Source organism: Oncorhynchus gorbuscha, linkage group LG05 (genome assembly GCF_021184085.1).
Source record: "Oncorhynchus gorbuscha isolate QuinsamMale2020 ecotype Even-year linkage group LG05, OgorEven_v1.0, whole genome shotgun sequence".
NCBI classification, from domain to species: domain Eukaryota; kingdom Metazoa; phylum Chordata; class Actinopteri; order Salmoniformes; family Salmonidae; genus Oncorhynchus; species Oncorhynchus gorbuscha.
Genome location: NC_060177.1, coordinates 63,836,766 through 63,953,292, shown reverse-complemented (window position 1 = coordinate 63,953,292; position 116,527 = coordinate 63,836,766). Strand labels below are relative to the sequence as shown.

The 116,527-nt window shown below is 42.9% G+C and overlaps 3 protein-coding genes and 1 pseudogene across 8 annotated transcripts; 2 read left to right on the top strand and 2 right to left on the bottom strand.

Annotated features, from left to right (window-relative positions):
• Positions 1-14,185: 14,185 nt before the first annotated feature.
• On the top strand, positions 14,186-26,659 carry LOC124034916 (annotated as a pseudogene).
• A 205-nt stretch (positions 26,660-26,864) lies between these two features.
• LOC124036282 (long-chain-fatty-acid--CoA ligase 6-like) lies at positions 26,865-51,891 on the top strand. Of its 6 annotated transcripts, none has more exons than XM_046350638.1 (21): positions 26,865-26,987; positions 42,746-42,999; positions 43,671-43,785; positions 43,890-43,954; positions 44,074-44,175; positions 44,369-44,468; positions 44,582-44,760; positions 44,915-44,947; positions 45,048-45,099; positions 45,320-45,393; positions 45,650-45,727; positions 45,826-45,960; positions 46,054-46,188; positions 46,287-46,382; positions 46,483-46,555; positions 46,663-46,751; positions 49,928-50,044; positions 50,150-50,293; positions 50,387-50,488; positions 50,602-50,673; positions 51,109-51,891. In XM_046350638.1, exons 2-21 carry the CDS (start codon positions 42,748-42,750, stop codon positions 51,247-51,249), a joined length of 2,154 nt encoding a protein of 717 aa, XP_046206594.1. In that variant the 5' UTR covers positions 26,865-26,987; positions 42,746-42,747; the 3' UTR covers positions 51,250-51,891. The 6 variants fall into 6 exon arrangements, with proteins under 6 accessions (XP_046206594.1, XP_046206598.1, XP_046206596.1 ...); XM_046350642.1 differs by having other exon boundaries at positions 26,940-26,987; positions 42,905-42,999; XM_046350640.1 differs by lacking the exon at positions 26,865-26,987 and adding an exon at positions 42,467-42,578 and having other exon boundaries at positions 42,905-42,999.
• bin3 (bridging integrator 3) lies at positions 51,884-90,313 on the bottom strand. The gene is made up of 9 exons (XM_046350643.1): positions 90,180-90,313; positions 85,550-85,598; positions 82,967-83,007; positions 77,799-77,860; positions 75,105-75,241; positions 71,192-71,232; positions 60,098-60,239; positions 56,208-56,342; positions 51,884-53,101 (listed from the first exon to the last, which is right to left on the bottom strand). The coding sequence occupies exons 1-9, from the start codon at positions 90,185-90,187 to the stop codon at positions 52,955-52,957; spliced, it is 762 nt and encodes a 253-aa protein (XP_046206599.1). The 5' UTR covers positions 90,188-90,313; the 3' UTR covers positions 51,884-52,954.
• Positions 90,314-90,853: 540 nt separating this feature from the next.
• On the bottom strand, positions 90,854-100,668 carry egr3 (early growth response 3). The gene is made up of 2 exons (XM_046350635.1): positions 100,196-100,668; positions 90,854-96,935 (listed from the first exon to the last, which is right to left on the bottom strand). Exons 1-2 carry the CDS (start codon positions 100,347-100,349, stop codon positions 95,827-95,829), a joined length of 1,263 nt encoding a protein of 420 aa, XP_046206591.1. The 5' UTR covers positions 100,350-100,668; the 3' UTR covers positions 90,854-95,826.
• Positions 100,669-116,527: the final 15,859 nt, after the last annotated feature.

Below are 116,527 nucleotides of genomic sequence, written 5' to 3'. Positions count from 1 at the left end.
AGTGTTTGGTCAGGCGGGCGAGTAACGTGAATGTCTAGGAAAGTCTTGCGAGGCCAAATCTCATCACGGACAACTTTAGTATTTTAGCCAATTAGCAACTTTTCAACTACTTACTACTTTTTAGCTACTTTGCAACTACTTAGCATGTTAGCTTCCCCTTCCCCTGACCCTAACCCTAACCTTAACCCTTTTAGCTAACCCGTCCTCTAACCCTAACCTTAACCCTTTAACCTAACTCCTATACTTAACCTAACCCCTAGCATAGCAAGAATTCATAACATATCATGTGTTTTGCAAATTCATAGTATATAGTCTGTTTAGCAAATTCGTAACATATAGTACATTTAGCAAATTCGTAACATATTTTACGAAATGGGTGGTAGACATCCACAAATGAATATATACCATACAATACATTACATGTCATACTAAATGGAGTGTCTCAGATTTATCTACAGAATAATACAAAATGTTCTCAGACCAGGCAGCAGTGTAAAGCAGCAGAACCATACATTTGCTGATGTAGGCTACTGTTAGCTAATGTTTACTTTGCAAGCTACCAGCAGAAACTTTGTTCAGTTGGATAAACATAGTGTTAAGTAAACATAATGTACTTTTTCTCCAATGTAGGCCTACCTAGTGAAGTTAGCAAACATTATACCCTTTTCAACATTTTTAACAGTGTTTAATCACGGTTGCTTTGTGATTTATAATTTTGTGCAATGTGCAATTAATGTTGCATAGCTGAATGCATGCATAATCTATCAATTTTACATATTTTGTTGCATGCTATGCCAATTATTTATTCAACTGCATCCTCAGTGGGAATGGAGTTTCTTAGCTGTCTTTTCAATCAAAGATAATTTAATTTGAATGTTCTAAGATGTTTTCAACGCGTGTATAGTGAGATATCAGGTGACCACACCATTTGTACACCAATACATTTGCTTAGGACGGCATTATAGTAAAACTAGTCGTCAAGGTGAGACGATTTGAACCTTTTGGCTTTCCATAAATCTGAGAGCAAAGCTTATTGGTGACAGGCTTCATGAATCATCCACCTGAGTCTTTCCGTAGCGACAAACCATTCATTCTTCACTGACAGTATTGCGAGGCGTACCTGTGCTGCACCTGTCCATGCTTTTACACCAAGCGAAAACATAGGAGTCGTCTAACACAAATTAAAATATCAGTCAGAGACAGATTTGACACAACTGTTTAAAAGTAAAAGCATTTCAGTTTTAAACAGTCAGGCATTTCAATTCTCTGAACTTTCTTGCTGATGTTCTTCTGCTTAGACAGGTAGGCTACTGTAAGTGATTTTACTTTGTGATTTATAATTTTGTGCAATATGCAATTAAAGTTGTATAACTGAATGCATGCATAATCTAACAAATTGCCATATTTTCTTGCATGCTATGCCTATTATTTAATCAACTGCAGCCTCGGTGGGAATGGAGTTTCTAAGCTGTCTTTTCAATCAAAGATAATTTAATTAGAATGTTCAGAATGCAATACGTAACAATGTAATTAACACACACACACACACACACACACACACACACACACACACACACACACACACACACACACACACACACACACACACACACACACACACACACACACACACACACACACACACACACACACACACACACACACACACACACACACACACACACACACACACACGCACAGTGTTTTCCTTGATGGCCAAAAAGCTCAAGGGGGAAAGTATTATGTCTGTAATGTCTTTTTCGTTACGTGTCGGACCCCAGTAAGACTAGCTGTCGCCATTGGAGTCGGCTAATGGTGATTCTAATCAACTCAAATCAAACCTTAGCCCTAGCCTAGCTAATGTTAGCCACCGAGTGGCATTACGGTCTAAGGCACTGCATCTCAGTGCAAGAGGCATTACTACAGTCCCTGGTTTGAATCCAGGATGAACCACATCCAGCTGTGATTGGGAGTTCCATAGGGCGGCTCACAATTGGCCCAGCATTGTCTGGGGTAGGCTGAAATGGTAAATAAAAATGTGTTCTTAACTGGCTTGTCTAGTTAAATATAGGTTAAATAATATTTTGTTTTTAAACCTAGCTAACATTAGTGTTAGCCACCTAGCTGATGATAGCACAACAAATTGGAGTTCGTAACATATCATACATATTGCAGATTCGTGACCTATCGAACGCATTGTAATTCATAACATATTGTACGAATTGCAATTTGTAACATACCATGTGAATTGTAAAATCGTTACATATCATACGATTTACCTTTACTATGTTATGTCTACCCCTGAGTCCGGGTTGGAAATGTTCTCTTAAAGGCCTTTAAGGATGATAAAGTGCTTCCTGCACAAACAATAAGTCAATAATGATTGTTTTATACACACTGTATGACAATTGGCTCAAGGCTTTAGTGCCTTTGTTATCAAACCCTAGCCACAATGACATTACTTATTGATTGCCTCCCACACGGTTTACTACTTCAGGTCACATGAGCTGATTAAGACCTCCTTTTTACAGAATTACTTTCTACAGAACCTGGAAAGTGTGCAAATCCTGGCTATAATGGACTGTATGTACCCCACCACGGTCAACCAAGGCTGCTGCGTCATTCAAGAGCGAGACAGTGGAAGTCTTGCCTATATTCTAAAAGGCAATAAGTTAAATCAACAGTTGTTTATAGGTGGTGAGTAAAGTGGGGATTGGGAATACAGCCACTTCAAGGTCCCAACCACTGTTTTCTTGAATTTTCATGCATAGCCCTACTCTCAAAAACCATAGTCCCCAATGTATAGTAATTGCTTGAGACATTTTGGTGAATTATTCATCAAGCACTTGGTCTCCACAATCGAAGCGCAGTCAGCTCATGGTCTTTCATGTATGCTGCTTATTAGTCTTTTATGTTTGCTCAGAGATGGCCCAGTGAATGTTACTCAACAGCTGCCCCTCCTCATTTCCTCCTCCCTCTGGCTCATGTACCAATTGCAATTTGTATGAATTGCAATTCGGTGCATCAGGTGGCCTAGTGGTTGAGCGTTGGACTAGTAACCAAAATGGTTGCAAGATCAAATCCCCAAGCTGACAAGGTAAAAATCTGCCCCTGAACAAGGCACTTATCCTACTGTTCCTAGGCCATCATTGAAAATAAGAATTTGTTTTTAACTGACCAGCCTAGTTAAATAAAGGTTAAAAAAAATGGTGAGTTGGTATTCTCTGTTAGTGCCAGCACTGCTTTATAGCACAATGAGGGGAAATGTTAGAATGATCTGTTTCTGGGAGGAGAGAATGAGGGAAGGTGGTGGTATGCATGACAATAAGCGCCAAACATAATTTTTGGGCAAGAGGTCCAACTCAGCTCTGGCATGCAATGCTCATTGATAATGGCGCTCAGGCATTTCTCAGACTACCCTCATATCTGATGTGACAGGCAATGGGCCACGGCTGTCCAATTTGCTTTTCTTGATACCTGAGGCCTAGACTTTGTCTGTTTCTGCTGTGGTGTTGTAGATTAGAGTGACTCTACCTGTCACATGGCATATCTCAGACAGCTGTGTTTATCTGATGGTGTGTCAGACACACTCCCTGTCAATCACCTGCAGCTGGGAGCTGAGTAAGGAGGACTGAGCTAATGTGTGGTCACACCTCTTCAGCTGCCACCCTGCTGTCGTGGGGGATGCTACAGACTGCCATCATCATCCTTTATCATCCTCCTCTGAAGGAGTTCAAACAGAAGCTGCACTGTCATACACACACACACACACACACACACACACACACACACACACACACACACACACACACACACACACACACACACACACACACACACACACACACACACACACACACACACACACACACACACACACACACACACACACACACACATGCCAACATGATACAGTTTTTTTTCAATCACTTTCGCAAATGTTTCAGATGTATGTGGTATAAACTCTAAGCTGATAACAATGCCCCCTATCTTGTGTTCAGAACCTTTGATTGTGCATTAATTGTGGTTTCACATTTTTCACCCCTGAGTCATTCCTGCTAAATCAAGTTTTCCGTGAAATACCATGACAACATTTTGTTTAGTCACCAATACATCAGATACCATTTAATCCAATAGCAAAAAACACAAGATACACCTTTCAAAACAGTTATTTTTGAAATGCTAAATAAAAATAATAGTAGATGGTACATTTTCCATACAATATTTGACTATAACTTGACATGCACCATTAAAAAATAATAATTAGCATCCAATGGCAGGTTGTGAGCATGTTGAGAAATATGTCAGTCTTACAGTTTCATTATCGTTATACAGTACATGCTTAGGATAAATCATCAGAAATTGGAGTATTGTATTGTATTGTAAAGCAGTTGGACAATGTAAAATTGTAGCACAGTACGCCAATTCTGCCCAATGCAACCCTGTACAAGATCACCTTCTTTTTATGTGACTTGTCAACTGATACAGTATCGCCTATCTCTCTGCTTCAAATCCATTAGCTTACACTGTATCAATGAAATTCAGATAATGAGTGGAATATATTGTTAAATACAACTCAGGTATTTCAGCAGTGCATTGTACACTACTCTATAATTCCAAATGGTAGCACATAGAGTGATTCTTTCCACTTTTTCCTATTGAAGCACACTGGCTGATGGAGAATTATGATGTACAGTGCCTTTAGAAACTGTTCATTTTCCCACATTTTGTTTTGTTACAAATTGGGATTAAAATTAATTTAATTTTCATTTTGTGTTAACGATCCACACAAAATACTCTGTAATGTACTCTGTAATATAATGTATGTAATGTCAAAGTGGAAGAAAAATTAAAGCATTTATTGAATATTAAACACTAATATATCTTTAATAGATAAGTATTCAACTCCCTAAATCAATACATGTTAGAATCACATTTGGCAGCGATTACCTCTGTGAGTCTTTCTGGAAGGAATGTGAGGAAGGCTCCACATCTTCTCATTTCAGTATCTTACCTAGTTATTTTCAGATGAAGAACGGCGAGTTCAGCTAAGCCCATACTGCCCTTCCGTCCCTTGGCTTTTTGGTCCTAACAGAGACATAAATCACCCCAGAGAACAATGCTACTCCAGCTGCTCTCTCTTCATCTGATAAAGCATCTGGTCATCGCGGTGGTGGCACAGGGATACTCATTTCTCCTAAGTACAGATTTTCTCTTTTCTCTCTCTCTCTCTCTCTCTCTCTCTCTCTCTCTCTCTCTCTCTCTCTCTCTCTCTCTCTCTCTCTCTCTCTCTCTCTCTAATAATGTCTGTGAGTATAACATCACTGATATGGCAGGCAAAACCCCGAGGACAAACCATCCAGGGGGAAAATAATTGAGGTCATAGGATTTTTCAATGGTTTTCTATGGGATACCCTTATTAATAGGAACCTGGTTGCAGTTCCTATGGCTTCCATTAGATGTCAACAGTCTTTAGAAATGGTTCAATGTTTTTCTTTTGAGAAATGAAGAAGTAGTTCTATGCATTGTAAGTGTCACTCCAGGTGGACTCAACTGTTTTGGTGCGCATGAACTGGAGCGAGCTTCCCGTTGTTTTTATCCGGTATTAGAAACAGTTTATTCCGTCTTAAATTTTATCGATTATTTACGTTATAGGGTACCTGAGGTTGGATTAGGAACATTGTTTGAAATGTTTGGACCAAGTTTACAGGTAACGTATTAGAAACTATGTAGGCATGTTGGGCGAGTTGAAACCGGTGTATTTTTGATTCAAATGCGCCAAATAAATGTACATTTTTGGGACATAATGAAGGACATTATCGAACAAAAGGACCATTTGTGATATTTCTGGGACATTTTGGAGTGCCAACAGAAGAATATCTTCAAAGGTAAGGCATTAATTATATCTCTATTTCTGACTTTTGTGGCGCACCTGCCTGGTTGAAATATGATTTTCATGTGTTTGTACGCGGGGCGCTGTCCTCAGATAATCGCATGGTTTGCTTTTGCCTTAAAGCCTTTTTGAAATATGACACAGCGTCTGGATTAACAAGAAGTTAAGGTTTATTTTGATGTATAACACATATATTTTCAAGAATGTTAAATATTTGAATTTGGTATTTCACCGGATGTTGGCTAGGTGGGACGCTACCATCCCACCTGCCCATAAGACGTTTTAACTAGGCAAGTCAGTTAAGAACTAATTTTTATTTACAATGACGGACTACCCTGGCCAAACCCGGACGACGTTGGGCCAATTGTGCGTCGCCCTATGGGACACCCAATCACGGCCGGATGTGATGTAGCCTGGTGTCCCCCTCCCACAGTGCAAAGAACCTTACCGTGACCCTGGAAGCTGGATACCTTGTCATTCTCTGAAAACATCAAAGCAGTAACTCGCTCCTGCAGGTTCATGCTCTACTACGTCCATAGAGTACGATCCTAGCTCAAACAGGAAGCGGCACAGGTCTTAATCCAGGCACTTGTCATCTCCTGTCTGGACAACTGCAAGTTTATGTTGTCTGGGCTCCCCACTTGTGCCATCAAACCCAAGCAGTGAGACAGCTTGGTGTTCAACCTTCCCAAGGTCTCCCATGTCACCCCGCTCCTCTGCACACTCCACTGGCTTCACCATCGCGCCGTACTCAAACCCTCTGTTCTCTGTTCTGCACTCTGTTCTTCCACCTCCGGTCTCTTTGCCCTCCCTCTTCTCTGTTCTGGCACAAATAATCCCACAGCCCCCCCCACACACACACACACACACACAACTTTCTGTAGAATAATAGTGAAGACATCGCAACTATGAAATAACACATATGGAATCATGTAGCAACCAAAAACGTGTTAAACAAATCCAATTATATTTTATATTTGATATTCTTCAAAGTAGCCACTCTTTGCCTTGATGGCAGGTTTGCACACTCTTGGCATTATCTCAACCATCTGCATTAGGTAGTCACCTGGAATGCCTTTCAATTAACAGGTGTGCCTTGTTAAAAGTTAATTTGTGGAATTTCTTTCTTTCTTAATGTATTTGAGCCAATCAGTTGTATTGTGACAATGTTTGGGTGGTATACAGAAGATATCCGTATTCGTTAAAAGACCAAGCAAGAACAGCTAAAATTGGCAAAGAGAAACAACAGTCCATCATTACTTTAAGACATGAAGGCCAGTCAATCCAGAACTTTTCAAGAACTTTGAAAGTTTCTTCAAGTGCAGTCCCAAAAACCATCAAGCGCTATAATGAAACTGGCTGTCATGAGGACCACCACAGGAAAGGAAGACCCCCAGAGTTACCTCTGCTGCAGAGGATAAGTTCATTAAAGTTACCAGCCTCAGAAATTGCAGCCCTAATAAATGCTTCACAGAGTTCAAGTAACAGACACATCTCAACATCAACTGTTCAGAGGAGACTGCATTAGTCAGACCTTCGTGGTCGAATTGCTGCAAAGAAACCACTGCTAAAGGACGCCAATAAGAACAAGAGACTTGCTTGGGCCAAGAAACACAAGCAATGGACATTAGACCGGTGGAAATCTGACCTTTGGGCTGATGAGTCCAAATTTGAGATTTTTGGATCCAACTGCTGTGTCTTTGTGAGATGTAGAGTAGGTGAACGGATGATCTCTGCATGTGTGGTTCCCATAGTGAAGCATGGAGGAGGAGGTGATGGTGTGGGGGTGCTTTGCTGGTGACACTTTCTGTGATTTATTTATAATTGAAGGCCCACTTAACCAGCATGGCTACCACTGCATTCTGCAGTGATACGTCATCCCATCTGGTTTGCACTTAGTGGGACTATCATTTGTTTTCAACAGGACAATGACCCAAAACATACCTCCAGGCTGTGTAAGGCTACTTGACCAAGGAGAGTGATGGAGTGCTGCATCAGATGACCTGACCTTCACAATCACCCGACCTCAACCCAATTGAGATGGTTTGGGATGAGTTGGACCGCAGAGTGGAGGAAAAGTAGCCAACAAGTGCTCAGCATATGTGGGAACTCCTTCAAGACTGTTGGAAAAGCATACCTCATGAAGCTGGTTGAAAGAATGCCAAGAGTGTTCAAAGCTGTCATCAAGGTAAAGGGTGGCTACTTTGAAGAGTCTAACATATGAAACATATTTTGATTTGTTTAACACTGTTTTGGATTCTACATGATTCCATACATGCTATTTCATAGTTTTGATGTCTTCACTATTATTATACAATGTAGAAAATAGTACAAATTAAGAAAATCTCTTGAATGAGTAGGTGTGTCCAAACTTTTGACTGGTACTGTACTTGTGAAAATTACACCAGAGTGAATGAAAAAAACTGTAAAAAAAAACTGTAAACACGCACATACAAAATGTAAACATGCACATAGGTAAAGACACACATGCTGCCACACAATGATTAGTATTCAGTTGATAATGATATATTTAGTATTTGCTGCATTGTGTCTTTATGTTTAAATGTGTGTTTAATAGAAGGGAATATGTTTGGGGAATTGGCACTCCTGTTCAACTGCACACACACCTACACTATAACAGGTATTGGAGTGTTGTGCATGGAGTGCTGTGTTGCGTGGTTGTTCTATTCTATTGTAATAACAGCTGAAGTGAATACAAAATGTCATCCAGAAATCCTTTCACAATTTTCCTGTGTTTGGATGGATTTTTTCATAATAATTATTGTTCAAGAGAGCAGAACCATCACAGACCAGCCTATTCACAGCTGAGTAGATCTGGTGCAGGGGGAAGTACTCTAGAATTTCTAATGAAAATATATTTTTCAAACAACATCACAGCTTCACACGCTCCTCTCTGAGATGTGGGGAATACAAAACACGTCTGGCTTTGTCTCATAAATTGCTTAACTCATCTCCTGTCTCAGAGCTCCCACTATTTATACCCGGTCCTTGGAAATGGAAATTACTGTATGCTAATATGTAAAATGGTATATCAGCACATTTTATTTGGTTATACATTGTTTGATCAATTTCACCACAAATGTTTTAAATGGAAAATTAAATGTGTGCTATAGTCTTGTTACACTGTCTGTGCTCAGCCTCTGCTGCTCACATCTGACTTGCATTCACAAAGAAATAGGTTGACGAAATGGAAAGAATCAGTGCGAATTGAGAAATGTTTTTTTTTCCCTCACAGTGTTTCCTATACACTTTTCCTCTGAGCATTTTCTCTTTCAGTGCAATGATGCTTTCCTGATTAATTGTATAGCACCTTTATCTTTCAGTCAATCCCTCTCCAATTCCCTCTCTCTGTATAACCGTTCTCACAGCAACAGTTCAGCAGTTCTTTCTTCCATATCCACTCCACCCATTCCTTTCCCTGGCTTGGCACTGGCCTTGTTCTCCTGGCTGACTTGAAATGACTTTTTCCCTTTGTTGCCACCAGAGAACATCAATAAAGCTTCCTCTCCTGTGGTCTGGCTCACTGTGACTGCAAGAGGTTCTAGTGAAAAAAGGAGTTCATGGTTGCACAGGATGTTCTTCCCAGAAATGGCAGAGAGTATGACATAAAAGGGTTAGACAAATATCTTAGAATGCTCTATTAGGTGTCAGTTGACATTCAGGTTTAAACTCAAATATACTGTAGCGATCCTTACTATATATAAGTCCCCTGGATACTTTCACAGCATTATAAGGCTGTGTTTAAAAAATATATATGTATTTTACCTTTATTTATCTAGGCAAGTCAGTTAAAAACACATTTTTAGTTTCAATGATGACGTAGGAACAGTGGGTTAACTACCTTGATCTTGCAACCTTTCAGTTACTAGTCCAACGCTCTAACCACTAGGCTACCTGCCACAGTTGAGACAATGACTTTCATTGACCCAAGCCCAGCTCAGTTAATCCTTACCATTGTGTCGCTGAGTTGATGATTTTCTGATGCTTCAGAAAATATACATTATCCCAGGGGCGTTGGAAGACACAATGTAAGTAGCCTAATAAATGTTCCTCCAACTGCCCTGAATACCTCCGCTGATCCTACAGCTATTGTATGCTGTAATCATGTGCCTATGAACCAGAGTTATACTGTTAGCATTGAGGCTGTGTGCCTTAGTAGGAAGTCTACTTTGTGCAGCTCACCCTGCTCTAACATAAATAACATGAGCATGTCTACTTCTGCTAAGCTTCCCAGCAAAGCAATGAAAACAATCAAGCATCCCAGAAAAGTGCTAAAAATAGCCCATGTTAACATATGTAGCTTAAATAAAGGTTAATTTACCATAGTGTTTTCCAGTCTATATAATATATGATTATAGATGTGTTCTTGTTTATTTGATGTATTGCCAAAATAAAGGTTCAATAAAAACTGACTACAAAGAGACCACATTCAAGTCCTCCATCCCCCACTTCATCTGATTGCTGCTCTCTCTGGCTCCACAACAAACCCCCGCCCGGGCCAGCTAGAGGTGTGAATACCCAACCAGCCTACAAGTAGAAGATGGTAAGTGCTTTACAGCAGAAAGAGACTTGGGACTTGGGACCAGCAGCACAATGATGTGTAGAAGGTGTTCTAGAAGTTTGTAAATGGAAATAGAGTTTTTTAAATGTTTTACTTTGTGTGGTTTGTGATGTGTTTTCTTATGACATTAGATCAGTGTTGGCTGCTAACTTAGCCCTTTTCTTAAATATTTCCCTTCTGTGTTTGGAGACATTGGATCAGCATTCTTGTTGCATCTCTTGTTAGTACATTTTATGGAGGGAAGCTAATGATCCATAATGTATGACATTCCTGGGAGTGTGTAAACTTGTTTTTTTATTAGCATAGCATTTTTTATGTTTTCTATAGTTATATTCTTGAAAATTGATCAATTTACCAATTCGCCTACTTGGGTACATTTGGCCAAATCGTGAAGCACACCTAGGTGACTTGATACTAAATGTCATGTAGCTTGCTCATTCTTGAATTTAGCAGTCTGAAACTTTGCACATACACCTGTTGCCCTCTTGTGGACTCCATCTACATTACCTGTGTGACCTTTCTCTTGCATTTCAAAGATGATGGTACAAAAAAAATACAGTTGTTTTTTTCTTTTTCATTTATTTTACAAGATCTAATGTGTTATATTCTCCTACATTCATTTCACATTTCCACAAACTTCAAAGTGTTCCCTTTCAAATGCTATCAAGAATATGCATATCCTTACTGAGCTACAGGCAGTTAGATTTGGGTATGTCCCTCTCGGCAAAAATTGGGAAAAAAGAGGATGATCCTTAAGAGGTTTTAAGGAGCCTTTTGGTCCTAGACTTGGCGCTCTGGTACCGCTTGCCGTGCGGTAGCAGAGAGAACAGTCTGACTTGCATGACTGGAGTCTTTGACAATTACCTTTGACACCGCACAGTATATACAGTAGGTCCTGGATGGCAGGAAGCTTGGCCCCAGTGATGTACTGGGCCGTACGCACTACCCTCTGTAGCGCCTTACGGTCAGATGCCTAGCAGTTGCCATACCAGTCGGTGATGTAACCGGTCTGGATGCTCTCGATGGTGCATCTGCATAACTTTTTGAGAATCTGAGGGCCCAAGCCAAATATTTTCAGCCTCTTGAAGGGAAAAGGGAGTTGTCGTGCCCTCTTCACGACTGTCTTGGTGTATTTGGATCATGATAGTTCATTGGCAATGTGGACACCAAGGAACTTGAAACTCTCGACCCACTCCACAACAGGCTCGTCATGTTAATGGGGGGCTGTTCGGCCCGCCTTTTCCTGTAGTCCACAATCAGCACCTTTGTCTTGCTCACATTGAGGGAGAGATTGTTGTCCTGGCACCACACTACCAGATCTCTTTCCTCCTTCATACAGGCTGTCTCATCGTTGTCAGGGATCAGGCCTACCACTGTTGTGTCGTCAGCAAACTTAATGATGGTGTTGGAGTTGTGTTTCGCCACGCACTCATGGGTGAACAGGGAGTAAAGGAGGGGACTGAGCATGCACCCCTGAGGGGCCCCAGTGTTGAGGATCAGCATGGCAGACGTGTTATTGCCTACCCTTACCACCTGGGGGCGGCCCGTCAGGAAGTCCAGGATCCAGTTGCAGAGGAAGGTGTCTAGTCCCAGGGTCCTTAGCTTAGTGATGAATATTGTGGGCACTATGGTGTTGAACGCTGAGCTGTAGTCAATGAACAGCAGTCTCACATAGATGTTCCTTTTGTCAGGCAGTATGGAGTGCGATTGAGATTACGTCATCTGTGGATCTGTTGGGGCGGTATGCGGATTGGAGTGGGTCTAGTGTTTCTGGCATGATGGTGTTGATATGAGCCATGACCAGCCTTTCAAAGCACTTCATGGCTACTGACGTGAGTGCTATGGGGAGTTTACTCAGACCCTTTACTCAGTACTTTGTTGAGGCACCTTTGGCAGCGATTACAGCCTTAAGTCTTCTTGGGTATGACACTCCCATTCTTCTCTGCAGATCCTCTCAAGCTTTGTCAGGTTGGATGGGAAGGGTCGCTGCACAGCTTTTTTTAGGTCTCTCCAGAGATGTTAGATTGGGTTCAAGCCCGGGCTCCGGCCAGGCCACTCAAGGACATTCAGAGACTTGTCCTGAAGCCACTCCTGCATTGTCTTGGCTGTGTGCTTAGGGTCATTGTAGTGTTGGAAGGTGAACCTTAGCCCCAGTCTGAGCATGTTTTAATCAAGGATCTCTCTGTATCTTTCTTTCGATCCTGACTAGTCTCCCAGTCCCTGACGCTGTAAAACATCCCCAAAGCATGATGCTGCCACCACCATGCTTCACTGTAGGGGTGGTGCCAGGTTTCCTTCAGGTGTGACGCTTTGCTTATAGGTAGGTCAAAGAGTTCAATCTTGATTTCATCAGACCAGAGAATCTTGTTTATCATGGTCTGATAATATTAAGGTGTCCTTTGGCAAACTCCAAGCGGGATGTGATGTGCCTTTTACTAAGGAGCGGCTTCCGTCTGTCTCCCACCTCCACAGAGGAACTATGAAGCTCTGTCAGAGTCACCATCGGGTTCTTGGTCACCTCCCTGACCAATGCCTTTCTCCCCCGGTTGCTCAGTTTGGCCAGGCGGCCAGCTCTAGGAAGACTCTTGGTGGTTCCAAACTTCTTCCATTTAAAATTGATGGAGACCGCTGTGTTCTTGAGGACCTTCATTGCTGCAGAAATGTTTTGGTACCCTTCCCCAGATCTGTCCCTAGACACAATCCTGTCTCGGTGCTCTGTGGACAATTCCTTTGATCTCATGGCTTGGTTTTTGCTCTGATATGCCCTGTCAACTGTGGGACCTTATATAGGTAGGTGTGTGTCTTTTCCAAATCATGTCCAATCAATTTACCACAGGTGGACTCTAAGTTGTAGAAACATCTCAAGGATGATCAATGAAACAGGATGCACCCGAGCTCAATTTCGAGTCGAGTTTCATAGCAAAGGGTCTGTATACTTATGTAAATAAGGTATTTCATTTTATTTTTTTAGGTGCAAAAATGGCTAAAAAAACTGTTTTCGCTTTGTCATTATGGGGTATTGTGTGTAGATTGGTGGGGAAAACAATTGGTTTAATCATTTTTAGAATAAGGCTATAACATAACATAATGTGGAAAAGGGGAAAGGGTCTGAATACTAGCCGAATGCACTGTATATTGTGTTAGTGCTTGTTATAAGCATGTATGAACCTTTATTATGTCTTATCATGAGGCTTATAATATGTTTTGTTTTTCTATCTCTCTGTTTGTATTGTAATGAGCCATGATCCAAATGAACCATTCCGATGAATTTAACCTTTATTATGTCTTATCATGAGGCTTATAATATGTTTTGTTTCTCTATCTCTCTGTTTGTATTGTAATGAGCCATGATCCAAATGAATCATTCCGATGAATTTAACCTTTATTTAGAACCAGTAAAGCAACATGGGTAACTCTTCTTTTCCATGTCAGCTGGTCAGAGGAAGATGCAGCTCTCCTCTTCACTGTGTTTCTTCAGGATTTCCAGGTCATATGCATCTAGTAGAGGGGGAAATCGGTCATTCTAAGCTGGTGAGTTGGTAGGAAGTAGTGGGTCATGCTTACAAATGTGTCAGTAAATCCCATTGCATTGTTTTTGTCTAGTTTCCAACATGTATTTTAATGGATAGGCCCACATGTTGGCATTGTAGTTGATGTTTGTATACTTTTCTCAGGTACAGCTTAGGACCAACATTAACTGCCTTTTCACCATGCGGGTGTTGAGGAAGCATCAGATCCTTAGCACTGGTCAACAGGAGCACATCCTCAGGGAAAGACACATCCTCATGGTAGCACATAGTCCATTCATTGTCAGGTATGCACCCACCAGCCTCAGGTATGCACCCATCAGCCTAACATACCTCAATATGATCGCGGTTTATTTTTGTATTTATTTATTCACCTTTATTTAACCAGGTAAGCCAGTTGAGAACAAGTTCTCATTTGCAACTGTGACCTGGCCAAGATAAAGCATAGCAGTTCGACACATACAACAACACAGAGTTACACATGGAATGAACAAAACATACAGTCAATAATACAGTAGAAAAAAGAAAACAAAGTCTATATACAGTGAGTGCAAATTAGGTCAAATAAGGGAGTTAAGGCAATAAATAGGCCATGGTGGCGAAGTAATTACAATATGGCAACACACGGGAATGGTAGATGTGCAAATGGGAATGGTAGATGTGCAAATGATGGATGTGCAAGTAGAGATACTGTGGTGCAAAATAAGCTAAATAAATAAATACAGTATGGGGATGAGGTAGATAGATGGGCTATGAACAGGTGCAGTGATCTGTGAGCTACTCTGTGAGCTGCTCTGACAGCTGGTTCTTAAAGCTAGTGAGGAAGATGGGAATCTCCAGCTTCAGTGATTTTTTTTGTAGTTCGTTCCAGTCAGTAGCAGCAGAGAACTGAAAGGAAATACGACCAAAGGAGGAATTGGCTTTGGGGGTGACCAGTGAGATATACCTGCTGGAGCGCGTGCTACAAGTGGGTGCTGCTATGGTGACCAGAGAGCTGAGATAGGGCGGGGCTTTACCTAGCAGATACTTGTAGATAACTTGTAGCCAGTGTGTTTGGCGACGAGTATGAAGCGAGTGTTATGCAGGTGAATGAGGACCCAAAAGCGACTTGGCGATAACAGAGTCTTTATTCCAGTAAAGGAAATAGGCAATACTCCTGGACAATCAGAGCAGAAAACAAAACATAAAAAACTTAATTCCACTCGTAGTGACGAGGACAGACTGGAGACTCGACCATTAACTGTAGGTTGCCTCGGGAAGGCACCGACCGTAGCAGACTCAGACACCTGCTCACACGCAGCATCTGAGGGAAACAAGACACGACAGGGCGAGACAAAGACACAGCACGGCGAACAATATACAAGGATCCGACAGGACAGAAACGGAAAACAAGGGGAGAAATAGGGACTCTAATCAGAGGGCAAGATAAGGAACAGGTGTGAAAAGACTAGATGATTGAGTAGGGGAATAGGAAGAACTGGAACAGCTGGGAGCAGGAACGGAACGATAGAGAGAAGAGAGAGAGGGAGGGAGAGAGAAAAAAGGGAACGAACCTAATAAGACCAGCAGGGGGAAAACGAACAGAAGGGAAAGCAAAATGACAAGACAATATAAGACAAAACATGACAGTACCCCCCCCACTCACCGAGCGCCTCCTGGCGCACTCGAGGAGGAATCCTGGCGGCAACGGAGGAAATCATCAATCAGCGAACGGTCCAGCACGTCCCGAGACGGAACCCAACTCCTCTCCTCAGGACCGTAACCCTCCCAATCCACTAAGTATTGGTGACCCCGTCCCCGAGAACGCATGTCCATGATCCTACGTACCTTGTAAATAGGTGCGCTCTCGACAAGGACAGGGGGGAGGGAAGACGAACGGGGTGCGAAGAAAGGGCTTGACACAGGAGACATGGAAGACAGGATGGACGCGACGAAGATGTCGCGGAAGAAGCAGTCGCACAGCGACAGGATTGACGACCTGGGAGACACCGAACGGACCAATGAACCGCGGAGTCAACTTACGAGAAGCTGTCGTAAGGGGAAGGTTACGAGTGGAAAGCCACACTCTCTGGCCGCAACAATACCTAGGACTCTTAATCCTACGTTTATTGGCGGCTCTCACAGTCTGTGCCCTGTAACGGCAAAGTGCAGACCTCACCCTCCTCCAGGTGCGCTCACAACGTTGGACAAACGCTTGAGCGGAGGGAACGCTGGACTCGGCAAGCTGGGATGAGAACAGAGGAGGCTGGTAACCCAGACTACTCTGAAACGGAGATAACCCGGTAGCAGACGAAGGAAGTGAGTTGTGAGCGTATTCTGCCCAGGGGAGTTGTTCTGCCCAAGACGCAGGGTTTCTAAAAGAAAGGCTGCGTAGTATGCGACCAATCGTCTGATTGGCCCTTTCTGCTTGACCGTTAGACTGGGGATGAAACCCGGAAGAGAGACTGACGGACGCACCAATCAAACGACAGAACTCCCTCCAAAACTGTGACGTGAATTGCGGACCTCTGTCTGAAACGGCGTCTAACGGGAGGCCATGAATTCTGAACACATTCTCGATGATGATTTGTGCCGTCTCCTTAGCGGAAGGAAGCTTAGCGAGGGGAATGAAATGTGCCGCCTTAGAGAACCTATCGACAACCGTAAGAATCACAGTCTTCCCCGCAGACAAAGGCAGACCGGTAATGAAGTCTAAGGCGATGTGAGACCATGGTCGAGAAGGAATGGGGAGCGGTCTGAGACGACCGGCAGGAGGAGAGTTACCTGACTTAGTCTGCGCGCAGTCCGAACAAGCAGCCATGAAACGGCGCGTGTCACGCTCCTGAGTAGGCCACCAAAAGCGCTGGCGAATAGAAGCAAGAGTACCTCGAACGCCGGGATGACCAGCTAACTTGGCAGAGTGAGCCCACTGAAGAACAGCCAGACGAGTAGAAACAGGAACGAAAAGAAGGTTACTAGGACAAGCGCGCGGCGACGCAGTGTGCGTGAGTGCTTGCTTAACCTGTCTTTCAATTCCCCAGACTGTCAACCCGACAACACGCCCATAAGGAAGAATCCCCTCGGGATCAGTAGAAGCCACAGAAGAACTAAAGAGACGGGATAAGGCATCAGGCTTGGTGTTCTTACTACCCGGACGGTAAGAAATCACAAACTCGAAACGAGCGAAAAACAACGCCCAACGAGCTTGACGTGCATTAAGTCGTTTGGCAGAACGGATGTACTCAAGGTTCTTATGGTCTGTCCAAACGACAAAAGGAACGGTCGCCCCCTCCAACCACTGTCGCCATTCGCCTAGGGCTAAGCGGATGGCGAGCAGTTCGCGGTTACCCACATCATAGTTGCGTTCCGATGGCGACAGGCGATGAGAAAAATAAGCGCAAGGATGAACCTTATCGTCAGACTGGAAGCGCTGGGATAGAATGGCTCCCACGCCTACCTCTGAAGCGTCAACCTCGACAATGAATTGTTTAGTGACGTCAGGAGTAACGAGGATAGGAGCGGACGTAAAACGTTTCTTGAGAAGATCAAAAGCTCCCTGGGCGGAACCGGACCACTTAAAACACGTCTTGACAGAAGTAAGAGCTGTGAGAGGGGCAGCAACTTGACCGAAGTTACGAATGAAACGCCGATAGAAATTAGCGAAACCTAGAAAGCGCTGCAACTCGACACGTGACCTTGGAACGGGCCAATCACTGACAGCCTGGACCTTAGCGGGATCCATCTGAATTCCTTCAGCGGAAATAACAGAACCGAGAAAAGTGACGGAGGAGACATGAAAAGAGCACTTCTCAGCCTTCACGTAGAGAATTCTCTAAAAGGCGCTGGAGTACACGTCGAACGTGCTGAACATGAATATCGAGTGACGGTGAAAAAATCAGGATATCGTCAAGGTAGACAAAAACAAAGATGTTCAGCATGTCTCTCAGAACATCATTAACTAATGCCTGAAAAACAGCTGGCGCATTAGCGAGACCAAACGGCAGAACCCGGTACTCAAAATGCCCTAACGGAGTGTTAAACGCCGTTTTCCACTCGTCCCCCTCTCTGATGCGCACGAGATGGTAAGCGTTACGAAGGTCCAACTTAGTAAAGAACCTGGCTCCCTGCAGAATCTCGAAGGCTGATGACATAAGGGGAAGCGGATAACGATTCTTAACCGTTATGTCATTCAGCCCTCGATAATCCACGCAGGGGCGCAGAGTACCGCCTTTCTTCTTAACAAAAAAACCCCCCGCCCCGGCAGGGGAGGAAGAAGGCACTACGGTGCCGGCGTCAAGAGACACAGACAAATAATCCTCGAGAGCCTTACGTTCGGGAGCCGACAGAGAGTATAGTCTACCCCGAGGAGGAGTGGTCCCCGGAAGGAGATCAATACTACAATCATACGACCGGTGAGGAGGAAGGGAGTTGGCTCTGGACCGACTGAAGACCGTGCGCAGATCATGATATTCCTCCGGCACTCCTGTCAAATCGCCAGGTTCCTCCTGAGAAGTGGGGACAGAAGAAACGGGAGGGATAGCAGACATTAAACACACATGACAAGAAACGTTCCAGGATAGGATAGAATTACTAGACCAATTAATAGAAGGATTATGACATACTAGCCAGGGATGACCCAAAACAACAGGTGTAAAAGGTGAACGAAAAATCAAAAAGGAAATGGTCTCACTGTGGTTACCAGATACTGTGAGGGTTAAAGGTAGTGTCTCATATCTGATACTGGGGAGATGACTACCATCTAAGGCGAACATGGGCGTAGGCTTCCCTAACTGTCTGAGAGGAATGTCATGTTTCCGAGCCCATGCTTCGTCCATAAAACAACCCTCAGCCCCAGAGTCTATCAAGGCACTGCATGTAGCACCCGAACCGGTCCAGCGTAGATGGACCGACATAGTAGTACAGGATCTTGATGGAGAGACCTGAGTAGTAGCGCTCACCAGTAGCCCTCCGCTTACTGATGAGCTCTGGCTTTTACTGGACATGAATTGACAAAATGTCCAGCAAGTCCGCAATAGAGGCACAGGCGGTTGGTGATCCTCCGTTCCCTCTCCTTAGTCGAGATGCGAATACCTCCCAGCTGCATGGACTCAGTCTCTGAGCCAGAGGAGGGAGATGGTTGCGATGCGGAGAGGGGAAACACCGTTAACGCGAGCTCTCTTCCACGAGCTTGGTGACGAAGATCTACCCGTCGTTCTATGCGGATGGCGAGTGCAATCAAAGAGTCCACACTGGAAGGAACCTCCCGGGAGAGAATCTCATCTTTAACCTCTGTGTGGAGTCCCTCCAGAAAACGAGCGAGCAGTGCCGGCTCGTTCCAGTCACTAGAGGCAGCAAGAGTGCGAAACTCTATAGAGTAATCCGTTATGGATCGATCACCTTGACATAGGGAAGCCAGGGCCCTAGAAGCCTCCCTACCAAAAACTGAACGATCAAAAACCCGAATCATCTCCTCTTTAAAGTTCAGGTAATTGTTAGAACAAACAGCCCTTGCCTCCCAGATAGCTGTGCCCCACTCTCGAGCCCGGCCAGTAAGGAGTGATATGACGTAAGCAACCCGAGCTCTCTCTCTAGAATATGTGTTGGGTTGGAGAGAGAACACAATATCACACTGGGTGAGAAAGGAGCGGCACTCAGTGGGCTGCCCGGAGTAACAAGGTGGGTTATTAACCCTAGGTTCCGGAGGCTCGGCAGACCAGGAAGTAGCAGGTGGCACGAGACGAAGACTCTGGAACTGTCCAGAGAGGTCGGAAACCTGAGTGGCCAGGTTCTCAACGGCATGACGAGCAGCAGACAATTCCTGCTCGTGTCTGCCGAGCATGGCTCCTTGGATCTCGACGGCAGTGTTACGAGAATCTGTAGTCGCTGGGTCCATTCTTGGTCGGATCCTTCTGTTATGCAGGTGAATGAGGACCCAAAAGCGACTTGGCGAAAACAGAGTCTTTATTCCAGTAAAGGAAATAGGCAATACTCCTGGACAATCAGAGCAGAAAACAAAACATAAAAAACTTAATTCCACTCTTAGTGACGAGGACAGACTGGAGACTCGACCATTAACTGTAGGTTGCCTCGGGAAGGCACCGACCGTAGCAGACTCAGACACCTGCTCACACGCAGCATCTGAGGGAAACAAGACACGACAGGGCGAGACAAAGACACAGCACGGCGAACAATATACAAGGATCCGACAGGACAGAAACGGAAAACAAGGGGAGAAATAGGGACTCTAATCAGAGGGCAAGATAAGGAACAGGTGTGAAAAGACTAGATGATTGAATAGGGGAATAGGAACAGCTGGGAGCAGGAACGGAACGATAGAGAGAAGAGAGAGAGGGAGGGAGAGAGAAAAAAGGGAACGAACCTAATAAGACCAGCAGGGGGAAAACGAACAGAAGGGAAAGCAAAATGACAAGACAATATAAGACAAAACATGACAGTGAGGGCCAGGCAACGAGAGCGTATAGGTCGCAGTGGTGAGTAGTGTGTGGGGCTTTGGTGGAAAAACGGATGGCACTGTGATAGACTACATCCAGTTTGCTGAGTAGAGTATTGGAGGCTATTTTATAGATGACATCGCCGAAGTCAAGGATCGGTAGGATGGTCAGTTTTACGAGGGTATGTTTGGCAGCATGAGTGAAGGAAGCTTTGTTGCGAAATAGGAAGCCGATTCTAGATTTCATTTTTGATTGGAGATGCTTAACCTCTTAGGCCGACCCACACCGCATTCGGTCGCGTAATCATAGCCTCAAGAACTTCAGATGTTTCAATGAGGAGACTCTCAGTTACATAGCAGATGTCCAGTTTTTCCTGAAAGATGCTTGTGTAGGACACAACGTTCCATTTTGTTACTATGCATTTGGCTACCGAAACTAACCGAAAATTCAGTCACCTACACGTCGAACTTTTTTCCGAATTAACTCCATAATATCGACTGAAACATGGAAAACGTTGTTTGAATCAATCCTCAAGGTGTTTTGTCATATATCTCTTCATTGAAATGCCATTCCTGGAAGCTTGCATTGTTCTCAGATTCGGATGGAAAAATACTGGTAGGTGACTTTTGCGCACCAATTTCCACACAGACACCGTGCGGGACCCCTGGTAAATGTAGTCTCTTATGGTCAATCTTCCAGTGATATGCCTACAAATACGTCACAATGCTGCAGACACCTTGGGGAAACGATAGAAAGTGTCCGTTCATTCCTGTCGCATTCACAGCCATATAAGGCGATCATGGAAAACGTGCCATCAGAAATCCTGTTGATTTCCTGGTCGCTCAAACATCTTGGTTTTGCCTGTAGGTTTTGTTCTAAGGCACTCACAGTGAAAATCTTTGCAGTTCTGGAAACGTCAGAGTGTCTTCTTTCCAAAACTATAAATTCCAAGCATAGTCGAGCATCTTTTCGTGACAAAATATTGCGCTAAAAACGGGCACGTCTTTTTATCCAAAAATGAAATACTGCCCCTAGAGTCTTAAGGGGTTAATGTGAGTCTAGAAGGAGAGTTTACAGTCTAGCCAGACACCTAGGTATTTGTAGTTATCCACGTATTCTAAGTCAGAGCCGTCCAGAGTAGTGATGCTGGATGGGCGGGCAGGTGCGGGCAATGATCGGTTGAATAGCATGCATTTAGTTTTATTTGCATTTAAGAGCAGTTGGAGGCCACGGAAGGAGAGTTGTATGGCATTGAAGCTCGTCTGGAGGTTAGTTAACACAGTGTCCAAAGAAGGGCCAGAAGTATACAGAATGGTCATGTCTGCGTAGAGGTGGATCAGAGAATCACCAGCAGCAAGAGCGACATCATTGATGTATACAGAGAAGAGAGTCGGTCCGAGAATTGAACCCTGTGGCACCCCCATAGAGACTGCCAGAGGTCCGGACAACAGGCCCTCCGATTTGACACACTGAGCTCTATCAGAGAAGTAGTTGGTGAACCAGGCAAGGCAATCATTTGAGAAACCAAGGCTGTTGAGTCTGCCAATAAGAATGTGGTGATTGACAGAGTCGAAAGCCTTGGCCAGGTCGATGAATACAGACCTTATAAAGACAGGGTAGGATAGATTTAGGTCTGTAGCAGTTTGGGTCTAGAGTGTATCCCCCTTTGAAGAGGGGGATGACCGCGGCAGCTTTCCAATCTTTGGGAATCTCAGACGATACGACAGGCTAGTAATAGGGGTTGCAACAATTTCGGCAGATAATTTTAGAAAGAGAGGGTCCAGATTGTCTAGCCCGGCTGATTTCTAGGGGTCCAGATTTTGCAGCTCTTTCAGAACATCAGCTATCTGGATATGGGTGGAGAAATGGTGGGGGCTTGGGCGGGTTGTTGTGGAGGGTGCCGGGCAGTTGACTGGGGTAGGGCTAGCCAGGTGGAAAGCATGGCCAGCCGTAGAGAAATGCTTATTGAAATTCTCAATTATAGTGGATTTGTCGGTTGTAACAGTGTTTCCTAGCCTCAGAGCAGTGAGTAGCTGGGAGGAGGTGCTCTTATTCTCTATGGACTTTACAGTGTCCCAGAACCTTTTTTGAGTTTGTTCTGCCGGATGCAAATTTCTGTTTAAAAAAGCTAGCCATGGCTTTCCTAACTGCTTGTGTATATTGGTTCCTAACTTCCCAGAAAAGTTGCATATCACGGGGGCTATTCGATGCTAATGCAGAATGCCACAGGATGTTTTTGTGCTGGTCAAGGGCAGACAGGTCTGAAGTGAACCAAGGGCTATATCTATTCCTGGTTCTACATTTTTTAATTGGACATGCCTATTTAAGATGGTGAGGAAGGCACTTTTAAAGAATAATCTCAAATCATAGAAAATCAAACATAGACTGCCTACCCAACTCACGCCCTGACCATACTACATAAATACAAAACAAAGGAAATAAATGTCAGAACGTGACAGTACCCCCCCCACCCCCCCAAAGGCCGCAAAACCTTAACCTATAGGGGAGGGTCTGGGTGGGCGTCTGTCCGCGGTGGCGGCTCTGGCGCGGGACGAGGACCCCACTTTACCATTGTCTTAGTCCGCCTCATTGTCCGCCTCCGTGGCCTCCTAACCATGGCAACTCTTCTCAATGGACAGAGGGGCAGCTTGGGACAGAGGGGCAGCTCGGGACAGAGGAGCGGGGGCTCTGGCGCACCTCTCCCTTAGGCTCCACTCCCACATTTGCCCGGCACGAGCGGAGAGCAAGCAGAGGACGCACTGCACCCTCCCAGCGCCCCGGAGACACAGCACGCAGAGCCGGCACAGGATACCCTGGACCAAAACTGCATACCTGCGACCAGACCCGCTAAGCAGGCACCATACGCCCTGGCTCGATGCCCACACTCGCATGACACTCTCGGGGGGCTGCCCTATAGCGCACCGGGCTATGGACACGTACTGGCGACACCGTGCGCTTAACCGCATAACACGGTGCCTGACCAGTAACGCGCTGCTTATAATAAGCACGAGGAGTGAGCTCAGGTCTGCTACCTGGCTTAGCTCCACACCTCGTGTGCCCCCCCTAAAAAAATTGGGTCTGCATCTCGTACCTGTCGCACTGCCATGCTGCCTCCTCATATCGCCGCCGCTCAGCTTTTGCTGCCTCCAGCTCTGCTTTGGGGCGGAGATATTCCCCAGCCTGTGCCCAGGGTCCCTCTCCGTTCAGTATCTCCTCCCATGTCCAGGAGTCCTGTGATGCTGGCCGCTGTTGTTGCTGCTGCTGCTGTCGTCGCTGTCTTTTACCACGCCGCTTGGTCCTTGGTTGGTGGGTGATTCTGTCACGGTGTTCCTCCTCTTCATCTGAAGAGGAGAGGCGAGAAGGATCAGAGGACCAAAATGCGGCATGGTATGTGTTCATAGTGAATTTTAATAAAGAGAACACTGAACACTGCAACACTATACAAAAGAGTAACAAAAACAATAAACCAATGACGACCGTGAAGCTACAAATGAGACCTGTGCTGACACAAGCCACTAACATAGACAATCACCCACAAACAAACAGTGCAACCCAGGCTACCTAAGTATGATTCTCAATCAGAGACAACTAATGACACCTGCCTCTGATTGAGAACCATACTCTTCAGATGAAGAGGAAGAAGACCGTGACAAAACCACAATGTCTATAACCTACGATTGGATTGAATCCCTGCCCTTATTTAAGACTGGTGAACTCACTATATGCTTATCAACTGGACAATACCTGTGTCTTCTTTGCCACTGCTAGGCTACACCGTACCTTCGAAGATGCGAAGTGCTTGTACATGCTGGCCGAAGCTTGTCTATGTGGTGAGCTCTGGAGTCTACTGAATAACAGGTACGGCAGTACTGTTTTCATATTATGTTTGTATATTTTACAGTATGGATTTTATAACTGAATTGATAGGATTTGAATACTTCTCCTAGGGGACAACATCGGAATATCCCATGAAACTTTCTGATCACTATTGTGCTCTTGCTTCTACATTTCAGAGGCTCGTTTGATGACAGAAGCACATGTTTTTACACTGCCTGTGTTGTTGAGGCCCTCATCTTCTTGCACCACAACAATATCATCTACAGGGACCTGAAGCCTGAAAATGTAGTTCTGGACCAGTGTGGATAAGCCAAAGTGGTAACTTAAACTACAGCTCCATCTGATGCATTTTTAATCCACAAAAGATGAATAAAGTGGGCATCCTTATAATAATATAGTAATTGTCAATTTCGTACATGGTTACACAAACAAATACAGTACGTCCAAAGGTTACAGTTATATTATCATACATAGAACTGTTTCACGTTGGAATATCTATGTTATAGATCCATTGAGATACCGAAAATCCATATTTATCACGTTTCAGGTAAGTCCCAGATGCAGACAACTTTGAATGAATAACCATTTATTAATCCAACAGGGGCATGCAATAGACAGGTCAAGGGCAGGCAGGGGTCAGTAATCCAGAACGGTGGGGCAAAGGGTACAGGACGGCAGGCAGGCTCAGGGTAGTCAGAGGTCAGTAATCCAGATAGGTGGGGCAAAGGTACAGGATGGCAGGCAGGCTCAGGGTCAGGGCAGGCAGAAAAGGTCAAAACCGGAAAAACTAGAAAACAGGAATAATCGAGAGACAGACACAGAGGGAAAAACGCTGGTAGGCTTGACGAAACCCGTCTGTCCGGTGCCGCCAGAGCCGCCCATCTGTCCGGAACCGCCAGAGCAGCCCGTCACTCCGGAGCCGCCAGAGCCGCCCGCCTGTCCGGCGCCGCCAGAGTCTCCCACCAGTCCGAGGGTCGCCACTCCAGGGGCGCCACCTAAGTGGGCCAAGACTAAGGTGGAGTGGGGTCTACGTCCCGCACCAGAGCCGCCACCGCGGTGAAATGCCCACCCAGACCTTCCCCTATTGGTTCAGGTTTTGCGGCCAGAGTCTGCACCTTTGGGGGGGTGGGGTCCTAACCTGAGTTCCTTTTTTATGTCTCTATTTTGGTTTGTGCAGGGCGTGAGTTGGGGTGGGCATTCTATGTTTTGTACTTCTATGTGTTTGGCCTGGTATGGTTCCCAATCAGAGGCAGCTGTCTATCGTTGTCTCTGATTGAGAACCATACTTAGGTAGCCTGTTCCCACCTGTGTTTGTGGGTAGTTGTTTCCTGTCTTTATATTCTGTACCAGACAGAACAGTTTTGGTCTCGTTCATTCTCTTTTGTTGTTTTTGTCATTCAGTGTTCAGTTCATTTAATTAAATTTACGATGAACCACGCTGGGTGTTGGTCCGATGATTCCTATTCATCATCATCAGATGAAGAGGAGAGTCGTTACAGGTGGGGCATGGTTCTGCTAAGAAAGTGGGCTTGGGTAAGAAAACGTGGACGTTCTGTGGCACACCTGGCTATGTTGCCCCTGAGATAATCCTAAACAAGGGCCACAGTGTATCTGTAGATCTCTGGTCTCTGGTCGTCTTCGTATTTGAGCTGCTGAGTGGAAGGTAATATTATTAAATAGTCTATAGTCTATTTCACATGTTTTGTTCTCTGTCATCTCTAAGTCATTCTACTTCATGTCCCCTCTCAATCTTTACCTTTCCAGTCTCCCATTCTGTTGCCCTGATCCTATGAATACGTTCACAGCTACCATCCGTGGGATTGATCTGGTTGAATTCCCTAAAACCATCAGTAAGAGTGCCTCAAATCTGACCAAGAAGCTCTGCAGGTGTAACACAGCTAAGCCATATAACAATGACTGCATACTGTTGTGTGTCATGATGTCTCTCTTTCCAGGCCTCTCGGGAACAACCCCGTAGAGACTTGGGAATCATAGAAATGGGTCCAAGGACAACAAGAAGCACAAGTAAGATGGCTGAATTGGGTTCCTGAGTGGTGCAGCGGTCTAAGGCACTACATTTCAGTGCAAGAGACATCACTGCAGTCCCTGGTTCAAATCCTAGCTGCATCACATCTGGCTGTGATTGGGAGTCCCATAGGGAGGAGCACAATTGGTCCAGCGTCGTCTGGGTTTGGCTGTGGTAGGTATTCATTGTAAATATGAGTTTGTTCTCAACTGATTTGCCTAGTTTTAAAAAAGATGGAAACATCAGACTGTGGCACTGTCATCTATGTAGCAGCAGGTTTGTTATCTTGTTCTTTCTTTCAGGTGATTTGAATGTTTCAACTGGGAAGGACTTCACAAAGGCACAATATCTGATTATTTGTAAATAGACAAATACATAATCTGAGCTTCATCATGTGAATGCATTTAACATCTGGTTGTTAAATCATAGGATGTTTTAGAGCACTTTAATTAATAGAAAAATGTAATTACCTCCAGCATTTATTTAGTTACAGTGTAACGCGCTATACTCGTTCAATAGCTTTTCCTCTCACGATACTTTTTTTCAAGCTGACGTCAGTCAATGAAGAGGGGTGGTTAGGGTGTAGCATGGGGTAACACTTTGGCATGTGTTGGCGGGTGAGTATTTCGCTTCTCATGCTGAAGTAGGGGAACACAATTTGAAGAACATTGGTGATCTACATTTTACTCAGGTAAGAGGCGGTAACTCGAAACTTGTAAAACGATTTCTTTAAAGGCACGGGGAAAGTTCTGTACTCGCTAGAAATAAGCTACAGTATGTAATTGTAACGCACTAGTAGTGACACTATTATTGGATACAAAGTAGCCTACCCATCGCGGCTTAAGTGCAATAGACTGTTTTAACCTGTTCATCATTTCCATTCGATACATGCATTGAAATGTTTTGACAATTTTGAATTGTCCTGCTGCATTTTATGTCAATGGAGATAGAGAGACAGAGGTGTCGGTTCTGAAGATGATGCATGTTGATTTATATATTTGGCATGAATAGGACAGAAATACGATTTTCGACCTCACCTCTCCGACCTCACCAAAATGGTTTTAGTTGTAACATTGTGCCCTTTTGTTTTGCTAGCTACAGCATTGGGCAAAACTCCAATATCCACACAGTAACTAAAAAACACAATATTCTAAACTTTACAATGCACGGTCAAAAAGTCAGTTTCAAGGAAGGATATACATGTACTTCAGCACGTCTCTGTACTTTTAATTGTAGTTTATGGTGTGAAAAAAACTGCACAATTATGTGGTCGTTCTTTTCCCCAAAACAAAGGCTGAACCAAACCCATGTATAGCTTGAGTTCTTTGGAATTCCTAATTTTGCAGTTCATGCTGTCCAGTCACTATAAATCATGTCTGGCTAAATGTCCCTATGTGTCTGCTTTGCCGTAATCTTGAAGTATATGTCTGTCTATGGAAACCACGGGCAACGTGTTGAAAGTTGTCCCATGTTGTTGGAATGCACAGCCTGGGCATGGCTGAGTTGGCACACTGGTAGTGATGGTTCGTTCGCGAACGAACTGCTGTTTTAGAAACGGATCTTTTTGGTGAACGTCGGGAACGAAATTGTATCTGTGACAGAGCCGAACATTTAACTCCCTGATTTGCAAACTGCTACGGATGCTTTTTTTGTGCTCTAGACAGCTATTATTTTTTAGATAAGTTACAAAAAACATTATCTGAAGATGGCAATTCCTCACTGCAAGAACAGGTGGTGAGGAGAGTAGTGCTGAGCGATTAGTGCTTTTTGAGGTCGTTTCGGGTTCAATTATTAAAAAATAATAAAGATTTTCGGTTTCGATTTTTTTAAACATTAAATGCACTATGCATTATGTGGGATGAATGCAATAGCAACACAGAATAAAACAATTAATACAATTCCCATGATGGTAATGACTGTCCATGACTGCTTCCCTTATTAATCCTCAGTTATTCACATTACTATGCAACAGGGTTGGTTATGGATCCATTTGCCAATGCATAACTGTGCATTTGATGTTTATGTATTCCTATTGCTTGGTTGAATTTACATATAGATGAGATGTTATGCCATTGGTCATGTTTGCAGTCTGATATTGACATACACGACTCTATTCTATTTTCATATTTACAATGTGTACGAGTTCACTATACATGGCCTGATATATCCAGTGCAATCTGAATGTATTTGAAGCCCTTCCCATTTTCCACATTTGTTTTACATTACAGCCTTATTCTAAAATGCATTTAAAAAAAACTCATCAATCTACACACAATACCCCATAATGACAAAGCAAAACAGGTTTTTAGAAATGTTTGCAAAAAATAAATACAAATACAAATAACTTATTTACATAATTATTCAGACCCTTTGCTATGAAACTCGAAATTGAGCGCAGGTACATCCTGTTTCCATTGATCATCCTTGAAATGTTTCTACAACTTGATTGGAGTCCACCTGTGGTAAATTCAATTGATTGGACAAGATTTGGAAAGGCACCCACCTGTCTCTATAAGGTCCCACAGTTGACAGTGCATGTCAGAGCAAAAACCAAGCCATGAGGTCAAAGGAATTGTCCGTAGAGCTCCGAGACCGGATTGTGTCGAGGCACAGATCTGGGGAAGGGCACCAAAAAACATTTGCAGCGGCCACCATCATTCTTAAATGGAAGAAGTTTGGAACCACCAAGACTCTTCCTAGAGCTAGCTGCCCAGCCAAACTGAGAAATCGGAGGAGAAAGGCATTGGTCAGGGAGGTGACCAAGAACCCGATGGTCACTCTGACAGAGTTCCAGAGTTCCTCGTGGAGATGGGAGAACCTTCCAGAAGGACAACCATCTCTGCAGCACTCCACCAATTGGGCCTTTATGGTAGAGTGGCCAGACAGAAGCCACTCCTCAGTAAAAGGCACATGACAGCCCGCTTGGAGTTTGCCAAAAGGCACCTAAAAGACTCTGAGATAATGAGAAACAAGATTCTCTGGTCTGATGAAATCAAGATTGAACTCTTTGGCCTGAATGCTAAGCGTCACGTCTGGAAGAAACCTGCCACCATCCCTACGGTGAAGCATCGTGGTGGTAACATCATGCTGTGGGGATGTTTTTCCGCGGCAGGGACTGGGAGACTAGTTAGTGTCAAGGGAAAGATGAACGGAGCAATGTACAGAGAGTTCCTTGATGAAAACATGTTCCAGAGCGCTCAGGACCTCAGACTGGGGGCAAGGTTTACCTTCCAACAGGAAAATGACCCTAAGCACACAGCCAAGACAACGCAGGAGTGGCTTCACAATAAGTCTCTGAATGTCCTTGAGTGACCCAGCCAGAGCCCGAACTTGAAGCCAGTCGAACATCTCTGGAGAGTCCTGGAAATACCTTTGCAGCGATGCTCCCCATCCAAACTGACAGAGCTTGAGAGGATCTGCAGAGAAGAATGGGAGAAACTCCCCAAATACAGGGGTGCCAAGCTTGTAGCGTCATACCCAAGCAGACTTGAGGCTGTAGTCTCTGCCAAAGGTGCTTCAACAAAGTACTGAGTAAAGGATCTGAATGCTTATGTAAATGTGATATTTCAGTTTTCCATTTTAGAATAAGGCTGTAAAGTAACAAAATGTGAACAAAATGGTCTGAATACTTTCTGAATGCACTTTATATATAATATATACAGTACCAGTGAAGAGTTTGGAAACACCTACTCATTCCAGGGTTTTTCTTTATTTTGACAATTTTCTACATTGTAGAATAATAGTGAAAACATCAAAACTATGAAATAACACATATGGAATCATTCAGTAACCAAAAAAGTGTTAAACAAATCAAATTATATTATATATTTGAGATTCTTCAAAGGAGCCACCCTTTGCCTTGATGAAAGCTTTGCACATTCTTGGCATTCTCTCAACCAGCTTCATGAGGCAGTCACCTGGAATGCATTTCAATTAACAGATGTGCCTTGTTAAAAGTTAATTTGTGGAATTTCTTTCCATCTTAATATATTTGAGCCAATCAGTGTTGTGACAAGGTAGGGGGTATACAGAATATAGCCCTATTTGGTAAAAGACCAAGTCCATAGTATGGCAAGAACAGCTCAAATAAGCAAAGAGAAACAACAGTCTATCGTTACTTTAAGATATGAAGGTCAGTCAGTGAGGAAAATTGTAAGAACTTTGAAAGTTTCTTTAAGTGCAGTTGCTAAAACCATCAAGGGCTATGATGAAACTGGCTCTCATGAGGACCACCACAGGAAAGGAAGAGCCATAGTTACCTCTGCTGCAGAGGATACGTTTAATTAGAGTTAACTACACCTCAGATTGCAGCCCAAATAAATGCTTCACAGAGTTCAAGTAACAGACACATCTCAACATCAACTGTTCAGAGACTGCGTGAGCCAGGCCTTCATGGTCGAATTGCTGCAAAGAAACCATTACTAAAGGACATCAATAAGAAGAGGAGACTTGTTTGGGCCAGGAAACACGAGCAATGGACATTAGACCGGTGGAAATCTGTCCTTTAGTCTGATGAGTCCAAGTTTGAGGTTTTTGCTTCCATCCACCGTGTCTTTGTGAGACGCAGAGTAGGTGAACGGATAATCTCCGCATGTGTGGTTCCCACCGGGAAGCATGCTTGGCTGGTGACATCATCTGTGATTTATTTAGAATTCAAGGCACACTTAACCAGAATGGCTACCACTGCATTCTGCAGCCATACGCATCCTATCTGGTTCGCTCTTAGTGGGCTAATATTTTTCTTTTTAAAGGGACAATGACCCAACACACCTCCAGGCTGTGTAAGTGCTATTTGACCAAGAAGGAGAGTGATGGAGTGCTACATCAGATGACCTGGCCTCCACAATCACCCAACCTCAACCCAGTTGAGATGGATTGGGGTGAGTTGGACTGCAGAGTGAAGGAAAAGTAGCCAACAAGTGCTCAGCATATGTGGGAACTCCTTGAAGACTGTTGGAAAAGCATTCCAGGTGAAGCTAACCACCCTTTAACCTAACTCCTAATCTTAACCCTAACCCCTAGTTTAGCTAACATTAGTGAGCTAGCTAACGTTAGCCACCTAGCTGGAATTCATAAGATATCATACGTATTGCAAATTCGCACCATATGGTACATTTAGAAAATTCATACCATATTGTACTTTTTGAAAATTTGTAACATATTGTACATTTTGCAAATTAGTCCCATACAGTATGAATTGTAATTCGTTACACATCATTCAAAATGGGTGATGGACATCCACAAATTAATACAAACCATACGAAAAATAACATATCATACAAAATATAGTGTTTTAGTTCTACGTATAGAATAATCCAAAATGCTCTGAGACCAGGTTGCTCTAGAGGAGAAATCCTCATTCTGGTCCACGCAAATTCTTTCAATGTGTTAAAAATACAGTGCCTTGCGAAAGTATTCGGCCCCCTTGAACTTTGCGACCTTTTGTGACATTTCAGGCTTCAAACATAAAGATATAAAACTGTATTTTTTTGTGAAGAATCAACAACAAGTGGGACACAATCATGAAGTGGAACGACATTTATTGGATATTTCAAACCTTTTTAACAAATCAAAAACTGAAAAATTGGGCGTACAAAATGATTCAGCCCCTTTACTTTCAGTGCAGCAAACTCTCTCCAGAAGTTCAGTGAGGATCTCTGAATGATCCAATGTTGACCTAAATGACTAATGATGATAAATACAATCCACCTGTGTGTAATCAAGTCTCCGTATAAATGCACCTGCACTGTGATAGTCTCAGAGGTCCGTTAAAAGCGCAGAGAGCATCATGAAGAACAAGGAACACACCAGGCAGGTCCGAGATACTGTTGTGAAGAAGTTTAAAGCCGGATTTGGATATAAAAAGATTTCCCAAGCTTTAAACATCCCAAGGAGCACTGTGCAAGCGATAATATTGAAATGGAAGGAGTATCAGTACCACTGCAAATCTACCAAGACCTGGCCATCCCTCTAAACTTTCAGCTCATACAAGGAGAAGACGTCAGAGATGCAGCCAAGAGGCCCATGATCACTCTGGATGAACTGCAGAGATCTACAGCTGAGGTGGGAGACTCTGTCCATAGGACAACAATCAGTCGTATATTGCACAAATCTGGCCTTTATGGAAGAGTGGCAAGAAGAAAGCCATTTCTTAAAGATATCCATAAAAAGTGTTGATTAAAGTTTGCCACAAGCCACCTGGGAGACACACCAAACGTGGAAGAAGGTGCTCTGGTCAGATGAAACCAAAATTGAACTTTTTGGCAACAATGCAAAACGTTATGTTTGGCGTAAAAGCAACACAGCCCATCACCCTGAACACACCATCCCCACTGTCAAACATGGTGGTGGCAGCATCATGGTTTGGGCCTGCTTTTCTTCAGCAGGGACAGGGAAGATGGTTCAAATTGATGGGAAGATGGATGGAGCCAAATACAGGACCATTCTGGAAGAAAACCTGATGGAGTCTGCAAAAGACCTGAGACTGGGACGGAGATTTGTCTTCCAACAAGACAATGATCCAAAACATAAAGCAAAATCTACAATGGAATGGTTCAAAAATAAACATATTTGTCAGGATTTGGCCAGGGTTGTTCCGGTTTTTGGTCACTAGATGCCCCCATTGTGCTTTTTGACCTTTTGTTTTCCCTTGATCCCCATTATTATTTGCACCTGTGCCTCGTTTCCCCTGATTGTATTTAAACCCTTTGTTTTCCTCAGTTATTTGCTCTGTGTTTGTATGTTAGCACCCAGCCCTAGTATTCTGTGTACTCTTGTTGATCCCGGTGGACTCGCTTGTGGAATTCTGTTTTTGTTCTTGTTTATTTATTTTTGAGTATCTTTTGAGGCTCTTTATGCTATACCTACCACCTTGTGGATTTACCTTTTTGTCTTGGAGGATTACCTTTGTTCTTGTGGAATTCCTTTTGAGGTTGTGGAGTTACATGTTTTCCTGAAGGACTTCACTTTTTTACTTCATTAAATACACTGTCTCAAGTACTGCTGTGTCTGCCTCATCTTCTGGGTTCTGCCGACTATTTGTGGCTCAGTTGGTTAAGTGACTGTTTCTCACTCCGGAGACCCGGGTTCGTAACCGGGTCCTGACAATATTCAGGTGTTAGAATGGCCAAGTCAAAGTCTTGACCTGAAAGACCTGAATCCAATTGAGAATCTGTGGAAAGAACTGAAAACTGCTGTTCACAAATGCTCTCCCTCCATCCAACCTCACTGAGCTCGAGCTGTTTTGCAAGGAGGAATGGGAAAACATTTCAGTCTCTCGATGTGCAAAACTGATAGAGACATACCCCAAGCGAATTACAGCTGTAATCGCAGCAAAAGGTGGCGCTACAAAGTATTAACTTAAGGGGGCTGAATAATTTTGCACACCCAATTTTTCAGTATTTGATTTGTTAAAACAGTTTGAAATATCCAATAAATGTCGTTCCACTTCATGATTGTGTCCCACTTGTTGTTGATTCTTCACAAAAAAATATGGTTTTATATCTTTATGTTTGAAGCCTGAAATGTGGGAAAAGGTCGCAAAGTTCAAGGGGGCCGAATACTTTCGCAAGGCACTGTACTTCACTTTTTTTGGAAGTGGTTTAATTTAAAACATGTATTTGAAATCATTTCACTGTCTGGCATAATAGTAGCCAAGTTTTTAGCCTTTACATTAGATATGTTCTATTAGTCATGGTTTTTCATACACTTTTTAATTAAGCACTAAACAAAGAGCTGTTTGCGAGGCAAATGAACGGCTCTTTTAGGTGAATGGAGCCAAAATATCTGTCTCACTGATAAGACTCGGAATGCCCATCACACACTGTCCTGTCTCTCTCTCTGGTACAGACAGGGGAGGCACAGCTGTAGGATCTTAATTTGAGTCAGTTTGCTACAGCAGGAAAATAATCCTGCACTAATGCAGGACACGTGAATTATTATGTTGATTATAATTCATTATAACATTTTTGTTGAGGTTGCTACATTTCACAAGGGATAATATAGTCAGAAATGTCTAATTACAAACTTCAGAAGCCTTTTTAAATCCCAGATATACAAACATTTTTACATTTCCTGCATTGCATGAAAGTTCTCCTGTAACAGGGTGATCAAATTAAGATCCTACATCTGTAAGGTAACACTATGGACAGCTTAAGTCTAGTTTCCATTCGTGCAGAGTGGGTTGTGCTGCTTTAGTACACAAACACACAGGGGCTGTCAGAGTGCTTGTTTGTTTCAGAGAACAGGTTACTTTGGAGTAAGACTCTTGGACACTTGTCAGATGAAAACACAGGTGATTTGAAATGGTCACTGACTTATCATGTTATGTTTGTTTTATTTACTGACCAGAGGAAAAACATGAAGTCAACAGGAGTCAAATCTAATTAAAGATTAGAGCTTGGACGATAAACCGAAAATTTGCCTGTCAATCATGTCAGACAGCCACAGCCCTCACAGCTGAACCTGTGTGTCTTGTGTGCTTCTGAGTGTCTGTTTGCAAGTGTTTCTTGTTAATATCATTCCAAATACTGCAGTAATGTTTTGATATAGTCAACAAGTTACTTGGCTATATAAAATATCCTTATTGGAGAAAGCAAGGAGATATTAATCACTGAAAAGCTCCATTGCTGAAAGCTCCTCCACCACTCACTTGTCTGGTTGAAAGCCTCCTCTCCCACCCTGCCTCCCGACACAAGCCTCTCCCAACGGCCTGGACCCCCCACCTTTCAGTCTGCTCCCGACTACCCAGGCCTGCTCCCCCTGTCTGGTACAGGTATCCCTGCCACTTGCCCCCTTCTCCCCCGAGCTTCGCTCACCACTCCAGCACCCACTTACATGCACACACTGCAGTCTCTGATTTGAATTGTATTCTTAGCCTGTGAACTTGTGTGGACTTTTACTCTGGAACTTGTATGCGTTTAGATGTTTATTACTTGGCCTTTATTGTTATTTTATTGTAGATTATTTCTTGTAGCTTAGGCCTATTTGTGATTTGTGTGCAACCTCCTAGTCTTATAGACTGGAGTCTTACAAAACTTTAGGTTATTTCTCACGTTGATCGATAGGCTACAAACAAACATGTTGCTGTTTCTGTTGTCTACCTTGACTCTTACACTGAGGATGATGCATTTAGGGCCCGATACTAGGCCTGTGGCGGTCACAAAATGTTGTCAGCCGGTTATTTGATATTATTTTGTAGAATGAAGAATACAATTGAACAAAGCTGAATAAAATAAAATTGATATTTTCTCTAAACGATAGAACTTACGGTATTCTGTGTTGAGCGGTGAACAAAGAATTAGGTGTCTCCTATATGCTTAATTTAGAGTTATTAATGTAACTTTAGTTGTTCTAGAAACGTTGGGCTCTATGTTTAGATTTTTAATACATTGCAAGGCTGCATGATGCGACTCTAAATGATGATTTGAAAAAAGTTGCTTGAAAGGCATGAGCTCTGCTTGTTTTTTTTTGTGCAGACTACACACTCCAAGTCTCTCATTCACAATTTGACAAGCACTTGATAATGCCTATAATTTCACAGCGGCATCCCATGTGTGTGGCCATAATGCACCCTAGAAAATGCACCCTAGAAAATGCACCCTGCTTCGAAGCACCACATGATCTGGTCTTTCTCACAGGCTACAAATAAAGACAGACACATATGCAGGATGAAACTCCACGTGTCCTTATCCAATTCCAAGGTGCATATTGAAGATATTGAAATAGCATTTACTTAGTAGGCCTAACGAATAGCAAAAGCACTAGCCTATGTCAATCTACTATCCCCCATAGTACAAAAGTTGACCTATTCTATTCTGTGTTAGAAACAAATATTGCCAACATAGTCTGGGACAGTTGTGGGATGCGATTGTTCTCAGATTAATACGACCACTAGCATCAATTTTTTTAAACGTAATGAGTCTGAAGCAACAGATGAGAACGTTTAGCTTAAAATGTTGATAAATATTAGGCTAAATCTTCACATGTAGGCGCAGCAATGCGCACATGGCAGTAGGCTAGAAGTGTGACTGTTCCACTAGTGGGAAAACACCATTATCAAAAGTGACCACAAATGCTTTTGCATGTAATGCTTTTATTATAATGGTGCATTTCTATGGTGAAAATGATCTTCCCCAAACTTGAAACTCACCTGCTTCTTAAGTATGCCAGTTAGGCTCCACACCACTTGTAAAGCAGATCAATGTCCTTCATTTTAAGAAGTTATTTGGACACTAGTTGTCATACAAACCTTATCAAAACATATAGGCCTATGGGCTGGGCTACATGAGTTGTGCGGCTATTATAAAGAAATATTTTAAAAAATAAGGCATTGTTTCTTGCCTTAAGAGGGCATCATTCGGAAGTTTACATACACCTTAGCCAAATACATTTAAACTCAGTTTTTCACAAATCCTTGTACAAATCCACTGTTTTAGGTCAGTTAGGATCACCACTTTATTTTAAGAATGTGAAATGTCAGAATAAAAGTAAGAGAATTATTTATTTGAGCTTTTATTTATTTTGCCACAACTTTGGAAGTATGCTTTGGGGTCATTATCCATTTGGAAGACCAATTCGCGACCAAGCTTTAACTTCCTGACTGATGTCTTGAGATGTTGCTTTGATATATCCACATAATTTCCCTTCCTCTTTATGCCATCTATTTTGTGAAGTGCACCAGTCCCTCCTGCAGCAAAGCACCCCCACAACATGATGCTGCCACCCTCGTGCTTCACGGTTGGGATGATGTTCTTCGGCTCGCAAGCCTCCCCCTTTTTCCTCCAAACATAACAATGGCCATTATGGGCAAACAGTTCTATTTTTGTTTCATCAGACCAGAGGACATTTCTCCAAAAACTACGATCTTTGTCCTCATGTGCAGTGCAAACCGTAGTCTGTCTTTTTCATGCCGGTTTTGGAGCAGTGGCTTCTTCCTTGCTGAGCGGCCTTTCAGGTTACGAGTTAGGACTCGTTTTACTGTGGATATAGATAATTTGTACCTGTTTCCTCCAACATCTTCACAAGGTCCCGTTCTCTAGGAGACAGAATGCGTCTCCTTTCTGAACGCTATGACGGCTGCGTGGTCCCATGGTGTTTATACTTGCGTACTATTGTTTGTACAGATGAAAGTGGTACCTTCAGACATTTGAAAATTGCTCCCAAGGATGAGCCAGACTTGTGGAGGTCTACAAAAAAATGTCTGAGGTCTTGGCTGATTTCTTTTGATTTTCCCATGATGTCAAGCAAAGAGGCACTGAGTTTGAAGGTAGGCCTTGAAATACATCCTTTTAAAGGCATGACATAATTTTCTGGAATTTTCCAAGCTGTTTGAAGGCACAGTCAACTAGGTGTATGTAAACTTATGACCTACTGGAATTGTGATACAGTGAATTATAAGTTAAATAATCTGTCTGTAAACAATTGTTTGAGAAATGACTTGTGTCATTTGCCGACTTGCCAAAAAATATAGCTTGTTAACAAGAAATTTGTGGAGTGGTTGAAAAATGAGTTTTAATGACTCCAACCTAAGTGTATGTAAACTTCCAACTTCAACTGTATATAATTCCCAAGTCATAAGCTTGTTGTCACCCATTAGACTATTCTTGATTTAATCTTGTCTTTACATATACTAAATAATATATGTGTGAAATTAGTTTTGATTTAGAATGGACCATTTTCATGCACCTGTCTCGAAAACAGAGGCATGGAAAAAGACATGTCATCTCTGCACTTAAATAGCAAATGGGGGACACTTTTCATGTGGTTCATTTTCATGTCAGCCAGGTAGGCTATAGTCTTGCTGTAAAGATAAGCAATGTGCTTAATATTAGGAAAGTTGATAAGTAAATATAGTAGGCCTAGCCTCCAGAAAGCTGATGGCCTTTTAATAGAGGCCATCACTCTGTTTTCTCGCGCAATTTCATAGCCTATAGAAATGTTGCGCAACATGAGCTCATGGGCTCTCATGAAGTGTTTGATTACATTTTCTATTACATTTGCATTGATGTCAGAGTGATTAGAGGGACGATAGAGTGCTGAGTACCAGGCAGTTAGCAAGTTTGGTAGGCCACTACTGACCATCAGCAGCATCAGAGCTTGGAGAAGCCTAATTACCGTAACTAAATGGTCATGTGGAATTTGACTGCCTTCATGACTCAGCCGGTGTCCGCAACAGCTCTACCCGATACCCCTTAAATGCAGAGAACTTTTAGTGTTTATTCCATGTTGCGTTCTGGGAGAAATCATGCACTTGCCCCACTATCACTGACAAAGACTTTGGCATTGATGGCTACAATATTTTTGGGACAGATTGGAAATGTAAGGGTGGTGGTGTTGCTGTATACATAAAATACATATTTTCGGCGACCATTCTGACTTACCAAACCCAAGCAATTTGATTATCTGTCTTTAAAAATAAATCTTGATTCTTTTTGGCTCCTGTTGTTATAAACTCCCATCTGCTATTGCTGGCTCTCTGGATTGTATTTTTGCATTACAAGTCAGAATTATGAACAAATTTAATTTCAAATGACTTTACCTGTTGTCTGCCGATTTCGTCCCGATGTCGGAGTAATCTGATACAAAATATCCACAGGGAAGTGTTATCAACCCGACCTTCAGTACACTGGTCTGCATATCATTTGTATTTCCAGTTTTTATTTTCAATACTGATGCAATTCGCACGACAAACACTTGCACAATGTGGCCGAGCCTAAGCGAACAGCAAACACTTCCAGCTGATTGCAAGGAATCTGCTTCAGACGACTACATTCGGTTACAGTTTACATATTGCGCATCACGTGCAATGCGTCAACAGACAGAACTTACTGGTGCTGCAAAATGTCGGGTAAACAACACTTTCTTGTGGACACATTATCACCACCTCCTACCTGCCAAAAGTACCACCTCCACTACCTAGCATCATGAAAATGAACTGGAAGAAGTTTAATACTCAGGGATTTTAACATAGCCTGGAATAGAGTTGAATTCAGCCCTTTCTTACTTCCATAAAGCATTACTTCCATAAAGCATTCCAGGATATATACAACAAGCATGCCCCTTTCCAACAATACAGAATTAAGGGCAGAGATAACCCTTGGTTCTCAGATGAACTATCTGAAATCATAAGGAAACGGAATGCTATTTGGGCTAAAGCAAGATGGTCTAATTCAGCTGATGATTGGATGGGTTTTAAACGCTTTCGGAATTAGGGTGTGGCTATGACAAAAACTGAAAGCAGACCTCTACCTCAAATCTACTGCTGATAATATGAATAATCCTTCCAAATTTTGGCAAGTAGTGAAAGGTTTAGAATGCAACAAAAAAATGTACAGCTCCCTTAACAACTGCTGGTTGACGTCTATTCTGAACTCTTTTAAATCAAAATGTTCTTGATGCAGGTAGATTAATTGATAGGGTTAAAGGACAACATGAGTCCCCTGTGTAATTACCCAACACTCCCGAGCACTCCTTCTCGCCCTTCTCTTATCTGAGGTGCGTAGAGCCCTGAAAGCAATTGATGTAAAAAAAAAAAAAAAACCTGTCCCCGATGATCTACAACAATAAACTGCAGACATCATTGCGCCCCCTTTTGGATTTTATGTCCATATTGCCCAGCTCTATTATATATGTTTAACCTTATTTCAGATAGGTCCTTCTTTTAATCAATACACTATGGAAGTCTATTGATGGTGGTAGGAGTGCTGAAAAGGCCTCCTGTGTTCTTTGAATGTGTGTTGACTAGAAGGGGGTCTCTGCTCTGCTCTGTCTGCTCCTGGACAGTTCACCATCCCAGCAGCCCTAAATCGTGACGCATAGCTTGCCTCCCTTCTTCCTCTCCATCGCCTTCCCCTTCCCAAAACCTTCATTGTGACTGTGTTTTTCACGCTTCATTTGGGAATCACAGCCAGAAAATACCAGTGCGTGGCTTTTGATCACTGGAAATCTGGAAAACACTGCTTAATCTCTCTGCTTGATGAGGAAGTCCCTTACCAACCACATTCCCCCGTGCACCTCTCACCTGTGGAACGGAGCCCCAGGTGTGTAGTTAAACAGGCCCCTATGTTATTTTAGTGCAAAGACAATGAGGATAGCGATAGTGGATGCAATACTTTCCACAGACAAGTATTGCATCATCAAATATTCTTATTTACAAATGGTATGGTTTCTGTTATTGTCTTATTGTTGCTCAATTTGGTCTATCTCTGCCAGCCAGCAAGAGTGAATATGCACAGACATGCAAACTGCCCTTGGGTGTCTTAAGAATTTGTTACTTCCTTTTGAAACTAAGCTGGTGCCTTACGGCAGCTTTTAATGCGTACCTTACTGAGCAGTATAGGTGATTCATTCCAGATTGTAGTGTTATATCTATACGTTACAACACAGCAGATATACATGTTGGAGGCCTAAAATGGGTGTATTTAATCCCTCTTAAATATATCATATGCTTAGTAACTGTTTGACATGTCTCCATTATTCCCTTTCTCTCATTTCTGTTCTCATTTCTGTTTGGGAGTAAGTGCCAGGGAAGCACAATAGTCTCTGTCTGGCTCTGACAATAGCCATTATAAATGGGACTGCAGGAGGAAAGGAGAGAATACTAAAGTCTAGATAAAGAGAGAAAGACAGGGACATAGGGGAGTATACTCCTCTCAACAAACCATTTTTCTTCATGTGTCATATGAAAGCTCATTTATTTTCTCTTTGTATACGTCAAAAGAGACATGGGGACCTTCCAAACTCCATCTGCAACTTTTCAGCAGGTGTTGGCTTCTATTGTAGTGCAACACATGGGCCAATTGTTGTCCTATTTTTTTATTTTATCAGCTAACAGCATTCAAATGATTTATTATTGTGGATGCTGGGCACAGTATGAATTATGCACCAATACCGACAGAGCAATCTAAGCCTTTTATCTGAGCATTTGATATGTTCTGGCTAGATATTGTGCATTTGGAGAGGTCCTAGAACTTTCTAAGAACTTTATGAAAAAGTAATGAGAAAAAGAATGATGGTCATTTTATTCTCCAGGGGCGTGTACTGGGACATGGTCGGCTTGGTTTAAAGACTGAAGGAGAGGGGGTGACATCACTCTTTATCCCCTTTACTTTTGGAAGAAGGGGGAGGAAGTAGGTGAGAGGTTGAGGGGTATGGAGGAGGGGGTTTTATTTGGTGAAGTGAATTCCATGTGCAGATGGAGAGGAAGTGGAACGGTGGGCAAACTCATATATTGGAGTGACATAAGAGATTTTAGAAGACAGGAGGGTGTGAAAAAAAAACATTTGTTTGGGTTAACGTATTGTGCCCAGGTTTTCTTTCTCTCACACTGGTTTGGTTGTGAGCAATTACAGACTGGCAGGGAAACATGAGGGTGGACCTACGGGCCACCACACTGTCCCACCCCCTCACCCCATCTTGCCACCAAACTCTGTTACTGTATGCAACTATTCTCTCTCGCTCGCTCACTCACTCACTCACTCACTCGCTCTCTCTCTTTTCTCCTCTCTCTAGCTCCATTTCTGTCAGTGGACACAGCATGACTGAGAGTAACCTCAATAGTGCCTCTTTCTGTTTAGCCAATCATGATTACTTCCAAGTCCCTCTCCCCTATACACCCCAGCCATTCATTCTCTCCTCAGTACCCCTGTCTGTCTGCTGAGCCAGAGGGCCAGTGTGCTTTAGCTGGGCTTTTTAAAATGATCAAAACGGGATGTTGCAGTATTTAGTTTTAGTGGTCAAGTTTGTTTGTTGTAATTTTGTTGTATTCATTTTGTACTGTATAGGATTTCAGTCACTTGAATTCTTATTTGTACCATAAAGATTGACCCCTCTCAGCCCCTCTTGTCCCGGAAACTGACATGTTGAATGCTATTGTATAGGGGAGTTTAGCTACTCTTTTCTGCTTACAGCAGATGCTTTATGTTCTGTTTCTAAAGTACAATAGCACCTATGTGGACGTATTTTCACAAGTTTGTTGAGAATTCCTGGAAGTAATTACTTCAACTTCACGGATCCCCCGGTACTACTGCTCATTCCGTTCACCAGCTCCGGAGGTCCACGTCACCGGCCTTCTAGGCGTCACTGAACTGGATTCATTAACACCAACCCCGGACTGTCTTGTCTCATTACGCACATCTGGTTCCCATTCTCCCTGATTAGTATGTTATATATGTGCCCTCTGTTACAATGTCTGTTGATCCTGTGCTGTTGTATCGGCTTCCATGCGAAGTGGTCCCTCGCTGTGCACTTGGTTTACGGGTCTCGTCACGTGTATTATTTGGAGGTTTACACATCGCTCTTTTGTTTGGGTGGAGAAAATTAAACACCCTATTACGTATTCCTGCTTCAGTCATTAGACAACGTGACACCTTTTCAGTGTTACACTCATTACATTTCTCTCATTCATTCAGGCAAACACACGTGTTTTCATTCTCTCTTTTTCTCTCACAGCTATGCATTTTCAGGAGTGGTTACAGTCCCTTCACTCCAGTGGGGGGGTTCGGGGACCTGTGAGGGAGGACTTCTGGAGCCTTCTCCCCTCTCTCCCTTCATCATCCTCTTTCTCCCTCTCCTCTCTCTCTCGGTCCCCCTCCACTCTGCTGGGTATAGGGGCTCTGGCCTCCCTTACTGCATACTGGCTGGTGACCCGCCGTCGGCCCATGCAGCCCCCCTGTGATCTCAATGCCCAGTCTATCGCTGTACAGGTGAGCGCATTATGTTCTGGAAGCTTTTAAGTAGAAGCTGAGTGAAAGATTAGGAGTTATATTTATCCAGAACAGTCAAGTGCTCGTTTGTGTGATGGATAGTAGTTGTATTCATCATAGTGTTTTGGATTTCAGTTATAATAACTAACATAGATTACATCCCAAGTCCTGTTTATACCTGGTTCTAACATGCCCTTTGTCCACATTCTGATTGGCAACATTTTTTAAACGGGTGTAGATGATTAAAGGACTCATTGATCGGATTTGATCAAATCTTCCTGACCACCCTCGGAGGTAGTCCTACATCATTGTCTAGATACCTTTCAGGTGTAGACTGATCTGGACAATGAAATTATTTAAATCATCTTTATCCCGCCCTCTAGTCATTGACAAGTGATGCCATTGACTTATGGCATCAATGTGTTAAAATAATTCAATAAATAATATTTAGATTGCATATTGTCAATTAATTTGCATACAGGGAGTGAGCAGGATATGCGGACAGTGGTTGGATAAGAGACACATTTTACTGCCATGTGTAGGTGCAACGGCTACAATGTGGGCACAATCAGAATATAAATAAGATCAGGACAAAGGACACATGTTAGCCCTCGGTATAAACAAGGCTAAAGCGCTGAATAGGGACAGTTTTTATACAGTCTGTGTTGCAGGGAGAGCCCAATTGGAGGCGTTCAGCTTTGCTCAAGGACGATGCCCTGTTGGAGTTCTACTATGATGACACCAGGACAGCCTATGACATGTTCCAGAGAGGACTGAGGGTGGCAGGTGAGCTAGCTGGATACAGTGGACTAACAGGCTAATTAGGAGCAGACATGGGCTATTTACCAGACATGCCAGAGTGTACCTGATGAGATTGTGTTGATGCACAGGGAATGGCCCATGCCTTGGCTTCAGGAAACCTGGGGAACCTTACCAGTGGATCTCCTACACTGAGGTCTGTGGATCTTTGGTCATTATTACTATTTACAATGAGAATACACGTATACAAGCATACAAATATGCTCAAGCTCTATTCAAGGATTGAATTGTTTGTCTGATTGTTCTCTGTTTTAGGTGGCTGAACAGGCACAGGTGCTGGGCTCTGGGCTTTTGGACAAAGGCTGCCAACCAAACCCTCAGCAGTTTGTTGGAATATTTGCCCAGAACAGACCAGAGGTACAGAAGGCTACACATTCCTTCCCTATTATTTTTATGTAGTGAAATGCCATTATGCTTAACCCTAAGGCTTCCCTCTGTTAGAGCACTGTCCCTGTAGACTCCAGCAATGTAGTGACCAAGCATCAGTTAGGAAGGAGTCTGGGATCTGTTGTTCTAATAGTGTTGCTCTGTCTCCCTCTGTTGGTGGCAGTGGATTATTTCCGAGCTGGCCTGCTACACTTTCTCTATGGCCGTGGTGCCCCTGTATGACACACTTGGAGAGGAGGCCATGGTGCATATCCTCAACCTGGGTAAGGCTGGAATACTCTGCTACAAAATTAAATGTGTATATATATAAATCAGTACACTCTCATACCACTGGCCTACAACTATTCATGTTGATTGTCGCTGTTTCACCTCCTAGCGGAGATCTCACTGGTGATCTGTGACAAGGAGGAGAAGGCAGAGTCCCTTCTGGGGAATAAGGAGAAAGGTGCAACACCCACTCTCTCCTGTCTGGTGCTCTTTAATCACTGCAGTGATGCCATAGTGGAGAGGGGCAAGAACTGTGGAGTGGAGATTCTAGAACTCGCACAGCTCATGGTGAGAAGAGGGTAGCTGCAGACAATGTAAAGATGATGAATTGCTAGAATAGATGCTGGCTTCTTTAGTTGATGTCCCTTTCCATGGGGTTAGATTAGAAGAGATCTTGATTACCACAGACTATCACAGTGTGACATGACCCTGCATATTGCAGGTACTTGGACGACAGAACCTCAAAGATCCTATGGTGAGTTTTCCTCTGAATGTTGATAAGGTCTCATTGATGGTTTTTGTTGCTTCACTGCTGTTCTTGATCCTGTTGTCATTAATCTGTCTTTTTGTTGCAGCCACCAAAACCCCAGGACCTGGCAGTCGTGTGCTTCACCAGTGGAACCACAGGTACCATTTGTTTTTATAGATCTCTGTGTGAGTCCTCATGTAGCCTACCCCCACTACCCTGCATGTTAATCATATACTAAAGCATTTACCCACGCTACTAGAGATGTGCTCTTGGGGGCCGACTGACAACCTCTCATTATGTTATGAGATGAATTCTTGTGCTGCAGAGCCGTGCAGTAATGCCCTCCTCCAAACTAAACTGTTCTGTTTATTTGGCCAGGAAAGCCGAAGGGAGCCATGATCACCCACGGCAACATCGCCTCCAACTCCTCCTCTGTTATTAAGATCCTGGAGGTCTGTTCTGGCTCCCTCTGTCTGAAGTTCAGAAGGAGTTTCATGGCTCGCCCCATTTATCTCACTACGTCTCTTGTTCAATCTCTCAATCTGTTCCTGTGATAAATGGGATGTTTAATAGAGTTCACCCATTATTGTCCTACTAAAAGATACACTGCACATCTAATTGCCGTTGTAAAATCTAGATTGCATATTCAAATGGTATGCCACTATTATCCACTAACTGTTTTACGTATCAATTCTTTCCATTTCACAGGGGTCATTTTTTATTCGGCAAGAAGACGTGTCAATCTCTTACTTGCCTCTTGCTCACATGTTTGAGAGGATGATTCAGGTAGCTCACCCTCTTTTGATAAAAGTAAATGTATGTGTCTGTCTTGGGGACTCAGGGCATGTCAGACAGTTCTTTAAATGCTCCTACGTCTGTCTCAGGTGTCCATGTTCTGTCATGGGGCCAGGGTAGGATTCTACCAAGGGGATATCTCCCTACTCATGGACGATATTAAGACTCTGAAACCCACTTTCTTCCCAGTGGTGCCTCGCCTACTCAACCGCATCTACGACAAGGTCAGTCCAAATCCTATGATACCAAACATACTTAAAAAAAATATATAGCCTTTTATTTTCTATGCTCTTGTGTGTGAATGCGTGTCTGTGTAGATCTTAGGCTCTGTGACGTCCCCATTTCGCCGGGCAGTGCTGCACTATGCAGTGAGGAGGAAGCAGGCTGAGCTCAGCAGTGGGGTTGTACGTAACAACAGTCTGTGGGACAGGCTGGTATTTAACAGGATTCAGGTCAGTCACTGAACACATTGAATGTGGCCCAACGTCTCCCCTCTTAAACTCTATTTGTTAGACGTAATGGGATTCTATTTGTTTTCCATGGGTTTCAGGCTAATTTAGGAGGTAATCTGAGGTTCATCCTGACTGCCTCGGCCCCCATCTCCCCCACCGTGCTCTCCTTCCTCAGGGCCACCCTCGGCTGTCTGGTGAGAATGCCTGCCTGGAGCTCAGACTAAGTGTGTTTATTTCTGATGGGTGTGTGGGTATGTGAGGTTTGATGTGGAATGTTCCTGCTGCTTTGTGCAGATCTTTGAGGGTTACGGGCAGACTGAATGCACAGCAGGCTGCACCTTCTCCATGCCAGGAGACTGGAGTGCAGGTAAGTGGACTCTCTGACAATGGGGAAACTATCTACGTATATCTGGAGACGACTAGTCCGTGATACCCATGTCTGCGTGTTGGTTATACTCTGAAACTCTGTCTCAGGCCATGTTGGCGCTCCCCTGCCCTGTGCAATGGTGAAGTTGGTTGACATCCCTGATATGAACTATTATGCCAAGAACGGAGAAGGAGAGGTGAGGTGGCTAAAAAGCATAATGGTATTACGGTGCTATTCAACAACATAGTGAATCAGGGATAATTACCCATAAATGTATCCCCATGGCTGTTGTGTATCGTATGTTATCTTAAAACCCATTTGGTCACAATAGTGAGATTTGCTGAGGGGTAATTTACAGGCCCTAGAGAAGTTAGTTGTATTTATCAACAAAGTCCTAATGCATTATAAAGGTGTCTAGTATGATTCCGAAGTTTTGGCTGATTACTCAAAATGGTCACAAGACCACACATCTACAAGGTGTACTTTAACAGACGAATTTGACACCAGAATTCTATATTCAACAGTTTGAAAAACTATTGTCTTTGTAAATGTAATGTTTAAAGGGTTGAGTTTACATTTATGCCTACATTTCAATAGTGAATCCATGATGCTCATGGCATATGAAAATATCTTAGCGGTCACATTTGTGACCAATGGGAAAATACAGTGGAGGTAACTTTGTATACAGTGCATTCTGAAATGAAAATTTTCCACATTGTTACGTTAGTCTTCTAAATTTAATTTTTAATCCCGTTTATCAATCTACACAATACCCCATAATGACAAAGAAGAAAAGGGTTTTCTACATTGTAGAATAACAGTGAAGACGTATGGAATCATGTAGTAACCAACAAAATGTTATATTTTAGATTTTTCAAAGTAGCCACCCTTTGCCTTTGACAGCTTTGCACACTCTTGGCATTCTGTCAACCAGCTTCACCAGGAATGCTTTTCCAACAGTTAACGAGTTTCCACATATGCTGAGCACTTGTTGGCTGCTTTCCTTCACGCTGTGGTCCAACTCATCCCAAACCATTTCAATTGGGTTGAGGTTTGGTAATTGTGGAGGACAGGTCATCTGATGCAGCACTCATCACACTCCTTGGTCAAATAGCCCTTACACAGCCTGTCCTGTTAAACAAATTGATAGTCCCAATAAGCGCAAACCAGATGGAATGGTGTATCACAGTAGAATGCTGTGGCAGCCATGCTGGGTAAGTGTGCCTTCAATTATAAATAAATCGGTCACCAGCAAAGCACCATCACACCACCTCCACCATGATGGGAACCACATGCGTAGATCATCCGTTCACCTCTTCTGCATCTCCCAAAGACACGTCGGTTGGAACCAAAAATCTCAAGTTTGGACTCATCAGACCAAAGGACAGATTTCATGTTTCTTGGCCCAAGAAAGTCTTCTTATTGGTGTCCTTTAGTAGTGGTTCAGCAATTTGACCATAAAAGCCTGACTCGGTCTCCTCTGAACAGTTGATGTTGTGATTAACTTTGTAGCATTTATTTGGGCTGCAATCTGAGGTGCAGGTAACACTTATAAATGTATCCCCTGTAGCAGAGGGAACTTTGGTTCTTACTTTCCTGTGGTAGTCTTCATGAAGCTGGTTGAGAGAATGCCAAGAGTGTGCAAAGCTGTCATCAAGGCAAAGGGTGGCTACTTTGAAGAATCTAGTGTACATTTTAAAGTAACACTTGAATGAGTCTGTCAACTTTTGACAGATACTGTGTGTACGTACAGTTGAAGTGGGAAGTTTACATGCACTTAGGCTGTAGTCAATAACTCTTCTTTCAACCACTCCACAAATTTCTTGTTAACAAACTATAGTTTTGGCCAGTTGGTTAGGACTTCTACTTTGTGCATGACAAGTAATTTTTCCAACAATTGTTTAGACAGATTATTTCAGTCAGTTTACATACACTAAGTTGACTGCCTTTAAACAGCTTGGAAAATTGCAGAAAAAGTAATGGCTTTAGAAGCTTCTGATAGGCTAATTGACACCATTTGAGTCAATTGGAGGTGTACCTGTGGATGTATTTCAAGGCCTACCTTCAAACTCAGTGCCTCTTTGCTTGACATCATGGGAAAATCAAAAGAAATCAGCCAAGACCTCAGAAAAATATTTGTAGACCTCCACAAGTCTGGCTCATCCTTGGAAGCAATTTCAAAATGCCTGAAGGTACCACCTTCATCTGTACAAACAATAGTACACAAGTATAAACACCATTGGACCACGCAGCTGTCATACCGCTCAAGAAGCGTTCTGTTTCCTAGAGATGAACGTACTTTGGTTCGAAAAGTGCAAATCAATCCCAGAATAGGCAGCAAAAGATGCTGGAGGAAACGGGTACAAAAGCATCTATATCCACAGTAAAACGAGTCCTGTATTGACATAACCTGAAAGGCCGCTCAGCAAGGAAGAAGCCACTGCTCCAGAACCGCCATTAAACTACGCTTTGCAACTGCACATGGGGACAAAGATCATACTTTTGGAGAAATGTCCTCTGGTCTGATGAAACAAAAATAAAACTGTTTGGCCATTATGACCATCTTTATGTTTGGATGAAAAAGGGGGAGGCTTGCAAGCTGAAGAACACCATCCCAACCGTGAAGTACGGGGGTGGCAGCATGTTGTGGGGGTGCTTTGCTGCAGGAGGGACTGGTTGCTTCAATATATCATCATTTCCCTATAACATGATGCCATCTATTTTGTTAAATGCACATCTCAAGACATCAGTCAGGAAGTTAAAGTTTGGTTGCAAATGGGTCTTTCAAATGGACAATGACTCCAAGCATACTTCCAAAGCTGTTGCAAAATGGCTTAAGTACAACAAAGTGAAGGTATTTGATTCGCCATCACAAAGCCCTGATCTCAAGCCTATGGAAAATGTGAGCAGAACTGAAAAGGCATGTGCGAGCAAGGAGGCCTACAAACCTGACTCTGTTACACCAGCTCTGTTAGGAGGAACAGGCCCAAATTCACCCAACTTATTGTGGAAGGCTACCTGAAACGTTTGACCCAAGTTAAACAAATGAAAGGCAATGCTACCAAATACTAATTGAGTATGAACTTCTGACCTACTGGAAGCTGAATACATGATGAAAGAAATAAAAGCTCAAATAAATAATTCTCTATTCTGACATTTCTTAAAATAAAGTGATCCAAACTGACCTAAGACGGGGAGTTGTTATGAGGATTAACTGTCAGGAATTGTGAAACTGAGTTTAAATGTATTTGGCTACGGTGTAAGTAAACTTAAATATGGATTAATGTCAGTGTTTACTAATGGCATAAGATTTGCGTTGTGACATTTTGGAACAAATTGGTTAACACTGTTCCAAACTTTATGCTTTGTTAGATCTGTATCCGTGGCCACAGTGTGTTCCGGGGTTACCTGAAGGATGAGGAGAAAACGGCAGAGGCCCTGGATAGCGATGGCTGGCTGCACAGTGGAGATGTGGGCCAGTGGTTACTGGTGAGCTGGGTTACAATATAGGACAAAATATGATCACTAGCTACTCCAATCAGTCGAGTCATATACATTTGTATGTGAATGTGTGTTCGTATGTTTTCCTGTTAGAACGGGACACTTCGCATCATAGACAGGAAGAAGCATATCTTCAAGCTGTCCCAGGGAGAGTACATCGCCCCTGAAAGGATTGAGAACGTCTACATGCGTTGTGTCCCTGTGCTACAGGTCTTTGTGCATGGTGACAGCTTAAAGGTATGAGATACCGGTACTCTTATATTCACTATCAAAGGATAGTCCTTTTTTTGGGACATACCATCATTCTCACACTTGTTTTTTTTCTTCCAGTCTCACCTGATTGGTATTGTTGTGCCAGACCCAGAAGTGTTTATTGATTGGGTTAAGGAGAGGGGAATCATTGGATCCTACACGGAGCTCTGCCAGCATCCAGTATGTGATGTCACCATAGCTCACACAATAGGCCATCTGCAACTTTACAATGTGTGCCGTTGTTGGCTTGTATCAACTCAACAGGTACTGATTGAAATCTTGTCTCACTACAGGATGTGAAGAAAGCAGTGTTAGAAGACATGACAGCTATGGGGAAGGAAGCTGGGCTGAAGTCTTTTGAGCAGGTGAGGAATCAAACACTTTGTCACGTGCCGAATACAACATGTATATGGTTAATTACAAGCCCTTAACCAAAAATAGAGTTCAATAAAGAGTTAATAAAATATTTACCAAATAAGCTAAAGTAACACTATAAAGTAACGAGGCTATATACAGGGGGTACTCAATGTGCGGGGTACTGGTTAGTCAAGTAGTTTGTACATGTAGGTAGGGGTGAAGTGACTATGCATAGGCAGATGCAGTGTTAAAAAAATAATAAAAAAATGGGGGTGTTAAAATAATCCAGTGACTGTTTGGTTAATTGTTCAGCAGTCTTATCGCTTGGGGGTAGAAGCTGAATACATTCATACATCGACTTTGTACTTGGAACAAATGGTGCCATGGTGTAACAAAACTGGATACAACACTGATAGCAACATTTTCTCTTTCCTCACTGTCAGTTGAAGGACCTGCACCTGCATCCAGAGATGTTCACTGTGAGCAACGGCCTTCTCACCCCCACCCTGAAGAGCAGACGAGTGGACATCCGCAGGGTCTTCCAGGAACAGATCACAAACATGTACAGCACAACAGTCATCTAGTAGACCTCAATCCAATGTAATACACTCATTCCACTGACATTTACATGAACTGCATGTTTCCTGTCACTAGACAAAGATATGCAGTTTACGGGATCTCACGGTCTATAGTACCAAACTGAGCATGTAGCCAAGACAACAGACATTCCTACAGTACTTAGCTCAAATACTATCAAACACGTTTGGTACGGTTTCAGGGAATTTCAGTTTGACACCATGCTGCTTCTTGTACATCAGTATGTTAAATGTATTTTCATTGTTTACATATCATAGACAGAGGAACATTGAATGGGCCCAAACAAATGCGCCAATGTTGTCCACGCAAAAAACCTAGCCATAGAAATGGCTACAGCTCCACTTTAGAGAGCAGCGGGCAAGTAGACTACCTGGGCCTGGTAATGGCCTGATTCTGATGAATAAATATTGACTCTAAACCTCGCAGGCTGCTTTTGAAGTGTACATTACTTACTCTGATTCTAGATATGACTGTTTAGTGTTCTCAGTGAAGAGTTACAGTAGCTCATTCATCCAAGGGTTGAGGGGTTAGAATTACCCTTGAGTCAGAATGCTGATGAAATAGTGGCCAGTGAGCCCAACAATGTAGAAATATTCTTGTACGTTTTCCTGAATAAAGAAATGATTGTATTTCAGTTTTATTTAGTTGAACAATGACGGAAACCCATGTATTGCATGATTGTGCAAAAAGTTTAAACAGATGGTAACAAAAATAATAAAACCCACACTTAATAGATTACATGTCAAGTATCTCACTCAATGTTGAGCCAGGCCTGTCAGTTTAAAACAAATCTACGCTAATTTAGTCAAATGCATTTTGTGCATAGCTGTCCACAAGGCAAGAGGTTTCCCTCAACATGACAGAACGTAGATATGAACTAAGTGCCACTAGAGGGCGCAAAAGCATTTGTTTTGGAAAGCAAGTCCTTGACATGCATAAAAGGACCATCTCTGTCAATGTCAGATTCCTTAACCTTTCAGAAGCAGGGGACAATTAGGCAACAGCCAAAGAAATGTTGCCACTCCTTTATACAAGCACCATCCCAGATCTGAAGAATATTGACATGACTTATAGTCAGAAAGCTGGAGTGGCTAGTGTTATACAGGTAACTTATCCTTTTTACCTCAAGTTCCCGGTCCACAATGCACATGCTAGATCAGTGTGCATAAACCTTGAGGGGAAATAGTGAACACAAATGGAGCGATTCGACCCACCACCCTGAGTCACATTTCATTCTCAAGTTCGGCATACAGTATATCCAATTTTTTTTTTCAATAAATTAATTTCCTGGTATACAGACTTGATGAAATGCATATTTTGGTACATACCTTGATTTGGAAATGACAAACTGATTCAAAGTTGAGTATGGAGTGACCCACAGGGATCTTATAAATCTATAGTACTATTTAATTTTATGGTGTGAACCACAAGTTAGTTCTTAGAACGGTTTATTACATGATTTAAAAAATATATACATATTGGCTGATGGCTTGGTAAAATGTGGCAGTTGCTCTGTGTTTCTTTCCATGTCAGGAGAGAGATTAGTGCAAGAAAGCTATTGATTAGGCTATGACCAAAGCGGTCCATTTTCACAGTGAGAAGGATCCTGAAAAAGATAAATCCATTCACTGAGGTGTGAAAGGAGGCAAGGCCAGAGGTTTAGAGGGAGCCCTTCCCCTTCTTGGTGTTCTCTCAGTCATCAGCGACAATGGACAGAGCACGCAGCTCATTCAACTTGGCCTCGTTCTCCCTCTCCCTCTGCTCATCAGTCAGCCCTGCCTGGTCGATCTGATCCGTCAACTCACTGAAGATATTGTGCATCTCTGTGAAGTACACCACCTGAAAGCGATAAGGAAAGAATGGAATGGTTAGGGAAAGGGTCTTACGTTTACAGTTTACTTACAACATGCAGGGGCTGGTCCTGGTCCTACAGCCCTTCACCTCCACTAATGAAAAGCCATTCAAAGTAAAGGAGTGAGCCCGGAGAACTAAAACAAACCCCAGACCTTCAGTGGGTAGTGACCCTGCCTTTTCTCTTCCAATCGCAACATGAGATAGAGAGTGTTCACTGAAAGCTTTCCTGACACATCCCACCCCTGCTTCTTCCCCCAGTTCATGAGTCAGAATCCCAGGAGAGATACTTTGATGATTAATAGACTTTAATCACATTACAAGACTCCAGAAGAGTGGGCCGAGAATGAAAGTACTGGGAAATACAACCCCTTGAAACCCACACACATTTCAATATTTATTCATGCAGCGATGCATATGCTACAGTACACTTAAGGGGGCATTTCTGATTTATTTGCAAATGTGCACGTTTGTTCTGTTCTATATAGAGGTTGGAATAAAATAATAGCTGCTGCTGGCCGATTATGGGCGTTGATGGGCTGTAGGCCATAACAGAAAATAAATAGAGGCCATTTCAGATAGGAAAATGAAGATCTTTCCTGGGTAGACGAGGGAGAAGACTGTTAACCACATGCTACTATAGGAGCTGTCTGAGGATGCATGCTGCTAGAGAAATGACAATATGTAGCCATTTTCAACTAATTAAATCTGATCAAAGGACATTTAATTCAGTCCAAATGTCTTCTCCACATGATGTGTGTGCCAGTGGCAGCAAAAGTTATATTAACAGAAGCTCTTTAGTTGGCTAACCGGAAGAGGAACCCGGTTTGAAAGGCCTCTGTGTGTTTATAGCAAACTCTGCCACCTAGACCACATCAGTGGGCTATGAGTATTAAGTTACCGGTGTATGTGGGGGTAAAGTGGATATTTTTCATTTGAAAAGTGGCTTGGTGAAAAAGCTATGGAATACATGTCAGTGATAATGCACACACGATCACTGTGTCCGGTCCGGCGTGAACATCCTTGTCATCCAGTCTCTACAATTATCCCAGTAAGTCTACATGGACCACATATGAAAAGAAGCCAAATTCAGACTATTATTTGTATGACCTCCGTGACTTATTTTTGAACAAACGTCCAAATACACACCCGTGGCCTCACCCTAGCCCCGATTGACTAAATATTGATATAGACAAAGAGCTACGCCGGCTCATCAGACCTCAACTCTGATTATTTCACTATCAATATTTCAATAACATACAGTACGTTGGAGAAAAAGTCATAGAAATTTGGCGTCCAATATGAGCCCATCTCTATCAATCTAGTCTATCAATGGGCTCAGGTGCAAAATAACTCAATCATTATGACAGTAGCGTGTGTCAAAAGAACATCATTTCTTTCAGTTTGTAAAAGTAGTACAGAACACCGTAACCAAGAACAACCACCGGGAATCCACACTCAGACAATGGCTCAATTATCCAGCATCTGTACAGGTGGACAGGCACATCCGATCACAGCAGAGCATTGCTTCCCATTCACAGCCGTTTTATGGAACTAGTGGTGTTCGAGCCTCAGAACAAAGAGAGGCATTGTGAGGGTGCTCTGGGAGCCATGCAGCATGTCCGGGGGAGAGAGGGGGAGTGGGAGTCCAGACTGCGCTTGCATGGCCAGATGAGGGGGGCTGGCCCGGACCCGAGGTCCACTGGGCTGCTGTGCTGTGCTGACTGACTGACCACCCAGTAGCGGCTGTACTAGAGGAGTGGCTGTGTACGCCAGCCCAGCTCTGGAGTCTGTCCCTCTGACCCAACCCCACTAATTCACACTGCTAGGGTTAGAGATGAGCTATCTGAGCATGTTCGAGTCATCAGCGCTCTACCTCCATCAGAGGGCCTTCATTACTGTTTGAAGCTGCTTCAGCAGTGAGTCAGTCTGTCTGCAAATGACTGAGTAGTACAGGCTTGCTCAAGTGTCCATAGAGGACAGCGCACTGAAACAGGGACAATGTAACAGTGGGAAGGCCCAAAATCTGTACCCATTAATTTTCATCCACAACCAGTCTCTATTAAATCCAAATCTTATAGGGAATGATTATGCTTGTATAATCATCATTCTAGGAAGAGATAATGACACAGTGATGTCCATTGTTAAATTACAGCGCTACTATGAAGGAGATAATCCTGATCAGCTAACAAGATTACCAGAGACCTAATGGCAGCTACCAAGTCCAGACAGACTACTTCCAGTGACACCATCTCCTGAGCAGTGAAGATTAGGCTCCGCTGCTGTTATACCCAGGAGGGCTCCATTCACTTAGTCTACTAGTAACAGTCATCACACACAAACCTACCCACCTGCTCTGCTATCATAGGAACACAGAGGAACGTACAGAACTCTGTGTCACAGAAGACATCACTTTGGATTGATCAAAGGACAGACATATCCTTTGAACCCCCTCTGGGCTTGCCTGGCAGTATCATTGACATGTCTGCTGAGTCTGATAGGCAGCTGTCTGTCTGCCAGTGTTTTTGGGGGCGGGGTGCCAGCCTGGCCTAGTGACGTGGCCACTTCTCAATCTGATTAGGCGTGTGTCAGTCTTTAACCATAAGAGGAAATGGCACGGCGGGGGGTGGGGGTAGGGTGCGGAGGGTGGGCGACTGTGGCGGGCACTCGACTCAGCTGCTGGGCTGGTTATAGCGAGGCGGGCTGACCGGGCTCCTAGGTTAGAAAGAGGCTGGAGCAAGACGGACAGACAGACAGACCTGGGCTTCCTGGGCTAATTAGGAAGGCGTGGGGCCGTCACTGGGGTTAATCACATTAAGACTGGGTGGGGGAGACAGGGAGGATTACACGCACGCTCTTCTACACTACCACTCTCTCTTGCTCTGATGCTGGTCAACAGACAGCTAGGGGCAACACTACACCCAAATAAACAATCTATTAAAACGACTCAAATAAAACCCATTGGAAACTATTTGAACTGGGATTGGAAAGTTGTGAACAGGTTTTGTGTGTCAACTGAATGCCTTATAATTCATAACTGTGCATGTGGGTTGGTCACAAGTGTGCACCCAATCATACACTATCTATAGCTCACCTGTGCCCGGATGAGTGCCTCAAAGCTGGGCTGAAAGTAGTCGATGCGGCTGTGGTAGAACTTGGGCATCTCATCCAACAGCTGCTTGTTCTTGGATTCAAAGTCCTCCCTGACTGGTCTCAGCTCCTCCCTGGCCTGGACAGATTAGGGCAAACAGAAGACCAGTTGAAGTTGAAGCTTTAGCATACATACCTAGAACTGTGGTGGTCATGTCAGCCGGTGATTGTCAAGCAAATAACTGCCGGTCTCACAGTAATTGGCAAACATATTTAGCACACATGGCCTGCAAGCCACTGATGTAGATCTTTGGAACATCTAAACTCAGCAAAAAAAGAAACGTCCCTTTTTCAGAACTCTGTCTTTCAAAGATAATTTGTAAAAATCCAAATATCTTCATTGTAAAGGGTTTAAACACTGTTTCCCATGCTTGTTCAATGAACCATAAACAAGTAATGAACATGCACCAGTGGAACGGTCGTTAAGACACTAACAGCTTAAAGACGGTAGGCAATTAAGGTCACAGTTATGAAAACATAGGACACTAAAGAGGCCTTTCTACTGACTCTGAAAAACAACAAAAGAAAGAAAGATGCCCAGGGTCCCTGCTCATCTGCGTGAACGTGCCTTAGGCATGCTGCAAGGAGGCATGAGGACTGCAGATTTGGCCAGGGAAATAAATTGCAATGTATGTACTGTGAGACGCCTAAGACAGCGCTACAGGGAGACAGGACGGACAGCTTATCGTCGCAGTGACAGATCACATGTAACAACACCTGCACAGAATCGGTACATCCGAACATCACACCTGCGGGACAGGTACAGGATGGCAACAACAACTGCCTGAGTTACACCAGGAACGCACAATTCCTCCATCAGTGTTCAGTCTCTCAGCCTATTGCGGACAGAGGCTGGACTGAGGGCTTGTAGGCCTGTTGTAAGGCAGGTCCTCACCAGAAATCACCGGCAACAACGATGCCTATGGGCACAAACCCACCATCGCTGGACCAGACAGGACTGGCAAAAAGTGCTCTTCACTGAAGAGTCACAGTTTTGTCTCACCAGGGGTGATTGGTAGTATTAGCGTTTAACATCGAAAGAATGAGGGTTACACCGAGGCCTGTACTCTGGATCGGGACCAATTTGGAGGTGGAGGGTCCGTCATGGTCTGGGGCGGTGTGTCACAGCATCATTGGACTGAGCTTGTTGTCATTGCAGGCAATCAACACTGTGCGTTACAGGGAAGACATCCTCCTCCCTCATGTGGTACTCTTCCTGCAGGCTCATCCTGACATGAGCCTCCAGCATGACAATGCCACCAGCCATACTGCTCGTTCTGTGCGTGATTTCCTGCAAGACAGATATGTCAGTGTTCTGCCATGGCCAGCGAAGTGCCCGGATCTCAAACCCATTGAGCACGTCTGGGACGTGTTGGATCGGAGGGTGAGGGCTAGGGCTATCCCCCCCAGAAATGTCCGGGAACTTGCAGGTGCCTTGGTGGAAGAGTGGGGTAACATCTCACAGCAAGAACTGGCAAATCTGGTGGAGATGAGGAGGCGATGCACTGCAGTACTTAATGCAGCTGGTGGCCACACCAGATACTGACTGTTACTTTTGATTTTGATCCCCCACCTTTGTTCAGGGACACATTATTCCATTTCTGTTAGTCACATGTATGTGGAAATGTTTCAGTTTATGTCTCAGTTGTTGAGTCTTATGTTCATACAAATATTTATATATGTTAAGTTTGCTGAAAATAAATGCAGTTGACAGTGAGGACGTTTATTTTTTTATTTTATTTTAAAAAGTCTAATAAATCCATCAATGTTATATAGCCCACACCATCACAATAAATCCATTATTTGTTTTAGACTGGTCTAAAGAAATATGATATGAAGAAAATTTAGTTTATTTCAGAAGAACAGAATAGCGTACTCTTGAGTTGTCCTTATGTTAGGCCCTGATCTGGTTATGCAATATGGCTGTTGGCTACACTAGTTCATTTAGCAGACAAGATTTGCTTAGAATTTCATGGCATTATTTTATAATATTTTGTTGTATGAAGAATACAAAGAACATGGCTGAAAAAAAATAGAAAGGATATTTTCTCAAAATGATTTGAGGGAGTGTACACATGCGGCTATTCTGTGTTGGGCGGTTAACAAAGAAACAGGTCCTCCTATATGCTTCATTCAGAGTTATTTATGCATCTTTAGTTGCGATACAAACATTGGTCTATATGTTGCGAATCTTTTTGTACATTCTAAGGCTTTGTTTCTTGCACAGGCTGTACACACTTCAGTCTTTCATTCACAATTTGACAAGCACTTGATAATACCTTGAATGTCTCAGCGTCAACCCCTTTGCGTGGCCATAATGCACCCTAAAAAAATACATGCCTTTTGCGGCCAGTGACCGTTGTGCCCTTGGGCTGAAAATAATAATTATAATTCCCTTCTCCTGGCTGTATGCTCCAAAGCACCTCTCACCTCCACGGTTCTATCAGATAGCTAAATTCTTATTAGCCAATGCCCGTCACATGATTGAGTCTTTCTCACAGGCTACAAGTGAAGACAGACACATCAGGGACGCACCTGCACACGTCCTTATCCGAGGTGCATGTTTAAGGTATTGGAAGAACTGTCCACATTTACTTTTTCAGCAGCCAACAAGATGAGTAGGCCTAACAAACAGCAAAAGCACATAGCATATAGAAATGTTGCGCAACATGAGCTCATGGACTGTCATGAAGTGTTTGATTAGATTTTCGATTACATTTGCATTGATATCAGAGTGATTAGAGGGACAATAGAGTGCCGAGTACCAGGCAGTTAGCAAGTTTGGTAGGCTACTAATGACCATCAGCAGCATCAGAGCTTGGAGAAGTCTAATTAACGTGACTAAGCGGTCAAGTGGAATTTAACTGCCGTCATAACTCGTGACCGCCGGTGTGGCAGTAATACGGTCACCGTAACAGCCCTATGCATACCTCAATCACTACTGGGGCTCAACCATAACATATCAGCTCCGTTCCCAGAAATGTAATCTGTCAACAACAGTGAAAAGCAACAGGAGAATGAAAATGTCTTCCCACAGAGAAGAATAGAGAAAAAAGAAAAAGCCTAATCACGATCACAAGTGAGGAGGAGTGGGTTATGTGGGAGGAGTTGGCTGTGTGCAGACCACGCCACCGTTGATCAGGAACGTGTGTGATGTATTAGTGGGTAGTCTGGTGGGCATTAAGAAAGAGATGATATCTCAATGAATAGGCAATGATATAGAGTGCGCAATGTGTGTGTGCTCGAGGGGAGATATAACATATGTAGAACAGAATCACCTATGTGAAGTAATATTTTATCTTAAGTAACTCCCCTGTGGGTCTGTCCTTTGTGAGTCTTTAAATGGCATGTTAGTGTTTGGTCCGGATCATTTCTTTAAGAGCTGTGAGATTCAAAGGCCAGGGACATAGGGGGCCTCTTGACTCTTTGTGCCACTGACAATGCTTTTCTCAATGTGTGTGGGTGGCCACCCATGTGAGGGTGTGTGAGCCCAGGCAGCGCTGCATTGATATCTGTGAATGCTGCCCTAGAGGTCTCAGCGAATGTGTCTACAATACTAAATGACGTGCCCGTTTATGTGCAGCAGTGCCTTTTCAAAAGGCAATACTTGACAGCCTGGTCGCTTGTGTGGTGGGTGAAAAGAGTGCACATGTACATGTTCATATCCAGTCAGCATTTGTATCTTGTTCACTTATTGATCGTATTCAAAACAATGACACCATGCAAAGGAAGGGCTTAAAGCCTGACTTCTGTTGCTCAACAGACAGATTTCAAGTGGACAACACACGTGCCAGCAGCCGCTTTTAGCACAGTTCTGTTACATATATAGTGTACCTGGTGTAGTTTGACCATGATGGGACCTGTCTTCTCCTTCTCTTCATACTTCTCTACCTTGGACTGTAACCTCTTGTAGTCCTGTAGAGCTTGCTCCCTTCGTTTCACGGCCATGTTGAGGCTGGGGAACACACTGCTGTACCTGAGACACACAGAGACACAGAGAATGAGATCTAGGCGCAGAGACTGACAGAGATACTGCTGGACCACATCATGGAGACAAAGTGACACTGCTTTGTACCGGAGATATACGTGGACATAGGCCTAACGAGAAACGATACTGCTCTGTCAACATAGACAGGCAAGAGCCCTGTCAGAGGAACAACTGCCTAGTAACAGACAATCTGAATGATTCTTCCTACTTAATGCAATGTGCTCTCAATTCAGACCAATACATCTAAACCAATAATACCAACTGAACCCTAAATGTTGTCTTGAAATAATACAAATGTGCATAGAAAACTGCTCTTTAAGATCGAAAGACTGTAAAAAAAAAAATAATAATCTATGCTTTTTCTGAACCATTGAGAACTTTTTGAATTGGGGTTTACAGGTGTGCTTGTGTGAGGTCACCTGGATCGATACGCATGTAACACAGAAAAGCGCCCTCAAGTAGGAGACCTCTTAGTGTAGACTAGAGACACTGTCCTTGGTTGTTAATATTGAATTACTCTAGTGCAAATGGCATGAAACAATTTATTCGGTTTCAATTAGGTTATTCAAAATGAAAATACATTCTTTCAGAGAGAATCCTTGTCTTAGGTACTAAAAATAGGAAACACTCATCTGTAACTTAGCAACAGGAGTCCGTGCCTCATCCTGGGACTTACTTTGCTCCAACACACTGGTTCTGTGCGTTCTGCTTTTATTGGGAAATACAGTGCAGAAATGCAGCTACGCCACTTCATTTGCAAAAGATGAACATTTTCCAAACTACAAAACAAAAATGGTTGCCAACCTGTTTAGTCAGAAAATCTAACCAAGTGTCACACATTTGAGAGCGCTTTAATATATTTTGTGTGATTATATATAGGCACAGTAAGACAGGTGTCATATTCACCATGCATGTTTAATTACACAGGTCTAATGCACAGGTCTAATTCATAACCTGATGACATTGCTTTGATTTTCTATTAATCATCTGAGATGATTTCATACAGTCTGCAGATACAGTGGGGCAAAAAAGTATTTAGTCAGCCACCAATTGTGCAAGTTCTCCCACTTAAAAAGATGAGTGAGGCCTGTAATTTTCATCATAGGTACACTTCAATTATGACAGACAAAATGAGAAGAAAACAAATCCAGAAAATCACATTAATGAATTTATTTGCAAATTATGGTGGAAAATAAGTATTTGGTCAATAACAAAAGTTTATCTCAATACTTTGTTATATACCCTTTGTTGGCAATGACAGAGGTCAACCGTTTTCTGTAAGCATTCACAAGGTTTTCACACACTGTTTGCTGGTATTTTGGCCCTTTCCTCTCCTCTAGAGCAGTGATGTTTTCGGGCTGTTGCTGGGCAACACAGACTTTCAACTCCCTCCAAAGATTTTCTATGGGGTTGAGATCTGGAGACTGGCTAGGCCACTCCAGGACCTTGAAATGCTTCTTACGAAGCCACTCCTTCGTTGCCCGGGCGGTGTGTTTGGGATCATTGTCATGCTGAAAGACCCAGCCACGTTTAATCTTCAATGCCCTTGCTGATGGAAGGAGGTTTTCACTCAAATCTCACAAAACATGGCCCCATTCATTCTTTCTAGACACGGATCAGTCGTCCTGGTCCCGTTGCAGAAAAACAGCCCCAACGCATGATGTTTCCACCCCCATGTTTCACAGTAGATATGGTGTTCTTTGGATGCAACTCAGCATTCTTTGTCCTCCAAACACGACAAGTTGAGTTTTTACCAAAAAAAGTTCTATTTTGGTTTCATCTGACCATATGACATTCTCCCAAAGTTCTATTTTGGTTTCATCTGACCATATGACATTCTCCCAATCTTCTTCTGGATCATCCAAATGCTCTCTAGCAAACTTCAGATGGGCCTGGACATGTACTGGCTTAAGCAGGGGGACACGTCTGGCACTGCAGGATTTGAGTCTCTGGCGGTGTAGTGTGTTACTGATGGTAGGCTTTGTTACTTTGGTCTCAGCTCTCTGCAGGTCATTCACTAGGTCCCCCCCCCCGTGTGGTTCTGGGATTTTTGCTCATCGTTCTTGTGATCATTTTGACCCCACGGGGTGATATCTTGCGTGGAGCCCCAGATCGGGGGAGATTATCAGTGGTCTTGTTTGTCTTCCATTTCCTAATAATTGCTCCCACAGTTGATTTCTTCAAACCAAGCTGCTTACCTATTGCAGATTCAGTCTTCCCAGCCTGGTGCAGGTCTACCATTTTGTTTCTGGTGTCCTTTGACAGCTCTTTGGACAGGTGTCTTTTATACTGATAACAAGTTCAAACACGTGCCATTAATACAGGTAACGAGTGGAGGACAGAGGAGCCTCGTAAAGAAGAAGTTACAGGTCTGTGAGAGCCAGAAATCTTGCTTGTTTGTAGGTGACCAAATACTTATTTTCCACCATAATGTCCTCCACTCGTTACCTGTATTAATGGCACGTGTTTGAACTTGTTATCAGTATAAAAGACATGTGATGTGATTTTCTGGATTTTTTCTTCTCATTTTGTCTGTCATAGTTGAAGTGTACCTATGATGAAAATTACAGGCCTCTCTCATCTTTTTAAGTGGGAGAACTTGCACAATTGGTGGCTGACTAAATAATTTTTTGCCCCACTGTAGCTATAGCGTAGTTCCTTGGTATGCTACTCTCACTAGCATAAAGTGTGCCAATGATTCACTTTTTCCTCAAACAATGAGCCAATTTTCCTTTCCCACTACTTACTATACAACAGGTGAAGGGAATTGACAATGGACCTGACAAAAGGTTGTGAAATCCAGTCGTCCTCAACACCTTAGTAAAGTAGAGTAAGCCCTGTGAAGGGGTGGGCCGTTGGGAGGAGGGCAGTGTGACGTGAACTGGGCCTCAGACAAGCTGTGGATTGTTTCCCACAGGAAGTTGAGAAGGGAGCGGCCTTGTATCGTTTTGGCGACGTCACAGAGCCCAGCCCCACAGCCCACGCTCTTCCTTCATTTATAAAACATCACTTTGGCTCAGTTAACAGCAGGCAGCGCAGAGTGGATGCCTTCCTCTAGTAGTTTACTATCTGCCTCTTGCTCCAGTGTAGTGTTCACATACTTCGAGTGCCAGGGGATTATGCAACCACCCTCTAGGCACGAGTGCACTCTGAAACAATTCCATTGGTCCATGACATTACACAACACACTGGCTCACTAAAAAGGCACAAAGGCTGACCGCATTCTCCTCCACCAGAGCACATCACCTCACACCACCTCTGCATGGTGTCATGAGGTGCCATGATGTCTGATGACTACAGCAACGCAATAGAGTAGTAATGACAGCATTTAGGTCACTTAGTCACCCTCACACATGATCACATTGTAGGTAGGCGGTATCTGGTAGTGGCGACAGTCAGTCCTTCCTCTTAATGATGTGACTGAGAGAACACCTGTGAGAGCCGATATAAGAAGTTGATCCCGTCCTTCCACCCTAATGATCTCCTCACTGTCCCAATGCTTTTATACCTAGAGGTGGAGCTCCAAGAGGATGCCAATGTGTCCGTGTTGTGCTCAGACTGTCTAAAGAGGAGCTCTGTGGGAGCCTGTCTGACTCAACTGTAACTCATGTAGTGGAGTGACAGTGGCTGTGTTTGAAGGTCACTGTACATGGTATTTAATGATAGTTTGGGCTGGATCGCTGGCTGGGTAGGACATTTCCCTAGATGTCTCTGGACTGATGTCCACATACTGACCGGTCAGCTCCAGACCAGCCTATATTTACTCCAGCCGTATCTAGCCCAGGTTCTGCTGGACCAAGGGCGCACTACCGCCGTCTGCGTGACTGGTCATTTAGGGTGTGGTGGCTGGCTGAAAATAGCAGGTGGACGAAAATAGCAACTGGTCGACAGAGCTTGTTTATGACAAGCTGATCCATAGCTGGACCGACACAGCCCGACAGCCAGCCAAACCCCAGTCTGGACCAACCAGCCCAGCTGGAGCTGACCAGAGACCTCGGAGGAACCTTAGTCTGGCAGGCTCACTGACCGCTCCACTTAACACTGTCAATTTCACATTACTAAAATAACAAAAAGGTATCTCTAAGAATATGTTGACCTCCCATATCTCACTATGAAATGAGGGACTAACATTGAAAGCCAAGATTACTCATAAATTATGCATATTTTGTGATTGAGTAATGAAAATACAAAGTATACTGAACAAAAATATAAATGCAACATGTAAAGTGTTGGCCCCATGTTTCATGAACTGAAATAAAATATTTTCCATACGTACAAAAAGCTTATTTCTCTAAAATGTGTACAAATTTGTTTATATCCCTGTTAGTGAGAATTTCTCCTTTGCCAAGATAATATCAAGAAGCTGATTAAACAGCATGATCCTTACACAGGCGCACCTTGAGCTGGGGACAATAAAAGACAATGCAACAGATGTCTCAAGTTTTGAGGGAGCGTGCAATTGGTATGCTGACTCCAGGAATGTCCACCAGAGTTGTTGCCAGAGAATTGAATGTTAATTTCTCTACCATAAGCCACCTCCAACGTTGTTTTAGGGAATTTGGCAGTACGTCCAACCGGCCTCACAACCGCAGACCACGTATAACCATGCATGCCCAGGACCTCCACATCCAGCTTATTCACCTGCAGGATCGTCTCAGACCAGTCACCCGGACTGCTGATGAAACTGTAGGTTTGCACAACTGAAGCATTTCTGCACAAACTGCGAGAAATCCTCTCAGGGAAACTCATCTGCATGCTCGTCGTCCTCACCATGGTCTTCACTTGAATCAAGTTTGGCGATGTAACCGACTTCAGTGGGCAGATGCTCACATCTGTACACAATTCCTTGAAGCTGAAAATGTCCAAGCTCTTCCATGGCCTGCACTCACCAGACATGTCACCCATTGAGCACGTTTGGGATGCTCTGTATTAACGTGTATGACAGCGTATTCCAGTTCTTGCCAATATCCAGCAACTTTACACAGCCATTGAAGATGAGTGGGACAACATTCCACAGGCCACAATCAACAGCCGCATCAACTCTATGCAAAGGAGATGTGTCGCGCTGCATGAGGCAAATAGTGGTCACGCCAGATACTGACTGGTTTTCTGATCCACACCCATACCTATTTTTGTATGGTATCTGTGTCCAGATGCATATCTGTTTTCCCAGTCATGTGAAATCCATAGATTAGGGCCTAATGCATTTATTTCAATTGACTGATGTCCTTATATGAACTCAGTGACTTCCGGCGCTGACAGAGATGGCCGCCTCGCTTTGCGTTCCTAGGAAACTATGCAGTATTTTCTTTTTACGTGTTATTTATTACACTGGTACCCAGGGTAATCTTAGGTTTTATTACATACAGTCGGGAGGAACTACTGGACATAAAGCAACGGGCACATCGCGCACCGCTCCCGAGCATACTACTCGCCAATATCCAGTCTCTTGACGACAAGGTTGATGAAATCCGAGCAAGGGTAGCCTTCCAGAGAGACATCATGGCTCACTTGAGACAGGCTATCGGAGTAGGTAAAGCCAGCTAGTTTCTTCACGCATCGCGCCGACAGAAACAAACATCTGGTAAGAAGAGTGGCGGGGGGGGGTATGCCTTATGATTAACGAAACGTGGTGTGATCATAACAACATACAGGAACTCAAGTCCTAATTTGAAAACAAGACTCCCTAAATTCTATCAGCATAACGATTGTGCTACCAGGGCTGGTAAAACCCTAGATCATTGTTATTCTAACTTCTGCGACGCATATAAGGCCCTCCCCCGACCCCCTTTTGGAAAAGCTGACCACGACTCCATTTTGTTGCTTCCAGCCTATAGATAGAAACTAAAACAGGAAGCTCCCGCTCTCAGGTCTGTTCAACGCTGGTGTGACCAATCTGTTTCCACGCTTCAAGATTGCGTTGATCATGTGGATTGGGATATGTTCCGCATTGCGTCAAACAACAACATTGACGAATACGCCGATTCGGCGAGCGAGTTCATTAGCAAGTGCATTGGCGATGTCATACCCACAGCAACTATTAAAACATTTCCAAACCAGAAACCATGGATTGATGGCAGAATTCACGCAAATCACTGCTTTTAACCAGGGCAAGTTGACCGGAAACATGACCGAATACAAACAGTGTAGCTATTCCCTCCGCAAGGCAATCAAACAAGCTAAGTGTCAGTATAGAGACAAAGTAGAGACGCAATTCAACGGCTCAGACACAAGAGGTATGTGGCAGGGTCTACAGTCTATCACGGATTACAAAATAAAAACTAGCCCCGTCGCGGACCAGGATGTCTTGCTCCCAGACAGACTAAACAACTTCTTTGCTCGCTTTGAGGACAATACAGTGCCACTGACACAGCCAGCTACCAAAACCTGCGGCCTCTCCTTCACTGCAGCCGACGTGAGAAAAACATTTAAACGTGTTAACCCTCGCAAGGCTGCAGGCCCAGACGGCATCCCCAGCCACGTTCCCAGAGCATGCGCAGACCAGCTGGCTGGTGTGTTTACGGACATATTCAATCAAGCCTTATCCCAGTCTGCTGTTCCCACATGCTTCAAGAGGGCCACCTTTGTTCCTGTTCCCAAGAAAGCTAACTGAGCTAAACGACTACCGCCCCGTAGCACTCACTTCCGTCATCATGAAGTCCTTTGAGAGACTCGTCAAGGACCATATCACCTCCACCGTACCCGACACCCTAGACCCACTCCAATTTGCTTACTGCCCCAACAGGTCCACAGACGACGCAATCGCAACCACACTGCACACGGCCCTAACCCATCTGGACAAGAGGAATACCTATGTGAGAATGCTGTTCATCGACTACAGCTCAGTATTTAACACCATAGTACCCTCCAAACTCGTCATCAAGCTCGAGCCCGCCCTGTGCAACTGGGTACTGGACTTCCTGACGGGCCGCCCCCTTGTGGTGAGGGTAGGTAACAACATCTCCACCCCGCTGATACTCAACACTGGGGCCCCACAAGGGTGCGTTCTGAGCCCTCTTCTGTACTCCCTGTTCACCCATGACTGCGTGGCCATGCACGTCTCCAACTCAATCATCAAGTTTGCAGACGACACTACAGTGGTAGGCTTGATTACCAACAATGATGAGACGGCCTACAGGGAGGAGGTGAGGGCCCTCGGAGTGTGGTGTCAGGAAAATAACATCACACTCAACATCAACAAAAATGATCGTGGACTTCGGGAAACAGAGGAGGGAGCACCCCCCTATCCATATCGACGGGACAGTAGTGGAGAGGGTAGAAAGTCTTAAGTTTCTCGGCATACACATCACGGACAAACTGAATTGGTCCACCCACACAGACAGCGTGGTGAAGAAGGCAGCAGCACCTCTTCAACCTCATGAGGCTGAAGAAATTCAAATTGTCACCAAAAGCACTCCAAATTTTACAGATGCACGGCAACTGCTCCGCCCACAACCGTAAGGCTCTCCAGAGGGTAGTGAGGTCTGCACAACGCATCACAGGGGGCAAACTACCTGCCCTCCAGGACACCTACACTACCCGATGTCACAGGAAGGCCATAAAGATCATCAAGGACAACAACCACCCGAGCCACTGCCTGTTCACCCCGCTATCATCCAGAAGGCGAGGTCCGTACAGGTGCATCAAAGCACGGACCGAGAGACTGAAAAACAGCTTCTATCTCAAGGCCATCAGACTGTTAAACAGCCACCACTAACATTGAGTGGCTGCTGCCAAACATGTAAAAAAAATGTATCACTAGCCACTTTAAACAATGCCACTTAATATAATGTTTACATAACCTACATTACTCATCTCATATGTATATACTGTACTCGATACCATCTACTGCATCTTGCCTATGCCGTTCTGTACCATGACTCATTCATATATCTTTATGTACATATTCTTCATCCCTTTACACTTATTTTATTTATCTGTTATTTTACCAGGTAAGCTGACTGAGAACACGTTCTCATTTGCAGCAAAGACCTGGGGAATAGTTACAGGGGAGAGGAGGGGGTTGAATGAGCCAATTGTAAACTGGGGATTATTAGGTAATCGTGATGGTTTGAGGGCCAGATTGGGAATTTAGCCAGAACACCCGGGTTAACACCCCTACTCTTGCGATAAGTGCCATGGGATCTTTAATGACCTCAGAGAGTCAGGACACCCATTTAACGTCCCATCCGAAAGCCGGCACCCTACACAGGGCAGTGTCCCCAATCACTGCCCTGGGGCATTGGGATATTTTTTTAGACCAGAGGAAAGAGTGCCTCCTACTGGCCCTCCAACACCACTTCCAGCAGCATCTGGTCTCCCATCCAGGAACTGACCAGGACCAACCCTGCTTAGCTTCAGAAGAAATCCAGCAGTGGTATGCAGGGTTGTATGCTGCTGGCATAACTTGTGTGTATAAGGTAGCTGTTGTGAAATTGTTAAGTTATATTACTCGTTGGTTATTACTACCTTATCGGAACTAGAAGCACAAGCATTTCGCTACAATCACATTAACATCTGCTAACCATGTGTATGTGACAAATAACATTTGATTTGAATTAAAATCTTTGAAATTGTTGCATGTTGCGTTTATGTTTTTGCCGTTTGTTGTGTAGGCTAGGCTAAGTGTAAAAAGCGTAAAGACTCAGTATGTTGAATATGTGCCAGCAGAACCTCCGTTTTGATAGAGGGTAGGTTTGCTCTGCCGCAACATGCCTTATGCTTTGACTCTTTAAAATATTTTTTAATTTTACCTTTATTTAACTAGGCAAGTCAGTTAAGAACAAATTCTTATTTTCAATGATGGCATAGGAACAGTGGGTTAACTGCCTGTTCAGGGGCAGAACGACAGATTTGTACCTTGTCAGCTCGGGGATTTGAACTTGCAACCTTCCGGTCCCTAGTCCAATGCTCTAACCACTAGGCTACCCTGCCGCTCTTAATGGAAAGTGAGAGGACTAACGCAAGCTACCTGATCCACCAGACCACCGGGGGGGGGTTGGCTTGAGTCTAGACTGAACATAAAAACATACAAATAAAAAACATTTCTGTGATTAAACTAGCCTACGTTTTATAGGCTACGTCATTTTGAGTCACCCCCTTAAACACATCTAATTGCTACTATTTCACAACAACAGAAATCCAACAGCACCTTAACTCCCAAAGCAGGCTAAATTAACCAGTGTCGGGGAAGTCCATTTCCCAGCCTTGCTAGCTTAAAGGAGCAGTGCTGGTTTGCCCTGCCACTGCTTGGACCAGAGCACGTCTTTACGACAGAGCTGCCTTCAGTCTTACACAAAAGAGCAATGGAGCAGAACGGGTTCGGCTAGGAGGCCCAGATAACAGCAACGACTCATGCCCACACACTCCCCCTCCCTCCACATAAACAGACTGATGTCATTCACTGATCCCGCTGAATGGATGGAGAGAGACAGAGAGAAAGAAAAACGGGGAGAGAGAAAGAGTTAGAGGTATGGAGACAGGGAGAGAGACAGATAAAGGGAGAGACTGAGGGAGAGGGAGACAGATAGAGAGGGAGAGAGAGAAAGGGAGAGAGAGAGAGAGAAAGGGAGAGGGGTGAGGAGAAAGACTGACCTTTCTGAGCTCATTATTTCCTGGATGTGTTAATACAGTGAGTGTTAATGACCCAACTAAGTGAGGCCTAAATGTGAATACACACCGGCCGGCACGTACACGCACAGCCCATTGAAGGGACAAATAAAACCCTCCATTAAGAGACTTTCCAGGCTCGGACCATTCTCTGCTCCATTTAAGATTCCACACATGTTCTTACAGATCGACACAAAAACATCAAAAGAGTACTGAGACTTCAGAAACAATGGTCAACATTCAGTTACTGGTGGACTAATGGAAGCTTAATGTATGGTGGCTTAATAGATCAGTCCTCTATACCTCGATCATTAATTACATTACGCTGTGCTTCAACGCCATATACAGCAAAAGGGCTGACGGCTTGTATTCCCCATCTTAAAACATTGTTTATGCACGCAGGACTAAATCCACTACTTCCTGACCTATTTCAATCTCATATAAGTGAGAGGCTAACTTCATCTGGCCTCAGAGCCCATCCTGTTAGTACAGTGACTCCCCACAATGTGTTTGTCCAATGCGGTATGTGTGTACTGTCCTGAGACAAGTCCTGCTCTCCAGCCAATCTCCTGCCCTTGGCCCAGGAAGCTGGGCCCTCTGCCATATTCAGGGCCTGCCCACACGTCCGCCTGCCGCCCACCAGGAAGAGGAAATTAGAACCATTCCATCCTGTCACAGCTCCGGCACCAGAACACAAGAGGAAGAGGCCAATAGCACACGCACACATACACTAACTCATTCTTATGTTCCATCAAAGTTCACTTTGTGAAGGGTTTGATATGAAAAGATCAGGGATTTCAGACCGATTTGTGGTTATAAACAAAAGTTAAAACACACAAATTCACCAGATCAGACACTGGCAGGCGCACAAAGTCTCTCTTTTTCAAACACACACACCCCGCTCCATAAAACAGCCTCCGGGGAGGGGTCAGCAGGAGGAAGTAGGACCTTAACAAGCACTACGGAAGACTGGTGGTATCCTTGCTCCCGGCCTGGCCACTCCCTCTACCGCCTCTGCACTGTGTGTGTGTGTGTGTGTGTGTGTGTGTAGTGTGGTGCTTGGACAGACGGGGGCGAGAGTAGGGAAGGAGAACCAAGTAAACTTTCTTCCAGACACACCACCACAGCAGCCCCATTCACTCCCCAGTCCAGTTTTACTATCAACTATGCTTTATTACAGAGCCTTCTGGAGCTCATGCTAAGCTCCCCTTAAGTGTGTGCTCCTTCCCACTCTACAGACAGAGCAGCTTTTAAGACACAGCAGCTGCTGCTTGTGATGTATTAAAAATATGCAGACAATAGGAGAGGTGCAGGTCAAGATAGACACTTACTTTTTCAGGGGATCGATCACCGTCTTTGAGATCTGGTTCACCTATGGACCAACAAACACGGGTCAAACATTCATTTAAAAAGTCCAGTACTTCTCTTAAATTGAAAGGGAATGTCTTTATTACTTGAAATGTGTTGTCAAAGTTAATTACTTTAAGTTGAACAAAATACAAAATAGTCCCACTCATTAACAGCATGATAAAAAAAATCAACAATTGTGTATTTTCAAACAGAGCACTCAAGACAATAGAGGGGAGGGAGGTGAGGCGGGTTGCAAGAAACTTTTGTGACATTGACTCTTTTATTGTACACAAGCCCCGAGGAGAAACACCTGAATATTCATAGAGCTGAACAATACAAAAGGATGCAACTGTCAGGGGACGGACATGAAAGCTAAGCCCCACTGATTTCAAATCCTGCGGAGGGTGGGCTGCCTTACAAGATGAAAGTTCTTTGCAAACAAACATTTTAACAATAACAGTTTATATTTTCCTGCATTCTCCTTCTCAGAGCCGACAGGGGAAGGGAGGGGGGGGGGCTTTGTTAAGTGGAAGTAAATGAACATCTCATCTCGAGGCCTCCAGCCCGGGTGCCAAAGTCTCATCGACAGAAGTTGGCAAACATTTAATAAAGTTTACAAAGTCATTTACATTGCAGATTCAAAATGACTCGTAGATCTACGTCTCTGACAGAACACTAAGTTAACCCGGCAAACATCTCCAGTGAAGAGTATCGTTCAAATCATTTCAATGAGGAATAAAAGTGGCAAGACAACTCCATGAAGTGACAGCTCCATGAGAACAATGAGCCTAGTACAACTAATCAATCATTCACTAGTTATTGGAAGGATAGTCAATCACAGAACATAAGAAGCAAATACGGTACAACAGCAAAGCTTTGTGAATACCCTGACAGTCTCTGAGAATATACACCCACACACCACACACACACACACACACACACACACACACACACACACACACACACACACACACACACACACACACACACACACACACACACACACACACACACACACACACACGCAAGGCATCTTTCCAAATACATAATGCGAATGAATGTAGTTTGAGAGAACCAATAACGAATAAGTACATGGGAATTCACATTTTCCTCTGTTTTACATATTCACACCATCCCCCCCTCCCTGGGAGAGTGAAAAGGCTGGAGCTGCGCTGCTGCCGAGGTGAGTGCATGCAGTAAGCAGGGAGAACAACACCAGCACATTTGCTTAAGCATGCTGGTGCCCTCTACCCTCTGCCCTTTCCCACAGAGAGGGGGGCAGGACTATTCAGCTGAGGCCCAGCAGTGCCTGAGGCCGGAGCTCTAGCAGCAGTCTCTGTGAGTGAGTCACGGGGCAGAGGCCATCCCGGCACACAGGCCTCCCAAAAATACATGCAGATCGCGGAGGAAATCAATACCCCTCCAAACGGAGCATCCGCTACTGCTCAGCCGCCATTTTCACTAGGGCTTGACTTCAGCAGCAGTATGCCGGGGGGGCTCCGCGCCCTCCTCAGCCCCAGAAATAAACACACAGGCCTGGGCCACTGCTGCCTTCATTATCCCTGCACGTTTTATCCGCTCGCTCAATCGCAGCCCCCGCGGCGAATCATCTCGTCTCAACACCAAGGCGAGCAAAGAATGTTTGCTTCGGTGTCTGTTTTGCTTGAGCAGTTGAGTCGTTGGCGGTGCCGTCAGAAGGAAGAACAGCCAGCTTGGAGGGAGAGCTGGTGGAGTATGATTCTGGTGAGCTGCGCTGGGCCTTAACTACTCTGGACTCCTGAGGTGATATTCCAAATATTGAACCAACTGACCAACCAAGGGCCTAGAAAAGCTTTGCCGTCAGGTTTCAACCAGTTTAACGAATGCCAAGCTAAGCGGCACAGAGAAACATACAGTAGCAGAACACGGTCATGTTAAACATCTTGCTGACTGAGACTGGCTGAAAAAGGAGGCCCCTAAACTCAAGTACCATTTTGTGATAACAGAAGGGTTGCATGTCAAAACTCTCTCTGAAGGCCACTTAAAAATCACGAAGAAAAAAAACAAGCAGGCTGGATATGATGGAGAATCATGTATTTTGTATTATTTTCTAACTGCTTCGCCTCCAGAAGTGAGAAGGTGTATTTGGCTCCATGCTGCCTGGCTGGAGCCCTGTCCAGCAGACCATGGCCATGAAGCCAAGGAAGGAAATTACACCCTATGGAGCCAGCCAACGCCTCCACTCCTACACACTGTAGAGCAAACCTGCACCTTTTGTTATTGACCTGCAAAACACCAGGGATGTTTAAAAAAAAATAATTAAGAAATACAATACCGCATTGACATCTAGCTGTTCCTGACCGTATGACTCAAAGTAGCTCAAAACCAATTTGAGATGATTTGGAAAGCGCAAACAGTCCAACAAGATGAATTCTGAGTAGTGCAAAGCTGGCCTCCCAGGTTGTGTGAAGGTGATGAAGGTTATTAGCGTAGTCAAAGGGAAGAGGGCTCAGAGGAAAACAGTAAGATATGTTAACTACCCTTTAGGGTCTTGACACTGTTTAACTAAGAGGGAAGTGGAGAAGGAAAGAGAAAAGCAGACTGAAAATGGATACTCTTAATTGCCTACATTTCATAACAGTTGGGTAGAAAATATTGGCAATGCTTCTGCTTTTGTAAAGATTCCAGAATTTGAGCTGAAAGGATTTTGATGTTAAAATATATGAAAATGTCACTCATTTCCAATATTCAGAAGACATTCCATATTAAATACAGTCAAAATTGAAGGACTGTTCTTCTTGGCAGACCACTAAGAAGCAACCCACCATAGGTCACAAGCTGTGAACCTCAAGCAGTCACCACACTTAACTTTGTCCAGTCATTTCAAATGGCTACTGTATATCTTGATTACATCTGAGAACAGTTTATGTGGTGTATGTCTCTAGTCTTTGCTTGAAGAATGCCTTGTTGTTGAGCGCTTGAAAGGAATTCAAAGAGATCTTTAGAATATGTACAGAGATGAACATTGGTCACTCAAGGTAAAGCCACCAGCAAATAAAAGGATGCTGGGAAAACTAGTCAAAGGCAAAAGCACTCTTCTGAAGATATAGTATAATCAGGTCTCGTACTATTTATTTTATTCTGCATTCTTGATGATCAGTGTGATCCCCTGTGTGACTGACTTCTCTACCTTAACAGAGCTGCCTCTCACAGTGCAATGCCCTGTAGAAACACATGCAATGCCAACCCTATGATTTCCTTAGCAATTACCTGCAGCGATGATTTTAATCCAATATGTGAAGCACACATGGCAAATAACATAAAGGAGCTAAGAGCAGAAGTAGAATTGCTCACAGAGAGGGACTGGGGAAGATCATGCAGAGAACAGATCCCATTAAAACAGCCTGTGACATTCCCAAGTGAAGCTATTCCATAGTACGAGTTATTTTAAACACTTGTGAGTCACAAATGTATCCGATCTACAGCTCTCTGATATTTGACAAAGATGAGCAGCTAATAGACCAGTGTGCTGCTGGAGGCGCTTTCAAAAGACGAGAAGAGATCTTGAGTGAGATTATTTTTTTCTCGTTCACACAGTTACGCAATATTGACAATGATGAAAATACACTTAGGCCAATCAAACCCTTTTGGTTTCTGCCCTTTGAGTGTTTGAAGAGATATGAGGCATATCTGTCAGAATACTGAATAAAATGCCCATAGGTAGAGCTGTGAAAGCTAGGCTGGAGGAGGGTTTCTTCTACCACTGTATAGGTCTCCCTGCCTAAAAGAGTATATCGTTTATTTTGGTTTCAATAGACAATTTCGATGCACCCCACTTAGAATACAATCTAGGAGAATGACTCGGCTGTGGTGTGAGGCAGTGTGAGAGAAGCACGGACAGGTACTGACACCGACCTTCTCCTGGTTAAAGGAGTCCATCCTCTTCATGGCTGTATCCAGAGCAGTCATGGACTCCAGGAAGGCCTGGTCCTGTTCACACAGCGGGTTACTGAGCAGGTCACCTGAGATCTTCACTGCTGCCTTGGACATCGCTGAAAGACATATAAGACAGGCAGAGAATATTAGTATCCAAATGGTAAAACTGGTCCTGAAAAAGAGGGAAATGGGAAGGGAGGGAAGGAGAGAGATATAGAGAGAAAGAAAAAAAGCCATAACCGAATAGAGAACGGAGGACTGGAGAAACATACAGGTAACTGCCAAAATAAAGGAAACAACTAAATAAAGTGTAATTGGGTCACCACAAGCCGGAACAGCTTCAATGCACCTTGACATAGATTCTACAAGTGTCTGAAACTATTGAAGGGATGCAACACCATTCTTCTATGAGAAATTCCATAATTTGGTGTTTTGTTGATGGTGGTGATAAAAGCTGTCTCATGCGTCGCTCCAGAATCTCCCATAAGTGTTCAGTTGGGTTGAGATCTAGTGACTGATATGGCCATGTTATTTAGTTTACATCATTTTCATGTTCATCAAACCATTCAGAGACCAGTCATGCCCTGTGGATGGGGGCATTGTATAATCCTATAGCCATGGTAGCCAAAATAATTGCCTGCGCAGAAATGTTATACATGAGCCTTCCCTGAGCATGATGGGATGGAACCACACCTGTGTGAAAGCCCCTGCTTTCAATATACTTTGCAAATATATAACTTACTCAAGTGTTTCCATTATTTTGGCAGTTACACGTACAATCGGTATTATTAATGTTTGGCCTGGTTTGGCTATTTGGCACAGACATGCTTGATGGGCATGGCTAGCAGCAGAGGTGAGTACCCGTGCCAGGACTGACACTGTGGGCATTTGACAGACACAAAAGTCAAATAAGCGAAAAGCAAAAGTAGGATAGAGAATTAGCAGCACCAGTTGGAGAGAGTCGAGGGGGTGGTGGGCTCGGCTGCTGTGATGAATATTCACAAAAGCACTGGGAATGTGTGCAAATGTTTCTATAGTGCCAACGCCAATTACAGTTAATCTGCACTCCTGACACTTTATCTTAGACACAGAGCACATATCGGATCACCGCATCACTGTCAAAATAAATTAGCTGCACTGGGGACATACAGAGAAGTTGATAAGACGTAAAGTAAAATAAAAAAAACCACATCAAACTCAACTGAGGCCTCTGAGCTCTGAGGATCGGGTAAAGACACATTACAAAAAATGTAATTAAGTATGTTAAAAAAAAACAGCTTTTCTGTGTACCTCAACAACAAAATGGTGTGGCCGCATATCGATCATTAGAAATATTAATGCGAGTAGACTGATGATTGTCAAACTCAGCCAATGGGCCAACCAGACATCATGTTCTATAAGAAATTATAAACTGGGTGGTTTGGCTGACATCTGTGGTGTATCAGACCGTATACCACTGATATGACAAAACATTTATTTTTACTGCTCTAATTACTTTGGTAACCAGTTCATAATAGCAATAAGGCATCTCGGGGGTTTGTGGTATATGGCCAATATACCACGGCTAAGTGCTGTATCCAGGCACTTTGCGTTGCGTCGCGCATAAGAACAGCCCTTAGCCGTGGTATATTGGCCATTTACAACACCCTCCGTGCCTTATTGCTTAAATAGCAAGCTTTTTTTAAATTGTCTGTTTGAGATACAAGTTTGAGGTGGGTTTTTTAAGTGTTTTTTTTCTCCAATGTATACTTTGGCCACAAATACGAGTATAGAATGAGTCAGCAACATTATTTAGGTATGAGAATATGAACTTTTAAAAGTGTGATTTTCACTGGACAGTTCAATTTTAATTCCATAGTGTGTTCTATTTTTAGTTAGGTAATAAAGATTTGTGTTGCCAATGGTATAAATGGCTTGTGGCCAGTGATATCCTGACTCTATACAGATTCATCTCTAATGACTTGTGGACTTGCCCCAGAAGAGCCCACAATTTCATCGTCTTACTTTAAATAGACTAGACAAATGATTGCCATTATGAAATGCTGTGTGGAGCACACTGTGCTGTGCAGGCAGGTCCACTCTTTGTTGTTTGGTGGCAGTTGGTGGAGAAAGGACCTGCGCAACAGATGGAATCCATTAATTATAACAAGATGTTGACAGCTCTGATACTTTGAGGCATCATCCCATATTCCAGAGCACAAAGCAGAGGAAATGAAGAAGCCCCTCACTCCCCCATCCTTCCCCTCTCCACCCTCAGAGTAGATCACTACCAGGGGCAATTTCTGCTACTGCTCCTCCCAAAGATACCCATTTCCATTTCCAAAAGCTCCAACAAAAAAATAAATATCTTTCTTAGCAGTAGAAATGTAAAACAGAATGTAAGCTGAAAGCTATGAGTAGGAAGAGTGTGAGAAACATTGCTTATTTTTAAGGGCTACTGAAATTAGGGTAACCTCATTTTCCAAAATTGCACAAGAGACATTGTCCCTGAAAAACCTGACAGGCAACAACAATTAAGGTGTCAGTAAATGTATGCCGAGCGTGTGAAGGAGATTAATTGAACGAGAGAAAGCTAATGATTTAAAGAAGATTTGTACATGAAAGAAAACATGATCAGTGGGAATGTTTTTTCCAGAGACTGATCAAAATATGAACACTGTGTCAACAACACACCTATATCAGCCTCTGTGCTTTTCTTCATGTCTTTGTGGAGCTTCTTTGTCTGATCTTCCAACCTGTAAAATAAGGGAAACATAGTTTTTTCAGTTCAGATTCTTGGATATCACAATACTACAGCATATAACATTTGGTTAGTATCAGTCCAAGTATAGTTACGCATCTACAGAGCAAACTGACAGTAGGATCATGTGTTTGCATTAAGCGGCTAGGGCAGAGGGCAGTACAGAAAAAGGGTCCACTGTGTGCAGCCTGATCAAATCACTAATGCCTATACAGAGCTCACTGACAGTCTTACTGGGATCGCAGTCCAACAAGAATGCTACAAATAAACACCTACAAAATAACCTACAGTACATTCGGAAATGATTCAGACCCCTTGACTTTTTCCAAATTATGTTACGTTATAGCCTTATTCTAAAACTGATTGAATTGTTGTTTTTTTTCTCATCAATCTACACAGAATACCCCATAATGAGAAAGCAAAAACAGGTTTTTAGAATCTTTTGCAAATGTATTAAAAATAAAAAAATAAACTGAAATATCCCATTTACACAAGGATTCAGACTCTTTATTCAATACTTTGTTGAAGCGCCTTTGGGAGCGACTATAGCCTTGAGTCTACTTGGGTATGACGCTACAAGTTCAGCACACCTGTTTTTGGGGAGTTTTTCCAATTTTTCTCTGCAGATCCTCTCAAGTTCTGTCGGGTTGGATGGGGAGTGTCGCTGCACAGCTATTTTCAGGTCTCTCCAGAGATGTCGATTGGGTCCGGGCTCTGGTTGGGCCACTGAAGGACAATCAGAGTCTTGTCCCGAAGCCACTGCTGAGTTGTCTTCGCTGTTGGAAGGTGAACCTTCGCATCAGTCTGAGGTCTTGAGCAGGTTTTCATCAAGGATCTCTCTGTACTTTGCTCTGGCATCTTTCCCTCGATCCTGACTAATCTCCCAGTCCCTGACACTGAAAAACATCCCCACAGCCTGATGCTGCCACCACCTTACTTTACCGTAGGGATGGTATCAGGTTTCCTCCAGACGTGACGCTTGACATTCAGGCCAAAGAGTTGAATCTTGGTTTCATCAGACCAGAGAATCTTGTTTCTCATGGTCTGAGAGTCCCTTAGGTGGCTTTTGGCAAACTCCAAGCGGGCCAAGCGGGATGTCATGCCCCTTTTACTGAGGAGTGGCTTCCATCTGGCCACTCTACCATAAAGGCCTGATTGGTGGAGTGCTGGAGAGGTGGTTATCCCATCTCCACAGAGGAACTCTGGAGCTCTGTCAGAGTGACCATCGAGTTCTTGGTCACCTCCCTGACCAAGGCCCTTCTCCCTGATTGCTCAGTTTGGCTGGGCGGCCAGCTCTAGGAAGAGTCTTGGTGGTTTCAAACTTCTTCCATTTAAGAATTATGGAGGCCACTGACTTCATGGCTTGGTTTTTGCACTGACATGAACTGTCAACTATGGGACCTTATATAGACAGGTGTGTGCCTTTCCAAATCATGTCCAACAATTGAATTTATCTTCAATCAAGTTGAAGAAACATCTCAAGGATGATCAATGAAAACAGGATGCACGTGAGCTCAAAGACATTTCTAAAAACCTGTTTTCACTTTGTCATTATGGGATAGTGTGTGTAGATTGATGAGGGAAAAAAATATTTCATACATTTTAGAATAAGGCTGTAACTAGGGATGCATATGATATATCGGTGAACTAGATGTCTAGATTAACGCCGATGTTGAAGCTGACGTGCATACCTATATAGCGTAGTTTGCGCTACACGTGCAACACAGCATTCATTACCTAGCTCACAATATCTGCTGTGTGGATCGAGCAGTCAAGAAGTCGAGCAGTCATTTGAAAGATTAAGAACATTTCAGCGAGAGAACTGAAAAGGCAAAATCCATTAAAGCCAAGATAATGGAATTCATTGCCCTTGACAATCAACCGTTCTCTGTCGTGAGTGATGTTGGCTTTCGCCAACTGGTCGAGCACTGGTACACACTACCAAGTACGCTATTTGTCAGATGTTGCCCTAGCGGAGTTACACAGTCATAGCGTCACTGCTGTTAGCTTCAAGACATACATACTATGGAACGCAGTTTGGGTCTTTGCATGTCAAAAAAGATACAGTAGCACTGTCAAAGCTTTACAGAAAAAGTCTGCAAACAAGCAAACAGAGGCCACGAACGATGCGTTTCCAATACCGCGTTGGTAATAAAGCATCATTTGTTCGACCGCAACTTCTGGGGTAGCTAGCTTTAGCTTGGTACCTAGCTAGCACCAATACAACCAGCCTGAAAACAATGACCAGTAGAAACTGCAATCAATTTTCATTATTCTTAGCAATGATTTAGGAATCCTTGTGAGCAAGTATTAGCTAGGTTGCCACTTGTTGTTCGCCTATTGAAATTGAACTTCAGTTCATTCAAATAAATAGCTAGCCAGCTACTTAACTGTGTTGCCCAAAGCTAACATTATAAGCAGCCAGCTAGCTTCATCTGGCTAGTGAGTCTTGACCGGACTTGGTTACCAGTTGTGAAACTAGCCACAATAAGGATTAGGCACAATAGTGGACTTTGAGGTTAGCCTTCAAAATCATTGACAGAGATGCAAATTAATACAAATAGTAGAGTTATGCCATACTTTTATTTTGAAGGCTAACCGCAAAGTCAACTATTGCGGCTAATCCCTATTGTGGCTAGCCTCACATAGATGGGTCCGACCACCATTAATCAAATAAAAACTGGTCTTATAAATTAGGGTTATTTTAGATGATGATAGTTAGCTAGCTAACTATAGCTACTGAAACAGATTGTTGCTTTGCTATGTTTTTGTTTTGTTTGCATCCATGAGCTAGCTAGCTTTTTCTTTTAATGACCAGCAATCTAGGTGCGCAAGACAACTTTACCAGCATCGTAGCATACGTACTGATGAATTGTTGTGGCATGTAATACAAGTAATAATTATTACACATTGATTACATTGTGTAAAAAATGTATGAACACGTTAAATTGAGACGTGCAGTCATATTCATATCCTGATTGGTCAACAAGCTTATTTGACACGTCAAAGAGTGTTATCTACTGGTCATTGTTTTCTTTTTTGACACGCAAAGACCCAAACGGCGTTCCATAGCAAAGACCCAAACAGCGTTCCATAGCAAAGACCCAAACAGCGTTCCATAGCAAAGACCCAAACGGCGTTCCATAGCAAAGACCCAAACAGCGTTCCATAGAAATCCAGGTTGAGAATGAAACGACTGAACAATGAAACCACACAGCAAGTAAGTGAAAGAAATAGGTTTTGATTATGTTTTCCTGGTAATGGGGACATACGTAACTGCCAACAAAATAACTTTTTAGTCAGTGTGGTGTGTTTGTGTAACCTTTATTTAACTAGGCAAGTCAGTTAAGAACAAATTCTTATTTACAATGACGGACTATCCTGGCCAAACCCGGACGACGCTGGGCCAATTGTGCCCTGCCCTATGGGACTCACAATCACGGCCGGATGTGATATAGCCTGGATTTGAACCAGGGACTGTAGTGATGCATCTTGCACAGAGCCTTAGACCGCTGAGTCCATGTGTTAACTATTTAACTGTACTAGAATGCTTAAAAGGCCGCTAGAATTTTTAATATCGATTATCGCTACCGTTTCGTTTTTTTGGGCAAGGAAAATATCGGATATCGGTATTGGACAATAATGTCATATCGGTGCATCACTAGCTGTAACGTAACAAAATTCAGAAAAAAGTCAAGTGGTCTGAATACTTTCAGAAGGCACTGTATGAACTGGAACATTCAATACGATTACAAATTGCATTGATTTGATATAAAACACACTATTATGACATCCCTTTAGCTAATTAAAAATACTAGGATTGCTTCATGTTTCGGTCAACTAAATTCTGGCATATAAGCATTTATGTCTTCAATCATCCCTCCTCATTCATTCAAATGATGGGTGTTAAAATAGCAATTAAGAGAGTACGGAGGCTGTATCGTGTGTCGTTCATTATATCAATTAAGGGAAACGAGGGACTGTTTAGCAACTCCCAGGAGACTGCTGTCACATTAGTTTTCAGGGATTCATTAAGGGAGGGGGACTGAAAAAACAACAACGCTTTTCCCATTTCCTTGTCCAATCTGTGTTATCTGACAGGAGGCAGGAGAGTGTGAAGGCTGAGGAGGGCTCTTCTGGATCTCGGCCAGGTGTGCCAGAGGTCTGTTCCTACAAGGTGTTAATGGATGCCTGCTGAAACAGCTGCTGCTACTCTCTGCTTGGTGCCCCAACAGTTTGCCCTCTACTGCCGCCAACAGCCAGCCTCTCTACACTCCCTGCTGCTATGGTATAATGCCATAGGAGTATGGAATAAGCAGCTGATCTCAGCTAAAAAATACAAATACTGCTCTGGGATTAGAGATGCAAGACTTAATGTGGAAGGCATTGGATGATAAAATAATTTGCCAAATTGGACTCCGAGAGGTCTTTAAAATAACACTGGTTATATTTCCAGCCAGATTAATAGAAATATTGAATTCAACAACAGTTCAAAGAGCTAGATGGCAGAATTACGTTCAGTAAGAGTTCCTGATATGGATCTGAAGGGAGTGCCAAGACGTCTGCATATGCCTGCTCCTCTTACTCATCATGTGTAAGGTATATTGTGGTGCCACGTCTCCTACTCAACAAAACCTTGAAGCGCTCCCACTCAGTCTGCAGGCCCATCGGGGAGTCTCTTTAACCTAAGACACACAGCAGGGGAGGGCCTCCTATGTGCTAGCTCACGGAAGGTCTTGGGCAACAGAATGCTCTGAACACTTCTCTACTTGGTTTCACACAAACAATCTATATTGTGTAACCCAACTCAGTTCTGCATGGGTCTGAAAAGAGAGATGTGAAAGATTGGGTCTAACATTGTCTTTCCTGTTGAAAACAATATAAATGTTGATGTGGAAGTCTAAAAACCCTGAGATAACACGCATGTGTGTTCACCTCCACAAATCAATGGAATATTTGCACTTAAAATGGCAGTCATAATGCTTTGTGGTCTGTGTCAGTTCAGTGTTCGTCTGCAATGTGTTTTTTTTGCTGCAATATTGACGCACAGTCATAATACATATGGGAAACAGAGCACAAATTAAATCTTTAACAAACTTACTTTTGGAGCTTGTCATATTCTCGTTCAAAGTCTCTTTCAACCTGTAAAAACACATTGAAACTTATTGTTAGATATGAACACAAAGATGATAATGTTGTGTCTGTTCAGTCAATGTTGTCCCATTATAGTCCTAACACGTGCTTACCAAATACTAAATATCCCTGCTATTGGAGAGACAGGCCAATTACACAGTAACAGAATTACACTGACTCAGAATCTCAAATATAAAATATATTTAGATTTGTTTAACAATTTGTTGGTTACTACATGATTCCATGTGTATTATTTCATCGTTTGATGTCTTCACTATTATTCTACAATGTAGAAAATAGTCAAAATAAAGAGAAACCCTTGAATGAGTAGGTGTGTCAAACTTTTGACTGGTACTGTATATGAAAGTCAATCTCCTCATGTTCCGCAAGTTTGGAAATCACAGAGCATACTATGCCTTAATTTCCCAAAAATATAGGCTCTTAGCTATGGTTGAAAAGCTAGTGGTAATTTACTAAACTTACCGGAATCTTCAGTAATTCTGGTAATTAACAGAAAGGCAATCTACTGTATCTTTGGTAATTTATACTTGAATAACTTTTTTGAAATGATTAATATATACAGGAGCATTCATTTTTTTATATCTGTGTTTATATTGTCTATGAGTCTCTAGTAGATAGACCATATTATTCAAGAGAAAATAGCCATATTAATTTTTTTAAAGCACCATATCAACAATGGCATTATTTTCTATTAACTCTGCAACTCTTCCAACTTTGGACTTTTTTCACAACTGCCATGAGATTGACGCCAAAACATTGACAACAAATACATAGACATAGTAAAATAAATAAGTTTGTAAACTAATATTAAGGATATTTGATATTGGCTGAAACCCTAATTTAAACACCAATGGTATTCATTAAGTTCATGGTTAATATTTAGGAAAATATTTTACAGCTTTCTCATTCAATTTTTGTTAATTATTTCAGACATTTTACATGTGATAAGGCCACACAGAGGGCCAGAGATAATTACAGACACCTGTGATAATCTGAAGTACCCAAAAGGGCCACTAGATGTCTTGTGATAGATTCCTTAAAATCCTTGAAAGACACTAATATTGTGGTGGTTTACTGGTCAACTTCAAAAGTTTCCAGTAATATACCCTCCCTTTGCAACCCTACTCTTGGCTTTCATTTGACACCCAATTTGATATGGAACTTGTGCTCATGGGTCCTTTTCGATCGAAATGCCCAACAATAAACCCGTAATCTGAGCAGACTGGCTCCCCCTTGTCCTTGGACAATTAGAAGTCACTCCAGTTCCTCTAATTTGTTTCATGTTTTTAGTTCTAGAGGTCTGGTTGAAAGCCCACACCCTCCTCTGCCTCAGATCAGACTAGACTGATTGAACAGGCCAGCGCTGATTATGGAGGTAGCAGGGGTTCCTTTTTTGTGGTTCTGTGGGCTTCTGGATAAACAGGCAGCTGCCCGTCTGTCACCGGAGGGAGGGCTGTCCACAGGGCTCCCTGTACTCTAGCCCACTCCCTGGGTCTGGCCTGGGATGTCACAGGAAGCTGCCCAGGAGCCTGTTCTTACAGTCTGCCGCTGCTGGGCCACAGTCAGTCAAATTACTGTGGAAGTGGTTTTCCCCTAAGGAGGGTGCCCACTCACTGGCAGCAACCTCAGCCTCATCATATGGCTTGGACAAATTGACACCCGACAGACTCACTTGCCCAGGTTCATTGATGAGTAACAGTAACTTGTCTGACAATTTGCTGATGGTTACCTCTAGTACACTATGCTCATTTTGTGAACCTAGACTCATACGCCTTATACAATATCAATATATTTCTGAAAATCCAAGGGTAACAAGTGAAAAATGTAGTTGGTCACATTTTAAACAACATTTCTGAATGTGCTGATTATAGGCTCCTTTGGAGAATCAATAATTGGAAGTAGAAGCTGGGTAACTGCTCTCCATTAAATTCTGTGGGACCTGAAACATTGTGTGAGGTTTATGGAGTCACTCCACAGGCCACATAGACACAAATTAAGCCTAACTCCTTCACTGCCCAGTACAGTGTGTGGATAGGGGTGCTCTCCCTCAAAGCTAAATCCATAGTTTAAAAGCTAAACCTGAATTTGTCTTCCAGAAGAAAATGTTGATCCTCTTCCAGAGCCACCACGGCATTTCAATCTTCGTCAGAAGGACACTCATATTTAAAACACACAGCATACATTTCTAACAGCAAAATGCAAATGATTATTTTTAATTGGTTGGGCCAGAGTGCCTAGCCTTAAGCCCATTAAAGAGGTACAAATATCAAGCTTGGATTGTTGCAGTCTGAAAGTCTCTCACGCATCAGTAAAACAGAGAGTTGTTGTAAGATCCCAGTATGCCTCTATACAACAACAAGCTAAATAAAGCCTGGTAGCGAGTGTCTAGCGAAATTATACATGATTTCATTATCTATTGTCTGGTTTCATTGGTGTTGAAGGTGCAACACTAATGGAAGCTCTTATGTTGGCATGTTAGATCATTTTTGTAAATTAGGGACAGGGAGAGGAGAGAATACTGAACACTTACTGTTTTGGAAACAATCTGCTTTTTTGGTTGTCCAATCTTGAAGGGCATCCTAGAAGCAGACAAAATGATAAATTGGTGGGACAGACACATACATGTACAACCACATTCTGCACATCACAAAGACAATCTAACACATCCAAACACAGACATTTAACTGAAATGAGAGGCATTTTTAAAGGGCTGGCAGACCACAGCAGGTACTCTGACTGGTAGGTAATAATGTGTTGTGAAGTGGGACCAAGTGAACAAGTGTATCCTATGGCTAAGTCACAGCCAGCCAAATGCAATTCTGTTAACCCCTGGCCTTGTGGAGTGCGTTTCAGGAGCCCTGTGCCTTCACTTCCTGTCACCACATCTGGCTTCCATTGCTAGCGGATATCACTAATTAGAAGTTGCAGTTCCCTCTGCTCCTAGTGACTTTCCTGCACCCCCCAACCAATCAAACACAGGCCCACATCAAACACAGGCCCACATTTGATTTTATTTTATTTGAGATAATGGGCATAGCCTTACAGATTGCCGTGATTTGAGACTGCAGAGGCAGTTCACAATGAATCACTCTGCACTCCTTACAGCCCCCAGTCAGTCTACAGCCTAAGCCTATGGTTTATTAAAAACTTAAACGCCGGTATGATGACAAGATCCAAGGTTAGCCTACTCATCGTTTGATAGAAGATTTCAAGATTCACAAATTGTATTAATGGTGTAGTGGTTAGATTAAGCATTAGGCTACATCCATATGCAATTTTCCTCTATATTAATTAAATTCATGCCACTGCTGGCAAAAAAATGTAATTTAAAAAATATTGATATATATTTAAGTCCGAGACAAGCTTTTATATGGAGTCGTTGGCTCAAATGACTGGAAGTCTATGGGAACAGCGAGCATGTCATTGCGCTAACACTAGTAGCAATGCACACTAGAGGTTGACACGGGAACAGGATTCCCGCAGATCCCACAGGATTCCGGCAGGAATGGGAGTCAAGTTCTAGAGTCAAGTTCGGGACAGTACAGGACAAGATCGACAGTCCACAGAAACTAACAGCACATAAATAGTTCTTATTCTTACAAGCATTTCACTACACCAGCAATAACATCTACTTAATATGTGTATGTGACCAATACAATTTGATGAAAATGAAAAAAATAATGTAGCCCTAATATAGTTTACTTAATAAAAATATATAAAATATATAATGGTCATTTATCCCATCCCCCTATCATCAGCTCACACTAACACATCAGTGCACAGTCACTACTTTACCTCAGATGCCAACATAGGTCAGTGAATGACGAAGCTTGCAAGAGAGGAATTGCGTTCATCCGACTCTGGGTAAGTATAAGGTCTGCCTTCATTGCCAAAATCTCGTAATGTGGTTGTTCTCAGCTGTGTGTGTAGGGCAGGCACTGTCTCGTGAGCGTTGAGCAGTTGCCAAATGGAGCAGTTGCTATGGCTACTCACACACTCACACACAGAGCGCGGGACAGAGATGAGCGGCTAACGGAGGAAGTTATTTCTGATTTCTGTGCGTAAAAATTAGCACGGGCGGGAATGATTTTTATCAGGATGGGACCCGAATGTTCTGGGGTTATAACTTTTGAACAAGTAAGAGAAACATTTTGACAGGATAAGAAGAGACAGGAACGGCTTTTCACACACCTGTGTTAACCTCTAATGCATCCACCTACCCTTGCCACCAATGCTGAAAAAAATCATAGGGGAAATGCTGATACATAAAATAGGCCTACACTGTGACATCTGATGCTAGTTTTGATAGGTAACGGCATCTTTTCTTAATGACATTAGTTTTTTATCCACCTGAAACCAACTTTCTAAACCATGTCGCGCTACATAAGTTGTTACTTAAATCACCAGAATGATGGAGAATCCACGAGGAAGAAAACTTTGTCTTTATAGAGCCACTGCACATGGCTGTAGGATGTCATTGACGTGACACTAACAACATCCAAGGCACATGATGGACGGTTGCCATTGACAGGCTCAGTGAGGCAGCAGCTGCATCAAAAGAAAGGTGTGTAGACTAATGAGATGGAAAGGAGAGGGTGTGAGGTAGGGCAGCATTGTGCAACCAGGAAACGCCACTGATGTGTAATGTGGCAGTTCCCTTAGATGACGGCTCAATCAGAAATCCCAATACAGCCAAGAGACAGGAGGGAGTATTAAGTCCCTGTCAAACTAACCCTGGTAAAGCTCTAGGAGAAAGATGCTTTTGATTCCCTTTCTGTTTCCCAGAGTAAAGCAATGTTAAGAAAAAAATAATGTATCCCATTCATAAACCACTGTGTCATATCAGATCAAGTCCAAATTCTAAGGTTGAAATGGCTGATTTCAGGAGGAAAACATACTTTCACCTATGTCATACTTCTGATGAGCCAACACCATCATGGTGTTGTCACCCACTGATATTCCTGTGGTCTTCAGGGTGACTCATCTTAATTACATGCAACGCATCACCAGTCCACTACGGCAGTAACTAGGCCTAACTATCTGAGCAACAATCTGGAGACTTTGCAAGGACTATTATGCTATGTCAACTGTTTGTTTAAACATGCAGTAACTTTCCAATAAAGAAGGGAAGATCATTAAGGCAACAAGGCCTGCTAGAGCTCTTGCAAAACACCCTGACTGTAGCTTAGGCTATATCTTTAACCCTTCAATACAAAAGATCTTGGCCAAGTAGAACATGCAATCTAGCCCACTGTAACACAATAGGTCACAGACTGCTGTTGTTAATAAGTATACTTAGCCTATGTGGACACTGCCTTATTTGCTCAAATTCCCAAAGCGATCCAGAGAACGGGAGGCTATATAGAGGGGTAGAGGAAGGAGGATGGTGTATGCTGTGGGAATCGTTTGTTATGTTTCTTCACACACTGTGCCATTTTAGTAGAGACCTGTACATTTAGAAACTTTGGTTAGCAATAAGCCCTGATCCCATGACCTACTCAAAGGGCAGGAATGACACAGCTTGCACAGAGCTACATTAGGTAGGCTAACTAGAGAGCACAACCTTCTCTCTTATGGACAGACTTGCAGCTTATTAGTCTAAGTGAACACTGCACAGTGATTACAGCAACCCCACCACTATTTTGGTAAAAAGCTGAGGGATAGGGCTGGAGAAACGTAACAACTCAAATTCAGGCCGAGCTACGGATGCAAGGACTGACCAACCATGATATCAGAATTATAGTTATAACTGTGTGTTTCTATATAGTGTTTACATTGTTTACAAAGATTGGATTAAAGCAAGCTTATATTTTGGATTCTGATGTGATAGGACAGTTGAACTAAGCTAATGAGGCATTTATAAATTATATTCTTCAAGAATCAAGGATTAAGCTGTTTCCTTACAGACGACACTAGTCTAGTCTAGACGTATGCATGCCCAGAGAAACAACAGTCTTATTTACCATCACAGCTATTGGCTCTGCATGATACAAATACAGAAATTATGCTGCTACAACTAGAACAAATGAATAAGTTGGAACTACACATGTGTACGCCATCGGCAAGGCGTACAATTAACTGGGGCTATTGCAAGGAGTACAGAAGACTGGTTGAGGACATTAGGAGTGAGATTTTTCTGATGACCCCTGAGTCAAATCACTCACGTCATAGAAGCTGTAGTGAGGGCCTGACAGGAAGCATCAGTCAGCAAAGTCCATAAAGGGCTCTTTCACTGGACAGGACCTTATGCTTGGCTGTGCCTTCTGATGGAAGCGTGGCCTGCCAGCTATTGATCCTCAGCCTCAGCTGTGTGACGCTATCTTGATTATTTCATCACTGGCACATTATAGCCATGCAAATGGGGGGCAGTCACAGAAGCACAAGAAACGACCGAAGATCTCCACCCAATAAGTCCCCTACATATATCAAAGACAGGTCTGAAGGGGTGGGGGCTAGATAATGTGTATGGAAAATGTACTGTTCTGTATAGCCTGTAAGGGTATCTAAACATTTAGGCTACGGTGAAATGCTGGCTGTCAAGCAAGTTCCTCCTGCCTAGCTGGTAACGTTTCTTACCTAGCGAGCGAACGTTAGCTAAGAATGTAACTCCAAAGTTGACAATGTAAACATTGGATTTAAATTCCTTAGCTAGCTAACGTTTCTTGGTACTTGCACGAAACGATATCTGATAACTAGATGGTAGATTAGCTAAATTATTTAATAGTTAGTTAGCTGCTTACTTAATCTAAAAAGCTGAAGTAAGCAAGCCAACAGCTAGCTTGCTAAGGTAGCTAGATTGCTAATGTAAATAGATAGCTAACGTTAGGTCCCTAGCTAGGTGCGCTTATGCTAGCGTTTGAAAATGAGTTGACGATTATGCAAGGCAACCAATACTATTCGCTATATCTATTACGACATTAGCCACATAGCTCATTTGTATAATATATTTGTAAAAAGCTTGATCAGTTCTAGATTACTTTACTGAAAGCTAAGCCACACAGCCTAAATTCGCAAACTAACAATTTAGCTTTTTTATTTTTATTTTTTTAGCTAACAATTGAGCTGTCGCTAACCTCCACAATGTCACTTGTCGAGGCAAACTGTTAGCTTGAAGGTGAATTCGTCTTTCGTTAAGATAGCTGTTTTATCGAAATACATACCAGCTCATTTTGTCTGAATTTCTAATCCAGTTTCAATGGGCAGCTATTCTCTCAGCATCCCCTTTCACACAAAATAATAGATTAAGTAATCAGGAAGTGGCTACGATAGTTTGTGTTCACGTGGGGGTCAAGGAGATTTTAACTACGGAAAGCAGAAAGGCCTGCACGGCACACTGGGTAACATGGATAAAAAATAGAGATCGATCGAGATAAAACTATTTCTGTGGGATTCTCTCTTCAGAATGTCATTTTTTAAAAGTTTTAAATGTTATATTATAGTTTAGAAAATAAATTATGCTTCTGATAGATTAGCTCAAATCAAGGAAAGATCAGAAATAAAAGAGATCCTGGACCTTGAGGATTTCGTCCTGGTCTCTGTTGATTTCAGCCCAGATGTGGAAGCATGGAGATAATATATCTATATGGATTGAAGTATGATGCCATGCCAGTGGGTGTAGGCAGATCCCATTTTCAACGTTCTTTAAAACCTGTGTGCCTAACAAAATGGTAATTCCATAGTAGTCTACATCTGTTGATAGGCATATAACATAATGTTTCAGGCCTATTCCTCCACCAAATCAAATATAATTTGAGTCTGTGTACATTCTGAAATGTTTTAAATAAGAATGTTATCTTTAATATATATATATATAATACTGAAAATGGTACGCACACAGTTTCATTTTCTTTATTCAAGTACTTTACATAGAAATAACAAAAACAATTGCGTTACAACAAACTGAAGTGCCAAGTTAACAATGAGGGGAGTACATCTCCCCACCACAAAAGGATAATACATGTCATTACAATATTCAGAATTTATATTAAGACCTTATTATAAGGTAATAGAAAAACATGAAGTAAAAACATCCACAAATTTTTCAACAAGACCTCTTGTTTTCTTTGAAAAGAAGCCAACAAAAAAAACAGTTCTCAAATCCTAGTGTGATTTTCCAAAATGTCCATATTTGTATTTCCGCAGTTTGCCCCATTTTACTAACGTTTAATGTTTTTATTGTAATAATTATTTCCATGCATAATAAAATTAAAATAATTGAGCACCACCTTTAGAACCTTAGGGTCGCTCTAAACATGTTTGGAACCTTTTCGTGCACATGCAAACATGAAGATATAATGAAAAGGAAACAGGAGATAACAAATACAATTTTCCCCAAAACATTTGAGTGCCATCTGCCAAAGGTTAACCTACTCTACTTAATATGGACCACATTGACCATTTTTGGAACCATCCTCAAAATAAGCATTTGGGATAGCAATCTATCATCAACTTCAACAGTTGCAGCATTTTTGGGTCATTAAGATGAGAAGAGCTGCCAGTCATTTATCCTAGTACAAGAGTGGCCATGGAGGTTTTGTTTGGAACGTTTACTTTCAGTCTTTAATATTCTTGCACAAAGGCAGCTTTGTAGTAAATGAAAAGTAAGTAAACACAGACATCAGCACAGGGCCATCTTGAGCCGTAAGCTGACTGAGGTCACATTTACGTTTGTTGCTTCTGTGGAGTTCTCATTGCATATTGTTCCTAATCACCCAACCATGCAACCTAATTTGGCACAAACATGACTGTTAAGGTTGGCTTGGGTCCAAGACTGAGCCCAGAACCATCAGGATGATGAGGAGAAGATATGAAGGGAGCTCTCTTATTTTAATCTCTTACACACACAACGTATCCTCTCAAATCATACCAGAGCGAGATGAAAACAAAAAGGAAATCAGTCTAGAAATAGTTCAGCTGTAATTGACATGGTAATGTCGACTACTGAAAGTACTTTGTTCAGATCATGGGGGACAAACAAAGCAGTATTGAATCATGATTCATGAGGACAGTTTTTACTTTCAGATATTTTGACAGTGGTTTGATATTTAACAGTAATGTGAAATAAAAATGTTCAATTGTTATATGTAATATAGACCATGCTTTTACACTGTGCAATTTGGATTAATCAGAGATGTGACAGATGACATCCAGTTTACAATGTTGTAATTACATGTCTTTGGGTGACAGATAGAAATATGATGGCGTATTCTCCTCTCTTCCGAGCACAACTTCCACTCTTCTCACCGAGATATAGATAAACACAGTATTCTTTAAAACCAAATCTCATCCAATACCAGAAACTCAACATTTGAACCTTCAGAGACGACCATCAAATCCACAGGGCTGCTATATGATCTCTGAAAACTGTCTTTGTTATTCTACCCTTACTGAAAGGCTTTTCTTGCTGAACCATGCTGGCTGAATTAAAAAGTACAGAATAATTCAGAATGTATTTTGCTCATTCTCTATGGTTTTTACATACCATGTACCCTTAAAAGAATGAAGACATCATTCTAAAGCACAAGATGCTTAAACAACATTTAAAACCATCAAATTATGTCAACACCAAATCCTTGGAGACGTTCGGTGTTCACTGATATAGATTATGTTTGCCCTTTCCACCTGAGATCCAACCCTGTCTCAGCTGTTGAGAATTATATCCCCTCAATCACCCAGAAAAGTTCAGATGGGTTCACTTGCTTGTGTACACACTTTCGACATTAAAGGCAAGAACTGAATGAAGAAATTCAAGGGTTCCAATCCATACAGTTTTTTATACTTCACTTAGTTTACGGCAAATCACACTTCAATTGATACAGTTTTGATTCAATAGAGACCAGTGTTATTTGAGTGTCATTATAGATAGACTGTAATAATCTACATTCCACTTCTATATCCTTTATTTTTCCACTTTATTCATGAACAGTTATCAATCCTTTTAAAATTCCCTCAATACATCGAACTAGCTCAAGCAAAGTCCAGGAAATAATAATAATTGTCACCAAGAATACAAGTGTCCTAAAATGCACATCAATAAAGCCATTGATTTACATAATAAGTGAGATGATACTGTATGTGTGAACTCGCCAACACTTTCAGACAATGCAAGGAGTCTGCTAATTTACCCATTTACAGTAGATGAACTGGAGAAAGACTCTCTGGGGCCAAATTAATTGGAAAATGAGTGGACACTCGCCAGGAAGCCTAGCAATGAAAACAGTTTTGTACAGGAAAGAAGGAATATGGCCTTGGAAGCACATCGGAGAATTTTGTGTTCTCTGAGAACAATGCATTTGTAAATTCTCATTGTTGACATTTTCAATCAAGATTTCTGAAAGTGTTTACTATCAGGCACATCTATGACAATAAGTAATCCATATCAAACACACAGAGAACACATTCGACTGTGGTGCAGAAATGATTTCACACGGGGCCTGATGGGACAGGAGGGGAAAATAACTGTCCTTTCAGGGGAAAGATATCCTAGAAAAACATCAAGACCACAACTGACAAGAGCATTGAGCACAGTGAAGACAACAATCTAATGTAGTGGATCAATTGCCAAACAGTTTGGATTCACATCCCTGCAATGACTTGTATTATCCATTATTAGCTATACCTATACAGTGTTATAATTTGTGAAACTACTTGGTTAATGGTTTTATAGATTTGACGCATTTGAGCACATTTTTAATCAGTATGACCTAAGAAATTCATTTTCTGAATCTAGAGCCAATCAAGTAGTGTATAGCCTTCAGTCAATGCCAGACTTGGCATTTGTACAATTGTATATTGCTTTACTGATAAAATAAAAATGATAATTTGTTTTGCATAATTATCTTTTTTCATATATTTGACTGAACTTTGGAATCCGATACATTACAGGTTTGTTTGCAATTGAAATACACACGATTTTGGTTCAAAAATGTTTTTTTTGTTTATTTATTTTATTAAGAACAAATTAGTGTTTCCTCAAACCACTCCCCACTTACAGTCCTACAGTAGGTACAAATCATATTAGATTGTTTTGAAATGGAAGATAAGGCACCCAATTTGGCACTGTCTCAATGCTCCAAAGTCTTTAGCAATGACTTGTTTTCACAAAACACTCTGCAGTATCATTACTTTAGAGGGAGCATTTTAAGACACCTTCTGCACAAGCATTCAGTCAGTTAGAAATGTGTGCATTTTTATATAGTGTACATCTAAATACAATTGCACACAAATGCACAATTTAATACTGAAGTTTCCACAATCTGAGTACACAAGTTTAAGTAATATACCTGTATACATCTCTCACTGTAGAAAAAAAATCCCTAATTTCTAAATTCAGAATCTCTCAAAACAGTAGGAGGTGTAAACATGGAAATATCATGTAGATTCTATGGTAGTTCTTACAGGTGTTGCTCATCGTAACAATATGCAAAACATTTGCGTCCCTTTCATTTGACAATATCTCTAATTACATGCATGTAGCTGGCAGGTCTCTGTCAGTGAAAGCGCAGATAAAAGACCCTCTAATTCATCTCTGCTTTTATCCAGATGTGTTGTCGGCTTGCAATAGCTTACAGAGGCAGGCATTTCAATGTTTCATTCTTTTTCCCTACGCTCTCAACATTTTATTTCAAGATTGGTCGAATGTGTCTTAAATGCACTTATAAATATGACCAAGAGGAGTCTTCGGAAGATAGATGAAAGCTACATAAAACACTCTTACTTAAAATATATATATTAACTTAAAAAGAAATATATATATATATATGTTTATCTTGGACATTTTAGTAGGCTATCTTTCATGGATGTGTGTAATTTGTAGTGAACATGTTGAAAATGTGTCATTGGTTCAATGACACATTGGTTCATGGTTATTTACCATTCATGTTGCAATCCATTTCACTGAGTGTACATCAGACCACAATAGTTTACCACCAAATACTGGTCCATTGACCACAGGATCATGTTTGGATGGACAAAGCCAATGATCCCTGGGCTTTTTAACGCTCATGTTTTGAGCTTATAGCAAAATACTTTTGAACCATTGAACTGTAACTGTGATGCAAATAATTGCAAAAATGCTACTAAAATCAAAACTATTTTTGAGTATTTTGCGGCTACCAATCTGCCTCAAATCAATGTCGGAAACATAGTTTATGTCTTTGTAATGTTTGGTTAATCACAGGCACAATTAAGAAAACAAACATAGTCATTATTATCCCCATATGTTTGGCACATTCTGTTGAGAAACAATAAAAAAACAATATAATTAAATACTTTTTCAACAAAAAGACAGGCAATCGAAAGTGCAGTAAATAAGGTATCAACAACAGTACACAAATACAACCAATTGCACTTTTAACAACCAGATGAAATAAATGCATACATCCCAAACATAGCTCACCTTATTCTACGCCTAGTTGTAATTCAGTCTCAACCCAATTGTACAAAAATGTTAGAATCCCTCCTCAGTCAAGATTCTTGGTGAATTTCTCAGAAAACACAAGACATGATATGACTTCAGAAACTTGAATTGAATTCTCAATGATATGCCATGTCCTCTTGGACAGCCGGTGTCATGATGCCCATCTGCTTGCTGGCATTCACACAGTTGTTGGCCGCCCCGTCTATGTCCTCTCCTTACCCTACTCTTACAACAAAACAAGCCCATCTCCAAATAGAGGAGGGAAATATTACCTGGAATTAAAAATTAGGAGAATGTAAGAGAAAAAGTGAGAGAAAGAGTCATCTATTTGTCTCATTGTGGATAGGACCTTTCCTCAGTCTTATGTTAGAGCAGGGTGATGATCCATCCTAAGCACAGGTAGTGACAGTCATGATGTTGCCACTGCTGGGCCCTCCACTGCCACCACAGGAACTGGGGGGTGAGCTGTGGCTGCCAGCTGCCCCACTCCCCTTGTCGGCCGGCTTCTTGTCCTTCTGCTTGAGGTGAACTTTGGCATGTCTCTTGCGCTCGTCACTCCGGGCAAACTTGCGTCCACAGAACTCACAGGAGAAGGGCTTCTCGCCCGTGTGCGTGCGGATGTGGGTGGTCAGGTGGTCACTTCGGCTGAAGGAGCGCATGCATATGCGGCACTGGAAGGGTTTGTGACCCGTGTGGATGCGGAGGTGGCGTGTCAGTTCATCTGAACGGGAGAAGCGTCTGTCACAGTTTTCTGCTGGGCAGGCATGTGGCCGCTCATGCACAGGGGTTTTGCTGGGTCGGTTTGGGTACTTCCGTGGTCGGATTGGTTTGAGTGTTAGCGTCTGTGGTGGCTGGTGGTGTTGAGGAGCAAGCTGCTGCCCGCCAATGAAACCTGGATGAATCTGCTGCTTGTCTTTGAATGCTCGAATGGTCTCAAGTGGTGTGATAGGTGGGGGGTTGACTCTAATTGGGTCCATGGACTGGAAGGGCTTGTGCTCCATCACACCAACCTCACCCTGATGATGGAAGAGGTTGTAATCTGGGATCATGGAGAAAAGGCTCCCATCCATGGAGGGCTTGGAGGTGGTGTGATAGTCATTGCTGGGGTAGCCGAGGGCAGTGCTGGTGGCAGGGCTGTGGTGGAAGGAGACCTGGTCCTGGTACAGCTCACTGCAGGTGGAATAGGCGGGCAGTGGTGGACCGTACACTTGCTCCATGTCTGAGGACTGGCCGCCCATGCTGGCCCCAGAGGACGACGTCTGTGTGGTGATATTGCCAGGCGACGGGGAGACACCCAGGATGCCAGCACTTACTAAACTAATGATATTGTTGTCTGAACACCAGCCGGAGCCCCCGATTCCACCCGACGGAGGAGTGTCGAAGGCAAACTTCCCCAGATAGGTGACGGTCTGCCCACTGCGGTTTGACTGGAAGCTGGAGCCATACTGGATCTCTGCGGTTCCCTTATCACTTCCCATCCCCAGATCCATGATATTATCTGGATGACAGGGAAACAAATGAAACACATTTTAATGAATAGTTCACCCAGCTGTTATAACATGAAAATAAAATACAACTAAAAGCAGAACCTGTTAGAAAAAAAACATACATGAAAATGTGCAGTACAACTAGTGCAGAAAACTTTTTATAAAGTCTAGAAGCTACTACGCTAGTCTACTCTAAATATGAACTTGCTTGATTTCAGTCAGAGTCCTCGATTAGTCCGAAATTCAGCTTCTCTGCATATCTCTGCATATAGTCTGCCAAGAAAATATCATAAAACAAAGCAGCCCAATACAGTTCATAGGAAAAAGTGAGCTGTGCTGTCAGACCTGCAAGTTTATCCACTGACTTGTGCATCTGAGACAGTGTTCTCTCTCTCAGATCCCACAAGCTCTCATAAATCAAGACCTAAACACCCCCTTTGATCCAGTCATTATATGTCTCACAGGAGGACAGCCACACTGAATGGCAAGATCTGATTTCCACACAATAGGGTGCAAGCCAGACACCACTGCTAGCATTTTCACAGATGCATGCATGTTCAATGTAGCTGCGTGGGTTGATATATCTACTCAAAATGAGGAAATTCAACTGTAAAGTATACATCCTACTCAGATCATTGGGTCAGCTATGCACATCTGGTCATAGCAATGCACATTTGGCCATCTAGCTAAATGTTATGTCCACACTAACTTTCTTGCTCTTTTGTCAGTGTGTTTTTCACTAGTACTGTAGTAGTCTGTCTTAGGTATTATATAATATCAAATCAGACACCTGCAATGAAAACATCCAAATGAATGCAGTTTTTGCACAGTTTTGTGCAGAAAATGTAACAGAATTCATACATCAACAGAGATAAATCAGCCAATCATTCACGTCACAATAAATTATACACAGGGGTGCTTATATATTCAGTCCCAGTAATTACTGTCTGTTTACCAGAATTTGGCTAAGGGCAAAGCATGATGAAGCAAACAAAACCAAAATTACATACATTTCGCACAACTATTCAACACATGAGGTTATATTTGAATTGTTGTGGACATGAAGTAGAAGAAAACAAGCCTAAAAAAATAGCCAATGCTTAGGAGTGTGTTTCATCATGTAGGCTATTGGAATGCAAGGCAGACACCATCTTGCTGTAATCTTCCTCAATATTTTGATTTGTTTGAGTTAAAATAAAATGTAAGCTGTGTCACAGATGTTGCTCTAAATTGAACTGGTGTTATAACTTTGGGGTAAATATTGTGAGAGAACACCACTTGCACAAGGACCTAACACCTGGATCTAGGTATTTCAAACGGTTGCTCATCATAGGGAATAGCTTATCACAATGTGTGTGATTTGAATGAAAATATCCAGTCGGATAGGATCTGACATGAACATGTTCGATTATCATACATTGATGGCTACCTGGCAAACACTTGGCTAACCTAAGGTGTGAGGCATGTCAAAGGGTCTTCATCTCCATTACGTTTTTCTAAAATCGTATTTATTTCCAATTAGTTATAAGAACAATGCTGTATCTCTGAGTATCGAGAGGTGATAGGCCTACTTATATCAGAGCAAATGTCGTTTTGCTACTGTACTAGGGCACCGGGACGGTAATGATAGAACATATATCAATATTAGAATTAGACGTGGTTGGTGCTGTGTCTTCAGTCATATATTTGTAAAGGATATCTATAATTTTGCCTACATTTACATTGCAATGTAATAGTTCTAACATATTGACGAATAACAAATATCCATAGATATTTGATAATCAATATCGATTATATTTGGACAATTGTAAGTATTCATTGATGAACTTATAAACAATACTGACACTACAGATGGCTATATAATTCTGTAGTGAAATAGTTAGACTACGCATTATATTTAATTAAGTTATTCAAGACTGTATAGGCCTTTATCTTTAGCTTGCGGCTAACCACAACTCTAACAACAATTAGGCCTATTTATTGTCAAATGCATTCATTTTTGAGTGACACACTTTCAATAGGGTACCATACAATTCATCGTGTGTTGATATACAGTTCCGAGGTCCAATTGAAATGTGCTATATGGTACTTCTGGCTCTAAATTTGAATAAAATATGTTGGTGTGTCTGAAGCATATTTGATCTGAAAACATGTATGTGCTGCTATCAAGGTTCGTTTGAATTATCATATTAAAGTAGGCCAACGTGTTCTTCTATACTTCACTTTAGAATTGACAAACACTTGCATTCATTTTTAACAGAAGACATGATCATGTTATGTCACACATCTCTGAAAATGAAAGTTTCTGTCCACTGGAGACTTGCATTCCAGTGAGAACCTAGAAATACATTTGTATATGTAGCCTAATCGTTATGGTCGTGTAGAATGCTATAAGGCTTATAGCCTAGCATACTCGGGAGGCTAGGCATGGGAAAGCTTGAAATGCAGCGCCGGTCGAACGCCCACTATATAGGGGATGGCCATGCCACCTTAGCCCAATCCAAAAACAATATCTAAATTGTCGACAAATATACAAACAATTATTAATGAATTGATTAATTTAATGTTGACTAGACATAATGAATGTATGCAACTGTCGTTTTGGTTACAGTGGCACATTTACGACGATCAATCAACAAAACGATGGCTTCAGTTTAATATAACAAAAAATATCTAGGCCTTTCATACCAGTTCAATTTATGTTTTGGTGAAAAGGCTTAGATGTATGATTTTTTTTATCTATGAATCTTTATCTATCTATGAATCTTACGCCAATTCGGACGTTTGTATACTTACTTTCACTTTAAAGGCATGCCAATCATTTTGTGTAAGTTTTCACCAGAGCAGATAAGTTCATGATACTATTCATTACTGTTTGACCTTACATGACATTTGCAGGTTGTGAAATCGTGACGTTTAACTCATAGGCTTGGACATCGTTAAACTACGCATCATATTTCTGGCATAAATGCTTGCCTCTCATATGGTTAACACTAACAGCACTTGTTTTACATGTCATCAAAATAGTAGATTCTAACCTTTGTGAAATATGCTATCAAAAACAAGATCAGACTCGATTCAAATGAGATCGAGTCAGTGCGTAACAGCCCGAAGCGCAAACAGGTGCCTAGAAGATGTTCGCGGCGCGCGAGCTCCAAGACAACTGTTGCGGTGCCTGCGTGCTCTCCACAGCTGAGACGCGCTGTAGTTAAAACAGAGCCTTGATAGAACAGAACACAATCACATCACAAACAAAGTAAACTATTCTTACCTGTATTCATTTGCGAGTAGTGGTTTATAGAATCCGTATTGGTGAAAATGTTCATAGACGTCGGAATGTCCTCTTCTGGGTAAAGACTGTCAGGAATCGTGTTTATTAAACTGCTCATGGTAAGAGGGAGCTTGTCCGCTAGTTTCCCTGTCATAGCAGTTATTTAGTCTGACATAAATGACAAGGTGCAGGTGTCCGAATAGATCACGAACAGTGTTTTCAAATAGAAAACACAGTAGATGATGATCTATAAGGATTAGAGAGAGGAGGGGAAAAAAATCCTAGATGTTGTAGGCTATCCAAGTTCCTTTCAGAGACAGCGTTGATATCTCTCCGTTGAGATACAGTCGAACTGAATAGTCACAGGCAATTGTTATTAATCTAGTCTACAATGATTCCTGCTTTTTTGCTTGTTGGGAATTTAAAGTCTGTGAATCAATGAAACGGTGGTGGTTGCACAAGTGTAGCGCTGATCTGTATTGTTCGTATAGGGAACTCCAGCGCTTGCTGGTATTAAATAGGGGGACGGAACATTTATGTGACGTAGATGACCATTTATGGATACACAAAGCCAGACCGTACATAACACGTCACCAATGGAAGCACCTCATAGTGGAAACATTAGAGTCTGTTGCAGAAAGACAGTCTCAAGCGACGGATGAGTTCCGTGGAGCGAAGCCTGTTTTGGTCTACTGTGCTACCTGTAGACTAACTCACATTTTATAAAGTTTTCAACCAATTGGCATAGCTTTGTAATTAAGCATGTTGTTTGAGACACCTGAAACCCCACCTCTTTAAGGAATACCTAGGATAGGATAAAGTAATCCTTCTCACCCCCCTTAAAATATTTAGATGCCTATTGTAAAGTGGTTGTTCCACTGGATGTCATAAGGTGAATGCACCAATTTGTAAGTCGCTCTGGATAAGAGCGTCTGCTAAATGACTTAAATGTAAATGTAATGTAAATGATACGAGCTATTCGTGTTGTCCTTGAGAACACATTACACTTTTATCCTTTGTCATATTGGAACACTGACAACTGAACCACAAATCATAATCCTTCTGGTCAAAATGCCATTAGAATCATCATATCCATTAATGTGTAAAGCTGCTTTTGCCAAATCATCGCAATTATTCGTTGTGATATAAAAATAAAAATATACAAATTTGGCTAGACAACGGGTTATTGCACATTTGCATGGGTGACAGTTTTCAGCTTTCAACATATAGGCTATTGAACATTGTATAGGTAAGCTATGCTATAGCCAACCTACTGAACCAGTTGAATCCATACACAATATACCCGCCGGAGACAACTGTGCGTAAAATTTTGAAGAAGGCATGTCAACTCTTCTCTTGAAAATGTTTTAGCGTGATTTAAGTCATGAATACTATATTCACATCTTAAATGTATGTACATGTACAGTATTATACGCATGTATTGCATCATTACACATTGTAGTTAAATAATGGCTTTATAGCCTACAAAATCCATACGAGGCAAATACAGTTTTATGGATGGGCACTCCAATTCAGACTTTTGATTACAGTGGGCTCAATGACCCCAACTTGTGTGTCTCTTGTCATAATGTTGCACCATACTGGCTTCTTGACGTTGAGCTGTAGCCTATACAGTAGAGTAGTCCTGCTTGAACTCGTTCTCACTTTATGTGCAAAAAAATAAATAATCATCCCCACACAGTGCATTATGAAACAACTAACTTGCACAACATAACGCATGGGGTTTAATTGTCCTTCTACACTCTAAAACCCTTTCCATGCACCAACATTGGTTTACAAAGACAGTAATTGTCAGAGTTAATCGCTTGTAAATATTGCAAGCGCTCTGTGAATCCACAGGCTTGCTTTGACTGAAGTGGAAACTCCAAATAAGGCATTGATCCGGCACCGCCCCTCGAAGTCTGTATTTGGTTAGTAATGTTCCGGTGAAGCCACTGGTAAGTGGAAAAGAGATCTGAACCACAGATGACACAACGTCACGGGTCATAATTCAACAATTTGAGGAACCTGAGAGACAAAATGTTAAGTGTTTCTTACCCAATTAATAGACCCTCCCTTGTTTGTGATGTGCTTCCTTTGACGACTTAGTAGGCTTGTGAACTCACCACTATAAGACACTGACTGTTAGGTAATTACTAAGCTACTACAAGCTATTACCGCTATACTACCACTCACTATTCACTAATGATGATAACAATATGGTCACACAAACATAACTGGCCATATGTGGCAATATGGGGCTCATATTAAAATAATTCTAAACTTTCAAACAATTCTGAGTGGTAGAAATAATCACATTTGTTTGAAATTTTTAAATGTAGTATGCCATTTCTGGCCTTGAATATTTAAGAATGAGATATTAAACAGTCTAGTATTAGCTCACAGACTCCCTTAATAAATGGAAAATATGATGTGTGGGAGAAAGTCTGAATCATCCTCAGTGTTTGGGGGGCTTTTACTAACAGAACGCACAAGGAAGTCCTATGTCTGATCCCTCTAAGGGCTATGTGGAACAGTCAGTGTGTAGGTGAGCCATGAGGGTGATAAGTTCAAACTGCCATCTGTGGATTCAGGGCCGACTCTAGCCTTTTGGGGGTCCTAAGTAACATTTTGTTGGGGGACCCCCCCACCCTAAGGGCAAAACATTTTAGTGCCCACCCGCTAGTTGGCAGAGAGATACATTTGACGTTTTAGGGCGCCTGGGCCCGTGCCCTGTGTGCCCAGTTGCTAATTCGACCATGATTACTACTAAATTTAAGTAGCTGTGATAACTCACCAATATACATAATTATTTTTGCTGACATGGGTTAATTGAGGGACTGACAATGACTGACATAAGCGGAAAAACTGCCGATGCACAACCAAATTTCGAAATGGCACCATCTATATTCTACTATTCTAAATCGCAACAGTAAGTTGAGAACCTGACTGATTTCCTATTTCGTTTCGCTTATGTCGCTTATGCCTGGAACCAGCTCTGTGTGCATTATTTAGAGTGTCCTCACTGTACTGGAAATACAGTAAGATCAGGGATATTATGGTTATTATCTGTGTGCATTATTTAGAGTGTCCTCACTGTACTGGACATACAGTAAGATCAGGGATATTATGGTTATTATCTGTGTTTATTATTTAGAGTGTCCTCACTGTACTGGAAATACAGTAAGATCAGGGATATTATGGTTATTATCTGTGTGCATTATTTAGAGTGTCCTCACTGTACTGGACATACAGTAAGATCAGGGATATTATGGTTATTATCTGTGTGCATTATTTAGAGTGTCCTCACTGTACTGGACATACAGTAAGATCAGGGATATTATGGTTATTATCTGTGTGCATTATTTAGAGTGTCCTCACTGTACTGGAAATACAGTAAGATCAGGGATATTATGGTTATTATCTGTGTGCATTATTTAGAGTGTCCTCACTGTACTGGAAATACAGTAAGATCAGGGATATTATGGTTATTATCTGTGTGCATTATTTAGAGTGTCCTCACTGTACTGGAAATACAGTAAGATCAGGGATATTATGGTTATTATCTGTGTGCATTATTTAGAGTGTCCTCACTGTACTGGAAATACAGTAAGATCAGTGATATTATGGTTATTATCTGTGTTTGGATAAAAAAGTCTGAGTCTGAAAATTCATGTGAAAGGAGATTAATCGGGCAAACGGTGTTTACTAATCCAGATGTGAATGGGAATATATGATTGAATACTATATTTACCAAAGGCACTCTCCCAGCTGATAGTTCATAGGCCTTTAGCAGAGGCCCACAAAGATGTATGCGTCTAGTAGTCAAGGTGGGAGTGTCCAGTAATAACGCAGGTGGAAAGCAGTGTCATTGCACCTCCCTCTAGTTAATTACTAACCCTTGACAGTTATTTTATGGATAAAAACCAGTGAGGATATTCCCTTTGAACTAGAAACCCAAGAGGTCCTGACTCCTTGCACCTCCAACGCCTTTCCTCTGGGGAACCCTTTGTATGGGGTGGAGAGAGGAAACTGGGCCGGAAATAGCTGCCTGTTGTATTTCCTCGACGTCCAGGTACATGAGGTGTCACAGTAAGGGAAGCAGTATGCATGGTGGAAGTGATTCGTTACATCACCTGGATCAAAGCTCCCTGTCTGGTTTGCATATGGGGATTCCGTGGAAGCACCGGCTTGTCCAAGATGGTTAACTAGCTCATTTGAATACAGTGCCACTATGGATATATAATCAAATTAGTTCACTTTTTTCCGTCTTCATGGGGGCCAATTCAAATGTCTGTTCCTCGTTGTATCCAATGAACAGTATAGCTTACTTATCCCTTACAAGAAGAAGACAATTTATACAAGTTATGAAACAACAATGAAAGTTGCCAAATACCATATGTTTACCTTATCATATGGGTTCTATCACTGACATGTATACATTGTGTTGCTGGGTATGATAGCTCATATTGCTAAAATAATATGATTTGCATACATTGGTATCATAAGACAAGCTTCAATGCCATTACAACTCTCCTTCCATAGCCTCCAACTGCTCTTAAATCCAAGTAAAACTAAATGCATGCTATTCAACTGATCGCTGCCTGCACCTGCCCGCCCATCCAGCATCACTACTCTGGACACTTCTGACTTAGAATATGTGAACAACCACAAATACCTAGGTGTCTGGTTAGACTGTAAAATCTCCTTCCAGACTCACATCAAACATCTCCAATCCAAAGTTAAATCTAGAATTGGCTTCCTATTTCACAACAAAGCTCATGCTGCCTATTTCACAACAAAGCTCATGCTGCCAAACATACCCTCACAACAAAAATTGACCAACCTGCTGCCTACACAACAAAGCTCATGCTGCCAAACATACCCTCGTAAAATTGACCAACCTACCGATCCTCGACTTTGGCGATGTCATTTACAAAATAGCCTCCAATACCTTACTCAATAAATTGGATGCAGTCTATCACAGTGCCACATATACTATCACAAAGCCCCATATACTACCCACCACTGCGACCTGTACGCTCTCGTTGGCTGGACCTCGCTTCATACACGTCGCCAAACCCACTGGCTCCAGGTCATCTACAAGACCCTGCTAGGTAAAGTCCCCCCTTATCTCAGCTCGCTGATCACTATAGCAGCACCCACTTGTAGCACACGCTCCAGCAGGTATATCTCTCTGGTCACCCACAAAACCAATTCTTCCTTTGGTCGCCTCTCCTTCCAGTTCTCTGCTGCCAATGACTGGAACGAACTACAAAAATCTCTGAAACTGGAAACACATCTCCCTCACTAGCTTTAAGCACCAGCTGTCAGAGCAGCTCACAGATTACTGCACCTGTACATAGCCCATCTATAATTTTGCCCAAACAACTACCTCTTCCACTACTGTATTTATTTATTTATTTAGCTCCTTTGCACCCCGTTATTTTTATTTCTACTTTGCACATTCTTCCACTGCAAATCTACCATTCCAGTGTTTTACTTGCTGTATTGTATTTACTTCGCCACCATGGCCTTTTTTTGCCTTTACCTCCCTTATCTCACCTCATTTGCTCACATCGTATATAGACTTTTTTTCCTACTGTATTATTGACTGTATGTTTGTTTTACTCTATGTGTAACTCTGTGTTGTTGTATGTGTCGAACTGCTTTGGCCAGGTCGCAATTGTAAATGAGAACTTGTTCTCAACTTGCCTACCTGGTTAAATAAAGGTTAAATGAAAATAAATACAAAATTAATCATAGGGAAAAGGCTACGCTACAGCCCTGTAAAAACAAAACAGCAAGGTTCCTCAAAAGTTGTGTAACAATGTCCACTTCGGGCCTAATCTAATTTCACAGTCCATGGTGAGGATGGATGGCTAGATTTGATACAAGAAACCCTATATGATATCAGAGGATAGAGGTTTGACATCTATTGTAAACTTTCGTCACTTATAGTTATGACCAGTAACCACAGCAAGCAGTCTGAAATGCCATGCCTTGAAATACACACACCTACAGCCCCAGGGTTTCTGTGATGAGTCAAAAATAATATTCTTCCCACATAGCAAGAAAGTATGTGTGATTGTCACATATTAAATGTGATTTTTTGACTACAGAATAATAATATTATTGACTTATCCCAGAGATGGCCAGTGACAGCATGTAGGCTACAGTACGTGTCACTGTAAATCCCTCTTCTAAATTAACATTAATTGGAAGATGTCCAGGTTAATAGCACAAACCATCTGTCTGAGGACAGACAGACAGACAGAAGCCTCCTCTCATAGTCCAATGGGGCTGGAGGACTGGGCCAGCCTGCTAAGGTGAGATGTCAATGTGTAGAGTTGAGAAGACTTGACTCTTGACATACGTGAAACAGATGGTACAGCATCTCACATTCTTACCACTCCTCCTTAGCAATAAAGTAATGAGCTGGAGTAGAATCCCAAGTGAGAAATCTTTTGCAGGTCTCACAGTTTACCAAAAGAAGAGAGAAATGGAGACTCATTCAAATCATTATGCATATTAGATCACTTGCTACGGTTAGGCAATTGAATTGATTATGCAAATTCCTTTTAATTAATGTAAGTTTGAATATATTAAGCAGTTATTAAATTATTTTCCCATATTATCAAGGGATGTGAGAGATTTTTTTTCTGAAAATGCAATATATTGCACATCCTGATACTGAACTACAGCTGTCACTTTTTCTTAATCATAATATGTTAACCCTCCTGATAATTGGAGCTGAATAAACATATTTGTTGGCATACAGTGAAGCTGAGTGTCAGAATCCAGCTTTTAGTTGTAAGCTGAATGTGGAAGAAATGGCTGCTCCATGTAATCAGACTGCACCTTACACTGAACTAGACTAGATGTATAATGATTAGAAGTTAGAACTCTGTATGTGGAATATTTAACCTATGAGCTGTGCAAATTATATTGTATTGCTTAATCACATACACTGAGTACATTAAGAACACCAGATGAAAGCTATGATCCATTATTGATGTCACTTGTTAAATCCACTTCAATCAGTGTAGATGAAAGGGAGCGACAGGTTAAAGAATGATTTTTAAGCCTTGAGACAATTGAGACATGGATTCGGTGTGTGTGCCATTCAGAGGGTGAATGGGCAAGACAAAAGATTTAAGTGCCTTTGAACCGGGTATGGTAATAGGTGCCAGGCGCACCAGGTTTGTGTCAAGAACTGCGATGCTGCTGGGTTTTTCACACTCAACAGTTTCCCGTGTGTATCAAGAATGGTCCACCACCCAAAGGACATCCAGCCAACTAGACACAACTGTGGGAAGCATTTGAGACAACATGGACAAGCATCCCGGTGGAACGCTTTCAACCAGTCAAGGCTCCCCAGAGGAGGAAGGGGAGAACCATCCTACTCAATGAATTTCATAAAAATGTAAAAACATTTAAAAAGTTTGATTTTTTTTAGATAAAACTATACTAAATATAATCACGTCACCAACAATGCCAAGCATGTTTTAATCAGTTACCAACGTAACTGATTAAAACTCACTATTTTGCAAATAAGGTCTATAGTGGCCCCAACAGCCCTCTGTAGGGTAGCACCATGGCATAGCCAGAGGACAGCGAACTTCCATCCTCTTCTGGGTACATTGACTTCAATGTAAAGCCTACTAGGCTCATGATTCTCACCCCCTTCCATAGCCTTACACAGTAATTATGACAACTTCCAGAGGACATCCTCCAGCCTATCAGAGCTCTTGCAGCATGAATGGACATGTTTTCCACCCAATCAAAGGATCAGAGAATTGATCTAGTACTGAAAGCATAAGCTACAGCTAGCTAGCACTGCAGTGTATAACATGTGGTGAGTAGTTGACTCAAAGAGAGCGAAAGACAATAGTTGAACAAATAATTTTCTTCCAAAATGAAGGAGATGCAAGAGAGAAATAGATAAGGAGATGGTCATTTTTTTTCACTTTCAGTTTCACTTACTTAGCTAGAAAATGCAGCTAGCTAGTTTAGCCTACTAAAACACCCTGCTCAAAAAGAAGGATGTTATGTTAGCTAGCTGGCTATGTCTTTGCAACACAGCACTGGAACTCTTCCAAGTCAAGGGAAGCTTTTGGTATTACTAATTTATTGCCACCGGGGCCCGCCGGTGTAACTGCTTACTGACTGTACACTAACGTTACTGCATGACTGTAGCGGGTTTCATAACGCGTTAGTTCAATTAGTTATTCAGACTATGATGTTACTTTATCTAATATTGTTATGCAGGTGAATGAGGACCCAAAAGCGACTTAGCGAAAACAGAGTCTTTATTCCAGTAAAACTCAAGACGAAAACAAAACAGGAAAAAACTTAAATCCACTCGTAGTAACGAGGACAGACTGGAGACTCGAGCATTGACTGCAGGTTGCTTCGGGAAGGCACCGACCGTAGCAGACTTAGACACCTGCTCACACGCAGCATCTGAAGGAGACAAGACACGACAGGGCGAGACAAGGACACAGCACAGCGAACATCATACAAGGATCCGACAAGGACAGAAGCTGAAAACAAGGGGAGAAATAGGGACTCTAATCAGAGGACAAAATAGGGGACAGGTGTGAAAAGACTAAGTGAGTGAGTTAGGAGAATGAGGAACAGGTGGGAGCAGGAACGGAACGATAGAGAGAGGAGAGAGAGGGAGGGGGAGAGAGAGGGATAGAAAAAGGGAACGAACCTAATAAGACCAGCAGGGGTTAACGAACAGAAGGGAAAGCATAATGACAAGACAATATAAGACAAACATGACAGTACCCCCCCACTCACCGAGCGCCTCCTGGCGCACTCGAGGAGGAATCCTGGTGGCAACGGAGGAAATCATCAATCAGCGAACGGTCCAGCACGTCCCGAGATGGAACCCAACTCCTCTCCTCAGGACCGTAACCATCCCAATCCACTAAGTACTGGTGACCACATCCCCGAGAACGCATGTCCATGATCCTACGTACCTTGTAAATAGGTGCGCCCTCGACAAGGACGGGGGGGGAGGGAAGACGAACGGGGGTGCGAAGAAAGGGCTTGACACAGGAGACATGGAAGACAGGATGGACGCGACGAAGATGTCGCGGAAGAAGCAGTCGCACAGCGACAGGATTGACGACCTGGGAGACACGGAACTGACCAATGAACCACGGAGTCAACTTATGAGAAGCTGTCATAAGGGGAAGGTTACGAGTGGAAAGCCACACTCTCTGGCCGCGACAATACCTAGGACTCTTAATCCTACGTTTATTGGCGGCTCTCACAGTCTGCGCCCTGTAACGGCAAAGTGCAGACCTCACCCTCCTCCAGGTGCGCTCACAACGTTGGACAAATGCCTGAGCGGAGGGAACGCTGGACTCGGCGAGCTGGGACGAGAACAGAGGAGGCTGGTAACCCAGACTACTCTGAAACGGAGATAGCCCGGTAGCAGACGAAGGAAGCGAGTTGTGAGCGTATTCTGCCCAGGGGAGCTGTTCTGCCCAAGACGCAGGGTTTCTAAAAGAAAGGCTGCGTAGTATGCGACCAATCGTCTGATTGGCCCTTTCTGCTTGACCGTTAGACTGGGGATGAAAACCGGGAGACTGACGGAAGCACCAATCAAACGACAGAACTCCCTCCAAAACTGTGACGTGAATTGCGGACCTCTGTCTGAAACGGCGTCTAACGGGAGGCCATGAATTCTGAACTCATTCTCGATGATGATTTGTGCCGTCTCCTTAGCGGAAGGAAGCTTAGCGAGGGGCATGAAATGTGCCGCCTTAGAGAACCTATCGACAACCGTAAGAATCACAGTCTTCCCCGCAGACGAAGGCAGACCGGTAATGAAGTCTAAGGCGATGTGAGACCATGGTCGAGAAGGAATGGGAAGCGGTCTGAGACGACCGGCAGGAGGAGAGTTACCTGACTTAGTCTGCGCGCAGTCCGAACAAGCAGCCACGAAACGGCGCGTGTCACGCTCCTGAGTAGGCCACCAAAAGCGCTGGCGAATAGAAGCAAGAGTACCTCGAACGCCGGGATGGCCAGCTAACTTGGCAGAGTGAGCCCACTGAAGAACAGCCAGACGAGTAGAAACAGGAACGAAAAGAAGGTTACTAGGACAAGCGCGCGGCGACGCAGTGTGAGTGAGTGCTTGCTTAACCTGTCTCTCAATTCCCCAGACTGTCAACCCGACAACACGCCCATAAGGAAGAATCCCCTCGGGATCAGTAGAAGCCACAGAAGAACTAAAGAGACGGGATAAGGCATCAGGCTTGGTGTTCTTATTACCCGGGCGATAAGAAATCACAAACTCGAAACGAGCGAAAAACAACGCCCAACGAGCTTGACGTGCATTAAGTCATTTGGCAGAACGGATGTACTCAAGGTTCTTATGGTCAGTCCAAACAACAAAAGGAACGGTCGCCCCCTTTCAACCACTGTCGCCATTCGCCTAGGGCTAAGCGGATGGCGAGCAGTTCGCGGTTACCCACATCATAGTTGCGTTCCGATGGCGACAGGCGATGAGAAAAATAAGCGCAAGGATGAACCTTATTGTCAGACTGGAAGCGCTGGGATAGAATGGCTCCCACGCCCACCTCTGAAGCGTCAACCTCGACAATGAATTGTTTAGTGACGTCAGGAGTAACGAGGATAGGAGCGGACGTAAAACGCTTCTTGAGGAGATCAAAAGCTCCCTGGGCGGAACCGGACCACTTAAAGCACGTCTTGACAGAAGTAAGAGCTGTGAGAGGGGCAGCAACTTGACCGAAATTACGAATGAAACGCCGATAGAAATTAGCGAAACCTAGAAAGCGCTGCAACTCGACACGTGACCTTGGAACGGGCCAATCACTGACAGCCTGGACCTTAGCGGGATCCATCTGAATGCCTTCAGCGGAAATAACAGAACCGAGAAAAGTGACGGAGGAGACATGAAAGGCGCACTTCTCAGCCTTCACGTAGAGACAATTCTCTAAAAGGCGCTGGAGTACACGTCGAACGTGCTGAACATGAATCTCGAGTGACGGTGAAAAAATCAGGATATCGTCAAGGTAGACAAAAACAAAGATGTTCAGCATGTCTCTCAGTACATCATTAACTAATGCCTGAAAAACAGCTGGAGCATTAGCGAGACCAAACGGCAGAACCCGGTACTCAAAATGCCCTAACGGAGTGTTAAACGCCGTTTTCCACTCGTCCCCCTCTCTGATGCGCACGAGATGGTAAGCATTACGAAGGTCCAACTTAGTAAAGAACCTGGCTCCCTGCAGAATCTCGAAGGCTGATGACATAAGGGGAAGCGGATAACGATTCTTAACCGTTATGTCATTCAGCCCTCGATAATCCACGCAGGGGCGCAGAGTACCGTCTTTCTTCTTAACAAAAAAAAACCCCCGCCCCGGCAGGAGAGGAAGAAGGCACTACGGTGCCGGCGTCAAGAGAAACAGACAAATAATCCTCGAGAGCCTTACGTTCGGGAGCCGACAGAGAGTATAGTCTACCCCGAGGGGGAGTGGTCTCCGGAAGGAGATCAATACTACAATCATACGACCGGTGAGGAGGAAGGGAGTTGGCTCTGGACCGACTGAAGACCGTGCGCAGATCATGATATTCCTCTGGCACTCCTGTCAAATCACCAGGTTCCTCCTGAGAAGAGGGGACAGAAGAAACAGGAGGGATAGCAGACATTAAACACTTCACATGACAAGAAACGTTCCAGGATAGGATAGAATTACTAGACCAATTAATAGAAGGATTATGACATACTAGCCAGGGATGACCCAAAACAACAGGTGTAAAAGGTGAACGAAAAATCAAAAGGAAATAGTCTCACTGTGGTTACCAGATACTGTGAGGGTTAAAGGTAGTGTCTCATATCTGATACTGGGGAGATGACTACCATCTAAGGCGAACATGGGCGTGGGCTTCCCTAACTGTCTGAGAGGAATGTCATGTTTCCGAGCCCATGCTTCGTCCATAAAACAACCCTCAGCCCCAGAGTCTATCAAGGCACTGCATGAAGCAGCCGAACCGGTCCAGCGTAGATGGACCGACATAGTAGTACAGGATCTTGATGGAGAGACCTGAGTAGTAGCGCTCACCAGTAGCCCTCCGCTTACTGATGAGCTCTGGCTTTACTGGACATGAATTGACAAAATGTCTAGCAAATCCGCAATAGAGGCACAGGCGGTTGGTGATCCTCCGTTCCCTCTCCTTAGTCGAGATGCGAATACCTCCCAGCTGCATGGGCTCAGTCTCTGAGCCGGAGGAAGGAGATGGTTGCGATGCGGAGAGGGGAAAACCCGTTAACGCGAGCTCTCTTCCACGAGCTCGGTGACGAAGATCTACCCGTCGTTCTATGCGGATGGCGAGTGCAATCAAAGAGTCCACACTGGAAGGAACCTCCCGGGAGAGAATCTCATCCTTAACCTCTGCGTGGAGTCCCTCCAGAAAACGAGCGAGCAGCGCCGGCTCGTTCCAGTCACTAGAGGCAGCAAGAGTGCGAAACTCTATAGAGTAATCCGTTATGGATCGATCACCTTGACATAGGGAAGCCAGGGCCCTAGAAGCCTCCCTACCAAAAACTGAACGATCAAAAACCCGTATCATCTCCTCTTTAAAGTTCAGGTAATTGTTAGAACAATCAGCCCTTGCCTCCCAGATAGCTGTGCCCCACTTTCGAGCCCGGCCAGTAAGGAGTGATATGACGTAAGCAACCCGAGCTCTCTCTCTTGAGTATGTGTTGGGTTGGAGAGAGAACACAATATCACACTGGGTGAGAAAGGAGCGGCACTCAGTGGGCTGCCCGGAGTAACAAGGTGGGTTATTAACCCTAGGTTCCGGAGACTCGGCAGACCAGGAAGTAGCTGGTGGCACGAGACGAAGACTCTGGAACTGTCCAGAGAGGTCGGAAACCTGAGCGGCCAGGGTCTCAACGGCATGACGAGCAGCAGACAATTCCTGCTCGTGTCTGCCGAGCATAGCTCCCTGGATCTCGACGGCAGTGTTACGAGAATCCGTAGTCGCTGGGTCCATTCTTGGTCGGATCCTTCTGTTATGCAGGTGAATGAGGACCCAAAAGCGACTTAGCGAAAACAGAGTCTTTATTCCAGTAAAACTCAAGACGAAAACAAAACAGGAAAAAACTTAAATCCACTCGTAGTAACGAGGACAGACTGGAGACTCGAGCATTGACTGCAGGTTGCTTCGGGAAGGCACCGACCGTAGCAGACTTAGACACCTGCTCACACGCAGCATCTGAAGGAGACAAGACACGACAGGGCGAGACAAGGACACAGCACAGCGAACATCATACAAGGATCCGACAAGGACAGAAGCGGAAAACAAGGGGAGAAATAGGGACTCTAATCAGAGGACAAAATAGGGGACAGGTGTGAAAAGACTAAGTGAGTGAGTTAGGAGAATGAGGAACAGGTGGGAGCAGGAACGGAACGATAGAGAGAGGAGAGAGAGGGAGGGGGAGAGAGAGGGATAGAAAAAGGGAACGAACCTAATAAGACCAGCAGGGGGAAACGAACAGAAGGGAAAGCATAATGACAAGACAATATAAGACAAACATGACAAATATGGTGACAACGATGCAGGCTCTGTGTAGCGGTTATGATATGGTTTGGCTTGGAATGGTTTTCCGCCTGGTAACGTACAGCTGATGTGTTGTACATTTGAAGTCCACAAGCGAAAGGAAGACAAGGAATACAACGTTGCCGCTATGAAAGAGAACTCTGTTTACACGTGATCAGGAGTGTATTCATTCCACCAATTCTGTTGAAAAACGTTTCTTAAACAGTAGCAAACGGGGATAAACGTACAGTACATTAATTTGTCCAATAGAAACTCTCGTTTGCAACTGTTGGACTAATGATTACACCCTATATCAGCTAGATGCAGGCAAGAGTGTGCAAGGCGGTCACCTTGATTACAAATTTGTCTCTCGACCTGTGTACACCTATATTGTAAACGTTCCTTCATAGGCTAGGTTGTAGCAACCTTATGATGTGTATAGGGGAAATGTAAGTATCATGTAGTAGTCTAAACCTTTTGATGTTACATTGAACTGGGTGAATGGAATATGAATGAGAGTCATCCAATATGGTGTAATAGAAATAAAGCCATGCTCATAAAAAAAAATGTGTCCTCCCCATCTTAAACGGCACTGACCGCCACTGCTTTCGACACCTTGTAGAGTCTATACCCCGACAAATTGAGACTGTTCTGAGGGCAAAAGGGGGAGGGGGGGGGGGGGGTGCAACTCAATATTAAGAAGGTGTCCCTAATGTTTGGTACACTCAGTAAATATATCTATGAACATGAATAACACACAAAAAAGGTTGCAATTGATCAAGGAGTTCATATAGAATGAATTGTGCTGTGCTTTGTGCATTTTGCATTGTTTTGGCTGTGTTGTTTGTGGACTGGACTGCTCTGAATACTAAGTCTGAGAGATAAACAAAGCAAATACAGGACAATTGATCAATGATCTCCCAGAGTTCATTGAGAGGGCACATAGAGGTTTAGCAAGGCTGGCTTAACCACCAAAGGAACAAAAACCTCTATTACCTACTTCAGCCTAGCCCACTGATGAGACACCAAAATAGGGTCAATGAAACCACCAACAAAACATTGATCATCAGAACATCAAAGTCCCTCATGTAAATCCACCCTTTTTCAGACATCTGGGGTATTAATACAACCCTATCCCCGGAGGAGAGGTGCTGGTCAGATGCCAATATTCCTTACGGGGGGTATTCTGGCCCACCCTCTACAAAGACCTGTGGAAGTCTGAAAAGTGTAGCTCAGTAGTCAAAGGGTTGAAAAGTTTATCCACACTGTCCTCTAAAGACATGCCAGGTGGGCCTGTCCAAAGTTCAAAATGGGTTCACAATTTTAAAGTTAAATTTAAGAACACATAAAAATGCACCATGGCCTTTATTTAGTCTTCCAGCTGATGGTAATTGCTGCATATTATCTCAGCATCTTTCACACGAGTGATAAGTGGTCAATGGAAATATGATAAACACATTCACAAACAGAATGTTCCATTCACCACAAAACAACAGAAAAAAAACAGAAGCCCCTCCCCTGTCCTGTCACTCTGTCAATGTCTGCTACATGGCTAAATAGTGCTGAAGAGTATTTTGGTTCAAGTTCCACTGTGGCTTCCGCTGTGTTGCGGTCTCGGTTTCACCTCCCACTTCCTTTTTTGGCCCTGACGTATTTCCTCCCCTGAATTAGAATCTTTCTTTCCACTGTTTTCACACTCAGTCCTGATATCAGGTTGTCTTCTCTCTCTTTTCAACAGGGTTTGGAAACTAATATGAAACCCCCCATCAGATAGTCAATTTCCTTCAATTTCCAACTTCCTTCAGCCCCAAATCGGGTGACAAAAAACTCTGACTGCATCAACATCTGCTTATATAGTGTAACACGCACAAAGGGGAATTTGATATTAGATTTACTGTACCTAGAAATCAATGATGCAACCTATTACATTCCAAGAATTGTAACATTACATTTCTATTTAAAGCAATATTAACTGTTCAATTATATCTATGGTTATTCAGTATGCCATTTTGACATTATAAAATTGCATTTTGTCAGTGGATAAAGTACGTTCAAATTGCAATTTGAAGGTACTTAATGCATAAGCAGACAATTCATGATCAATCATTCTAGTAAAACAGTCCACTTTTCATGTGACTCTTCATGTGACATGCACCTTATGGATCAAGAAGATGCAAGGTGAGGAAAGTCAGGTTGTGTCTAACTCTAGTTCATGTAGTTTTGGGTGAGGAACTGTAGCCATAGGCCTTGGGGCGGCAGGTAGCCTAGTGGTGGTTAGAGCGTGTAGCCGAGAGCGTTGGATCAAATCCCAGAGCTGACAGTTAACCTTACTCTGAGCAAGGCAGTTAACCCACTGTTTCCCGGGCGCCGTGGATGTCAACTAAGGCAGCCCCCTGCACCTCTCTGATTCAAAGGGGAAGACACATTTCAGGTGAAGCCATTCAGTTGTACAACTGACTAGGTATCCCCTTTCTCAGACCAGATCGTTTGATGAAAGCCGGATGGTTCCATTTGCCTGGGTCAAGAGACGATAGGAGAAAAAACACATTCAAAATATCAAACCATAGAAAACAATCTTCATGGCATTAACTGTAAACGTTGTCAAAGTATAGTAATTACATGTTAATTACTGATTAGATGGCCTACCTATCACATACTGTACTTCAACCAAATACGGCTTTATTTAGTACACTGAGTGAGAGAGCGAAAGCTTGACTTGAGTAGTTTCCAAGAATGTGCATCCTTAAT

Bases quoted from the DNA above. Each gene is read 5' to 3' on its own strand.
- LOC124036282 (XM_046350637.1), top strand. From the start codon at position 42,482: ATGTCTGTTGATCCTGTGCTGTTGTATCGGCTTCCATGCGAAGTGGTC. The intron at 42,579-42,745 runs GTTTACACATCG...TTTCTCTCACAG, and splicing joins GTCACGTGTATTATTTGGAG to CTATGCATTTTCAGGAGTGG. The intron at 44,761-44,914 runs GTGAGAAGAGGG...TGCATATTGCAG, and splicing joins TAGAACTCGCACAGCTCATG to GTACTTGGACGACAGAACCT.
- bin3 (XM_046350643.1), bottom strand. The intron at 56,343-60,097 runs GTACACTATATA...TAATCTGTCCAG, and splicing joins TCATGGTCAAACTACACCAG to GCCAGGGAGGAGCTGAGACC. The intron at 53,102-56,207 runs GTGAGCTATAGA...TATCGCTTTCAG, and splicing joins AGGCACTCATCCGGGCACAG to GTGGTGTACTTCACAGAGAT.
- egr3 (XM_046350635.1), bottom strand. From the start codon at position 100,349: ATGACAGGGAAACTAGCGGACAAGCTCCCTCTTACCATGAGCAGTTTA. The intron at 96,936-100,195 runs GTAAGAATAGTT...CCTGTCATCCAG, and splicing joins CTACTCGCAAATGAATACAG to ATAATATCATGGATCTGGGG.